At 45.4% G+C, this 142,946-nt stretch overlaps 3 protein-coding genes across 6 annotated transcripts; 1 reads left to right on the top strand and 2 right to left on the bottom strand.

Annotated features, from left to right (window-relative positions):
* The first annotated feature begins 49,011 nt into the window (after positions 1-49,011).
* Positions 49,012-108,212, top strand: ANGEL1 (angel homolog 1). 4 transcript variants are annotated; one of them, XM_072864338.1, is made up of 11 exons: positions 49,012-49,555; positions 78,557-79,156; positions 79,733-79,959; positions 80,575-80,644; positions 81,064-81,497; positions 82,192-82,318; positions 83,207-83,317; positions 84,093-84,162; positions 84,602-84,765; positions 85,621-85,785; positions 107,943-108,211. In XM_072864338.1, exons 2-11 carry the CDS (start codon positions 78,790-78,792, stop codon positions 108,161-108,163), a joined length of 1,956 nt encoding a protein of 651 aa, XP_072720439.1. In that variant the 5' UTR covers positions 49,012-49,555; positions 78,557-78,789; the 3' UTR covers positions 108,164-108,211. The 4 variants fall into 4 exon arrangements, with proteins under 4 accessions (XP_072720439.1, XP_072720438.1, XP_072720437.1 ...); XM_072864337.1 differs by lacking the exon at positions 49,012-49,555 and adding an exon at positions 76,373-76,548; XM_072864336.1 differs by lacking the exon at positions 49,012-49,555 and adding an exon at positions 76,571-76,745 and having other exon boundaries at positions 107,943-108,212.
* Positions 54,625-74,313, bottom strand: LRRC74A (leucine rich repeat containing 74A). Its single transcript, XM_072865485.1, has 15 exons — positions 74,234-74,313; positions 74,022-74,125; positions 70,110-70,238; positions 68,713-68,888; positions 67,975-68,082; positions 67,145-67,241; positions 66,665-66,714; positions 65,786-65,867; positions 64,014-64,099; positions 63,472-63,666; positions 61,724-61,819; positions 57,985-58,128; positions 56,701-56,808; positions 55,967-56,052; positions 54,625-54,700 (listed from the first exon to the last, which is right to left on the bottom strand). The coding sequence occupies exons 1-15, from the start codon at positions 74,311-74,313 to the stop codon at positions 54,625-54,627; spliced, it is 1,617 nt and encodes a 538-aa protein (XP_072721586.1).
* VASH1 (vasohibin 1) lies at positions 93,375-109,198 on the bottom strand. Its single transcript, XM_072864341.1, has 7 exons — positions 108,657-109,198; positions 103,404-103,492; positions 102,231-102,287; positions 101,052-101,126; positions 99,617-99,998; positions 99,118-99,230; positions 93,375-98,516 (listed from the first exon to the last, which is right to left on the bottom strand). The coding sequence occupies exons 1-7, from the start codon at positions 108,921-108,923 to the stop codon at positions 98,444-98,446; spliced, it is 1,056 nt and encodes a 351-aa protein (XP_072720442.1). The 5' UTR covers positions 108,924-109,198; the 3' UTR covers positions 93,375-98,443.
* Positions 109,199-142,946: the final 33,748 nt, after the last annotated feature.

Genomic DNA, 142,946 nt, shown 5'->3' with positions numbered 1-142,946 from the left:
AATACCCTCTCATGATCTCGGTGCTTTCCTTTTTTACATTTTTGAGAGACAAGGGAGAAGTTGTTGGAAGTGGTCCACTGATTGCTAGAAAGGAGGTGAAAGTAAACTCCACCATACCTTTGGCCCGGTCTGCTGACCCTGTGGGAATGCGAATGCTCTGCATTGATAACTCTGCACCACGGAGGCACAAATCAGTACTCCAGTCAGGTATCCCTCTCGTTCGCAGCAGGCTCTCCTTCTATAAAGCAAACCATTCTCCATACAAGTGCTTTCAAATAATGAGATTATACCTTTGGAGACTCTTTAGTCCCTGCAAGAGGCATAGTTTTTAATCATTAAATAGCGGGCAAGATGCACTGTTTGAGATGTCCAAGGCTTAAGTCTGTGAATCTCAAGCAACGGCTGGATGCCTGGCAGCACTGCGACCTGTGCCCTGGCCTTCAGGGATGGGCCACTCTGATAGGTACTAAAGAGAGGAATCCACAACATCCTACATCGCATCTGGGTGTTTTGTTACTGTTTATCTGTAACACTTATTTTAGTTTTGATGTTCCAGTTAATCAGAGAGAATGATTAAAATGAGAAATTAGTGGTGCTGTAGAAGAGAGGAAGGCAAATAGCTTCAGCATCCACACAGAGATGCGTGGATTTGGGGTCTCCTGAGAATGTAATGGGGCAAACACAAGGGCTGAGACTGGGAGTGGGGGAAGAGAAGAGAGCAGATAGAGGGAGAAGCTGACGGGAATAGATGGAGTAATAGCAGAAGGTGAGGCAGGAGAGCCTCGAACTAGGAGATAATAGGGACGAGGGAGGATGCTGGAGTCGAGTGTGTATGGTAAAATGAAAAGCAGTGAGAAGGTGAGCAGGACAGCAGGTGAAGCCTGAGGCAGAGGACAAGGATGGAAGCAGGCAGAGATGAGAAGACAGAGGGGAGCAGGATGGCAGATCACAGGATATGAGGGTGGGCAAGCTGGGGGCAACGCAGTTGGCACAGCAGTATAGGACAGGACAGGGAGGGAGATGAAGCTTGGCTCAGTAAGTACAGGGGCAAGGAAAGGTGAAGAGAAGCAGGAGGCGTGGAGGCCAGACAGGGCACAAGATGGTTTGTAGGGTAACACACTTTCTGTTGTTTGTAATATTGCCATACTTCAGCAGATTTCCCTGGCTTTTCTAGAATTACTGCATGTGTAAATTCTTTTGTTAGCTGGTTCACTCATCACACTGTGGTGAGGACTGCTTAATCCAATAGTACTTGAATTCTCCAAGTATTTCTTTCCTTGCTGTGTATCAACAGCTAATGTTACCAAATCTTTCCATGCTTTCAAGGTGCAGACTTTCATTATTTTCTTACTGAAAGCAGATTTCGAAAAGCATCAGCATCTCAGGTGCCTTTGAATTGTCAGTGCATTTTCTGCCTTCTCATTTTGTGATCACAGTTCCTGCCCTTTTGTTTCAGTCTCACTCCTCTCTGTCTACAAAAAAGGGAGATGGATGCTGCAGTCTGCACACACCTGTAATTTCTGTTGAAGCCAAGGGAATCTGCATGCATGTAACTAACAGGACTGGAGGACTTGGCTAAGGATTCCTGTTTAAAGGAATAATAAACTGCTCACGTTTACTGAGAATGAGAAAGAAAAAAGTCTTTATTCAAAATGTAAATCTCTTCCTGCTGAGGAGCGAACCCAAAAGTCAGCCTTCAGGATATAAATATTTATGCCTTTTGCATAAACAGCAGATGTAACATTTCCAATTAACTGTCGATCTTTCCATTTCTCTGGCTGCTGCTGCTTTCTCTCACAATATTGGAATGAGCAGTCCGCTTGATTTGCCTGAGCTCAGATCTGTCACAAATTTCCACAGTCAGTAAGATGAAATTGTTCCTGAAAATGTTTATTTATCAGAGCCGAACAATTTCCCTGTATTTTTTATTCCTTGTATGCGAGGTAAGATTAATTCTGTTCTGCTGAAAGATGTGAGATTCACAGCCCAGATAAGAGGACAACAGAGAAGGAGCAAAAGCAGACATAGGTGAGAGCGTGCACTCAGCCATTGCAGCACACTTCAGCCCAGCCCTAGAAGCAGCCCTCATGACATGAGAGATGCCAGTCTCTGACCCATTTGGCCCCTGGCCTTTCTACCAACGCTGCCAGCCTGGGGCCGGGTAGCATCGTGTGTAAGAGGTTTTATGATGTAGCCACCTGTTCACAAGGAACTGCCTCCATCGCTTCTTCAGTGTCAGCTTTCTCAGGTGTCTGACATTCAATCCTGCTAATGGCAGCCTCCCACTTCCACAACTTCTTTCTCTCCGGCAGGAAGTGTGAACTGTGCAAGCAAGAAAATGAACCCTACTAGAGCTGGTAAACATCAGTTTTCATTGGCATCATGCCTACAAAGCAGAAGATTTTGCTGGAGCACTGGAAGGAGGGTAAGAACAAAAATCAACAGCAGAGAAGCAGTAGTACGTAAAAAACAAGCCAGAAGGCAGGTGCAAGGGGAAGGAAAAGCACTTGTCTGGTGATATGTCAGGAAGTGGGGATCTCCCTGTTCCCTTCTGCCATGGATGTTTTTGCATGTTCTCCTCTGTCCTCTGACCTGTCCCGCAACACCATGAAGTTTAGCTCAGCATCTCTTCATTTCCTGGGAATCCAAAAATCCATTGGGCATTGCTTCCAACCAGGAGCTGCTGTTCAGCTGATCCAGCTTTCGCTGGGGGCTCAGGTGAAGAGCTCTTGGCCTTCCTGCTTACGGGGAAAGCACTGGCCTGGGAGCCACGCAGCTAGCCTGGGATGGGGCTTTGTGCTGCTGGCTGGGTTAGTGCGGGAGGTCAGCCTTGCTCTTTACCTTCCTCAGGAGCTGCATCCCAGCAGCTGGCAGCTCTGCAGGTGCTGTTGCTATGGGAACTGGCTCTGCTTTAAAACCATCCATGTGGCAGTGCAGGGATGGAGGCATCTGCAATCCTGACTGCTTAGGGGTGCACCTCCTCACACACTTCTGCTACCTGCTGCCTGCTTTTCTCCAGGTTCCCGGCACTCTGGGCTGCATTTTTGCCCTCTCCCCAGGCTCTTCTGTCTGCCACATCCTCCCTGGCTCTGGATTCTCGCTGGTGTGAACAGTTGGCTTCTTGCATAGCATGAGAAATCATCAAATGCTAATCATCAGAAAAAAGGGTCCAAATTCACAAGTAACTGGAAGTTTAATTGGTTAATAAGCACAATTTTAACTTTGTTCTGTGCTGTGTCCAAAAGGCATATATAGTAGTTCTTGTCTATATTCAAGTATTGTCTTGACTCAAGCATCTGTGACCAGTGATCAGGTTATCTGCACTGTAAAACCCCAAATAATCACCAGCATTGCTTCAGGTGAGCTAAATGAAGTGCATTTTGATTACAAGTAGAAGCTAACTTTGCTTGGCTCACTTACTGCAAATCCTGGCATGTGTAGGATTCCATCAGCAGTGGAGCAGGTATACTAACATAGCTGAAGTTATTACCAGCTGCATGCTACCTTCCTCTTCTTCATATCAACCTCTCTGTTTGATCAGTTACATCTAAAAGAACCTGAGGTGGCGTCGGCAAAATGTCCTGGCTTTGCTTTCCCATTGGGAAGAGGAGTGAGGGTAGCACCAGTGTTGACTGGCTCCTCTGTCATGCCCTGTGCTTGCTGGGACTCACACTGTTCCTCCTGCCTGGGGAGCTGCACAGGCACAAGGCAGCCCTACTAACTTTCTTAAAGTGGATCAATGTGGATTAACAATTTAGAATGTAGCAATCTCGAAAGGAGACTGAAAGTCAGTTTTCTTAAACCACAAGCATTTATTTCTTTTTTTTGGTTCAGCCCCCTTGACTGTGGCTGACTGTCTGGTATTTCTCTTGAGTTTTCACTGCTGGCTGAAGAGGCTCTCTGGTTTAATGGCATTCATTAATCATACAACAATGCATCTCTGCAGCACCAGAGCTTAGAATTCAAGTTGCATTACTGATGGGCGTTGGCCCAGCTTCTCAGGTTGAGGGTCCTCTAAGGTCAAGTCAGATACTTCAGGCTCTGTGTGCATTTTGGGTGTAATGTAGGACACCGAGGATTTAGGCAGCTGCTTGTTCAGGCACAAGAACAGACTTTCAGCTGAGTGTGCCAAGTGCACGGTCACGAGTCCACTCTTGGGACTAAGGCAAAGGGAATTAAGCCGCTGTCACACTCCCTGGATTTGAAGGGGATCTGAGAGCTGCACTGACGCTCCCAAGAATTGTACTGATCTGTATCAGTTATAGCAGGTACCTACAAAGCCCAGGATCTTAGTCTCTCATGCCCGCTGGCTGCTCTTCTAAAAGCAGATGATCCTCCTATGCACTCTTTGTTCTGTGTTTTCCCTAGAACAGTTTGTCAGGTTGTTACCAAGGCATCCAGTTTTTCCAGTGCTAAAGGACCCAAAGTCAGTACTGTCTTCTCTCACGTGCCTTGTGGATGCTGCGATGACCTGCAGGCACAGTCAGAAGCAACCTTCCAGTCTAGCCTCCCCCTCTTAGCTGGACACAAAAGCAATTGCAGAGCCTGTGGCTAGAGTCTGCAGGAGTGCACTAACAAATGGCCTTCAAGGGCTTCCTTAATCATCTTTCCCTAGCTCTTCTGTTGCCAAGATGGTATTCAAAAGAACATGTCAAGGCCTGATCCAAGCCCACAGACTGCCAGTCAGACAACTCAGTGCTAGACACTCCCAGATTTGCTTTATGATCCTTGTTTCAAGGCCTCGGGTAAGCATTATGCTATGCACCATAGAACTGCAGCATTGATACCTTTCCTCTAGTGTGGGACTGCAGTTGTTTTTCTCACTTTTTAGGATACAGGATCCTTTGTGTTACCATAATCCTGTGCTTTACCATTGACAGAGCTTGACTTACCCCTACTGCTCTTGCTTTGGGGAGGAGTCAGTTCCCTGTCAGGAAGACTCCTGCGCAGATTCCTAGAAAGTGGCATTTTAGTAAGTGACCAGAATTTTGACCGGACACTGTCTTCAAGATCCCTGATACAGCTGTGAAAGTGCACTACTGCAGAAGCAGGTGAGATATGCCCTTTTACAGCTCCCACGTAGCCTCAGAGAGACCTTTAAGGAAGGTCCCTTTTGAGAAAGACATCGGCTGTTTGTGCATTACATCATTCCCCTTGCGCATATGCTCACAGAGCATTTGGATTACCTCATTCTTCCCAGAATTTAGACGACGTTTCAGTGGCCAGGCTCTTGAATGTGCACATTAAGCAGAAAGACTCACCGACCTGATTCTCTGGAGCCCTACTGATGCGTAAGAGATCCATCCTGCCTTTCCCATGTCTTCCACGTACCCTTTTACTTTCCCCATCTGTGTCAGGCATAATGATTCAGCAAATAGATATGTTTCTTGTTGGCAGGTAGTCCAGGCATTTTGCTTGATAGCAACATTGAATATTATATGTCCTTTTATTTATTTTGCCCAAGTGCAAATTTGACTACAGGCTGTTCCATTGTCTATTTAATATTTTGTCCAACCTTCTGGCTTCCTTCTAGAGAGGAAGCAGCCTGCAGGTGCTGCAAACACTTTTTGTTCCTTTATGACTAGAAGAAACTACTCTGTTCCTCTAAGGCTTTTAGTCTGACTCGATTCTGACTCGCCCACCTGCCTGCTTTCTCTGGAGAACTGGCAGGTGAACATTTTCAATAATTTACTTTAGAGCTGTTCTATCATCCTGCTATTTATTTCTGCCATAAATTATGCCCAGAGGTTAGGAAGCTCTTATCTTCCCACTCACAAAGGAACCGAAGGAAAATATTCTGCAGGGCACAGAGGCATCTTTGGGTGGTTTGTAAATATTTCCAGAGGCAGATATACTGGGGAGTTAAAAGAGCTGTAGTCCCTACCCTGTTAGTATTGCCTGATGTAACCTGCATCTTCTAGGTTACGCGACAGGGAGCAGTTGTGCTCACATAGCCCCCTCTTCCTACTGTGATTTACATCCAGCGTCTGCGAGATACACCTGCTAGTGCTTCAAAGCATGACAAGGAAATAATTAAAAAAAAAGCCTTGAGAGATGATAACTTACTCCTCACACAGTGGTTTGACTCATTAAAATCAGTGGAGCGATTTTCAGTGACTTCTCTGGGATTTGGATCAGACCCTAAAAGCACAAGCCCTGAGAGCTGGACTGCAGCCAACTAACTTAAGAGAAGCAGAATTCCAAGCAAATGAGTTTTCATTTTTAATTCAGAAGCAAAATAAAATTGAACTGCAGCGCTTTTGGATGGGATAGCTCCAAGAAAAATCCAGGGAACTGAAGGAAGTGATACTTCTGGTGTGTTTGCCTCTTCTTAGCCGTACCCTAAGGGGCTAGTTGCTCCACAAAGCAATATCAATTATCCAGCAATGGACGCTACTGCTCTTATTATTACTATATGCCTAAATGCTCATTGTAGACCAGGACTCCAGCAAGCTGGACAATAGACAAGTATAGAGCAAACAGATGGTCCTTGCCTCCCAGAGCATCTCGGAGTCTAGATTTACCATTTTATGCTCCGAGTTTGCTGATGGGTGTTGCACCACACAGAGTGGCATTGTTTTTTCCCTGTTGAAGTCAATTAGGTTCTTAGTGCCCCAGGGAGGTGATAGGGAGGTTTGTGCTTCTTGCTTTGATAGAAGATATAAAACATAAGTCCTGGTTTTGCCACCCAAATTCCACTATGTTTTGTTGGAAAATGCCTGCAGAAGCTTATTCAGCATGAGGGTGAACTTGGTTGTATTGTACAGGCTTGTTTACAAAATGCAGCATCGCCTGCTTGAAGGTCAAGCGGGTACCTTGTGCCAGGGCTCCCTGTCCAGGTCTAGGTAGAAATGGAGAATTAGCCTACACTATCTCAGTGGTTCACGAGTATGTACCTTCCTTGGAAAGATCTCTTTTTCTGCATCTTCCTCTTTTTTTTTCTCAGCATGCCCTGATTTCCTGCCCTTTCCTCTGCTACCTTTCTCTCTCTCTTTTTTTTGTCTTTTCTGATAGCATCACCTGGTCACCCTCTGCAGATAACAGCAGCCATACAAAAATAACAGTTGTAAATCTCTCCCTATAATTCCCTTGGTTTGTGAGATGCAAAACTAGATGTAACTATTTAATTGGGGGGGGCAGCTACTGTGCTCCTTGCATTCAGATGAGCTGTACTTATGTTCCTCCAGACCCAGCCAGAAAAAGAAGCTCTAGAAATCCCATAAGAAAAGATTGTCCTTGTTTCCAGCTTCCCCCATCAAAACCTCTGCCAGTTTGAGATAAAAAGCCCAGTTATGACCAAAGAAAGGAGAGAAGAGGGAAAGGGACTCAGAAACTTGAGGGCAGTGCTGGCTCTGCTCCAGCAGCTGATGCTCATCTTTGACAGGTACAGGGAGAAATCCGACTGAAGAGGGGATCTCAAGCAAACAAACAAATCAACTAAATGAACAAACTGGGTGATAAAGTAGAGCTGAGAATCAGTAGCTAACGAACACATCTCTGTCGCTGCATCGCTTTCTCCTGGGTAGAAGGGGAGTCAATTATCCACCTTCCAACAAGCTATTGATCGAGCTGCTGCCATGTATCGAAGCGGAGCCCTGGCCACCCTGCGTGTGGCTCTTTGATTTTCTCTCCCTCTGTAGCAGCACGTGGATGGAAGCCAGATGAGCCAGCACAGGACTATCGATCAATCTGCCTCCCTCCTCCTCCTCCTCTTCTTCACCCCGGTCACCATGACAACCACGGCTGCTGCAGCAGCAGCAGCACTGTTTACCTGGCCCATTTATTTTCCTTTTCAATATCTCTCCCTTCCCCCCGCTGCTCTCACCTTGGCATGATATTGGCAAAGCACTCAGCAGTTGTAAAAGGGATGAGTTTTTATGACTCTGAGGAGGACAATGCAGTTCTCAGCTCTACTTTATCACCCAGTTTGTTCATTTAGTTGATTTGTTTGTGAGGAATCATTGCCTATAAACAACAGATATCTCAGTCACCAACTAGGTCGTGCTCCGGTCATGGAGGAGGACCTGTCATTACAAAATACAGGTCTCCTTCATATGGTTTAAGTGTGCCTGTAGTAAGACCCACATTTTCTTCTTATATATTGCCCCACAGTGGCAACAGAGAACTTATTCCAGGTATGACATCATTTACCAGCTATTAATCTCACATGACCCCTGGGACTGTATAACATAACCATCGGGTGGATTTGACTTTCTTTCAGGTCTTCAGCCACCCTCGTAACTTCTGTTGAGGGCACTGCATCCAACGGGGGCCAGCTGCTGTGGAAGGAGCAGCGGAGCAGGCAAGTGTCACCTCCCAGTAAAAGGCCTTTGCAGTATGTTCACCACAGCTTCCAGCTGCATAAGCTGAACGATCCAGTTCCTGGCTTTGCCCAGTTCTACAGCACTTTCCATCATCCCCGCAATCTTCCCAAGTGCCAGCACAGTCTTTTCCCATTTCTTTCCTCATACTGCTTCCACTGCCTGAAATTGCCTTCCTGTTCCTCAGCAGGACGACAGTCATGCTACAAAGACCAAACAGTAGATAAATGAACAATGTTTAAAGAGGAGCCCATTTCCCCCCTCCTGAATGTTTTATTTGTTGTGCTGAATCATCCATCTGCAGATTCTCAGTGTAGGATTCTCTGCTGAAATGTAAGACAAAGAGGCTTTGAGCAGGGGTAGGGAATATAAGATATATAAATAAAAGATATCTCTTAAAATATAATACAGGTGTCCACCTTGTCTCAAAGGTCTTCCTGGCTTCCTTTTAATTGAAATTCTTCACCCAAGTCTCACATTCCTGATTCTTTCCACAGTAAAGCCATCAAACCCTTCCAGGAGACTCCTAGTTTTCTGTATAATTCAGTATGATTGATACAGGATGTAAAAGATCACTTGATGTTATCGAGTACAGATTATCCCTCCTTGAAGCAGAAAGCTACAGGATAAACTGTGGAATTTGCTACTGCACAATATTAGGGAAGCAAATACTGTATTTTGAAGAGGAAACAGACATCTATAAGAAAGAGAAAGGTACGGGCAATTGGGTGCAGGAAAGTTTCAACCCCCAATGCTGGGATGCCCGCGACAACGGGGGTCAGTGAGGAGTCCTGCTTTATCCTTCTATTTTGCCTATGCTAGAATAGTGCCAAGCTGGGAGTATTACAGAGCCGTCATCCCTTCCTCTGGACAGTTTGGCAAGTCTCACTCTGTCAGATACGTCACCAAGCTCAATTAGCCAGTAGTGTCTCTTTATACAGCAGGAGCTCAGATCTGAGAGTGGCCGGGCGATGGATTCATTCAGACCGAGCAAGCCTTGGACAGACTCTGCAAAATGAGACTGGGGTTGGGGGTCCAACCACCACCACACGTGAGGCCCTGGCCTTGCTGGGTGACAATTAATGCAGAGCACCACAAGAAAGAGGGGTATGTTTGACTTGCTGGAGAAGTGGTCTGATGTGACATGGCAGGAAGCATGATGCTAATGCAAACTGCTAGTACTTATTAACTAATTAAATTGGTGTTATGCCCATAAGGCACTTAACACTTTCCAGGCACAGAAGAGAGCCCAGTCCCTGCCCTGAGGAGTAGAAGGTCTAAAAAGGCAAACACAGAGGAATGGTGAAAGAAAAACAATTAACATAGGACAGAAGGGGTATAATGAGAAGAAGCACATGGTTTTGCAGTTAAAATTTATGCCTGGTTTTGCAAAGAAAGAAGGTTTATGTGATCACAAGATCTTTGGTGGGGGGAGTGTGTATGACATCATATGTCTGTCAGATGCATAATTTTTGATGCACTGGTGAGCTAAAAGCATATCGGATGGATGAGAAGCTTGTTCAGATAGACTTAATTTCATTAAAATAAAAAACCAAGAGAAGACAAGACCCTTTTCTTCAGCTCAGAAGGCTGCAATAGGAGTTTATATTTTCTCAGACTTCAGAAAATTTGCATGGGTTGCAGCTCTTAAAAACACCCAGTTAGAAGAAAAGGCTTTAACTGGTGCTTGGAGTCAATGAAACACAAACCTTTAGGAAATCAGACTACCTTAGTTGCAGAGAGCTGACCTGGGTAGAGATGCTGCTGCAAAAGGTGGAGCAAAAAGAGATATGTATTGGAGAGTTGGCATGAAAGAATGTGAGGAGACTGGCAGGGCTGGTGAGAGCTCACATTGTTAGTGGAGGAGACGGGGAGAAACATACTGGAAAAGGTGGATGTGCAGTCTTGCACAGGTGACTTTCATTATAACAAGTTCCTTAAACTCAGTGTTAAGTAGGAAGTAGTGGATAAATTCAAGACAGGAACAAGACAATACAGTGTGCTACAGAGATGACCTTTGTAGCTCCATTTGCTGTGTACTGCAGGGAGGAGAGGTGCACATCAGACCTGGGATGTGAATGTTATAAAGATGAGATGCAGAGCCCTTGATATGATGGCTATAGGAGAAGGATCTTGTGAATACTAAGCATGAAGAAAAATTAAAGTCTGTCCACAGATGGGATGGATGGAATAAGAAAGAGTGAGGAATTGTAACGTCTAAGCCATGCAGGGGCTGGCTGTGGAGTCTACTAGAAGTAAAAGGAGAGCAGCGAACAGCGAGTGTAAAGGAAGGTTAGGATTTCATTTTTATCCAGAATTTTAATTAATGGCAAGACGTGCAAGAGGGAGCATGCATTCAGGATACCAAATGACAGTCTGACCCAGCCAAGCCTGTCTACTCCGCACAGCATTAGTTTCAATAAACACACATTGCTCTGTTGTTTCATCAGACACGCTGCTCTGGTGTGTATCATATGATATGGCAGCCGTTCAGCCAGGCGGGGAGCAGCACAGCCTATAATTTCCTGGTCATATGTAACTGGGTGGGGAAGCGCCTGATCCTTGGGGTGAGTAATGCTGGAATCGCACCATGTGGCACCGTGCTCTTTGCTGTTCAAGGCATTTGAGGTGTTGCTCTTGCTATTCAGGCAGACATTCCCCAGGGCATCTGAATGCTCTTATGCTCTCCTACACTTAAAACACCCTCCTGTAACCTGTTTTGCTGCGCACCCAGATCACTTTCCCACGTTCCCAGCCTTTTGCCGGGGTTCACCGCTCCGAACACTGCGGGTCCGAGCGAGGCACATTCGCTTCCCTCTGGCAGGAGGCCAGGGCCGCGCCATGGCGCTAACCTTGCAGTGCGGGAGCGCGGCAGCCCCCAGCCGCCGCCGGTGCTGGGCAGGACGGGTCCGTCCGTCCGTCCCTCCCTCCCCGCCTCCCTCCCTCGCCCCGGCCTGAAGCGACGCACGGACGGTGCAGCATTTGCTTCGGAAACGCTCCGGGCCAGTTACCGGAAGGGGGGCGGACAGCCTCGCCCCGGCAGCTCTGCTTGCCTGCGCGGGAGCACCGCCGCACTCCTCCCCGCCCGCTCCCTCCTCCGGCCGGGCTCCCCGCGGCCGCCAGCCCCGCCTGCCCGGAGCGCGGAGCGGGGGCGGCCGCCAGGCTCCCCGCCGGGCCGGCCCGCACTAGCCGGCTCCGGCCCTGCCGCAAACCACGCCGGGCGAGGGTTGGTTGTTTTTTTTTTTTTTCCTGCCCCGAGACATTTTCCTACGTGGATTTTTCTCCTGCCGAGCTGATTTACGAGCTGGGTTTGGCGAGGGCCGGGGCTGCCGGCCCCAGCTCGGGGGCGGGGGCGCGGGGGAGAGGGGCTCCCGCTGAGCTCCCCAGCCGGGGAAACGCACGTCTCCCCCGCCCGACATGAGCTGTAATTTCCGGCAGACATTTGAGGTCCCCGACATCTGTATAAGGCGCGGCAGCCTCCCAGCAGCCCCCGCCGTTGCTCGGCGAGGAGAGGCGGCCATCGCTGGGGAGCGGGGCGGCCCCTCCTGCCTCCTCCCGAGTCATTTATGTTTTACTCATTTCCTGGTCCCAGTAATGAGGCCAGCGATGCTGGGGTGGCGGCGGTGCTGCTGAGAAGGCAGATTGTTACACGCACACACACATGGATGTTTTTGTTTCAGGGTGAATTTTTAGTCCTCGTGAAAGGGAGGGACTAAGCGGAGCTGGCTGGAGCCTGGCACAGGACCAGCAAGCTTCCCGGCAGCCCTTTGCCAAAAAAATCCAGACATGCAGCTCCCCCACCCCCCCCCCCGTCCCGGTTCCTGCGGCCCCTCCTTGCCCGCTCTCCCCCGCCTCGGCCCTGCAGGGGCCTGGCTCCCGGCGGCAGCGCTGCCCGTGTGCCCTGCGGCCCCGGCCCGGCCGCCCCGCGGTCCCCTCGCCGCCCCGGGGTCCCCTCGCCGCCCCGGGGTCCCCTCGCCGCCCCAGCGCGGGGCTCTTCCCGCCGCGCGCGGACAGGCCGCGGTCCCGACCCGTGACTCCTTCATCCCGACCTCCCTTCTTGCTCGTCTGTGGGATTACTGCAGGAGGGTGGGGAGACTCTTGCGATATAAACATACTATCCTCGGAGGCGAAAACAACTCGAGGCCAAACAGATTCATTGCACTAGTGACTTAAACTAGGTGAAATGTCGACAGAGTTACTCAACATCACATTCCCAAACTCTTGTTACATAAAATAAACAAACCTTCTAGTGATGTTTTGTATATTCTCCAGCCCAGCCCCAACCCCAGCGATCTGCTTCACTCCCCAAGGAACGGCAGGGACGTGGGTCTCCTGGCTTGCAACCATCTTCCCCTACACATCTGCCACAGCTGAACTCTGGCGTTTGTCTCCTCTGTGATAATGTACTAACAGGATTGCGCAGGTTTTGTTCAGTTTTGTTTTGTTTTTTAAAATTTGTCGTTAAAGAAAAAAGAGAACAAAACCTTTTTTGGCTGCAGCTATTGGCTCATTTTTGGTTGCTTTCTAACGCCAAGGCCAGCAGGATCCAGGAATTCATCTACTGGTGCCAGCAAGAAAGCACTGACCCAAACAAGGGAGCCAGAACTTGGACGGCAGTCCTTGCCAGGGATCAGCAAGAGGCCAGAGAGACCATGCTGCTGAGTCATCACCACTCCAGCTGCTACAAGCCTTTTCTGGGGACGCGGCTGTTGCTAAGATTCCTGGGAGCTGACTGATTGCTCCTTCTATAGTCATGTAACACACACACGTACACGTCAAAGGAGCAAGGAACAGCAGCTGGGGCCAGCTCAGAGCCAGAACACAGCCTGCTGGCCATGAGCAGCCAGACTTTGCGGCTGTGCGGATACGCAGACCGGGCAGGCTGTGCCCTGCAGGAGCTGCTCTACGTAGCTCTGGGCTCCTTTTGCAGGGCTAAAGCTACCTCACTCCCAGGGAGCTTCTCCTGTCACCCACTCATGGAAGTGTTTCAAAAGGTGAACAGTCCGGGCAGTGGTTCTCTACAAAGTTTTCTTTCTCTTTGTACTTGCATGTTTCATCACGCTTGCTTTAGATCAGAGAGCCGGAGACATTAAGATGTAGGAACATGCTTAAAATCTATGCATTGCATTCCCTGCAGGGCCAGTGTTGGGTCATTCCCTTCATACAGTAAATAAATATGTTCAGTCAGCAGGCAAGTAAAGTGAGCACTTTCCAGTTCTGAGGCCCAGAACTGAAATTAATGACATTTCTCATTAAGCCCTGTCAAGTTTGAGAGTATTCTGCAGCCTCACACACGGCGCAGGGAAGGAATGCTTCTTCGTGTGCATCCTGCATTTTCCTTCGCCCAATTTAATCTTTTTAATCTTTTTATTCTCCTGCCTTTTATCTGCCTCAGGTACTCGCCTCCCTCAGACGCTGCAGTTACCCTTGTTTCCTGCTCCACATTTGACACTTTACAAACTAGATGTACTCAGGCTTTTAGATCTCTGCACTCACATCTAGGTTGTTAGAGCCTTAGGGTATGGGACCTGTCTCCTCTCTCTGATGTTAGACACATCACTGATTCCCAAGGAATAACTAATGATACTAGCATTTAATAATAAAACTAATAATTCCAGAGCTCAGTCTCCCTGCTCCTGTTGATCGAGTGTCTGTTGGTGTGCCAAGCTCAGAATTACAAATTGCCAATGAGGTTTCAGAGCACTTGAGTTTCATGGTCACCTTTTTCCAGTAGCACCTCAGAGTCCTGACCATGGACCAAGACCACTGTATACCATAATACTGAAAAAGGGTCTCTGCCCCGAAGTGTTTACCATCTAAGTATAAGAGAAAAGACAAGCAATGGGCAGAGATAGACAGGAGAGGCCCAGCAGGCAGTGAATTGGTTCTGGCCAGTGTGGCAGGAGGTGGTCTTCACAAACAAGAAAACCAACTGAATTTTAGGGCAGATTCAGGTCAGGAAGGAAGGATTCTCTGAGATCCTCAAAAAGACAGTTTTCAACTCAATAGCTCCTTTTTGCGGGAGAGAATAGGCACCTGTGGCCATTTCCCAAAAGGAGCTTTAAGTATTGCATAAGGTCAGTAGCACATTTAAATCCACTTCTGTCCAAATCAGCACGGAAATAGTATCTCAGCATATGAAATCTGTTTATGTAGACAAACGTAGGTATAGCCAAATGCAGACATGGGTGAGCTTATCTGTTAAGTGTTTTGAGAAAGTTGATAAGAAATCCTATACATACCAATATAGAAATAAGTAAATTCTAAATTGCTCAAAGTGGATGTGGGTAATCTCCATCACACCAAGTGTAAGAAAAACCTGAGGGACACAGTGAAAGTGCTAGTGAAAAAGTGCTTGGGGACTTCACTAGAAGTCACTCTGTACTGACTGTAAAGGGACAGATTAAATGGGATCAGATACAATTTTTCTAACTTTAATTTATACAGTGTTTTAGGTATTGTAGAAAACAGAGGGGGAAAAAGCATTACATGCACTAAGTTTCTAATTACGTGCATATGCAGATTTGGAAGCTGCATTTGGCTTGTAGTAAGGCATTATAGCGCTCTGACAGTCTGCCTGCATGGATGGTGAAAGCCATGTATGGTGAGGCTCATCCCCTCCACTCCATGCAGCTACAGGCATGCTGTCCTTAAAAAATTCTGCAGTTACAACATCTGAATCATGTGTTTTTGTTAACCAGTAGTGTTTTTACACCCCTAGAGTGACTTGCTCTTCACAGTACAGGGAATTTTGTTGGGTGCTGCTTGCAGAAGCTCACCATCAACAAAACTATGAAGAAAGTACACCCTGAACTAAAGATGCTACACAACATCCCCTGTTCTCCAGTTTAGGGCATTTTGGTATCACAAGACCTCTTAGATGTGTGGTAAAGCATCAGTCACCACTTGTATTTCAGACCCATGTCTGTTATGGCTGGGATGGCTGGTAAAGGATGCCTGGGAGCAGCTTAGGCTGCAGCTGACAGGAAATGTTAACACTGCCTTTGAAGAAGAGGTCAAGCTCCGCTCCGCTCTGACCCACACTGTTGTTCAGCCAGTCTTACCGATACCATCTCTGGAGCAATCAGATCTTCCAAGCTACTACTTGGTGTCAAACCTCCCATATTCAAACAAGATAGTGGAGTGGCCCATGAAGAGTTGCTGCCCATGCACCTATCCATCGCTGAAATCTTGAACAGTCCTCAGCAGAGGTTCAGGCTTGGTCATGGTATGGAGGGAGCTGGCAGCACAGACAAATGACCTCCTTCAAACCCACAAATAGGGAGAGGAGTTCTGTATTCATTCTTCTGGGTCTGCCTGCAGTGCTTGCTACAGCTAGCCTCAGCAAAACTTTCTTACCCCAGATACTAGCAATATTTGGAAAGCCTGTGAAACAGATCCTTTCTGTTTGTAAGAATGTTTGTTCACGTGAGAGGGTCATGGATAGCTGCTTCCTCTGCCTTCAAAGATAGCTGCTTCCTCTGCCTTCAAAGAAGTCATGCGAAGAGCCCCAGAAGGCTTCAGCCTTCCCCCCAATACTTTCTACATCAGTTCTGGGTCTTGACATTTATTTTCAAGGCCTTCTGTGAAACTGCCCAAGAATATCTCAGAAAAGCCTCTTTCTTTGCATGTTGATAGCGCTGTTCCTCTGAACCCTGGGATAATGAAAGACAAGGTGTTCTCTACAGCAGGGTCATGGATTTACAGATCACTCTGCTTGAAGATATAAATCTCCTTTCTCTGGCTCTACTGAAGACAGATCTGAAAACAGCAAAGAAAAAACAAGAAAGTGAAAGAAAAAAGAGATAAAAAGCATGAGTGAAAAGAGCTAAAGCAGTGAGATAGAGGGAGTGAGGAAAGAAACAGCTTGAAAATAACAATTAACTCAATTGTAATGAAGAAAAAGATTTTACCTTTCCTGAGATGTGGGAAAGAAAATCAGCCCAGTGGGACGCCATGCATTGCTCTGCTCTCAGATACACTAGAGAGAGAGTTTATGAGCACACAGAGAAAGGAATTCCACACAGTACAAACAGAGATGCTTATATAGGTGATGTCCCTGCTTATACAGCTTAGGCCAGCCTAGCTCTGTGCAGACTTTCAGTCCAATATATGAACAAAATAAAGTCCTGTGCCACAGGGTTCCCAGCTGTTTTGTAGTGTCATTCACAAGAGCATTTGACTTGATGGCAGCAGGGATCCACGTGGCATTGCACCCCAAATCACAAGACTTTTATGTCATTTAATTTTTAGCCTTTCTCATGTTTCCATCCTGCAGCTTTAAAATTACGTTTTCTCCAGTGCACTGTAGTGATACACTCTTTCCAAGGTCATGCCACAGCTCTCAATATACCAGTACTAAACAACTCCAATATCTCCAGATACTGGGCAGATCTCAGGGCCACTGTGAGATTACATTAATGGGGTCTGGCATGGGGAGAGATATCTCCACTCCCATGCGCATCCTTTTGAAGGCCCACAAACCTTTAGTCCAAGGGACTTAATAGGATTGTAATAGGATTGTAATTCTTGGAAGTGTAATGGCACTGCTTTAGTGTCAGTGTCATAAAGGTTTTAAAAAGGGTAGTTAATCATTAATTGGTTCGTGATACTAGAACACACTATCGATTAAAATTATAACATAAAAATCTAAATAAAACACACATATCCACCAGTATTTTACAGTGCCGATCATTAAATTAACGGTAGCTCAGTGGCTGCTACATTCCCTTGTCCAGCCTTCTTCTGACACAGCACAAGCCTGACAATGCTGTTTGTAGCACTTTAGCCTTACCAACGGACAAAATACTTTTCCAGATTTTCTTTACATAAACTATTAGCAGTTTTTATTTCACCTATGGTAGTAGGACCATCTGTTTTTATTTTTCTTGTACTATATTAGAATCCACCTAAAACTTCTTTCCCTCTTCCATATATAAAGTAGTCCACTTGCAAAATCATGGTGCATCCCCATTCCTCAGCAAGGATTCAACCACAAAATGCTTTGGTGAATTTTAATGTTAGCAAGATCTAGTTTTACAGACCATATTGCACTACATTTAGAGAGAAATTTGAAACTCAACCTTAACTGTTGTTCTGAAATAAATGAGCAAAAGATGTTTCTGAAGGCATAGCAACTCACAGGATTCCGTAATACACAACAGGGCTCCAAGTCAGGAATGTATTAACAAGTGATGCCTTACAGTGGAGCATGAGATACTGGTTGATAGCAGCATCACTGTTGAGCGGAGTACTTAATCACTTGTTCAGCATTAATACATGTATGGAGAGGTTAAAGAGAATTAATAGAGGGCAGAGAAGCACCCAGCTTAAAAAGGGGCAAAAGCAGACTTTGACATTGTAAGCAAGTCAGCTGGCTTCAATATCTGAAAGAACACCAGAATAAATTATCAAATAATCAATTCATAAGCACCTAGAGGATATCAAGGTAATCTAGGACAACCTGGGTTCATTTGTTAAGAACAAATAATGTCAAAGCAATCTAAATCCCTTTTTGACAGTGTAACTGCCTAACTGTGGATGGCAAAATAATAGGTATTTATGTCTGGATTTCAGTAAGGATTTCAACAATGTCTCATCTGACCTTCATCTAAGCATATGGCAGAAATGTGATGTAAATTAAATCATCATGAAATAGGAACACAATTTGTGGAGATATATTTTTAAGGAAGAGTTCTCAGTAAGTAGTTTGCTGTCAAATGGGTGGCTAGCATTTAAAAAGGAGCCTCCATACAGGCCTGTGCTGGTTCTAGTCAAAGATCAGAATTTGTAAGGTTCTGGTTAATGGAGAACTGTCCAAAACCTGATTCAATAAAGGCAAGTGATATCCATTTCTTTGTGTCAGCATAGACTAGACAGAGCTCTGTGAGCGCTTGTTAAGATACACTGCCTTAGAATGAGAGTGATCTCTGAGAGCCCTTCCAGTCCTACATGTCTTTACTTTCTATTTACTTAACTATTTGACTGAAATGAGACTTTTCTGCTCGATGTTTTTATTAAACAGCAATTTTGTAAGGCTGTTTTCTTTTCAGTAGCCCTATATAACTTTTTCTGTAACCTCAGAGTAGGGGCACACGAACAGGTTAAGCTGAGGTTGTTGATTTGTCTTTCAGAATGATACAGCCCCTCTCCCGGTTTGACCCAAGGTAACTCGTGCTTTTGTATGCATGCGGGCCAGGACGGAGCCTGCGCAGGCTTCCAAACTCCTGAGCTACCTGCTTCTGTGCAGCTACTATGGCGAGATTTATGCCTCAAGCTTTGCCTTTCCAACTCTGTGTCTCTAGCCCAAGAAAATGTTTAATAAATTGTATATGTGAACTCATCATGGTATGCAAATATAATATCTCTGGAAGAGGGAATGTATTTTTGTCTATGGCACTAGATTTTTAATCTTATCTTTGTGTATAGCACAAGCATAAGACAGGAGTTTGGGCAGCTAAAGGGAAGATGGGTCAAGAAAGTTTTCAGGGGTAAAGGGATTAAGTACACGTGAACCAGCAGCTATCAAGTTTTCTGCCGCAGCCAGTCTTGGGGATGAAAGACTGATTCTTGCCTTGATGTGTGTCCCAGATTCTCATTGGCAAAACCTGTAGCTTATCATTTTGAGTGTCCTGTGTCACACGGAGAATGGAGACTAAACTGAAGTATGTGCGCTGGAGCTTGCGACAGCAACAGCAATAACAACTAAAAAAATCCAGCCCATATTAAATCCCAGAATCAGAATGATGCAAAGATGAATTCATTTCAAAGGGCTGTGTGGTGTCTGACTGGGTCATTTCAAATCAGCAGTCACAGCTGTCATAGTCAGGTTCTATAAAACATAAAAGGAGCAGAAGAAGTCCCCGCATGTAGACACATACACACACACTTCATGTCACACGCTTATCAGGTATTCAGAGAGGAAAGAGAGTGACATGAGTATACGCAAATATTCTCCCCTGGACACAAGTAAAGAACTGCGAACACCTTTAAATCCTAAACCCCCCCCCAGTTACTTTCAAATGTTTGATGCATTTCCATATAGCAATTTTATTATTTTCTGTCCTAAATAGCCTCCCTGTGGCTCCATGGCTGCAGCTCTCACTGTGTCATCCTCCCAATGAATAAGGGCACAAGTCCCGGCTGTGGAAAAGCCACAAGGCTTAGCAGTTCTGCCACCTTCTTTCCCAGCCAAATTGTGCACAGTCATGGGCACGCAGGGCCTGGTTCTAGCACAGATGCTTCAAGTAGATGGGAGCTGTGCCTTCTGCTACTGAAATAGCTGTTAATTTATTAAAGTATGAAAAATCCGTATCTCAGATAACTATGGTCAATATTTGTGATCTAGCATGAGGTTCCTAAATTCATGTTTACACCTCTTGACAAAGATGTTAAGTTGGCTTTGGCATGGGACAGGGCTACAAAAGGTTAATGTACTGCGCTAAGATAAGGGTCATTATTCACTTACTCCAGAGGCTCCTATTAAAAGATTCAGAAAAAATTACTTTGTAAAAATTCTCTCTCGCTATTGAACACGAAGTTGTCTGAGTGACTTTACTAATGGACGTAATTGCCCACTCTGATAAGCCAGTGTAGGTAAGGGAGTGAGCTGAGTGTTGCTCTGCTTTGCATCTCCATCACATGCATGGCAGCTGGGTTGTGACGGTGGTTCACGATAGGCAGGGCTTAATCAGGCTAGACAGGGGTTGTGCAGTGAAGCCCAAGGAGGTGGAGGGGATCAGTCTGTTTTCTGACCATGTTGTGTTCTCCTGAATTTGGTACTCCTCTATTCTGAATCCTTGTTCAACTTAGTGAACTGGTGGTGTGAGGATACCCAGCTCCCACCCCTCTCCCCACGTCCTTTAACACTAACTGTCCCACAAGTGACCAGCTGAAGAACATAAAGATCGTAGAGGTCATTTTGTGCTGTGTGTAGCACAAACCATAGGTCCTCACCAGGTGTTTTTGGATCAGTCATGTAAGGCATGATCCAGGGCTGAGTGGGAACATATTTTTAAGCTCACTCTTGAGTTAAAGAACTCAAACAGCAGAAATTCTCCTGCATCCTAGGCAAGATAATTGACCTCACTGTTAAACTTTTTTTGTGTTTATCTAAATCTGTCCTGTGCCTGAATCAAACCACCAAATATTGATATGTCTTTTTCTTAAAAATGGTACAGTCAAGTACTGTCAAGTACTCTTTCCTGTATTTCCCCTTAGAGACCGTAAACAAACTACCTTAAATAAACAGATTAAGCATCCCAATCCGTCATGGAGGGATGTGTTTTAGAGTTCTCATATTACTCCCGTATCTTGCTTTAGAACCCTCTCCAGCTGATCAGCATCCTTTCTTCAGATGTGTGTATTTAGTTTCCTCTCATCATCTCTAAATATTTTTCCAGCTCCCTGCAGTCCTGGAGACACTCCCATTTTGGAAGCTCTTGTGCTAGATATACGACTTTCCACTTGACTGTAGTCAGACACGTGTTGTTCAGATAAGCCCACCTAACGAAGCTCTCCAGATGGATCTTTACAACTACCATGTCCCATCATTATTTATTTCTCTGCCAATTCTTCCGTCACACAAATGGATTCTCTATTTTTCTTTTAGTTAATTGATAGAGATATTGAGTAGTTTTGCACTCAAAACAGATTTCTTAGATGCACAGTAGAATAACTCACATGTAATGATGATTCCCCATTTACAATTACTTTTTCATGATATATCAGTTGAGTGGGAATTGAATTTGTTTAATAATGGCAACATTGATTTGTGTAATGCTATATTTTATCAAATGCCAGAAAAGACAAAGTTAGCTGCCTTACAGAAACCTAAATATATTATATCAGTAGCAGTTACCTTATGAACCAAATTTGTAAATGCATGAAAAACAACGTTAAGGTTTTTGGTGGGACTAGATATTCCATATTGTTGCATTGTTTGGTATCAATCATGCCACCTTTTTATACTTCACTGACTGCTTCCCAGTTTCACAGAACTAATGCCAGGCTGAGCAGCCCAAAAGCCACACAGCACACTATTTAGCTTTGTAAATATTTGCCCACACCAGGTTATTTGCTCCAGTGCGCTAGAATTGTCTTGGTATTCTGAAGTTTATTAAACAGAAATGAAAATTAAAGATTCAGGGTGGCGTACACCTCGTCTAACATTAGCTTTCTAAACCCTAGGACCTTGTGTAAATTAGTCACCTAGGCGTCTTCCATAGTCTGTGCTAAGAGGGCAGTTTTCCTGTTTGTAAGGTATATTTCTGAGTAGGTGAGATGAAATGCCAGAGGATGAAATGTCCTTTGGGGTGCCGTTCTGTTTCTTTGACTATGAAATGCATGAGGTGAGCAGTTTATTTCATCTTTTGAGTAGCTGGTCAGTTGAGATGCTTGCCAGCCTCAGAAAGTTCCTCATTCCTTCTTTTAATAGTCTTGTTCCCAGACATGCATGATAATTTTTACTCATGTGACCAGACCATGTGGGCTCTAAATATTTCCTTAGCTAGGCATCCAGCTTCTCATTTTTATCCCATAAACTAACACAGATACACTGATATGTCTTTATTGCATACCTCTCTGAGATAGTTTGGTGTCCAGGCAAGGCAATTGATCACTTGGGGACAGAGCCTGCAGCCTTTGACTGAAGGAAGGAGATGATATGGCCCTTCACTTGGGACTATTCATACGAAGAACGGCTGCAGACCTGGGGCCTGTACACGTCGCATGGCATAGGCCAACATGCAGTTCCTACATTGCTACCAATGGCAGCATCAGGAAGTTAAAGGAGACGCAGTGAAAATTATTCCAGTACAGTATAAAGCAAAAGGCAAAGGAATAAAGAATGATTACAAAAAAGTTGAGGTTTCGTGGATTGCTATTTCAAAAAAAGACATGTCCTTTTATCTGGATTTAAATTTCCCTGTGTTAACCAAATTTAATAAATTTAAAGGGTTTTTACACTTTTCCAAACCTATATAACAGTGTAAGAAATGTCCTACTGGGTCAGACTAATGGTCCACCTAGCTTAGTTTTCTGCTTCCAGCAGTGCCAGCTGGAGACTGTATTTAGGGAAAGCACATGAGTATTTGATAAAAAGAGGTATTATACAAATCAGTGTTGCCCTTATTAACCAAATCTTGTGGGCCACCTTGGGGAGTAAATTGCTGAGGCAGTTGCCCTCCTACTTGCTGTTGGGATATCTCCTTGTGGACATTTTGGAAAGCACGGGACAGTCTCTTTTTGTGCAGTTGTTCTTCAAGCTGTTGTTCCTGGAGTAATGAGACTCTGCGCTTTCAGGATTCATTACATGGACACATCCTCATGACAGCAGATAAAAGGTGGAAAAATTGACCCCTTAACAATTTCAGAAATCAGACTTAGAAAATGAACAGCAATGTTAGTATTTGAAGATGTCTCGTTACTTTAGTCCTTGACTTTTGGTGTATGAATTCTTCGCACCAGCTAGTGGCTATGGTTAGTCCCTCTGTGCCTGCGCTTCCTAACTTTAAAATACAGAGAGTAGTATCTGCCTCCTTCATGGGATATTGTCATTATAAATATTTTAAAGGTTATGAGATGTTCAGATACTAAGGAATAGGCTCTATCCAACAATCTGACCTAGAGATATATAAAAAAAAGGAGATTTTCAAGAAGGGGCTGGAATCTCTTCTTAAAGGGGAAAAAAATCACCATCTGAGGAGGTTGTTAGAGCATTGGGAAAATGAGCAAAATGTGAGTGTAACCATTACAAAATAAGAATGCGGAGACATCAGAAGAAAGATGAAAAGGAAGCTTTAAGCAGGGTGTTTTCACAGATATGGTTATAAGGGAATCACATGTGAGTGGGAGAATTCTGCCCAGAACTGGAAGACCCAGTGTGGCCAGTCATGTCTTTTCTGCTTTCAAACTCCAGTGTCACCATTGACTGGCCCTGTGGCTCTGAGTAAGTCATACCGTGCATGAGGTACCATCCTCTCCGTTGGTGACACAGGGGTAACGGGCCCTGAAAGGGAGGTGTGAGATTAGAGACGGGGAGATTACATTAATTGATGTCTGAAACATTGTAGGCTCTTCATGGGGATATACTAGAGGAAGGTAAAAAATACCACCATTAGTTAGTCATAACACTGACTAGAAAAAATTGGAAGAACATGGACTCTCTGTTGCTATTTTAAAAATAGAATGGATATTGTCATTAATGGAAGAGAGAGAAGTGACACAGGCACAGTTGTTCTGGTGCAGGGGCATATCACCCGTCTGATCCCTGCAGAGTTCGGTATTGGCGAGAGGTATCTGGTACCCTTTTCCATAAAGCAGGGACAGAAACAATTGTCATCTCCAGCTGTGCCTCAGACCAGTCCTGGAGCCACCTGAGGATGAATAGCTTATTCAGCCTTGGACGGCTCCTTTGAGAGGAAGAAGTGCCAGGTGTGATGTGGCTTTTGGAAGGTGGGAACCATGGGAACCAAGAACAGATAGTGCCTTTCCCTCGGTCAGCAGGAAGACATTGCCTGTGGTCTCTGCCCTCCCAGGCAGCATTAGAACAGGAACAGGTGCTGGAAAGCATGGTGAGGACATTGCTGAGCACCTGCACTGTCCAGAGTTCAGCCAGCCTTTTTCCAGGTGGAGATCCATTCTCCCCTCCCTACTTTGAATAACCTAAACATGCCTTCAGCTCCTGTGTTTCAAGAGACAAACCATGGATATCTGGCACCTATATGAACCATCTCACTGAATTAAAAGAACCAGAGTGCATCATAAAGACCTTTAAGCAAACCTGTTTGTTGCCAGATAATTCAGAGGCTGCCCTGGTGGTAGCCAGCAGTTGTTGGTCTGGATTCCTAGCAGCTTTCCTCTGCCTGTGCCGCTACTGCTTCTTTGTGCCCTCCATTCCCATTGTAGCTGTCTCATGTTTAATATTTAAACTCTGCGTTCCTTGGGCAGGGCCCATTCTTTTCTTCTCTGTTTGCACACTGGCTAACACAGTGGGGTACTGGTCCATGACCAGGACTAGTGGGTACTATGCTAATGATTATAATGGCAGTAATTAATAATGCTTTGTTCTTTGATCTCTGGGCTTGCTGAGGCAGTCAGCTGCTGCAATTGTTCTCTGCCCTGGGGCTGAGTGTGTAGTCAGGTTGCTTTATTGGCTATCTGGTGGTTTGATCTTGGTCCCCCCTCCTATATGCTGACCCTGCCTTCAGACTGGCAGACTGGAGTCTCCTACAATGGTTTTGAGGGCAGTTGGCCAGGCTGCCTTTGGATCCGCTGCTTCCATTTGGAATAGCTTGTATTCCCTTGTATGCTCTACTGTTAGTGATACATTTCTCAATACTCACACCAGCTCCTTAATAAGGTGTCCAAATTTCTCTGCTATGCTGCTGCCTAGTCATGATATAGTGGTGTTTTTGACACTGATAAATATATGGATTATTCACTGGTTGCTTGTTACTTCCAAGTCCTTATATCCATACAAAGCTTCTGTTGGTTGGCTGGGGATTTCAAGGGGAGTAATCAGAAGCAAGAAATATCTCTGAATGACTAATCTGAACATTTCAGGGGATCCGGGGAGGAAATCTGAGAGGATAAAATGGTATGGATTTGTGCTTCATGTCACAAATCATACATGCTTGTGCATTGTTTTTGGATGCTCTACCAGGGAAAGTTGTATGTGCAGTCCTGGAAATGTCAGTGGAGATTGTGTGAGTTCCCTGTGCAGACATGAGGGACAGAGGGAGATTCCCCAGAAGAACCTGAGCAAATGGTTTCTCCACTTAGAGCTGAAATTCCCCTAATAACAGAAGTGATGAAAATACTAACCACAGTGAGAATGGGTGGATTATTTGGTGTCGTTCCCCCCCCCCCCCATTTTTTTTTCCTTTTTAAAAATCATTCTAAGGCCAGTACTGGTCCCTCAACAATTGAAGAGGCTCTCACCCAACTAGCCCACTAGTTAGCTGAACTGTATCCTGCTGTCTTGCACACCGGGTAAGCGACCTCACGCTTGTGGGATAACAATACCAGCCGTGCTGCCAGGGTCTCAGTGGAGTCGCTGGGACAAGCCAGCTAAAAATAATGTGGATACCTGAGGCTAGAGATAGGTGTGGCCCTTTCTCCCCAGCAAGACCTCTAACACTTTCTCCAGGAGTGGAGTGGTGCCATCAGCTTGGAAGGTTTCTGCGGCTGTGATACCACTTAGATCCCCATATACTGGAGTGCCATCGGGAGGCAGAGTGTGAGGAGGTAAGAGTCTGGAAAAATGGGACCTGAAGCCCTCTTGCCTTTATTCCAGACTCTGTCAAAATAATTTCCAAGCCACCCAGAACTGCCTGAATACTGCACAGGTCTAACATCTAAAGAGGAAACTAAACTAGTGAGTCACTCCAGGAGGGCTGGACTAAGGCAGCAAAGTTGGAAACTTCATCCCTTCATCAAAGCCACAGGAGACCAAGGGATGGCCTGGACTGGCAGTATTAGAAATACAAGGGCGTTAGAGAACATGGCAAGAGAGCTAATCCAGCTTTTGGTGACCTGCCTGAACAAACAGCTATGACAGAGAGCTGAGAAATGTGATATTTGTGCTTGTGTGAGAACTAGCCCAGTGGAATGGTTATTATCATCTGCTGAATGGGACAGCACGTGGTGGAAAGTCAGGACAGATCTCTTCTAGCTGGAGAACGTGACTTATCCAAAAATGATTGATTGTTTCTCAGGATTTGCTGAGTTTTCCAGGTTATTCAACATAATTTCAGCTGCAGTAGTGGAGAGGACAAAAACTCTCTTGCAGCAAACCTGTCTGTTCATTTTGGAGTTCCAGAGCAGGTCGTATCTGACACAAGGCTTCAATTTTCTTTAGAGGTCTTTTGAGGCATTTGCAAGCACCTTGCCACATCCAGGTCCCATTTTGCTTGGGGAAAATGTTTCCTGCAGTGAAGACAATCAAAGATTTCCTTTTTGAATTCTTATACTCCCATCCCCTCCTCTTGGCAAAGCAATCAATGCCTCTAGCAATGGATTTAGCCTTGGAGATGAACTGTGGGAAGAGAGCTGAGGCCCAAACATCTCACCCTGCCAGATCGTTGCTGGCTGGACTCCTTAAGTCTACAAAAGAAAGAAGATCAACATAAAACATCTGAAAAGCAGAACTTGGAACAGTCAACTTCTGAATACTAAACTCCAGAGAGTTTCTTTTCCAAACAAGATGGGGCAGTGCAGGGAAGAGCCAGAAAGCTTCAGTTCCATTTTACTAGCGCATTAGCAAGAATCACCCATTAGCTCATTCTCATCTTGCTGCTTCACTTAATGGATTTCAGATACACTCTGATGTCTACCCTGAGACAAATGCTGACCCCTTCTGATCCCTAGCTTGTCCTCCAGATCCTCTCCTTGCAGCTAGGAAAAGAGAGATGTCTTCCTGCAGTCTTGGAAGAATGGAAGGATCCAAGTGCATTTAAATGCTGGTAGGCAAATGTTGTTCAAGGGCAGAATAACCCCTGATGCAGGGTCACACCCTCGTTTGTAGAGCTGTTCATTCTCGTGCTGTATTGATGTTTCATTGTCATTTTCTTTCGTTTAATGAAGGGTTCACAGTCCTTCCCTTTTCATAAAGGGACTGCGGTATTTATTATGAACATTCAGACTCCCTGCTCATGGGGCAGTTAATGAGCATGTAGTAAACAAGTAAGAGCCTGTGTAAACAAGAAATTAAGATAATTCTTTATTCACCTGGACCACAGAGTCCTGAGTCTGAAATCTTGGCAACCCTCAAACTCAGAGTTCCTCCCTCCACCGGGATGAGACATTAGCTAGTGTATCAAGCAATTACATAGGGTATTTTTTTCTGCAGAGCTGTGACATCATGCCTGGCAGCTCCCCAAGGCACCAGATCCAATTACCTGAGTCACCAGCAAAGGGAAATTGCCAAGGGGCTGTCACTGAATTCAGCTCTAGTGAATGCAAGAGCAGAAAAAGCCAAGTGAAATGGCTGACAGCAGACAGGGGGAGGGAGAGGGGAGGAAAGGAGCAGCAGCAGCAGTTCCTCATCAGAGGGATGGAAGGAGAAATGGATAAGGAAAGGACGAAAGAAATCCAGGGAGAAGCAGCTAAGAGCAAGCCATAGGAGAAACTCTGTAAGGGGAATTTCCAAGTATTCCCTTTGTCCCACATAAGAGATGATTGGAGGCACTAGATTGACACAGGTCAAATGCTTTTGGAGGGTTTTTTTGGTATGTAATTTAAAAATTAATCTTCACTGTCGATGGAACCAATGCCCTTTTCTTTTGTGATCCCATCTGGAACCTCATTTTCTAATTTGCTGCATTTTCCAGCTTTCTACTAAAGCTGTTTTCAACGGACCTCCTCGGTGCTCGCCGTTCCCTGCCCTGGGTTATGTTCCCTTTGCAGCTGCAATATCTTAGTTGCCTGGAGGAGTTTGCAAGGAGTACAAGGTTCCTCTAAAGCTGGCACGTGGACCATTGTTTTCATAACCAGGCCTCTGGAGGCTTCTGTTAATTACTTCAGCAGAATTCTTATATATAGCAGCAAAATGAAATTCCCCCAACACAGGGAAGAAATACAGGCCTCCATTGCCTAAGGAGCCGGCACTGAAGTGGTGACTTTAACACGCACAAAAGTATACCAGCTATTACTGATCAAAACTCCTGCATAAATAGGTTCCCTGTACAGATCACATTTGCAAAACAGGAGGTACTCACAGGGAGAGTTTCACCTGCATGCGGCATAACCAGCTACAGTCACAGAAGGAGGTTTTATGTGCTGCACATAGGCAGCGCACACACAGAGAATTAGAAACGCAAGCACACGCAGATATACCAGGTACGAGGAATAAAGAGAGTCCATAAACCACAGAAATACGCACTGCTCACAAACGCAGATTGAAGTACTGTGCACACACAAAAGCTATTAAGATGTAGATGCAGCCTCATTAATCTGGGCTGTTTTACAAACCTTATTCCCTAGCTTTCATAGGGGATTTAGGTGATAAATGAGGCCATTTTGAAATCTGGCAAAATGCCGCCTTCCTTAGAGCATACTACAGAATAAAATTCTTATATAATGTGTAAAGCACAAGGGGGAGGGGGCATCTCCAGGAAGGAACACATGTCTGGGCGTGTGTTTGCATGTAAACTGTTAGCTTTATCTCCACTGCAGTGCGTTTGTGCAAGTATTCTGTGTGTCTGTGCTGTGTGGGGGGGTATGGATGTACTGCTGAGGCTTTGTGAACTGATTTGTGCATCAAAGGAAGAGAAGGGACCTTTGAATGTGGATCTCATACCTGCCCCTGTCCCCAGGTTGGAAAACTTGCAATGGCTGACCTTCAGGGTCTACTACAAAGGTTATGGGTTAAGCAGGAATAAGGGCCTTAATTTATCATGGGTGGGTTGGGGAGTTGTCTAGCAATAAAGATACCTTGTCAGCATTGTGACCTTTGCTTTGTGTTTGTGAACTTCTACTACCAGTACCCTAGGGGGTTAGGAGAAATGAAGGGTATGAGCAGATATATGGGTACGTGTATGATATGACTATCTTGTTCATTAATTGTGGAGCTATGTGCTAAAAATATTTACATCTTTTCCTTTCCCCTCCTGCATTAATTTCAGAGTTATGGACACTCAGGAGCTTAGTGATTAGTCTTTATCAAGATTGCCTCTGGCAGTGCAGACCCTCAAGCAGCTTTGAACAGGTGCTGCTGACCGAATCTTCTGTTAAGTGAGTGATGCTTCATCTCCTGTAGACTCACGTCCTTCTCCCTAAACTGTACAGTAGCCCGTGTCATCTCTACATCTTTGCAACACCCTATTTGGGTAGGAAACTGCACATACGCGAGTTGCCTGTGTGCTGACTGGGCACCAGTACCAGTACAGGCAGGCTGACTGGTCAGTTGGCTGCTACCAGAGTGTACCACAGTTAGATTCTGCCCCCCTTCCCGTCTGTGGAGACACTAATTTGGGTTGCAGTACTTTATCCAGCCATTCATTTTCATGAAACTTACTGCATGAGGTTTTTCCTGCGATGTAATTGCCTGAGAATTCTGCAAATTGGACTGCAACTCATCACAGTGTTAAAAAGGTAACAAAGGAGAGAGGTGTGTAGGCAGCACACTCACATAAGCTTTCTTTCTTTGGGAAGGTAGTCTAAAGCAGAATATTTACTTCTCTCACCAAGCAGAATTTACCTGGCCTAAAGGTGAAGTTAGGCAAAATTCAGACCTGTAACACCAGCAGTCTTTGAGTGTGGTATCTCCCTGCAGAGGAAAAAAAAAAGACAGCTTTATGCTGTTGGAAAGGTATCGCCAGAGAATTACGGTGCGGGAAAGAGTTGATTTATTTCTTTAAAATTACCTCCCCCCCCAGTTTCAGATAATCATTTCAATGTCTGAAATAACTGAAATTTCCATAGTCTGTCTTTCACCAATTTTCTCTGGGCATACTCTCCTAACTGGATTGGTGGAGTGTATTTGCAGAACACAGAGGCACACCCAAGCTAGCTTTCCTTGGGTTAATTCAGGGTAACCCACTGCTGCTGGAGAAGTGCTATCCATAGGTAGCTGCTTCAACAGTTACCGTCTTCCCACGAATTCCCGCTGCCTCTGCAGCAACCCGTCCTGCTGTGCTTCCCTTGTCCTCCTCCCCATGTGCGCTAGGTTAAAATTAGGCCTTTTGCATTTCTCTCAGGCAGGAGCGTGTTTGCCTGCAACTGCAGTTCCAGTGCTGCAGCTGCCAGGGCAGAAGGCAGAGCGCTGCGGCAGGGTGAGCGCGTCAGGCACGCGGGGCGCGCAGAGGCCGGCGGCCCAGCCAGGCACGTGCCATCTTCCATGCACAGAGTGACTGCAGAAGGCCTGCGCTCGCCGTCTGTGCGTGCATGGAGCGGTGGCTGAGGGCACATACTCTCCATCTGTGCGTGCCTGGAGTGAGCGCACAGGCACGCGCCTTCCACCTGCCAGTGGGTAAAGTGGCCGCTTGCTCAGGACCGCCTCGCATCAGGCACATTGTCAGAGCTGTGGTGGGAAGGGGGCTGCTCCCAGACGAACGGCCTCATTCCTCTGTTTTCACTTGTGCAAAATTTCCAGGTGAAAAAGAGGAACATGTTGAGGAACAGCTCCAAAGGTAGTTCAAGTGCACAGATCTGAGATATGTTTTTATGTGCTGTTTACAGGATGGACTTAGTCCCTGGGTACGTCAACAACCCGGTTCCAGGAGGGACTGCAGTATAGTGCAGAGATCCTACAGCCCCTCTGACGGCCTGGCCTGGGTGCTGGGAGCAGCCCAGCTGCAGTGGCACCGAGCTCAACTCACAAGGATTTGCTGTGCTTGCTTTGTCATGTAGAGGTTTGGTTTTGCTTTGAATCAGACTGTTCATCACACGTCTCTTCATTTGAATTCAGTGTCCCCAGTGTAATGGCATCTGGATCCTGAATAGGTCCTTGAGGTGTCACTACTGCGACAATAATGCCAATAATGATAATAACAGCAAGGGGAGGATCACAAGTGCAGCACAAAGTACTTGCTTCTAGCCTTCAGGTGGATCAATACTCTGACCTTCAAAGTCAAGGCATATTTATCTACTGAAGATCTTTTTAATACTTATTTGGAATTTTAATGTGTTTTTATACTGCCCCTCTGCAACTTCAGCAATTTGGTTTGTGGTACCAGGGTATAGTGTCTGTGTGGCTCGGTAGGTAGAGGGATTCTAAATAGCCTCTGTAAAAGGTTTCAGAAAGCTGCACACTCTTTCTAAAATGGCTGCTCTGTAGCACACATATCTTAGAAGGAATAAATGGCAATAGGTGGTTAAAGCTTTGTCTGCAGTGACCTGAATGATTCATTGACAGCAGGGGTGTGCGTGAGCAGGTGCAGAGAAAGCCATGCAGCTCAGCCTGCCTATGAGCCTGCTGTCAGCCGGGGAGCGCCGTGCCATCCCCCTGTGCCCAAACCCTGCTTGCAAAAGCCCCAGAGCATAGCTGTTCGAGCCTGCTTTATCCTCCCCGGCCCAGGTGTCAGCCAGGCTGGTGGGTGTCACGTAAGCAGGACCTCATCTGGGATGCATCTCGGGCAGCTGGGCTGAGCTTCAGCTGGCCGTGGCAGCATGTCATGATCTGTGTCCCCCGGGTGCCTGATCTGCAGAGGACGCTGGTCTCTCTCCTCTGCCTGCTACTTCAGCTCAAGCAGCTTTAGAGACTTGCACTTTACATTTTGGAGACAGGCACTGTAGTCCCGAGGGGGAGACAAAATGGCTGTCGTGGGTATTTGCATATATTCCTATTTATACGTGGCATTTTAGGCATGGATAATGTACAGTGCAATGCAACCTGTATGTGCATAAATGGAGCCTGCTTTCAGCTTCAGCGCACACAGCAGCACGCACTCAGCCTTTTCTTTACAATAGTGCTGGTCCCCGGCTCTGGCCGGCATGCAGCGCATTCCAGTGAGAAGTGAGATTTCACAGCTGAACCCCCTGAGGTGGCCCTATTCTCCTGCCTCCTGTTGTTGCACAATAAGGGATGGGGTGTCTAACTGAGACTTCAGCTCTCATGTTGCTGGTGGGGGAGTGGAAACAGCAGCAGCGTGATTTCTAATGAAATGTACCCCATGACCTGTTCTATCCAAAGCAGGAAGCCGTTCCCCAGGGGCCTCCTCCCATCCCTGTGTCCCTGGGCTAGCAGGGAGGCTCTTTGTGGTAGGCTTGGGACCCCCAAAGTGGATGGATTTTCCACGTTGCGTACACAGCCTGCTTCCTCCTCTTAGAGGATGCAAAACATGTGCTGGGGCTGGGTCTGCAGCGTTCCCAGGAAGATGGTGTACATGGCTGCATGTGTGGTGGTGGGGTGGGGGGAGAGGTGATGGGGAGGGAGCAGAGGATAGACAAGAATCCCCTTTCTGCCATGCGAAATCTGTCCTCCCTCCTCCTCCCTCCCTGTCCTCCCCCCTTCCCTCATATTTTGGTATCTCCACATCTGTGCAGAATTTCAGGCACTTGGGGCTCCCAGGAGATAGCGTCATTTTTGTGTTAAAGATGCTTATTGAATTTGACAAACGATGATTTATGACAGGGCAACCCGCATGGGGCGCGGTGAGGAGTCTCAGCGCCTCGTCACGGACCGGGAATCTGTTTCATTCCCATCTCAGCTCCTCGCCTGCCTCTCATTGGAGTTCAGAGCAGATCAGACTCGACAGATGCTGGGAATGTATTGCTTAGCTGAGAGAGAGAGTGCAAGAGAGACCATGACAGAAACAAAGAGAGCAGACTGAGGAGCTCAACTCCCATTTAACCCGTGACCATACCTCCAAGACCATGTAGGACACTCAGAATAAACAGATTAGCTTTAACTGCCCTGGTAGCCTGGGTTTGAATCCAACTTCACTGAATTTTCTGCATGTCATGACAGTCTAAATTTAGTTTGCAGGCTCCGTTTACTGTCTTCTGGGCCAACTGAGGGCTGCATCTTCTGGATGCAGCTTACTCTGATCTGCAGCAGTCCCTCCTTGCTACTGTCTCCTCCGGCTGTTCCATTTCCACTGTGCACCTTTGTCCTCCAGCATCCTCGCTGTTCTCGTCCTAGAGTCCACACGCAGCTCTGTGTCTGCACTTCAGTCCTCACTGCAGATGCAGGGAAAGTTGAGCCAGGCTAGGTCTGGCAGGACTTGGAAACTGAGGCTTTGTGCTGCACTGTGCGACTATGGCCGTGCTGCTTCCAGAACCAGTTCAGGTCTCTGAGTGGCTTTGCCACTTTTGCAAAATGCAGAGCCCAACCTGATAAACCTGCCTCAGGCAGAACCAGTGGGGTTGTTTCAGGACCACACTGCTGGAGCTGCGAGGGCTGGGAACTACGGTGCAAAAACACCTGAGAGATTTCACACAAATTCTGCTGGATCCAGCAAGGCCTGTTAAGCCTGGCTTAGCACTGACCTGGCCAGACCTGGCCTCCCTTAGAGCCAAGCAGGTGCCTTTCCACTGTGCTCTGAGCACGGTGAAGCTCTCTTAGTTCAAGCACTACATAGATGCAGAAAGGCAGCTCATGTCTGGCAACATGCCCAAGCTAATAAACCCTCCCAAACCCAGAGTGCTGGGAAGCACAATGTGGAGACACTTGAGTGGTCCTGTTGGGAAGCAGCCCGGGTCCAGCAGGGTTGATGCTGAGCCAGAGCTAATAATCCCTGCTGGACTCTGGCTGAGCTTGTGCAGAACAACTGGGTGTCCCTGCATCACATTTCCAGCACATCCTGTGGGCCCCACATTAATGGGCTTTCTGCTGTCTGAGGTATATCCCAGCCCCCTTATCTTGGGTCATGGAAACTTGACAGTAATGTCTCGGGAAGAGGTGGCGCATGCACCAGTCTTCTCGGTGACAGCAGCGTGTGAGGGCAGGAGGGTGGGAAGGTCTGGAGGGAGACACTCCTCTGCTGGCAGGGACCTCAGCGTGGTGAGGGGGAGGCTGGGCAGCACATGGCTGCTCCAGATGGAAGCCATTAACCGGGAATGTCTGTGATGTGGTCTGGAGCAGTGTAAACAAGAGCCATGAATTATCCAGCACCTTGTAAGCAGGGCTGGAAAGGATCCCCTGCCATCCTCTCCTTCCCTCCCTCTTTTCCTATCTCCCTCCTTCCTTTCATCTCCTCTCCCTTGATTCCCCATATTGCTATAGACGTTTCTTCATTTCCATGTGTGGTTAAGTAAGGCTGTGCTTTCTTCAGTCCTGCTTTTAACCCGTGCCGCTATTCCTGAGAAGGGGGACGGCTAGAGCTGGAGAGGGGCCAAGGTCTCATGTACCACCTCTGAGCTGAATCAGCCCTCGGGTGAGTGAACACAGCTCACTAGCTTGCTGGGTACATCCACGTCCCCAGACATTCCTGCCAGCAGCAATGCCCTCCCAGTAGCCCTGCCAGTGACTCTGACTGGTCCTGTTACCTGTTATTGTTCAGTGGGCTGACTCCCAAGGAAGGGGAACATCATCAGCCTGCTGAAGGTCTAAAACAACTCAATATTCTGTCACAGAGTCTAAAACACAGCTTACAACAGCACTAATGAAGTATCCTGTCTTCTTCAGGCTCCACAGTAGTGTCTTTCAGGCCATCTGAATACAAAGATCAGTGGAAAGGGTGGAGGAGAGAGTGGCTGGGCAGAAATGTCCTTTACCTGGCAGGTACTGGTAGAGTGGCTAAGCTGACCATACCGGATGCTGCTCCCTTTTAACTTCTTCTTCTCCAGACAGTAAAATCAAACCATAGATTTATGTTTATACATCTCAGTGATCCCAACTAGAAGCTCTAGAAACTATAAATACTAGGATCTCTTCACTCGCTATTGAAATGTAGCTATTTCTGGCAAGGAAGAAGGAAGTTATTTAACAGAGCATAGCAACGCTATGCAACATTTGAAGTAGCAGGATGCTGCATCCAACCATCTATGATATGGAAAATTTAGGAAGCAAAATGAAATTGGTCAAATTGGAATACCAATTAACACCATGGTTCTCCAGCAGCGCCATGCATTATTTCAGGGCCAGGAAAAGAATTTCAGTTTTGAAAACAAGACGAGCCTTCTAGCTATACCACGTGCCCAGCACAGAACTAGTTTGTGGGATCACTTCTGCTGAACTCTCAGCACCCCATCCTGTAGCACCTATTTACCTTGGACTCCTCTGAGAAGGTGTCATCCAGTCAGACACCTCTGCGTCTGAACTCCGATGGGAACACTGTCCTGAGTTAGGTGGCTTCAGAGCAAACATCACGAGTGTCTGCATTTCTAAATCTGCAATAGCAAATTAAAAGTTCGTTCCATTTTACCCAGCCAAATGCAGAGTATCTCCATTGGGGGGAGATCTTCAATGCTTCTGAATAAAGGCATTGTAACCCCCACCAGCCTCTGCTGTTGGGTGGATGTCATCTCTCCAGGACGATGGACGGGGCATGGTGGGCTCCCTGCAGTGACACATGTCCCAGGAAGCTATGCAGCTTGGTGGCAAAATGGCTTTTGACGGAATCTAATATGGATGGCAGTACCTCAGAAAGCAGATGTCAGGAGGAATAAGCCCCGGCCAGCTGGACTGCTGTATGATTTAGACAGCAGCCTAATGTCTGTTCCTTACCACCTCCAGGAGGGTGTCTCTGCTAATAGGGCTTCTTCCTGTCAACAGCCATTCTCAGTTTCTTGAACAGTAATGAAGCAAAACTGCTCTGGGGAGAAGAATGTCGACGAGAGTGGGCAACACTCCAGACCTTTCCCGGGGTTCTTGTGAGCACATCCAGAAGGTCACATCTACACCTACACCATGGGGCAACCCACAACACGGTTCTTCTAGCAATCCCACGGCTTAATCTTTATTAGTGGGGTTACTCTGTCCACTTTGGGGATCCCTGTCCTACTGCCCACTGCAGTCAGAGTGACGTCGTTACAATTCTAGTGATTTCTGTGAGTTCAATTAGGATGCACCATTTTATGCCAGGAATGAAAGTGGCCCGTTCATTAGATCTGGGCTGCAAAATGGTCTGGATAATCTCTGATCACTAGCACTATATGCCTGGGAAAGGAGTGGTAGTCAGATATGGTAAACACATTATACACTTAAACCAGATAGAAGTTTCAGGTTTTAGGGATCACTCCCCTGGTTCAAGGAAATTTCGTTCACTGTATACCGCAATATACCCTTGGCCAGATGGATTACCTGCTATTCTCACTGTCCTCTGAGGCTTCATCAAGTGGACACTGTTAAGACTGGCCTTCATGAACAGGTATTCCCAGTCAATCTGGTAACCCTGTGTTCATGTTTTCAGAGATTTTAAGGACAGAACAGATCATCTACTCTGGCTTTTTACATAATGCAAGCCCTGATTTTAATTCAGCTGGGGCACACCCTATTCATTTTCACTTTCAAAGATAATAAGGATAAAGTATGTCTTTGCACAGTCCTAGTATTTAGAGCTGGAGAAGCCCTAATTGGTCTCATTTCATGTGTCTCCTGGGGACTGACAGAGGATCATTTCCTTTACCAAGTGCAGATATAAGTTCTAAATGATTCAAGAAATGGTGTTTCCACTGCTTTCCTGGGAAAAAAATCTCCTTCTGCAAAAAGATTTTGCTTAGTTTCTCCACTATTCCTAGTATTATTTCTATGAATACAACGATTCAAACATCTGAAAATGTTTTCATCTTAAAAAAGGCTACCAGCCTTCTTTGTGCACTGCCTCTTGGGGGTTTGTACAGCTTTTGCCTGCCTCCAAATTCACCATAGTCTCACTTTGACATATCTTTTCAGGTGTAAAATCCCCAGATCCTCGAGTCCACGACTTTCTAATTGTCTTGGCCACCTCGAGAAAGCCCTGCCTGTCATCCAAGCTGAACCCTCTGCTTCAGAGCACACCCAGCAGTGAGGAGCTTGCACAAGTACCGGGCCTTGGGCGTCTCCGCCGCCAGGAAGCTGCTGCCGCCCACTGGGTACATCAGTGCCAGAGATACTGTCTCCATAGCAACGCAGCGCTTCTTGTTTTTCTGATGAACAGTTTCAAAGAATAGAAAAAGCACATCTGGAGCTGCCGTATCAGCTGCCCCCCTCCCCAGCCTGCTAGAGTCAACAAGAGACAATACCTCGGGTTTAGCAGGCTTAGGGCTGAACATCCCAGGAGGCTGACTGGGAGCGAGTGAGGTGTACCAGAGAGAGGAGAAGCGTAGTGGGGTGTATTATTGATTTAAGGGTGGGTTTGGGCTGGTTACCTTACTACTGTCATATGAGGGGCTTTACATGGGAGTAGCTTCAGCCTGCTGTGTATTCTCTACCTGGTACATGTGTTGCTGAACATTTGAGTAGGACTGATTTTTGTATCCCTCATTTGTAAAGCCGGAGTTTCTAAGTGCCCCTGGTTCAACTGCACATGTCTTAGAGGGTAGAAAATTATCATCTAATGTTTTTTGGTCAGTGCTTTAAAAAGGTTCTTTAGATATCTCATTATTTCCATTTTCTATGTCTAGTGCTAGCAGCAAGTGCATTGCTGCTGTTGTCCGCTGTGCAAGAAAGCCTCTTTTTGCAGCACTTAATGGCTTATGGGGTATCAGGCAGGAAAGCTGTTACTGCCATGGGACCATACATAGCCCATTCTGGACTGTACGCCGTTTCTTTAACTTCTTTGACTCCTTATGGTTCGTCCTTCAGGTAATTTTTTGCTCTGTTCTCAGAAGGGAGAGCAGATGATCCTGTTCCTTCCCTGCCCCACTCCAGCTTCTGTTGCATACAGCAGTTTTAGCAGACAATTTAAAAAAGAGGTGATGCTGGCTGGCTCTGTCCGGCACAGGAAGAGGCAGAGGAATCAGGCTCCCTGCCATCAACCTCTAACTTCAGCAGGCGGGATGTGGGAAAAAGCAAAGCCCAACCCCAGCCAAATAAAGCTGGCCTGCAAAAGACCTTCATTCCTGAGGAATTTTTGAATTAAATACTGGCTACAGCCAGCCAGATTCCACTGAAAATGACTATGTCAACTGGTTTTAAATAACAGTCTTTCATGTATATGTTTTTTATGTTGCTTCCCATTGTCTGTTGATTTCCCTGTAGACACTGGGAAATTAAATCTTTTGCTCAACACATTTTTGTTCCTTCTTACTTGGCAAACATGGATTCTTGAGTCTGACTGGAAACAAGATGGCTGGCTATGCATCGCTCACTGTCCACTCCCCAAATGGCTGGCAGGAGGAGGTGACAGCTGCCCTTGTGCAGCTGACAGAATCAGTGCCTCCTTCGGGTTTTCTGGACGCCTACGACTCGTTCCTGTAGCAGTCCCTGCTACTCTTCCTGTTATTTTAGCAGTGCTGCAGGAGTCCCGCTGTACTCCTTATGGAACAAGCCAGTCCTGACTACACTGGGCTTCCTTTGTAAATAGGCAGTTCATTTCTAAACCTTGTCCTAAGAGTGCCAGCTCCAGTCTGCAACAGTAGCCACAGATTGCAGAATTATTTTTGTAACTTACCTACCTCCAGCGCTGGGCCAGGAAATGAGAATTAGTCCCTCCTGCGGACACAGTGCCCTTATTACGCTGTATTAGAAGAAGTCCGATTTCTTTGGAAAAAAAATGGAACAACTAAAGCCACCTGAATCCCTCTGTCTGGAAGAAAGTCTGACAGAGACTTGGAAAAGGCAGCTACAAGTATTCCTTGAAATTACTGAAAGCAAATGGTAATGAGGAGCAGCTGGAAAGAACAAAATCTTCCACATGGCTATATGTGCCATCCATATTGGCCCAGAGTGTATGGCTATGGCCTGAAAATAGAGACAGATCCCTTACAAGCACCCTTGTGTTCCATACCATTGCTACAGCATGGATTTATTGTTAATGGCACCCAGAATTGCCATGAGAAAGCACACAAGGCTGCCTCCCCACAGGATGAGTCTGTTGCTGTTGGTGTTACTGCAGCACCTAAGAGTCAGTGGCTCTCCTGCTGCCAGAGTCGACTTCTTCTCAGGGTCGGAAGCCCATGACACTGTTATGCAAACATTTCTTTAATACTGTAGGTCTTGAACATGCTTGGTTGCCTTCCATCTGTGTCACTGCTTTGATATATAACACTAGGTGAGCATAATGTCCCCTTCTCTGGCTTTTGACTGGCAAAGATAAAATAATCTTCTACAGCCCAGCATTGTATGGAAACACCTTCAGGGCAAATCTGAAGCTTCCCCTTAAACCTTGCCAGTATAGCTTCTGGCTTGGCCTGGACTTCCTTTGCCTGGAGAAAGTGCCTCAGTCATGATCTGCCATTTGATCTGCTGATTCATTTCAGCATCTTGAATTTAAGTGAGCAGGTAAGGCAGAAGAGCAAGGGAAGGTTGACTGCATGACCTCTAGTGCCGTAATCTGGCAGAAGTGGGCTTTTCTAATGGTTTCTAATGTCTGAACTTCTGGGGTTTTTTTCCAAAACTGCTTGATACCTAAACTGTTCCCTGGAGTGTGGCGTAAAGTTATCCGTAGCTACCATATCATACTTGGAGAGAGACACAAACCTAGGAATGTCATTTGTTTGAGTTTGTCTCACTTGCTATGCCAAGTATTTGTAAATACATAGGAAGTAAAACAAAACATAGTGGGTTCACTATCTTTAAATCATTAGAGTTGGTACCTAGTTCATGGAGACACCGCAGCAAAGGGTGAGCTGAGAAACAGTTTGAAGGAAGACAGGCTCATGGTATTTTCTTCATAGCAAGAAAGAAGCATATCGATACTTGCCAGAAGGACACAAAGCGGGAAGCAAGAGCCATTCAGAGAAGTGAATGGACAATACAATAAAACCAAACCTTCCTCCTGAGGTGAGAGGGTAGCTGGTCTTTCAAATCCAAAAGCAGTTTCTGTTTCTGCCAGGAATTAAGTATATGTCTATATTCAGTTATGCCTTTGAGTACATAGTCTGGGCTCTGAGGAGGAGGAGGGAGACCATGGTTATGATCATTAGATTGTTTTTGCTTTACAGTGTAGTAGGGGTGGCATTAGCTGGTCATCTTTGGAGTTTGTCCTTTCTTCTTAACATCCTGACCTGTAGGAAAGAGCCAGGCAGCAGCTACTGAGGGTAGAGGAGTCGGTGCCAGGGGACAGCAAGGGCTGGTGGTTCCCTGGGGACAGGGTGCAGGGAGCTGCAGGGAACCCTGTGGGACGGCAGGGCAGGGCCTGCCAGCCCAGGCTCGTCCCACCACCCCAGCCAGGGGCACCGGGGCAGCCCCAGCCCTGGGCATCATGCACCTCCCTGGGGATGGGGACAGGCCAAGGCCGCGCTGCGATGTCGGCTCCCCCGTGGCGAGATGGAGACCAGCATCCTATGGTGTTGCGGATGCAGGGATTGATGGCCCTGAGGGGACTGAAATGGGGTCCTGGGCCGTGGGCAGGGTGGGGGGAGCCCCAGGTGAGGGTATTGGGGCCCTGGCAGTCAGGATTAAAACACTGTGAGCTGTTTAAAAGCTGCATCAGAAACCTCATGCCATTTTCCTGGTTTGGGGTCACCAAATCAGGCTGGGGCTGGACCTGGGCTCCCTGAGTGTGCTCCCACTCTTCCTTTAGTCTGAGTGAGCTTGGTCTGAGTTAGTTAACTACATTTAAATCTTTTATGCACCAGTTTTGTGTTACTTCATTGTCAATCCAGAAGGAATTTGGCCTCTTCTAAGTGATTTCCATCTGTAAATAAAATGTGCTCCTGGCACCTTTCCAGTAGAGAGAGCTACTGGTGATGCCTGTGTAGCACCACGCAGGATTATACAGAGATGCTCAAAATTAGATAGGAGAGCTAATTTGGGTCAGGAAAGAAATGTAGCTGTGTTAGGTGCATACATTTAAAAGAGAGGGTAAGGAGCCCAGTGAGAGAGCTATGTTAATGCGACTGCATTGCTTTGGTACTAGGGTTGACTTGGACATCTCTTAACTGCACTATGTGGTGGACACCCCTTAGAGGCTTCAGTTTACATTTCTAGCTGCATACATCCCTCGGGTGCTTTAAAGTGCTTCTGACACAGAAGAAATAGTCCCTACTGAGTCACCCCTTTCACTTCCAGAGTGCCACAGCTCTGGCCCTGTGTGGGGACACCAGGGACTGACACAGACTCTTTAGCAGCAGCACCCCAATGAATCACTCCTACGGAAACAGCCAGAAATTCTGTGTCTGACATTTGCAGAGCTTCCAAAGATGTAGCTCTAGCTATATTCATCCCAGGCTACGCACGTATCCGTGAGGTTTCCACTGACTTCTGCCCAGGGTGCCATGTGTGTGAAATTGTTCAGACTCCTGTTTTGACTAGAGGAGGCCTAGCCAGTTGCAAACTAAGAATAGCCAAAATATAACTGTCAGCATTAAAATATATATATACACATAAAAAAATTAACTGCTAGTAAAAGAATGTAAAAAATGGAGCATGTCAGTAAAATATTTTGGCATTTCATTGGTATAAATACCCAGACTCCCTAAGCACTTTCAATGCATAATCTAGATTTACTGCCTTTTCGAGACGGCTGAAGTGGTAGATTCTTTAAAGCTTGACATGACTGACCATAAGCATGAATTGTACAAATCCAGAGTTACAATTTTACAGCCTGTGTGAACACTTTTAACTGTGTGCTTTAGAGATTTATTGAGGTTCTCTATGTTTGAAGTGTTTTTGTGAAGAAAATTAGAATGTCAGTTAAAAATGTGAAAATGACCAATAAATTCTCTTTGTTTTTGGGAGGTCAAAGGAAAAAATCTGTTGGTTTGCATCTCAAATAAAAGCCCCCATCAAAGGAAAATCAATTTTTTCCCTCATCTTCTCTCCTATTTTTTAAAGTTGATTCAACTTGATGAAGGTTACCAGGCCAAGAACTTTAGACCTGGAGGATGAAAAATGTCTAAGCTTCACACAGCCAGGAAAATACAAGTAGTGACAGGACAAGCTTCCCCTGTGTGCTGTTCCCCAGCCAATGTGTTGGTGCTTTCATTCATGCAGTCCTCAGCTTCCTAGACTACTGCATAAAGTTAGCTAGTAATTGGATGGAAACCCTGTACCTCATTTCAAGAGAGCGTGTAACAGCCATCACCTTTCAGCATCAAGAAGACCTGAACTGGTGACTTAAACAGAAGCCACATCTACATCCTTCTAGTGCAAGGAACCATATTTCAGACTTGACTCAGCTCATCACCTCCCACCCTCCTTGCCTCAGATTCCTGCTGAGACTGACTGCAGAATTATGAAAATAGCAAGACAAGGCATTTCGCGTTATACTTCTGATTGGTAAGGAAAAGCAAAGAATAAGAAATGTCAGAAGTAAAGCCAGCCTTAGGAGATACCCTCTTCCCAGACAAAAGAGATTTGGAAGCACAACCATCTTTATTTTAACGCCTTTCTGAATAAAACCTCTGAATCTCTTGATGCATGAGCCACCACTAATGTGATCAAATCATACTTAGACTGTCTGTGGATTTCTAAAACACCTATCACTGCCACAGCTAGGTGACAGATTACAAGAATTAGAAGAGACATCGCTGCAGTTCCATTTATACCATATTCTCTGTCCTCCCTAAGGCATTTTAAGATGGATTCTGTGGTCTCTGCTAAATTTGCTTTGCACTGGTTATGGAGCATAGAGAGAACTCAAACAGGCAGGAGAGTCCCACAGGAAAATTCCCTCAATACAAGGGACATCTGTGCCAGTTGTATAGCTGTCTCTTCTCTGCTGGCTGTCCCTCATCCCTCTACTCTCAGCAGGAAAAGGATGAAAGAAAGTGCTATATTACAACAGATCGTTCTCTGGTATAAGGTCCATTATCTTGTTTGTGCTGGTGGTGTAAACTGGAGTATGTGATTTATTGTTATAGCTTCCAGTTGGATAAGGCAGCTAAGATTTGGACATCTGCCTCTCCAGCATGTCTTAGTCAAGGGTCAAGGTTTCTCTTATTCTAGCTGTTTTGCAGGATAGCCACAGGGAAAGACACCCACTGTCTGTCTGGCCAATGACTTCATAGAGAAGGATTACTGCGTGCAGGGGCACCTTGTATTGGTCTCAGCCCGAGGTCAGGCTGAGCTGTTACCCCACTGGAGAACATGACAAGATGTTCCCATAGCTGAAGGTTTTCTCGCTCGTGAGATCTTTTTGCCTCTGAGGATGGTAAAACAGAACTATGGGCTTCCCAACCTCAACCTGCTCACAGGAAAACCAATCATTATTTCTTTTCTTCTTTTCTCTTGCCTATGTTTTCAGACAAACTAATCACAGACTCTTTTTACTGATTGTTGTTGATAATCTCCTCCTGCCCCCACAAACCTCTCTAAACCAAGCCAGCCAGCCTAGTCATTGGAGAGGGGTTAGTTTCAGGTTCCAGTTTTACCTGGATTGATAATCTGCCTGCTATGCAATGAATGTGCAGTTTAAATTTCTCAGGTTTTATTAGTCTTCCAGTTCTTTCCCACCTTGCTCCTACTGGGCCCTGCAGCTGGTTAGCCAAAACTCATCCTGTACTTACTGCAGCCCAGAGAACCTCAGGGTGTTCCTTCTGGGCTTCTCAAGTCCAGCTCCTTCCTTGCACAGACAGACATTTCATACAATCACTTGAGTAAATGTGTCTAACTGCCTCTTAAAACGAGCTTGGTTTTTGGCCTTACTAAACCCATTGGGAGGCCTTCACAGAGAGTCAAGGCTCTCAGCATTAGAAACCTGACAATCCCTAGCCTAAATGTATGCATGGCTAGTTTATACCCATTTGTTCTTGTGCCAGCATTGTCCTTTATCTTTAAATAGCTCTTTCCTCCTCCCCATGTGTTCACCCCCTGAAGTATTTATTTATAGATTGCAATTATATCCCCCTTTGCTAGGCTAAACAAGCCAGGCTCCTTAGTTAATTAAGCTCTGGTGAATGACGCAAGGCCAAGCATCGTGGATGCCCAAAATCTGCCTCAGTCAGGGCTACATTAACAGATCATCAGGAGCCAAAAAGGACACACCTAATTTTTACCGGAGCTGATTCTAACTGCCCTCCTACTTAATGGGAAGCTGCTTAGTTCAAGCTGCGATCAAGTCTTCACTAGCTAGTCCTCCATTTTATCTTTAAGGTAAGGCAGATGTGGGCTGCCTTTGATGCACCCTGTTCCATCCTGATTGACATATTGAAGCAGCTGGGTAATCTATACTACATTACTCACATCGGGGTTGATTTTTAGAATAGAATTAAGAAGCAAAAAATACGGAAACCTCGGTTGCTTGCTTGTTCAAAACATGTCCAGACAGAAAGTGAGGAAATGTCTGAGAGGCAACAGTCCTGCAGCAGCTCTGGGAGATGCGCTGGAGGAGTTAACAGGGCTTTTCCATCTCTAGCCTGTAGAACTGTTGTAATTCATCATTTCTATAGCACCATAAATTAGACGGCACTTCGCAAGCACAGAGGCAGTTCTTGCTTCCCTGAAGTCTACAGCAGGACTCTCAGGACGGGGTGCCTGGCTGAGGCACGCTCTTTCCCAGAAAGGCTTCCACTGTGAATACCATGCCTCCTGTTAGACTACATGCCTACAGGACTATATGACAATACTGCCCCATTGTCCCATTTGGAGTGGGAGTAAAAAGGCTGGGGAAGGCAGAGGGCTTTTTTCCCAACTCCCCCGTATCACAGCTGGACTTCTCATCTCTCCACGGCCTGTTTCAGCGTTGCCCGGGTGGAGAATAGGCTTCTTGGGGCTTTGATTCAGTCTGGCTGTCCTCCAGCAATATCCACAGTACTCCCTCCCCTCCCATATGCTCTCCATTAACGTCCTCCTGTCTGCTGAATAAGGAGAGAATAACTCTCCCAGCCCCAGCCAGAGCCCCTGAGCCAGGGGAGTTCATCAGTCAGACTGGTTTCTCCTGAACCCAGAATAGGCCTCGTTAATGGGCCAGGAGGGGATTTTATTTTGCCTTTCAGCTAGTGGCTGCCCTGAGCCAGGAGTAGAGTCAAGTTACTGTGTCCGGGAATCTCAGCTATTCCAAGAGTAGGAGCAAGTGAGCTGCTGACTCAGGAGGTTTCCTAGTATTTTCAAGCAGTGCTCAGTCCTGTCAGAGCAAACTGAACTGTTGGTCTTGCTTTCTTCTAGCCCCAGGACAGGGATTAACAAAAGTCACAGCCGACTGGAACAGGCCAGGGAATGGAACTGGAGCAGGACTGTGGATCACACCCTTTCCTGGCATGGACACAGGTCCTTGCAAAGACGCATATTAGTCCTTTACCCTTGTTTACTCCTCTCCTTGGAGAGCTGTTTGTATAGTACAGACATCCACAAGCTATGAGGCAGCTCAGCTTTATTTGCACCATTTTCTAAAAGGGAAGATAAAATCAGAGGGAGAAACAGACTTATGAGGCAAAATGTTTCATTGCAAATCAGTGTCAAAAGGGAGGCTGATATTCAGGAATCCCTGCCTCCCTGCACCCTGCTGTCACCCAGAGACCACCTTGCTTGTGTTTTGTGCAGGGATGCAGGAAGATCCCTCCTGTGTAGCTAAATCTTCCTTTGGGCTTCCCAGAGCCTGGAACACAGTCCCGGCCTGTGTCTGGACAAGTGGCTAGAAGTCATACTGAGCTTAGGATTCTTGTCCTCGTTTCAAGTCTGCCTGCATGCTCTTATCTCTTCAAAAGAAACCAGTTTCTAGAGGTTACCAGAGAAGATGAGGCTACTAAAGCAGTCCGCCGCACTCACCCCTCGTGAAGCAGCGCATACTCCTTTGCACAGAGAGTGAAGTCATTGGAGAGCATATGTTTGCACATTTGCACCCCTCCATCTCCCAGCACCACTGTGACCCCAGCCAGCCTGTTAGAACGTGTCTCCTCTCAAGCCCTGCAAAGTTCTGTCAGCAGAGAGCCTCAGCTCTCTTCTTCCAGGTTGTGTTAGTCCTTTCTTTTTTGCTGCCTCTCTCCGTGGGCTGTTTTCTCTTGCTGTCCTAGTCCCTTCCTCAAACTCACTTCAGGAGTGAATAACCAGCCTAGTATGTAAAGGGCAGTTGGGTACAAGCTGGTATTTATTTATAAAACAGAAGGTTTCTATCTGCCTGCAGCTATTGGCATGTCTATCCCAGCCACATCCTCTAAGACTAGGATCTGATATAGGGGCAAAGACAGGTAAGAGCTTCTCTTACTTTCCTTCAGTCTTGAAGACACAAAGAAGTCTTGAAGGTCCCCATTTTGAATGGCTAAGGAGCTCTTGGACTGTGGCCCAAATGCCACCTGTCTCTGCAGTATAGCCAGATGGGTAGGATGGCTCTCTCCACTGTCATCTCACAGAGATTTCCCTATGTAAGGAGAATCTTCAGCTACCTTTTTGAAGGACTTCATATCCCTTTAGAGGTGCCCAACATTACAATGGTGACAAGCTGCAGACTAAGGCTCTGGCCCACTTACCTTTGGCATGCTGCTTGCTTTAGATCATGAGCTCTTTAGAGGTCCACGGATTGGGGCCCGGGAGTTGTGATAGGTACAGGGAAGCAGCCCGGAGGAAGAGCATGGCCTGGGGCATTTTCTCTTCTGGAAAACTGACAAGTGCTGATTTTTTCTCCATCACTTCTTAACACACTGTTTGCATTAGGATGAGAGTCCCATCTACAGAGTTTGTCCATTGAACAATGACCCCAAGAAATCTAGGTGTCTTCCTCCAAAAATCTTTGAATCAGAGGGGACTGAACTGTTTCGTTTTAGCTAACCAGGGCATGAATTAAGTATGTCGGACTGGAATAGAGTAAAAATGAACTGCAGAGAGCAATGCCTGTAGGAATAGATTTCATTTGGCCTGCTTGCTACCTGTGAGACAGGGATCCCTGTAAAAAAGGCAGGACAAACCTGCTCTGATAAATATGACCAGGTGAAATAACTTATTACTCAGCCTGTCATCTAGTTCAGTGAGTCACGTGGTATCTCTAGAAAGTTGGTAACACCCCAGAAGTCACTAACTTAATACATGCTTAACTGAGGTCTTGTCTCATATTTAATAGCAACTCCAACTGGGCTTGCATGACAATCTAGAGAAGGGTGGGGTTTGCCAACATGGGCCTGAATAGAGCACTAACAACCCTTTAGTATCCAAGATGCCTAAGGAAAAAGTCAGCAGAGCATTTGTATTTGTAGCCAAGGCTTATTTGCAAAAAGTTATAGAAATGTGATAAACAAGACACCATGCTACAGTTGTATTGGCTAAAAAGCAGGAACCCAGGCTGAGGGCAAAAGATGGACACAGAGAGATGGTGAGGATGCCCTGAGCAGGATGGCTTCCATCTGAGGACAACATTCAGAAGATGCTGTGAGCTCCAAATGCCCAGCTTCAGAGACAAAGACTGTCTTGAGGGTGTCTGGATAAACACTGCTAAGCTATCAGGATGCTTTATCTCCTCGGAGGGAGGGAGCCCAAATGCTGCAGTGTTGCTGGCAGCCAGCATAACATGTGCTGTGTGACATGAAATATTTAAGCACACATGGGCTTTGTGGTGTTTCGTGCCAATCTGCAAAGTATCAGTGTGGTGACTTGTGCTGCCAGGAGCTGGTTTAAGGAGAGGAGTTCCCCGGTGGGCATAACCTAGCTGCCGTCCTACACGGGGCACGTGGCTGAAAGGTACGACTCAGCTATGGGGAAACCCTGAAGTGTCACACTGTACTTCTAAAAAGATAAATAAACGTATCCGCTCCATCTCTGTCTTCCAGAGTCCTGCTCCTGCTCCTTCTCCTTCTCTAGCTATACACCTGAGGAAACAGAAATACTCTCCAAGTTCCCCAACTTGCCCCAGCTGTGCAGAGCAGTGGCTGTGACAGGGGAGGAGTGCAGCATGTAAGGGCTATGTCCTGTGCCCATGGACTGCCCTTCCCTCTGGATGGGACTTCTCCCCCATGTGCAGAAGTGACTCCTGGTGAGGCAGTCATCCAGCTGCTTCAGGTGACGCACATGTGCCCACTTGACTCTCTCCTGGAAAACCTCACACCTTCCTTGAAGGTTGCTCACACCCATCCATATACATACACATGTAAACAGCATGATACCACATTAACACAGTTGAGACCTATGATAATGGCAACAAAACATGAAAGCTTCTCCCCTCATCCTTGTTTTTCTGGTTTGAAAGAGCAGGGTATGAGCCCCCGAGTAGATGGGAGAGGGGTAGGTGCTCCTTCTGACAACTTAGTAGCCCTGCTCGAGCACCGCCTGGCCCAGCTCTGGCAAGGCAGCTGCACTGCAACTGCTTGTATGCAACTCAAGAGCTTCAGGTCACTTCAGACCCGAGGTGGCATTTAGTGTCGCTGGTGATTGTTACTTCCTTGCACAAAACAAACAAAAAGTCCTGCTGCACCAGCACAGTCACCTGCTGTGGTTTACCCAGGGGAAAGGAGTGGGCAGTGGTGGCCTGGCTGATGCAAGAGAGCGCTCCGTGCCTTTTGGGGAGATTAGGGACATTCAAAGCCTTTCAGAGCGCACATTAGCCAGTTTTCCTCTCCCATATGTGTACGCTCCACCCTAAACATGGGAACTGTCTCCCTGCTGGTCTTGTGGAAGGAGGCAAATGGGAGTCCTTGTAGGTGTGTGACTTGAAGTGCACAGGAGAGGGACATGCTGATGTCCCTTCAAGGCCTCCCAGGCCAACTGGGAGCGGGAGTAGAAGGGGCTGGGAGTGGGGAGGGGGAATTACCCACTGAAGATGACCGGGAGCTGTAAGGGCACAAACCAGTGCCCCAAGCTTTTTGCAGATGGCATCCTCCGCTCTGAACACCAAGAGCTTGCGAAGCGGACGGAGGTAAATGCCATTTGCAGAAGAGACGGGATTTTTTCGCCTTGTTGCAGGCAGGACCAGCTGCGTTCCAAACCCGTGACTGCAGCAGCCATGACCCCTCTGAAGGGAAATCTGAGCCCGCAAGCAGTTGTGCTGGGGAGGGCTATGCTCTCACGTTTCTCTGTTTTGTTTTGGAGCCTCTGATAAGTAGTGGGCTTGCTTTTTTCCTTCCTTTCTTTTCTTTCTTTCTCTCTCTTTTTTCCCCTGAACGTATTTCCACAGCCTCAAGGAAGGAATTTAAAAAAAAAGTGGTTCTGGAATGGGAACAAGTATGTTTCAAATTACAGAAAGGATGTGAAAGGTTCAAGAATTTGAGCCCTGACTCCGCCTGTGTCTGTCTCCACCCCCCCAGAGAGCGGCTCGCATTGTGGCTGTTCCCCTGCGCTGCACAATGATGTGGCAGCGGGGCCAGCCCGCCCGGGGCCGCCGAGGGCGCGCTCTGCCAGGGAGCGGCCTGGCCGAGCCCCGGCCCTGCCGGCCGCTGGCGCTGCCCGCCTGCTGCCCGGCCCGGGCCGCCCGCACCGCGCCGCCTCACGACCCTGCAGCCTGGCTGGCTTTCCGAGGGTTTCAGCAAACCTTTTCTCAGCGCGCAGTTTGTTTTGAGCGTGGGGGTTTTTTGTCTCCTAGGGTGTGTATGTGTGTCTGTGTGTGTGTGTGTGTCTGTGTGTGCGTGCGTGCAGGACGTTTTCCTTCCAGTGGTTAAGCTCCGTCCCAGGAATGTGCTGAGACCACTTGTGAGAGCGGAGCGCCCTCTGCTAGGCGGAAAGGGAGGAAGAGCAGGCGACGGTGCAGCTCTACGGTGGAGAAGCAAGTTTGTTGCTGCTGCTGCTAAGGCGTAGGTCCTCCTTAGGCGCTTGCACGCTGAGAGAAGCCAGCGCATGGTGCATCGACGCAGCAGTGCCCTCACGGTGGCTCAAGGGGAGGGCTGGTAGCTAGGCTGAAAGCCGTACACCACCGGTAAGCCTCTGATGCTAACTGCCTTGCTTGGACTTCTTAGCACACGTACCCAGTGTAACTGGCTCCCATACCAGCTCCACAAAGATAAGGTGGGGAGAAACCACTGGCAAAGAGGACTGTTGAGATGGTTTGATCTTCCCTTACTGGGACAGATCATGATTGGCTCTGGTCTCAGTCCCTTATGGAGGACCGTAGAGACCTTCTCCGTCATAGGAACACTTTATGCTATGACCCCAAATGCAAACATAGACCATCAGGGAATGCACAGACTCAATTTCCTGGAAGGAGGATCCTGTGACTGAGGTTATACGGCAGGACATTATTTCCTTGTCCTCCCGTGACATGATCAGATACCTTCTTCCCGTGAGACTGTGAAAGCTAGCATATTTGTCCTTTGAGAGAGGCACAGCTAATAGCAAGTCAATGGAGGAACTAAGGTCCTCATGAAGTGGCTGGAGCAGAGAAGGCTACCAGAGCAATCTGTCCAGCCTGCAGCGTGTGTCCGGCTGCCATCTCAGCAGCCTGCAAGAAAGAGGGTGGCAAGGAATGAACTATGGGTTGATTGCATTCTTCTGGTGGGCCAAATTCAGAATGCAATCCTTTGGCTGGGCTCTCTGGGTTAAGAAACTATGAAATAGCTTCAGTATTGTTGATAGATAAGGAGACACCCACATAAGAAGAAAAGAACAACTATAACATACATTTTCAAGAACTGAGATGTCCATTATGATCTTGACCTTTCCCAGTGTTTTGTAAAAACCATTAGCATCAGTCAAGTGACCCGAATCTGCTGCCTCATGCTGAAACAACTAAATTTTGTCTTTGCAAACTTTCACTCCATCATCTCTTGAGATTCAATAACGTTGCTGTGACAGATCCAGGTGAGGTTTTACTCAGTGAATAAATGGACAGAGGACTTAAGCATCTCAGTTGCACTGACCAGTGCATTGTGCATGGCATGCTCCCAGTCCCGTGATGCTTGATTTCATGCATGGCTGCAGGATGCCCCTTTGCATAAGACATATGTCCACTGATATACACTGAACACCTTTTGATATACTAATTATATGGATGGGAGGCCACTGGAACAAAGAACTACTGATGCAAGTTTAAAAGATGAAGACTAGTATCAGTGTACTCACTTAGGCAGCCCGTGAGACTTCTCCTTTGAAAGTAAAGCCAAAATCCTTTAGGCCAGTTGAGCTAGACAGATCAAAGATCTTCAACGTGAACAAGCTGAGATAGTTTGGCATATAACATTAGTCTTTATACTTACTCTGAGATATCCAGAGCTTCTGACTAGCGATGTCTTTTTTAATGCAATGGTATGTTGTTGTAAGTGTTGTGGTGGTGCCTAGGAAATCAGTCTGAATTGGGTCTCATTCTGCTGGATGAGATCCACAACAAAAAGATGATTTCCCCTGCAAGAGATCCAAAGGTTCATCTAAACTAGCTAACACATTAAATACTCTGGTGTGCATGCTGTGTTTTCAAAACATGTTACTTAAACAGTGTTATTTTGTTTCTAATATTGAAGAGATCTGACAATGTCACTCGGCTGTGTCACTCTCACAAGCCATGGAAGATGCAGAGATTATGTTTAGCCAGCTTTCTGCACTGTCTAATTTTGTGCTGGCAGGCTGAATTCCTGAGGTATGTTAGATGAGTCTCAGAGCTGCCTTAATTTATGCTGGCCAAACCATTTCCTTCTGCAGCATTTCACAGGTGTGGGATCAGCAGAGCAATTCATGTTCCACTCCCTGACCGCCCCTGCTCAGTATCTACCACAGTTTATCCCTGAATTCCCAGCAAGGGGACAAATGCTGCCACCAAGCTTAAAAAAGCTTTATTGATCTGAGAGTGCTCAGAGAGACTCGGCAACAATACAAACTGCAACTACATCCCTCCACCACACTGCTTGCATGTGAATTTGGAGAACTAAAATTTCCACTAGCACTCCCAGGGTTTTTGCTAGTATTTTAATTGCATCAGGCCACGTAGTAGGATGGAAGGTTGCATCTAGTTCCTTCCCAGAGATCCAATCTCTTTTCATCTTGTGTTTGGCAAAGTAGATAATTTTTATTTATCAAGCCCTTCTGGAATGGAAATTTCAGCTCAAACTCTTCAGCTGAAAGAAACCATCCAATCTCCCTGTAGGTTTCTCCTGGGTAAAGGTACAATCTAGCTGCCACATTATTGTTGAGTCTGGAGTTTAAGTGGACACTCAAATAAATAAAAGCCACACCTGCCGCAGGCCAGTACTGGTCTCTATTTGATTATGATGTTTTCTTACAGAAGATTTTTGATGGCTGTAGCTAATCTAGAATCTTAAGGGTGATAATTGGACAAATCAGTTTAGCTGGGAAGCTGATTCTGTGCAAACTTAAGCAGAATAGTAATGTGTGACTAACACACAACAGCACTCTGCATGAGAGAAAGATGCCTGTGTAACATATGCAACACAAATCCAAGAGACTGTGGGAAGAAAAGACAAAGATATTTAACAGTATATACATGCTAATCCTCCACTCCAAAGTGCACCCTTTTCTGCAGAACACAGTCCTGTAGGGACGGTGAAGCATGACCTTTGCTCTCTGCCATCAGGTACCCTGAGATCCCATTGTCCTCTCTTAAATGTTTTCCAGTCTGGAAACAAATGAGAAACTTCTCACCCCTGATCCAGCTTAACTGACTCATAGAGCATCTGCCTGCTGATAAGCCAAAAGGCTCGTTTTTGAGGAAAGCCTGGGATGTTGTAAATCTTGTTCTCTGTCAGGTAACAATAGTTGCTGGTCATGCCAAAAAACTCCACTATTTTTTTGTGCAAATACAAAATCATTAGGTGTTCACAGCTCCCTGGCCTTAATTCTCAGCCTGCACACATTGCTATTTACATTGTATGCCTCTTAAGCTGAAAAAGAAGACTCAAAAAAGGATTTCTTGGGGCTGAGGGGGAGAGAGAGGCATAGATACTTTACACTGGCGCAGCCACAGGATGGTGAACACTTGGTCAACAGACTTGGAGCCACTAAAGAACATCCTAGAAGATGACCTGTTTTAAACATCAGCTGCCTCCAGAAATGATGAGTAACTACACTTAGGTCCATGGATCATGTGCAGTAACTTTGGTGGATCCAAGGGGTACTGAAACTCTCCTGCAACAGTGACATTGCTCCATAAACATCACGAACGTGGGCCAACAAGAGATGTCAGAGTTGCCACATGGGTAGGGACCAACTGTCAGGTATCTCCAGTCCCTCAGCCACCATTGCAGGGAGTCCAGCACAAAACGTACCACATGCATTGCCCACCAACCCACCAGCCTCTGGAGCAGGATGGTGGAGGAATGTCTTACAAGATGGCTTAAAATGATGCTCCTGCTGGTAGTACTTTCCAGGAAAGGAGCAACAAAGTTGCTTTCAGACGAGGAGCTGAAAGCAGGCTCTGGGCACAGCCGGTGGGTCCTGGGGGTCAGTGCCACGGGGAGGGGAGGGCAGGTGTCCGTGCACCCCGCGGCGGGCAGGTGGCGAGGCCTCTCCCTCACGCTGCTGGGGCGGGCCTGACCCCAGGGGCTGCAGGAGCACTGGTGCTCAGCCGCTGCCGCGGGGCAGCCTCGGACATCGCCTGAGCCCTGTGCAGCAGGAGTGTCCTTTCCTCTCATGGGAGGGGTGCATTAGCGTAGGTCTTTCTCAGGAGTACGTGAGCTCGAATTGTAAAATGATGGGCATGGACCGCTCCCCCCTCCTCGAGCCTCAGCGTTCAGGAGTAAGAGCTTGCAGGTTTGGTGTACATTTCTATGAAAACATACCTCAGTGCTTAGGAACAGTCAAGAAGAGCTAATTACGTTTTAGGAATGATTAGGAAAGGAACAGAAAACCCCACAGCGTTGTGCCCCTGCATGTGCGAACTACTCAACATCTCAAATGCTCTCTGCTCTGATTCTTCATCTCAAAACCCCACATATTCTGTATGTGAAGGAGAGACCGACTGCAATCACAAGAAAATTCTAGAAGAGTCACAGACATCAGAAGGCACAGACCTGCTGGGGTAATGAGTTAAAGCCTAGCAGTTGGTCATGTATTGAGGATGGCTACTGAGCAGTCATACCAACGCCATCATGTCAACAGTCATGTTGACCTCTGGTGAGGCACTGGAGCCATCTGAACTCTAGTTCAAAGATTTTTTTCCAGGTGGTTATTCTGCTGGGAAGCACACAGAGACTTACCAGATGGTAAACAGCTGCTTCTTTTCCTTTCCACGGAAGGCTGGTCTTCCCAGAGAGGCCCACGTTTACCAGTTCTCCAAGTTTCTTGGTAGTGTAGTCTATATTGGCAGTTGCACATGGCAAAATATATTTCCTGTGGCTCTGCTCATCTGTATATTTTGACATATTATAAATTCTATTTATGTATAAATATTAATATATACAAGGCTTTCATTCCTTCTTAAGAGTTGTTGAAATATTTTTCTTTTTTTAAAATATTGGTTTAAAAAAAGCAGTTTAGTATCTGAGCCATTTAAAATCTGTTATGGTTTCCACCCTTCTAGCATATTTTTTCCCATGGAGATATTTAATACAATTCTTATTACCCATAACTTTTTGAGCAACATGAGCTGTAGTTTCTTATGAATTTAATTCTTTGCCTCTTGCAAAGGTCCCTGTGTCAGAACTGCTAAGTCTAGTAGGGGTCGTCTGCAGGGCACTTCCTTTAGTCTTTCTTTGTCCATCTGCTCTCCCTCAAAAGGGGATAATAAAAGTAATGAGTTCTCTTAGTTTCCCCATTCTCGCTTTTTGTCTCCATCTCTAAATAAGTTCAGCATCGTCAGCATGCAGAGTGTGACAGATTTGGTAACCAGCTCCAAAGGACCAATCTCTTCTGCCCCTAACCAAAAGACCAGTCTGTATAGGGACCTGCTGTGTAGTGGAACATCAACTTTATTTCTACATTCAATAACTTAGACTATTAGAGCTCCCCAGTGTTGGGCCTCCCCAAGCCTAGGGCTACTCTGAGCTTTCTTCCAGTATTTCCCTACAATCTTTCACTGTCTGACGCTTCCTTGCTTCATTTTTATGGCTCTTTGTTATTTTCCTCCTCGATTTCCCCTTCCACAGGCTTCTGTGCTGGCTTCTGCTCTCTTAAGTGACTGGTTGAAAAGAAAGAGATGAGCCAGTATTAATTTAGTAAAGTGAACCTTCGCTGTCAGGTATCTTAAAGCTGCTGAGATGACCTTGAGGAAACAGCCTGAGGTGGGATCAGTAAGGACAGCAAAGGTCACAACTCTTCTGACTGTTGTCTACAAGGTGACATACTACCACACATGCTACAGTGCTAAAATGCATTAAGCAGCTAGATAAGGAGTAGATATTAGTATTTATTTTCCCCCACATATCAACTCAGCAGCATTAATGGCACCAAATGAAGTCCTTGCTGACCATTGGGTTTTAATGGTTCCTAATTTGCTTACTACTTAACCGCAGTTCTGTAATTTGTGCCTAAAGTACTTGGGAACGCCATGTAACCTCTGATTCAAGATTAACCAGGCTAAGGCCTGTCTAGTGTCTGAGCATGGATGCTTTTAGTATGGCACCGATGTATGTGAAGGAATAAAGACCAGATCTAATAAAGTAATTTGATTCTCTTTGAAAACATTAGGAAGCTAAGAGGTGAAGAGATTTGCCTTAAAACCAGACTATAGCATATATTTAAACCCATCAATATGTGCTGAGGGATGGGAATATTTGGGCATGATTAATAGGGCTTTCAGCTGATGAGTCACATGTCAGAACTGATGGGAAATCTAAGGGGAATTTTGGGTCCAATGACAAGCGGTTTAGCCTGCAGCGACTGACAACCTCCAAGGAGTTTGCTGCTGACTGCTCAGGCTCTCAGAACTTGGACATGATTGCTACAGGCACTAAGGAAGAGGCACTTTCAAGAGAATGAAAAGTTTTGTAGTTTGAAGGTGGGTTTCTAGGGAAAACTAGGTCTCCTAAGAAGAAGGATCAGAGAGAAGGAAAAAAACCGAGAAACCCTGAGGATGGAGGAACAGGTCTGAAGGCACAGATACACTTTCTTTGCAAATTTTACTCTGGCTTCAGGGGGAGGACAGTGTTGAGCTGATGCTTCTCATGCAGGCTTACAAGCATGAATGAAAATGCTGTTCAGCTCCCTGCATTCTCACAGCAATTTTATCAAACAGAAAAATAAGACTGACTTCTAGTTTGACTCAACAGGGCTTCTAAGCATGCAAGGTGCTATTTCATCTACCTTTTACTTATGTAAGTAATGGACTGGCCAAAAACATATGTCCCTTCACCTTCTAAAGTGAATAAGGATATGTTTATTTGGTGTTAAGCCAAATTAAAAAAAGAAAGACAAGTCAGGACAGTAAGTGGAGTCACTCACTCACCTATAGTCCACAACCCCTGTCCGATTCCGGTCTAACTTGCGCACTAGTTCCCCAATTTGGACTCGATCCAGTGGGATGCTTGATTGCTAAGAGGGTAAGATAAATGTTAGAAAATCTGGATATTTTCAAGCAGAAAAATCCTCTGTATCATACTGGGACCCATCATCTTTTAACAGGTGAGCAGATGGCCTGGTGCATGGAAGAAGGGACGGAAAAAATCCACAGAGTGGTGCTGGGGAGGCAATTTCACTCTTTTAGGATTAAAATAACAATTTTTTGCATTTTTTTGTAAAATAGCATCATGGCTGGCTGACCATTGCTACTGGTCCCAAGCACCATGGTGGTTTTGGCAGGAAAAGAACTGTCTACTCAGTGTGTAGAGGCAAGGTTTTAAATGCCTCCTTTTCGCTTTCCCATAGCAGTAAGACATAATTATCTATCAAGAGCCTGTATATCCTATACAAACAGTTGACCTCTGTGATTTTACAAGGCTCCTGTGATACTCTAAAGTTGATCCATTATCACTGATGCCATCTGCAGTATTTATTGGATGTCATAGCATTTCTGTTGGGTCTCAATTGTTCAGGGTTCAACTTTTGCAGTTGGTGAATTTAGCCTTTTAGTCTGAACAATGTCACCAGCAAGGCTGGCTGGTGGCTGTGCTGCAGCAGAGGGGTTTCCCCAGAGCAGTACCCTGCCACAAGAGCATCCTGGCCGTGCTTTCAGAGGCACACCTGCATCATGGCTCTCCGGAAGGCTGCCACAGGGATCTTCATGTTTCCATCCTTGTCAATATTCCTAAAAAAGTCCCAAAGTCGTAGATTGTGCTCTTTCAAGTAGTTCTAAGAAAAGAAGAGATAAAACATGGGCATAACCATGAAACAGCCACCGATACCTGCCCCCAGCTCTCCCCTTATTCTTTCATCTGTCATCCTGCCTTTACTCAGCTTATCACTGAGATATATGAGTCCATAACTCCTTGTGCAGCCACCCTATTGTTACAACAAAATCCTTTTGTTTGGGTTAATCCCATTCTTCTCAGTTATACCTCCTTCTCCCCCTACCTTGAAATGAGACTCAGTAGTAAACCTGTTTCTTCTGATAATTGCATATGGTTATTTGGTTCTCATCCCAGCAGCCACTGCTTGGCTAGGCTGTCTAATCCAGAGACAGTCCTGTCCCCCAGATCTCTGATTGCTTTAGTTGCTCATCTCTGAATTCCTGTCTGTTTGAATGAGAACACATCTGAGTACTATAACTGCTGTTAAAAACTGCAAAGCATGCTAGTGTGAGCGTCACTAGCTGTGAAGCACAGCAGCACTGTTTGATGTGAGCTAACAGCCCAAGATTTTGCTTAAGTTCATCTGAATCCACATCTACAGCAAAATCTCACCCAATTAGCTAAAAATCTGCACAGCAGCTAAGAAACACAGTGAAGTTGGTAGTGCAAAAGTGTTATTTAACTCAGCAATGCTCAGGTGCTTGCATTGCCTTCCAGCAAGGAGGACAGCACCATCTGCTGCTATCCATAGAAATTACAGACCTTGAAAACCTAAGTAATTTCTATTTAGGACAGTATTTGCTTGTAATAACATATCCTACTTTTATGAAGCACACTAATTTTGACGCTAAAGCACAACTGTTAGTGAAGGGTTCTGTGAAAGTCAGCTATTGCGATGGGCTTGTGATGAGGATGGACACTCATTTGGATCAGACCTGAAATAAATCAGTTTGTTTTACACAGAGAGCAAGCATCTATTAATATTCTTTTTTTCCCCAGTGCTCTCAGATCCCAAGGCATTAGCTTCTCCTGAAGATCAAAGGATTTGCTTAGTCAGTCTGTGTGGACTGAGATATGTGAACATTGTGACAGTCTTTGTGAATATAATTTTCTGAAGGACTTTGGCTGAATTTCCCACTTGGAAGAAAGCTTACCCCTTCCAACCTCCATCCCTCCAAGTGCTTGGAGCATGTGTACTGTGTACAGTGGAGCTATGGACCCAAATTCAGTAGCTCACCTGAATCACTTTCATGGGATTTGGATGCTGCTTGGGGATCCTGGCGATACAGCCTTCAACCTCACCATAGATGACGTGTAGTTCAGGACGTGTTTGACACACCAAATCCAGCAACTTGATGAAAGTTTCATTCACCAACACATTCTGGTACATAGGAGGAAAGAGAGTGCAGTCAGCGTGGACACCAAAAGAACAACAAAGACTTGTTTGTATTAACAAATGCATCTAAAGTCAACATTAACCATTCTCTCCTAAGGGTGGTGCCTTCTCCCATCTCTGCTCTTCCCTTTCAGGAATCCCACGGAGGCCTGACCCTGAACAAATGTTCATCTTCTTTCTCTCTTCCTATGCCTGAGACAGAAAAGGATCTACTAATTAATGTAGAAATTAACTCAATGCAAGCTAGACATTCATCAGGTAAATGTCTACACTGAGGACCTCTTATGTTAGGTTATTCAAGTGATTCATGTTCATCCCTGAGCTAGTTCTACATGGGTCTCCTCTCCATTTGGTTAAGATGCAGACTGCAAATTGAACTGTTAATGGCCAAAATGTGCCACAGAGTTCTGCAAAAATTAAAAAAAACCCCCAGCCAACACATCCAAGGCCTAATAGGATTAGTATCTCCAGCAATGTAGCTTTATAGCCCAGACAAGAAAGATACATCTATCTGGCAAGGGTCCGGGTGTCTCCAGATGAAAAGAACTTTTGGTAAAGCTCTGTTTCATTGTGTAGCCCTAACAGGAAGCTCCAGTCAGCAGTACAAGACCTGATGTTTGTTTTTCCCTAAGGATTTCAAACAGGTTAGTGACAGCTCAGTGTTTCAGAGCTCATACTGTGAGTTTTCTGGTTTAGTACTTATAGAACGGGCAGCAGCACAGTGTCCTGATTTAGGGTTTTGTGATACTAGAAAGTAAACTATCAATGCAAATATTGATGTCACTGTAATTTATTCTTCTAAATTTAAGTTATGACAAATTTGCCTTTGCCTTGACTGATCTTTTGAAACCATGATTATGATTTTGTTCATACCCATGATGGCAGAGGAATTGTTCCTGTATTATGTTAGCTATGTATTTAATTGTTGGAAATTTCAAGGCAGTTCAGGAAATTCATTAAAGCTTCTGTTTTCTGTCATTGCGGGAGGTTTCCAAGGCATCAAGCACCATATTTTTTCCCAAAGTGTATTTACAAAGTCTCCCAATGCATTCTTAATAGCTTCTTTTTTAGAAGCTTAAGATCTGCTGTTCTTAAGATCCATCTAGAAGCTTATGATCTACTGTGCAGTAAGCTCTCAACTGTTACTACTCGAAGACAGTCTTGAACAAGTCTGGGTCTGGCTGGGTTTACTAGCTTTCATTCAGCAGCAATGGTTTTATGGACGCAGAGTGACTCTCTGAAGAAGCCATTCAGACATCCCTGCACTATGCACACTAGCAGAGTGTCCTAGTCCTGGGAACACAGCACAGGACAGCCCGAGCTGGCTCTGCTGGCTGCCAGCTCTCTCCAAGGCTTGCCAGCCTGGGCTTGACCCTGTGAGAAAGCCAGTGGACTGCCAGTGCGGCCTCAGAAGCAGCATAGCCAAAGCACCGTGTCTGGCCTAACAAACCGTGCTAGAGTCGGGCGGCACCTGGAGGGAGCCAGCTTGTGCATTTCTGCATCTTTGACACAGTCAGTTCACAGTCCAGAAAAACAACACATGGACAGCTTAAAAGGATGGTATTTTCTTTTGTACTGTGATGGTGAAGATGGGCATGTGCTGGCTATTTTGATTCATGATTTCTATTAAATGTTTGATAGTATCTGCAAGTTGAAACCCTATAAAGAGTAGGTTATGAAAAGAATGTGGGGAACAGCCATGCTTAGAAATGTTGTCAGAAGCAATAAACTGTTGTTAAAAATATGCCTTTTATTACTTCACCTTTGCTAGTGCTGTCAAACTCATGCAAAGGTTTCTAGATATGATCCTTATTCAAAATTCCTCTTACAGACACACTAATTATTCATTCTTTAAAACATTTATCACTGGGAAAAGGGGCAGAAGAGGCTTTTGTTTATGTCTTCCCTTAAGTTTCCTATAAAAAAATAAAAACTTTACTAATTTCTTAAAGGTTTAAGACAGCATAAGATCTTTGGAGCTGTATATTTGCAAATACTCTGAATTGAAATGCAAGACTCCCTACATCACAAGTGGAATGAAGTCTGTCAGACAGATTAGATGTTCGCCTACAAGCATTTGATTGGGATACTGAAATGTCATTGTAAATTTATGCCATTGACCATTTATCTTGTGAAATGCCAGGTAATTTTGACTTTTTGAAGGGCAAGGTGAAGAGAGCATCTGTTAACCCTAAAAAGCAGAAATGCATAGTGAGATTTAGGTTGGATTGAAGATTCTTAATGTTAATTAACTCCTTGCCTCAAAATTTCCGAGTGCCTCCTTTTAAATAAATGCATTTCAATAATTCCTTTCATTTTTCAGAATTTAGCTAAAATACATTAATCTTTCCAAGTGTATGAATTGTTTAGGTTATTAGTAATAAAACTAGCAGAACCACGTATACTGTAATGAAGTCCTTTACCCCCACACAGCCCGTTTTAGTTTTCCTTTGCAGAATGAGGCCTGACTCCTTGCAGACTTGGCAAATAATTCTCTTTGATCTTAATTTATGCAGGGAAAATTGTCTGCCCTAGAGGAACGCCTGTTCTTTGGATGATCTCTGTTGAAAGCCCTCGATACTCTCAGGAAAGACCATAGACGAATATTATTTATTCTGCTTTGTTTTAGTATCTTTCTTTAATACAGTAACCACAGGACAAAGAAACACATGCAGATGTAACTTAAATACAACCCATTATGTGAGTCTCCAAAACTGCCCATGAACTTTTTTTTTAGCTTGTTTCAAGTGTGAACATATTATTTATGTTCCAAGTCCCAAACCTAATCTTTGTGAAGATGCTCTTTCTTTTAATCATGGTGCTCCCAAAGGTGGATGGAGGGCCCTGAGGCCCCTGACACCTTCTGGAACTGCTCCATGAAGCACCAATGCATGGATGGGAGGGCCAGGACTGGACTTATGCGTGCCCAGATCTCTCCCCAGCGTTGGCCTGCAACGCAACCCCTGCTCCCACTCAGGAGCTCAGAAGCATTTCTGGGTCTCCCATTTTAGAAGTAGCACATGAGGTTACAACAATACGTGTTGTGCTCCCGACTTGCCAGAGAGTAGCATATTAAGATTTGGCCTCTCTGATTTTTTTTTCCTTCCACACCAGCCTTTTAATTATTTTTTTTTTTTAAATAAAACTGCTTTGCTTTCAATGCCTTGAAGCATCCATCTTCTACTCCTCATACATACTGACAGGATATCAAAGCACTTCACAGTATCTAGCATCTTAGGCTACCCTGAAGGGACACAGCTCAGGGGATGAAGAGAATTCATCCTCCAGTGGGAATTCACTCCTTGTTCTTGTTCTGCTATTGCAAAATGGAGGGGAGTGAAATGTGCTGATACTACAGGCACCTCTCTCCAGAGCTAGACCACAGCCCTGTAATTTCCACATGGCTTCTAGAAGGGCTGTCACATAATAAAAAGGGCCTCTTTTTATTAATGGCTGTGCATAAATAAAACAAACAGCAAGTCTCAAAACAGTTTTGGAAGGGGGCAGCTCTGTGATCCACCCAGTTCCTAAAAGTGTATAGTGTGTGGTCCTGGAGGCTTTCCAGTACATAAACTCTTACTGAGATGTTGATCTCCTCCATCATGGATTTGGGGTTCTTTCTGACAGATGTGACTAGTGCAGTGGCACCTTCCATGGTCAGGGGATTATTGGCGATCTGTGGAAGAAGAGACATAGATCCAGACATGGTGAGAATGAGGATTTAATGCCTGGCAGAAAGCATGCTGTAACCTCAAGGATGACCCTTTCTTCCCATTCTTCAGCAGGGCCGTAGAATAACTGTGGTCCCTTTCGATGGGTTTGTCTGTTATCTCACCATCTCTTGTCTCTGTCGCACAAAACTCTGCAATGCAACATCCCAGTAGAGTTGCCTTCTGAGCTTCTCTCTGTCTCCTTGTGTGAAATTCCACATATCAGGTCCCTTACATCTGTCACGCAGGAGTATGTGATGCGGAACATGTTCGCTCATGTGATGGGGAGAGGCTGAGGCAATGGGCTGCATTTGAATGTGTGCTTGCTAGTAGGGTCCCTCTGGATGGGGGTATGCCCCTTGGGACATTTCCCATACCCTTGGCTCCTCTTGGCAGCACAGCAGATCAGAGCTCAGGCTGATCGGCTGCCTCCGGCCTACGAGGTCTAGCTATCTGGCGTTATGGGGTTGGCATTGCCATGTGCATCTCTTAGTGTGTGAACATCACCTCTCCCCCATCTTGGACTTCATGTGCAGTCCCCACTCCTGTTATTTGAAAGAAAACTTTCTTGGTTAACGTTAGCCAGCAGAAGACATGTCCTCCATTAAGTCCTTTGTGTTATCAGCTCTTAAGACAATCTGTGCAGCTACATAGAGAGAAGAATGCCTTTGTGTGAGTTAGTGACCTTACCTCAAGCGAGGTTAAGAGCAAGGCAAACAGACACATTTATTTACAAAATCTAAAACAGCAGTCCCAAAGACTGGTGTGGTTGCAGTGATTTACAGAGATAGGCATGTCCAAAGACAGGCCTGCATGAACAGCTTTAAAGATGCCCCTTAACCACCATACTGCCGTTTGCAGGCTCTCAGGATGGTTATGTTAGATCTAGCTGAGAATGCAGCTCATAAGCAAGCTGACTTTTCTGAGCTGAAGTCCTAGAGAATGATATTGGATTGAGAAGACATGTTAGCTCTCGACCCTAACTTCTGAAGCCAGCTTGGCTGGTCATTCTGTTTTGCCCTTTCCGGGATTATTGATCCCTAGCTTACTAGAAGGCAGTTCTGGCTTTCTTTTTCCAGGACTTGATAATACACCTCTCCTTTAGGTAGTGCTGTGGCATTGCCCTGACGTGGCAATGACAGTTTATCCTGTGTTTGAATAAATTTTTAGCAAATCATTAACACACTGAGAAAGGCACACTCTTGCCCACCTGCAAACTTCAGTGTGAACCTTTGCCTCAGGTTGAAATGCATATTACATGTACATATGTACCTTCACAACTACATTTTATGTGTATATGCAGACCTGTTGAATGCCTAGGTTCTCACTTGACTGAGACTAGACACGACAGGAATCAACCATTTTGGAGTGATAAGGGGTGTGGGGTTATGTCAAGCCAGACCCTGGAGGATTTTTTGAGGGAACAGTGCAATTTAGTTGCCCTGGAAGAAATTCACGTGATAGAATTTCCTCTCACTCTGCCTACCTTCAACCCAGAGTAATACTCATTTCCTCCAGTTCTAGCTCAGACAGCTCACCTCTGTCTTCTGTCCCTCCTGACTCAGATCTTTCTACTCCCTCTGTTTATTCCTCCAGCTGTGCCTGGGCTTTATTTTACCTTCAGGATTTTGAGTTTTCCATTGACTTCAAGGCCCCTGCAGAGCTTCTTGGCTCCCTCGTTGTTGATCTGGTTGTTGCTGATGTCCAGGTGAACCAGCACATTGTTGACTTTGAGAGCTTCTCCTAGGACCAGTGCTCCCTCGTTGCCAATGCCATTCCAAGAAAGGTTGAGTATTTTCAGTGCACCATTGCCCTCCAGGGAGAGAAGACGGATGTTAGCTACTGCATGCCATCTTTTGTACCACTCTACCCTTTCTTGCCTGGCTGAGACAGGAGCATCCCTCAAGTCACACCCAGGCAGTCCCAATGAATCCAACATCACTGCAATGTCACCAGGGTCTCTCCATCCACGTAGGTCACCGGATCTACTCACTGCTTTAGTCTTTCTCCTGGCGCTGACTGCCACTGTCAGTAGGATGAGCCTTGCTAGAGCTACTGAATCCTGCTCAGACCTCAGGGATTTGAGTTCCCAATCAGCGTTTCAACCAGCTCCTTCTAATAATCACTGTGAAGGGTACCACAAAAGAGGGGCATTCCTACCCTGAGACCTGTGCCCAGTGCTGCTGTCCCCTTCCTCCTCAGGTGGTTCCAGCTCAGGTCCAGAATCTCCAGTGTTGTGTTGCTGGCTAGGAGAGAGAAACTGAGAAGTTAGCTCATTAAGAGTGGTCTGGACATAGCTGTTGACCCACACTTAGGGACTAAGAGAAAGTTTGCTGGGGTTTCAGCAACAGCCTCCATTGCTTGCAGTCGGAGGAACCTGTACCTACAGTCTTTGCTGTCCACTGCACCCAAAGAACAGAGAATGGGTTGTTGATCACAAGCAGAAAGGGAACACAGTTTTTTTTCTGGCTTAATCAAAGAGTAAGTTGTGAAGGAGGAAGATAGAGAGAGGGAGGATTTCTTATATTAATAGACACTGGCTGTGTTTCTCACTGTGAAAAATGGCTGGATTCTCCTTGCCACATCCAAAATATCAAGACTCACTCTGCGTATGTTTGATTAGCAGAAGAGAGGAACTCAGCTTCATATGGTAGCTGTGCCCAGCTGTATATGTGCCAGTGCCAATTCACATGCATAGCATACCTCATGGTGTAAGTTCTACTTAGAGCAGGGTATGTGTGAATTCATTTGTGTCTACTGTGACACTGGGAGGGGTAGGACTTGCTGCCAACACTTGCTTCTCATTCTCAGAGAGAATTTCTTATGCAGATTTTCCATGGATGGGAGGTTGGATGGAGGCAGATGGTGAGTTTAGCTGACTTAAAAATATTCCTTTAAGAAACAAAACAGAAACAGATTCAGCAGTAATCTCTGCTGCTCCTGCCTCAAGTGAGCTGGAAGGAGAGAAGAGCTGTAAGACCTTTAAGTTTGGAGACACATTTTTCTTCTCTAGGAAGGTCACAAGTTTTAGTACTGATCTCTGCATTGCCTGCAGGCTTGTCCAAGGCAGGGGTACAGTGCCTTGTCCCTCACTGCAGTTTTAACTGATCCATCTTTTAAAGACATGGACTGTAATTAGGAAGAGGTTCATATCAATGGAAATACTGAACCAGGAGAAGGAAAGTGTTAATTAAACTGAAGGCACTGTGTTCCTGAAATGCTCAAGGAACACTGGATGCTCACAGCACAGGCTTGTGGCTGTTATGGTAGCAGGCGTGTTGGACACACTGAGGGAAGAACAGCCATCAGATATTCATGCAAGTCTTTCCTAGTGCACTAATAGCACCTGAGATTACTGAAGGACTGCAACTGTTTTGTTTGCTTTCCCTCTCCAGGGCTACTAGCACACTCTGGATCTCACTTTGTCTGAACAGATAAATTAGGCAGCTTAATTTTATTTCTTCCTAATCTGTTTCCCTTGCTGCTTGCTGTGCAGTGGCTCAAACCATTAGGGTTTGGGCTACTTAAGAAAAATTGAAATCACTCCTGAACTTCGTAATCAAAAGCTTAAAACAAACAACAGTTCTGATCCTATTAGATTTTAGTAAAAAGCAATTTTCTGCCTTACACTCCCTGAGGGACTTCTCTTTCAGCTCTCTTCTGTCTGACACAGGCTGCTCTGTTACTGTGATTTCTCATCCTGCATTTGTGTTCTGATACATTAGTCACAGTTGCTAGAGTCACCTGCGGTGATGAGGGTGAGCCTGTGGACCAGGCAAGAAGCTCTAAATCTGGGTGCCCTGTCTTTTGTACTACCCACCAGGTCATGGTGCATTTTTGCTGGAGAAGGAAATACATGTTCACTGTGCTGACGCCATCAAGTCCCCCAGTGCCTGTACCGCTGGCTTTGTGGGAGTAATAAATTAAGTTACCCAGCATCTGTCCCAGGAGCTGTCCTCCCTTCTCATAGAACTCATTGTGGCTGAGATCCAGCTCCTTCACGTGGTAATTGCCCTGCAGAGAGACAAATGTGCAGAGACAATGAGATCTTCCAGCCAGCTGCAACCAGCTGCCATGCCAAGGCCCCCAAATGAGGATGAAACAGAGGGATATCGGACACACTGAAATCTTCAGTGCATGGGAGATCATCAGCACAGAGATTGTGGCACTGCATGTCCCAAAACAAAGCTTTGTCAGGCATATAACATCACAGTGATTATCTTCCCAAAACAGCAAAAGCAATAGGACTTTGTGCTGTGCAAACTTCCCTCACACAGCTTGTGTCTGGCCTGCAACACATCCTGCAATTCTGTTCCTGCCCCTGTTTCACTCCCACCATTGCACTCTGACCAAGATCCCTTCCTGATATCAGGTCAAGGCCTTGCTTCAGGGCAGCTTCTGGTGGTGCCAAATGATGCAGAGGCTTTGAGACAGGAACTAACCAGAGAAGTCAAGCATCTTCTTTTTACTGGAGAATTGCAAAATGATATGAAGTTGGGTTACTTATGCTTCTTGAAATTTTTTTGTCACCCAGATGTCATTCTGTTGTTATTTTACACAGTCCTGAAAGTTTGTTTCTCAGCCAGACTCACATGGCTGTCCTGAGAAAATGTTAATGCAGTCCATCCTGCTCTGTGTCCTCCCAGCCTCTGTCATTTCTGAAGTAAGCAAGAGGCACTTAGCGGAATTATGCCAGGAAATCATATGGGCATTGCCAAGTGAAATTATGCCAAGTGAGTAGCAGCTTCAAGATGAGGAGACCCTGTTACACAGCCAGGGCTGCAAATGACCTTGGATTTCAGGTAACTCACCATTAATGCCTCAGCAAAGTATGGTGCAGTCTCCTCGCCAAAGTTGTTCCCTGAGGAGGAAAAGTATGTTAACAGTGCGCTGATCTCTCCCTTGGTGCTGTTCAGGGGTCTGCAGGAAGCTCTGCTTTTAGGTGGAACCTCCAGTTAATCATGGCCCATATCAGGCTGTAAGAAGTTAGTCACTATTCCACTTCGCTCCATAGAGTAGAATTATCCCAAGTTGTGGAAGACACTCCAGGAATTATCTAAGTTTCTTGTGAGGGACTGGTTTCCAGAGGTGCTGGAGGTTGAGCAGGCCACATATTTAATCACATCACTATAAATCTAGATTTCCACTGTTACTCTGGGTTCCCATCAGAGACATAGCTGAGAGATTGATTTTGCCCATAGTCTGACTGATATTCTCAGGATGAGAGACTGGAATGAAACACATGTTATTTCACTTCCACTGCCATCACTGTTTGAGTGCATACAGCCCACCTGAGAGCTGAAGAGCATGGAGGTAGGACATGTTATCCAAAAGCAAACTGGCAATGGCTTCAGCTCCTGCTGTGTCTAGGTGGTTATTGGAGATGTTCTGGAAGGAAAGAAGGGAGGATAAGAAGGATGACTCCAAAGAATGAATTAACTTTATTGTCTTCTTAATGCCCAAGTTGTCAAGGGACTAATGCAAGATAAGAAATATGAGAAATGTCAGCCAGACAGTAATTAACATGTGAGTTATAGGTGTGTTTAACCCTGTATCCTTCCTAAGAGGAATAAAGCCCTATAGCCATCAGTTTCACATGTCTTTGTCTTCAGTGAACCAAGAGGCATTTGGCTAAGAATCTTTTCTTCCAGTGTAACACAGATCCCATAGCCTATCAAAATGCATTTTGTATACCCCAGTTTCAGATCGAAGGAACATTCCTACCAGTTCATATCTGAAGTTGTGCGTTATTCCCTTAATCTATTTAGAGAAGTTTCCCCATGTCATATTGGACAATGAAAGTTCCTGACCAAAACATTTTTTCCGTTGGTTAAGCATGAACTAGAAGGACTTAGTTATGGCAATTATTGTCACATCTGCTAATGAAGAGAACAGTTCCAGACTCACCAGACTGACACCATATGCACACTTCTGCTTTTCAGAAGCTTGTACCTTTTAAAAGTAGAGCAGCATAAAATATAATGACTTTCAGAATGTGAATATTTTTGCATGGGAACAACGGTTATTTGATTAAAATCATAATGGAATGAATTGGTTTTCTTTCAGATGATAGAACTTGGTGAGCAATAATTTTGGCTACAAACTATGTCAGATTGGGTACCAGTTCTTGAAGGGAGGAGTTCTCTCGTAGCATCTCTGCTATGCATATGGCTCCTTCTGCCAGAATGCAGTTGTCTTCCAACTCTAGATGAGTGACAGTTGCGTTGGACTGGGAAGACACAAAGGGAAACAAAAAACTGATGAAAAGTTAATGAAGGGGATAGTTTCCACGGTTCAACAGACACTGGACATTTCCTCCAAACCTCAGAAAGCATTGCAGGTCCTGAGCAGGACAGTGATCAGGGGATGTGGCAGAACCATGGCAGTGGGAGTTGGCATATAAAAGAGATGCTTTTCTGGAGAGGTTTTGAGTCGGTAGGATGTTCCATTGCTTTCTCCCAGCCTGAAGACCCAGGTTCAGATCCAAGCTCCAATTCAGGCATCCTGGGCCTGTCCATTGGTGAGTGTAGTACATCCCTATGGAGGACCCAGAGGGGGGGATACCAATCCCTCCAGACCTACCTCTGGCCCTGTAGGGGTTAGGAGCACTGGGGACTTGTGTCCCATGGAAGAGCATCAGTTTGCTCTTCGGGGTAACTCTAGCAAAGGCCAGCAGTTGCCACACAAGACTTTCCTGTTCAGGGGATTAGAAACATTAGGGATGTTCAGAGCTCCTACGGGGAAGATACATGACGTTTTCCCCCACACTGCATACTCAGTGATGGCTTCCAGGCATGAGAGAGGCCTAAAATGCCTATTGTTCTTGAGAACAGTGGCCCCACTCTTACTGGCTACTCACCACCAGAGCAATAGCAATGGCTTTGACACCTCTGGGTCCTAGACCATGGTGGTTCAGGTTTATATAAGGCTTGGTCAAGTTCTGAATAAAGTGTGAGACAGGCACCACCTCCATCAGCCTGCATGCTTCCAAGTACAGCTCTGTGCCTGTAATGCCTGCAAAGGCCTTCTCAGGATCTACCGAGAAAAAGTATATTGATGAGTGGTGCATTCAGTGTCCTCCCCCGTCTTTTAAATAAATTAAGTAACTTAATAAGTAACTTATGTAACACTATGCAACAACAGTAGGGTTTTACTTTTAAAGAGTTACTGTTCCCTGGTTCTCCCCAGACCCTCAAGAGTTAATGTGTTCTCCTTGCTTCTCCATTTGGCATCCAGTGACTTGCTGTAGCTTCTCACCAGTCTGCAATGTGACTAAACCTTTCTCGGTGTAATTGAGAATTCTTGACATCAGGCAAAAACATTTTCGTCTTTTTTTTCCCTTTAAAATCTTAATTGAAGCACGCAGCTGATATTGCCAGCAGAGCTAGGGCAGCTCAGAACATTTTGGCTTACAACCAGCAGAAAGAATCCCAGAATTCTCATCTTGGCCATTGGGTGTTGTTGACACAGCTGCAGTAAGACATATCAGTGCAGCTGGCGGCTGTATTTCCACAAAAACCTGTCATTTGGAATTCCTTCATCAAACCCCATACTTAGAGCTCATATTTCTCCATGTTGTTATATGCATTCAATGGTCTGACCTCAAGACAAATTCCCCTCTCGTCAAAGCCATTTTCCAGTTCAATCTGAGACCTCTAACAAAAAAGCCTTTTTTTCTTGCATTCTTATGGTTTTTTATTTTCCTTCCATTTACAACAAGTTAAAAAGTTCTCATCCTAAATTATGGACAAATGTTACTGTTACAAAAATGAATGCAAGACTTGTTTAGCTAGAGGACTGACTTCACTAGGCAGGAGATAAGAGGCGAGCCACCAGAAAAGTCTAGGACACTTGTGGCAAACCTATGGCACGCAGACCACAATTGCTATGCAGGGTTTCATCAGGAGCGCACAAACAGGGCCTCAGTTCCACCCCTGGCTTCAGCTAGCTGCTCCTGCTGCCCAGGCAGTGGGCTGGTCTGGTAATGTTGGTTATTAAGGACTAGAGGAGAGAAGAAGGAACAAAGGAATAGTCATCATGTATAGAGAGCGGTTGGAGGAAGATGCTTGATGTCAAAGGGAGAGCTCTTAGAAGGAAATTCACCCGCCCTGCCTTTATCAACTACCAGATTAGGTGTGGTTGTCTGGACCCTGGCAGGGTTGTGTCCTTGGTCTCCATTTCAGATATATACCAGTTGGTAGGTACAGCTCTGTAAGGGGAAAGGCTAGTGAGGGCAGATGGTCAGAAAACATTCACCTTCAACCTCTAGGTCAGTGTCAGAGCCTTGTGTGGCCTTCTCTGCTGAGGCAGCCTTCTCTGCTGAGGCATCAGCCAGCGACACAGACTCTGGAGACTCACTGGTATTGGATGTCTCTTCATTCTGGTCTGCCATGAAACCAAACAGATTTCATTTTGTCAATGCAAGCCTAGCACAGATGTGACTCCCTGGATGTGGCAGACCGCCCATCACTCTCACTGAAGCCTATGCCCCTCTTCAACATGCTGCAGATGCACTCCTTCCCCAGCCCTGCTTCGTGCCCACCGCTCCCTGTGCATTGTATGCATGTGGTGCTGGCCGTGGGGTGGGGATGGGCTCACCCTGGTGCTGCAGGTCTGCAGACTGGCCATGACTTGGCAGCCTTTGGAAAGAGCCCTCCCCAAATTCAGCATGCAGCCCATGTGCAGGGGACTCACAGTTCTTGTGCATTAGGTCTTCATTCCTCATGAGCTGCCTCTCTCCCCTTCCTCAATTTCTGAGCCCACCAGGCAACAGCAAATTTCCTCTCTCCATCCCAGTTTCCCACAAACCTACAAGCCAAACCCATGCCAGTTCCTCCTAGCTGTCCTGAACTGACTCACACTTCCCCAGGCATGGGCAGGACACAGTTGGCTGACTCTGCTACCAGCCTGGAAATGCTTTGTAGTACTCTTCAAGCATGGCAGAAGAGAAAGCGTTTGGATGCTATTGTACATTGGGACTGAGTGTAACCAGACCCACTGGAAGTGATACAGCTTCTCTTGCCTACAATTCAGAATTTATTTTAGAGAGAAGGGGAATTTGGAAAATTCCTTTTTAAGAGGAATAAATGCGTACAAAAATAATGAAGAGTAATTTTGCCAAAATAATTTCTGGCTAATAACAAAATACATACTTTTTTCCAACTCTTAATCTTTCTTTTCATTCCTTGTCACTGCTTTTACTACCTTCTTCTCTTACTCCTTATTTCCCTTTAGAGCTCCAGGCTATTGACCTGTAATTTTGTACCCTTCTTGAATGTCACTTAGCATCGATGTGTGACGTGGAGCTAGCAGTTTGGCTGTTCATGCAGACTTGTGTGAGGGAAAGACTGGCCAGCTGGCACCCACAACATTACATTTCAACCAGCCCTGCAGCTGCAGCTCCTTCATTAAGACCATTTCCTTCTGCCAGACTTTATTTGTTAAAATGATGGGTTTACTTGCATTACTTTAGCACAAGAAAGACAAAAGAAAGGGTAAAAATAGGTCTAAATCCCATGTAAAGAGCTCACGAGACAAGTAGAACCACAGATTTGGGACATTATGATAGTACCCACTGATCCCCTTTGCTTAATGGCCATACAATGCCAGACATCCTGATAAAAATAAACTTCCTACTCTGAGGAACAGACTGTCTATGCTATACAAAACCCATCCAGACTGCATTATCTCCTGATAACGTGGCTGTCATGTGCCCAGTACATGGGCCATCCTGCAGTGTGTGGATTGAGCCTTCTGAAATAGATCCAGAATTGGTCCCTGCACCCCTGTGGAGCTGTAGAAGTTGACACTGATACAGAAAATAATACTGTTATTCAAGCAGAAATTTGAAAAGCACTGAATCATGATTATTGGTGTTAAAACCAATATGCAGTGGAATGCAGTGGAAAGTGATGGGTCTGGAGACTCCTTTATCACCCTCTCCTTTCCGCAAGCGTGGGGCTGTAGACACAGCTTTCTGGTCAGCCTGCCTCATGCATGGCTGGTACCAGTCACGAACCAGGAGCTAGGAAGGGAGGTCACTCCTTGGTTTGATGTGTGACTTATGAAGGATGCATCCAGATAACTGCAAATCCCTTCTCTCGTGCTAGGTTAACAATGCCCGCTCTCTGGGTATGTTGCTTTATGCTGTCCCCTCATTTGTGTTGTACAAATATTAGATAAATCACACTATCAATTTATCATTTTGATACACAAAAATGTGTATCATCTTTTGCCTCACATTGCAACAAGGTCCTAGTTCGTGCCGCTAAACTAATGAAGTGTTCTTTCTTAGAATCACTACTAATAGTGATGGGCATAAAGGTCAGATGAAGATTTTAATAAATTGTTCTCCTTCTCTGCCAGGATAAAATCTAATTGATATATACTAAGGAATTTCAGCTGTGAAAGAAAGCTACGAAGGTTGTCCTCACTTCTTTCATTCTCAACATCTGGCATAAGAAATACATCAGAAAAACAGCTCAACTGGGGCAACTCATAAAATGGAACATAGCATTTTGCAGTATGCAAACAAAATGATACTAATGCAAACACTCAAATATAAGCATTTTTTTACAGTCTGTAACAAATCAGTTATTTCAGTGATGTGTCAAACTATATGATTATACTAACTTGGGAGTATTAAGTGTTGAAGGAATCTATGAGGAAACGGTTATGAGACGTGATCTTGTATCTAAGCAAAGTCTAAGCAAAGTATATAGGAACTAATATCCTAAATGTCATTTATGGAAAAATTGAGAAATTAGCTTTATTGTGGTTTGGAAAAAAACTGTGTGCTTTAGCTTGGTCAAGGGTATCAAATCTTTATCTTCTATTTTAAGTCATGCCACTGTGGATATCAAAAGACTTCTAGAGAAATTATAAACAAACATGTTAGATATTTGTGGAAAAAAATAAAATACAGATTTTTTTTTTCTCCTTCCTAATATAAATAATTTAGACCAAGAAAAAAGGAAAACAACCAGACATTTTTACAACCTTTTGCCTCTGGAATAGGGTAGGATATAATTTATACCAATTATACCATTCTCCTTGCTGCTACTCTCAGTCAAATTCAGCCAGCATTTTACCCACAATTATTCAATCCAATATGTAAGGGGAAATGGCAACCAACTGTTAACTGACCAGGTATTTCCTAGTGATAATATTTTTGAAGTTAATACTGTCAAAAACCCATGAGAAATACTAATTTTAATATAATAGTTTGGGCTTGATAGCAGGTAATTAATTATGTCAGATCCCACTTAAGGAGTGAACGTTTCAAGAGTTCATAGCCAAGAACAGAAACCTTGTTTGCAGAAAAGCTATCTAAAAGAAAAGCTATCTACTAATCCCAAATACGCAACAAATTATTTTTGCTGGATCAAAACAACCCCCAGAGCTACCTTTACAGAAAAATAAGGAAGGATATTTAGAAAACTGTCATTTTGAAACAATGGAAAATATTCTGATAAAGGATCTCATCTATTAGAACATACATTAGGGAAAATTATTATGTAACACTTCATAAATTGCATTATACTCTATTTAAATACAGAAAAACAAGAACCAAAGAGAGAAGCTGTCCCACATATCTGACTACCTTACAGTAATTGCATTATGAAGGAAAATAAGAAATTAATTTGTAATGACTAAGTGACAGGCCAAAGGAGGCTTTGAACTTTGAGAGGAACTGTTATGCTAAGCTAGGAAGTCAGGCCAAAATGCTGCGAGCGGACCCAGAGCCTGACTCTGCTGTGTATAAGCACAGCTTGACAGCAGCAGGTTCAGAAAACTCTTCTGCCCCTCACGCCCTGCCTGTCCTTCTGGGCAATGGAGGGCTCAAACAGGATCTGGTCTCACAGGGTGCTGAGCTCCAACATCTCCTGTGCGAATTAGGGGCACCTGGGTGGAGTTGCCTGGAAGCTGGTACTGGCAAGCCCTCTTCTGATGCATTTTACTTTTTCCAAGCTGCTCCTGGATGGCAGCTCCCGTCTCAGGGCACTGGCACCCTGTTTCTCCTCATTGCTGCCTGGCCTGGGGGAAAGGAAGCCTTCCCACCTGGTGATCAGCCTACTGCAACCTCAGTCCCTCTTGAGGGCTGGAGATTTTCCTTTGGCCATTTCTGACTATTTCTGAAGTGAGTTTGCTAGGAACTAAACACCACACCTGTGTCCTTCTCAGACTCGTTCTCCATGTCACAGCCAGTGAGCGGCAGGTTCATTTGCTTTTTCTTTTCCGTAAATGAAGAGTTCACAGCCACCTCATAGACCCTGTAAGTTCCTCACACCTACACACAATAAGCGCAGCTGCTTGGCTACAATTAAAAAATCTCCAGGAGGAATGGTGCCCCTTGTAAGATCTGTGTTCCTGATTTATACTGCCTGTGAACAGGAGAATCCCACTGCAGGGGCTGGCCAGCTGTCACGAGAAAGCCCTGTGGAGCCTGCGGCCGCCCCATCCCCCCCGTCCTGCCACCGCCACCCTTCTGTGACCTCACCTGCACCTTCCGGCTCCAAGGGGTGACATTCAGTGCTGGAAACCCCGTTGCTCTGGGTCCCATCAGCTCCCAGAGAACCGATGAGGTTTTGGCTGTGAGACCCCCCCAGATGCATCAGAGAGTTGTGCCAGGCTGCTGGTAAGAGTTCCGCTCTCCTTTCAGTCCGTATTGCAGCTTGTACAATTTCATGAGAAAGCCAGACTGCAGCAGTTATAGTCTTAAAGGAGATGAGCATTAAAGGAGTGTATTTGCCTTGCTGGTCTTGAACAGATTCAGACTTCTCTACTGCCAAATTCCCCCTCCATTCGGTAATGAAGTGTGGCTTGTAAACATGTCAGCACTTAATGGGGCCTCGAATCAAGTACTCATTCAACCCACCAACTGCTGTTGGTGCCAAAATTGGTTCAGTACTTATTATTTTACATCATTTATACCGAGGACTCTGTAACCTTTCCTAAGGGGATAAACCCAAAACTGTAACAGAAGAGGCTTTCTGATAAAGGTTGAGCAGAACTAATACATACACTTAGAAATCTTTCCATTATGGGTGATGTTCAGTGAACATAATCTCTCGTACCGATTTTGAAGTTTATGTAGCCTACGCAGTGTAGTATGGGCTATACAGAGAGGAAGGAAAAGTCAATTTCCCCAGGAACAGGGTATTTTTAGTGGTTTTATTCCCCTAGGTTCTACATAAACCTCTCAAGTAGTCCAGTCATTAGAGGTCATGGTAGGGTTGTATTTGGATATAGAACAAAATGCCACAAAAGCCAGCGGAAGGTTTGACCCTGAAGCAGATGACCATTGTCAGCTTTGATTTTATTGCCAAAGTTTGTAAATATTTTTTCTAGTGTAGGCAAAACAACTGTGGCTGTCCAGATACTTGTTTGTTTGTGGCACCAGCTAACATTCTTCTCTGATTTCAGTCTGATTATCCTGGTGTGGGTTGGGTCTGAATATACTTTCTTAGATCTTTCCTTTTAAAGAACAGCCTTGTTTTAAATGCCCCAGTCATCAGTCCTTAATGTTGCAGATCCTTCCTCTGGAGAACACCCTCCATTTTCTGACTAGAAACTAATGATGGTTCCAGAGGTTTGCTTACTGCAGCCGGAGATGGGAGACCACAGTCCAGCTCTGTGCTTTTCCAGAGACATCTGTGGGATTTGAGACAAGTCACTGCGTCTGCTGTCCGTGGTGTTTTATAAATGGGGATTTGAAAACGAGACTGGTGGGATTATTATTATTTATATACATTATAACATCAGCTCAGATCCTAGCCATGGGCACCCATTGTGCTAATCACTGTACACAAATAGGGTAAGAGGCAGGTTGTCTCTCAAAAAGTGTTTCATCTAAGTGTAACCCATGAGACAGCAGTTGGTCACTATCAAGGGAGCAGTTTGACAGCACTTGTCAGCGCAAATGGCAGGGATGACCCGAGTCTTTACTTCATTGCAAGTGCCCATCTTAAAGAGAGTTTGGAAGAAGGCTACCGAGATCACACATTAGAAGTGTGTATTTGGTGTAAAAAGCTGTAGCAGTGCTCAGTTCGATCTGTTTGTCTTTAGATGTTGTACACATTCTAATATGGAACAAAGCAAACTATTAAAAACATGGACTTAACCAGGACTTCTCTTTTCATATGAAACTGCCTGGTTTCAACGTGTGACGGGCCTCAACTTGTGAAGGCCACAGTGTGCTCACAGCCAGGTGAGAGGGAAAACCTGTGTAATTATTAACTCATCCGGAGCAAATGGGACTTTATTTGCTCAGTGGCTTTCTAGGGGAAAAAAATTCCTGGAAATTTTCCTTTCTGTTTGGATTTCTGGGGAACGAGAGGTGAAAACTTTTGTTTTAAAACACAAATTTCACTGGGTGGTGGGCCAGAAAGCTGCCGTCACCCTGCTTAGGGTCACAACTCCTGAGTCCCCGGGCCCAGCGGTGCTGCCGAGCCCCGCCGCAGGGCCTGGCCGGCTGCGGGGCCGGGCCTGGGCCCCAGCTGCGCTCCTGCCCCACAGCGCGGAGGGCACGGCCCCACCCCGGCCGGGCCGCCCAGCTGGGACCTTCCCACCCACCGGCCGCGGCCTTCGCGGGGGTGTGCGGCCCCGGAACAGCGCAGGAGGAGGGCCAGGCCCGAGCCGGCCTCCAGCCCCTGCGGCGCGGCGGCCCAGCGCGGTGCCGGCCCGGCCCGGCGTGGTGAGTGCCTGCGCGGCGCCGGGGCTCAGGCCGAGGCCGCTCCGTAAGGGCGTTGCTGAGGCGGGGCCGGCGTGTCGCGTCGCCTCGCTGGGGCCGGGCCGGGGGCGGCGGAGGCCGGGCCGCGCCGGGCGGTATGATCGGCACCGTGCTCTGCTACGTGCTGCTGCCGGCGGCGCGGCTCCTCCGGGCCCTCCGAGGTAACCCGGCCCCGGGCGGGCGGCGGCGGGGGCCGGGCGAGCCAGCGGCGGGGGCCCGGAGGGGCGGGGGCCCGGAGGGGCGGGGGCCCGGAGGGGCGGGGTGCGGGTGCCCCTCGGCTCCTCCCGCCCCGGCCTGAGGGGGGTGCGGCCGGAGGGGCCTCGGCGGCTGGAGCGAGGGTCGTCTCGGCTGCCCCGTAGCTCCCCGAGTCCCTCGCCCTGGGCAGCAGGAGAGGCGGGCAGGAGGGGGTCTGGGGCTGCTGCCCGAGGTGGTGTGGGCACTTGTGCCGGGCCGGGGCTGCTCACCCCGGGGCAGCGCGGGGGGCCGGGTTTTTGGAGGAAACAGTTATTGGGTTTTTGGAGGAAACAGTTGCCGGCTGTTGTGCCGCAGTGGCAGATTGCAGTCTGCGTGGAGGCCCGAGCCTCCTGCCCCAGACCTGCGCTGCAGGTTTGGGAAGATCTTTGGAGCTGGACTGCTCTGAGGTCTGTGACTCCCCGAGGACCTGCGGGTGACTCATGGATGGACTCTTGCTTTGCATGCATCGATATTTCACTTAGTTTCCTAGATCCTGCTGCTGCTTCACAGTCCTTGGTGACTGCGCTGATGTAAAGCCACCCTCCTGCCTGAACCTGTCCCCAGGCCTGTAGCAGCCACTGGCACTCTGTGGTTATAGCGAGCAGCTAGCTGACTCCTCTCAAATTCAGCTCCTATCCTGTAGTAACAGGCTCTTGTAACAGCCGTGCCTGGCTACTGGTGTGCGAAAATATTACCTTGGTGCATTGGTGTTTCTGACGTTGATGAACTTAATTACAAAACTGCAGAGAGGAGTATGGTTCTTAAAGCTCCATTTCTGACACATACAGAAAGCTTTGACACGAAAGATACAGTAAAAGCATACACGGATGACCACTGTATGTTACTGCTCTGGCTGACTGACTATCACAGGGATACAGTAGAGAAAAAGTGATTCGTAGACAACAGAAATTGCTAGTCAACAGTAGGGACTAGTGTCTGTGCAGAATTCATAGCAAAACATAAATGCTGTCATCTCTTATAAAGATACAAGTGAAAAGAGGCCCTGTCTTTTTCTACTTTACCCCACCAATATTGGTATATTCAAGTGTTACATTAACAGCAGAGGTTTTTTAATTTTTTTACCACAAATGTCAGTCATCAGGTGATCTGTAGTTCTTACCAGGACTACTTCTGTGCATATATTCTCTCTAATAAGGCTTTTAACTGCACATGCTGGTCCCTCTGTGTCTTTATTTTTCATCTATTAATAACAGAACAATTTTTCTTCTGCATCACATTCTTGTGATATGTTTGATCCTCTTAGCTGAGCACTACTTTCTTACTCAGTCCCTGGAAAGAAACTTGCTCCAAGTGTCATCTACAAGAGCTTGGCTTGTTAGCCCATGCACCTCATCAGCTAACTTCTGCAGACTGTGCCTTTACATGTGTTGCTGAGAGCTGATAGTTTCCACAAGGCCTTTTAGCTTGGCCAACTGGCTGTGGTGCTGCATAAGTTAGAATTGCGTTCCCTAGGGTTGGTAAGGCATTGCCATCCTGTACAGTTTCAGTGACTTTGACTAACATAACTAAAATTGGACTGTGGCCTAGCATTCAGGAAGAAGCAGGGTAAGTTATTCAGACTGTAATTGTTTTTCTTCAGAGAAGTCATTTGTTTGGGTTGCTATACTGAATGGTTGTATTGCACAGAGTTACAGCAAATGCATAAGAAAAATAAAAGAGTGAGTGAGAAGGGATTTCCATCTGTCTTATGGTGTTTTTGTTTGTTTTTAAATGGCAGATGCTTTCTTTACCTGTCGAAAGAATGTGCTTCTGGCGAAGAGCACGTCCACCCAGATAGAAAGTGTCTTTGCTGCGACCAGAGGAAGGTCGGTCCCAGAAGAGCAAGAAGCCCTTCTCCAGCAGTGGCTGGAGGAAGGAGCAGGGAATTTGCCAGCCAGTGAAAGCATTCCAGCAGTGGGGAAAGGATCAGTTACACTCACTAGTGACTGGTTAGAAGGTTCAGAGCTATTGATGACTAGCCTCAGTGACCTGAATTCGGCTCCAGAAGTCACCCAGTGTGCTGGTCAGCGGCTCACAGAGCTACACGCCTTGGCTTCTTCAGAACCGCAAGATCATGCAGTGACTGAACTGGCAAAATTACCAGCAGAGGAAACAGTGGCTGTAGCAGGCAGTGCCCCTTGGGCAGCTGTGGTGCCACAGACGGATCACCAGATAGCTGGCTGTACCGCTATCAATGTAGAAGTGCAGATTGAAGACCCAGCTGTGCTGGCCTGGAGTTTAGCACACGATGGAGAGACAGTGCCAACAGAGCCGCCAGCCTGGCCCATTCAGGATACGGTACAATTTTGTCCTCTCCCGACAGAGGTACCCTACCATGGTCAGTAGTAACAGCTCTGAATCTAATGTTCGGTTTGGGATTTGCATTTGTAGTGAATGTGGTCAGGTTATTGTGTCTGGGCTTGCTGTCAGTAAGACATTGATTGTATCTGTCCATGCAGAATTGACAGGATCTGCTAGGGAAAACTATAAAGTGAGGCTTTGCTGAGAGAGGGCTGGTCACAGCTAGTAGCCTCTGTGCTGTTAGATCATCTGGTCTGAACATTATATGTTCATTTCCCAGGAACAGTATTCATTTCCCAGGAACTGAAGATATGTTCATTTCCCAGGAACTGTTCCCAAGTGCTGACTTTGTAATATAAAAAGCACCCAAAAGCTGGTTGAGTGTTTCAGTATGCTTGACTCTGGTCTTCTGTTATGCCATCCCCATTGACAACTATCCAAAGGCATCCACAAAGAGCACCTGAAAACCAGAGTGGGTGAGGGTTTGCTCAGAGGCTAGAACACCCTAGCTTAGAGAATGAGAATGTGTTCCCCTGGGACCCAGAAAATAGCCAAAAGTATCAGCAGGGTACCCACCATGGCTCTAACTTGGCTTTTTGTCTCTTGCATACAGAGATTTTATGGAGAGACTGGGAGGATCTTTCTATCCAGCCCTGTGTGCTAGAGCAGGTCTCAAAAACCACTCCTCTCTTTGAATTTCGAGTCATGTCTTACAACATCCTTGCCCAGGACCTGGTGGAGCAGGGCCTTGATCTCTATCTACACTGTCATCCAGACGTCCTGAACTGGAACTACCGCCTTCCAAACCTTTTGCAGGAGATCCAGCACTGGGATCCCGATGTGAGTATGACTGAGCCCTTCCTGCATCGGTGTCACCAGAATTTGAATTCCTTGTTTTATCTAACAGCATTTAAAAAAAAAAAAAAAGATGGGGGGGGGGAAGTCCTAGGACGATACTACCTGCTTGGTAACTGAACACTGATTCCTCTGAGAGTGTTTGAGGCCTTTTGCATATGTTTTTTTGGTGTCTGTCTTGCTTTGATTGTGTTACTGTGGAAACTAGTCATACTTTGATAGCAGGGCTTAACTTCTTTAAACAGCAGAAGCAGAGGAAGAAGAGATAATGTATGTTTGGGGAGGAAAGGGCCAGGTTTATATGGCAGCACAGGAGGGGAAGCCTGCATAGAAGAGGACTTCATGACTTTCTCTATTCCTTGAGTCCTTTTTGTGTCATGAAGGATCTTCTGCCTTGTCACTGGAAAACAGAGTGATAAGCTAATGTGACCCAGAAAGTTATTGCTCTCTATCTGGAAAGTACAGGACAGTTGCAGTGATGACTTTTCTGGTTGCAGGCTTGGTATGTGAGCGCACTTTTCTGCTTGCTTGCTTCCTTTCCCAAAACAAGGTAACTAGCAAATACTGGTGGAGCAAGTGAGGTCTCTGCCTTCCTTCCAGGTTCTGTGTCTCCAGGAGGTGCAAGAGAACCATTACTGGGAACAGCTGGAACCGACGTTCAAGGAGATGGGTATGTCCTGCTTTTCTGTGTCTGTACCTCCAGCTCATAGGGCTGGCCAGGCAGTGCTTCCTGCTTAGCATCTTCAAAGCACTTGGTCTTGAGAGAGCTCTTCTGTTTGTCAGGCGGCTGCTGGCCCTACTTCTGAACTGTCTGCCTAGACCTTTACCCTTTCTTTTGTAATTGATCTTTCTCAGAGTTGACAGATCAGAGTAACAAAACTGACAGGGTCCTAGAAGGACAAGGAGAGAGAAAATACCCTCAGTGATAAATGATAAACTGTGATTATTGGAACAGAATTGGGTATAATGCTGTACCCAAATGTAGTAGGAACCTCTTCTGCTACACAGACTTGCTGAACTCCCCAGCTGATGGGGGAGCCTGAGGTAGTGACTGAATTAATCTTTTAAGAGGTGATGGTTTCTTTTCAGGCTTTGCATGCTTCTATAAACGGAGAACTGGGACGAAGACAGATGGCTGTGCAGTGTGCTATAAACACTGCAGGTTCCAGCTGATCAGCCTCAGCCCCGTAGAATACTTCCGGCCTGGCCTGGACATCCTCAATCGGGATAATGTGGGCTTGGTGCTGCTGCTACAGCCTCTGCTCCCGGAGGGCCTAGATCTGAAGGCAGTCAGTCCTTTGTGTGTGGCCAACACTCATGTGTTGTTCAATCCCCGGCGGGGAGATATCAAACTGGCCCAGATGGCCTTGCTCCTAGCAGAGATCGACAAGATTGCAAAAACTACTGAAGGCAGCTACTATCCTGTCATCTTGTGTGGAGACCTGAACTCTGTACCTGATTCTCCACTCTACAAATTCATCCGGAACGGTGAACTTTCCTACCATGGGATGCCAGCCTGGAAGGTAGGTGCCAGCCAGAACTGGGACTGGGTAGCTCTTTATTGCATGCTGCTAGAAAAATGCATGGCTGCAGTCTTTCTCTCGTGTGGAAATAGTCCAAATATTTAATTCAGTTATTCAGCAGTCTTCCCCAATGCCTCCAGCACTGCTGGGGAAAGAAGCAGACAAATGTGTGTGTGTTGTTTCCACCACTGCTCTTTTGGTTTCGCTTGAGGCAGACAAGTGATAATAGACCACTTAATTTCAGGTCCTGGTTCTCCCTTGCTGTGGGATTTTTGTGCCTGGGTGACTGGAAGTGTTGGGGAGTACAATTCCACCAAGACTTACTGAAATTTTATGTGGATGTTTGATCTGAAAACAGTTTGAAGTGGGCACCTATGTTAGAGTCTCTTGTGGTTACCTGTTACTGTTTATTCATGATCAAATACATCATTGGCTTTCAAGCTAAATCATCAGTTCAATAATAGATGCCTGCAAAGTATCTTGTCGGGTGACTTTTAGCTAGTTGTATCTGTCCCCCACAGCTGCAGGTTTATTATATCTGCACCATATTCTGAATAGCTGAGTTCATGCCTTTCTTTAAGGGCATTCTCCTGTCTTGCTCTTGGCAGGTGTATATACGTACATTGTCTATAGCTTGCAGAAGTTTGGCTCTGTGTTGCTGATGTTTCCTCTCCTGTTTCTGGCCTCCTTGCAGGTGTCTGGTCAGGAAGACTTTTCCCAACAGTTGTATTCACGGAAACTGCTGGCACCACTGTGGCCGAGCTCACTGGGTGTAACGGACAACTGCCAATATGTCACCCTGTGCCAGCCGAAGAAACTAGGTGAGCTCCAGTGTGCACTGAGAACATGAGTTTGCTGAGGATGGACAGTTTGTGGGCCTTGCTGTCTCTCTGAGTAGCTTGGGCATGTGTTGCATGAGGCACTCAGCAAAGATTCACTTCTTCTATCCATTCCCTTGGTATGTGAATTAAATCTAATTTTTCTGTCTATTGCTCTAGCTCTGTTTCTGCTGTTTTCTTTCTTTAGTCAGGAGCTGAATGTTCCCCTACCAGTAACCATTGCTCTGCATATCTCTTTCATATTCCCAGACTTATGCTTTTGTGCAGTTGTAAACCATGTTCAGCAGCCACAGCTTTCAGCGGCAGGTGTTTGTGGGAGCGGTTTTGGGCAGTATTTGCACACCACTATTAGGAAATCATTCCTAAGAGCCCAGTTACAATCATGACTGTTCTCTACTGTCCTTAGAGAGGATTAAAAAAAAGAAGGAGCCCACACTAAATAGCTTTTGTTGGAATCTTGAATGTAGAACTTGTATTCAACCTGATCTCCAGAATCGTTCTTTCTTTTTCGGCAGACATTTCCTTGCATTGCACACTAACTGATCAGCTTAAAAGTCCTTTGAACTTGTGGTGTCTCAGAGGGCACGTTCTTAATTTGTTTCATCAAGGTGCTGACCATGACTGTTGTATTAGCTAAAGGGATAGCAGTAACTGTGCTCTGTTCTTCTACATTTACGCATCTGCTCTGTTCTACATTTAGGTTATTAAGTGATTCCCATTCTCATGGTATTGAAGTGCTTGGGCACAAAAACCTCTCTCAAACTAAAAAGGTCTAAGAGATCTACAGGTCTAAAGAGTATGCAGATATTCCCTGTAGACGTGACTTTGCTGCATTTATTTTCTTCTTTTAACTTGTATTTTTCTCTGCAGGCAGACGTAAGTATAGCCGGGACTTCCTGCTCCAGTTTCGTTTTTGCGATGTTGCCTGTGAACGACCACTACAGCTAGTCCTCTTGGAAGGTGTAACAGATGCTAAACCAGGTATTAATGGGAGATTTTTCAACTTGTGACTGTCCTAGCTCGATTTTGATGAAAACATGAGGTGGAGGTAATGCCTGGTGAGAAAAAGGGAAGGCAAAAGGGTGTGTTCTGTGGCTATGTGATTACTAATGGAGTCCGTGAGAGGTCAGAGGAGTATGATCTTACCACCCTTATACACAATGACTGTGTTCCTTGAGATGCACTGAGATTCAGCCTCTTTTGGAGGCTATTTCTTAGAAAGTGAAAAAAAAAAAAAAAATTCTTTTTTTCTCCTTTAAGATTTTTGATGGGGGAGAACAAACCTGAAGACTGTCGTGTCACAATGGCCACAACATAGATGTCTCTGGATGCTGGTACCCAGTAGACACTGCCTCACCTCTGGGCCTTGTGACATGGCTGGTTCTGCTCTCTCAATTTTGTTCTGGCTTTCTCGACACCCTTTGAGTAAGCTGTAGGCTAAGGCAGATGAACTTTCTTTGAGAGCAAAGGTTGAAGTACCCTGAGCTTTATTAAATGCTTTAAGGACATGTCCTTAGCAGGACAGAATATGACTTCTCAGTTGTTTGCACTGATCTGCTCTCAGGATGTTCCTGTTAGTCTTAGAGCTGGGGTTTCCTTTGAATATTTTTCTTTAAGGTGCCTGTGACTGGAAGCTCTCTGCTCTTCTTGGGCAAAAAGATTCGTTTGGTCTCAGGAGAAGCTTCTCGGACTTGGGATGAGCAGCCTGTTCCAGGATCTATGTAGATCTGGCTGGAATCTCTTTGCTCCTTTGCAGACCGCCCGGCACACTGGCCCAAGCCTGCTGCCATGGTGAAAGACCCTGATCCCCAGCCATTCGTCCCAAGGTAATTTGGTGCACCTTCTATGGCCCCACTCTTCAAGCCCGGTCTCATTTTCCTGAGCACTGAAAATCTGGCTGAAGCAAAGACTGAAATAAATGTGAGGGTGAAAGAGAGTAAGGGGGAGCTATCTGGAAGATCCAGATCCACCCAGGGTTGTCCCAGCAGCTGCGTGGTCTTCTGTCAGCATTGTGTTGGTGAGGTCGAGAATGAAGGGCATAGACAAGACTGGGTATTGGAGACAAAGGAAGTTCATAGTCCGCTTTGTCTTTGGTGTAAGTGGAGTGAATAATTCTGAAAGACGTGTCTTTTATGTGTTGACAAAGTAGAAATAGTTTGGACAGTTGCATCAGCAAGGGAACATCCAAATTCAGCTGTGACTGTAGTACTGAACACTGCATCACTTTCTTTCCTTCCTTGGTAAACGGTGGCTGTTCATATGCAGGTCTTCAGGCATTATCCAGCATGGCCTCAACCTGACCTCTGTCTACAGCCACTTCCTGCCACAGAGGGGACGTCCGGAGGTCACAACCATGCCCATGGGGCTTGGAGCCACTGTTGATTATATCTTCTACTCGGCAGAGCCTGTGGAGAATGGGAACAGGGGAGGTGAGTGTGGCAGTGCGGGGCTTATCCCTGTGACGTTGGGAGAGGGCTGTGAGGCATGCCAGAACGCAGCTTGGTGTTAGGCAGTGCCTTTTGTTAAGCTGGGGTGGATCTAGAGGGTGTGGCTGACTGAAGTGATGCACAAAGTGGAAGCAACATTTGCTCAGGTATCATGAGAAGACGCTGTTTATCTTTGCTGTGGAAAAACTGAAGCTGCTTACCTTAGGTTCATGTAGACCTTTGAGGAAGGTAGAACAGAATGGATTCTCTTCTTTTGTATAAGTATCTTACTTGTGCTTCTGATAACAGGCTGTGCTGGGTCCTAAGTTCAAGGCTTGGACTTGTGGTCTGACTGAGACCACACCCTGGCCTTAGAAAGTGGTGACTTTGGTTACCTTACAATGGCACCACCTCTCTGCTACCCGAAACAGGAGTTATGTTGATGAAAGACTGCATGTAAATGCATCCGGGAACTGTCTCTGAGCTGGTTTGGATCATGTCAGAATCAACTTCGGGGAGGAGGTTAGGAATGAAGAGATGAATTCCTCCTCAGGGGAGAATCTGAAGCTATTGCTAGAACTTAGTACCATGAAAGGAACTTCCCATGTAAGCAACTGCCTGGTGAATTTAATATATACTTGATTCCTGTGCCTGCAAGTATATGAAACCATTGAATGGCAGTATTATAGGCTGCTCACTGCTTTCACATCTAGGCTCAAAGGTGCATGCAGTGTTTGTGCAGGCTGTCTTCGTTCATCAGGGAAAGAACAGGAAAGCATTGGCAAGCATCCCTCTGTGTATAGAGTTAATCTACAGCACCAGCCTCTGGCTGATGTTTCTTTCCATTTTCTTTGTCAGGTCGCAGGCTGTACCAGGATGGAGCCCTGAAGCTGCTTGGCCGCCTTTCCCTTCTCTCTGAAGATGTCCTGTTGCTGGCAAATGGCTTACCAAATCCTTTTTGTTCATCTGATCATCTCTGCCTGCTGGCTAGCTTTGGCTTGGAGATCTCCAGCCTTAGAGAGGGTTAGTGTTGGTTCCCTTTCTCTAAAGAAAAGCTGGTCTGAATACAGCACTTGAGGCTCTGGATTGCACAACCTGCTTGCAAGAAAACTCTTTTCCTTGTCATGCCCTAAAAGTCCCTTTCTCCCCTGACACCCTCACAGAAAGCAGGGATAGGAGAGTTGGAGTGCTTTTTGCATTGGTATTTTGTGGATCTCTGCAAACCTGAGCTGTGTTCCCAGTGGGCTTCCAGTTGTATTCAGGCATTACCATCTCTTAAAGGGATTCTTGTTCCACTGCTTTGTTCAGCAGATGTTTTAGTGCTGCAGGAACCAACATAACTCCCATGTTTATTTGTCCCTGTGTGAGATCTTCAAGGAGCTGGGAAAGAGAAGGGCAATACTGCCTACTTCTGGTTAGTGAATTGCTACCAAGGAGCAGGGGATGTATACACTAATATTCTTTCACACCAAAACAATGGCTCTTTTAATTTCTCAGTGATAGTTTATGAAGCATGGTCCTTCCAGGACTAGTTGTCGTGTTGCCTTTGAGAGTGTTGGCTCTGCTAACTGCTTGGAAATGGTTTTTAATTAATAATGTATAAGGGCTGCCTTGCTGGCAGAAGGGTTTGTGTAGTTGAACAGTTCCTACAAGAAGCTGCCTGCTATGACTAATGGACCAGGGAATGGGATTGCCAGGAATGGAGTCAGAGGTTCTACAGAGCCACTCGCAGGACCTCTAGAACTGCAGCAAAAGCCTAGAGGCCTTGGAGATGGCTCCCTTCCTTTCTAGCAGTCTCAGAATGGTGCCTAGTTTGGCACTTGTAGGAAAAATATTTACGATCCTCCCAGTGAATATCAGGTGGAAAAAATTGTCTTGTAAGGCATGACAACCCCAGGAGGCTATAGCTCTGGGAGGTCCAAAAAGAGAGATGAAAATGGAAGACATGTGAGAGACAGCAGAGCCATCAGATGGAAGAGCTGATACTTGTCTCTTGCCCTACTCTTTCTCTGTGCCCTCCCTATTCCATTCAGCCTGCCAGGGGTCAGATAGCCAACCTGTAGCATCCTCCTGCGCCAGACTGAAGTTCATGCTACTGCTGCCTTCTGGAGCCAGCCATGTTTAGGTAGGTAGAACCTGTAGGACTGATTCCTGTCTCTCGACAGGCATTGGGAGGGAGGGGAAGGCTGTATAACTTGGAGCCAGAGCCAGATTGTCAGTCACTTGGATCCCAGTGTACCTTTGGTGTCCTATCAGTGTACTTTTGTCAGCAGTGGTTTGGCTAGTACAAAAACAATAAAACTGTTCCTGTTCCTAGGGAAGATTCCCCAGTTCAGCCTGACATTTGGTGCTCAGATTTTCCGTGAGAGATGAGAGCAATACTGGCAGAAACATTCTCAATCTTCTGCTCACAGATGAGGCAGGGAAATCTGGTCCCACCTCAGGTTTTTGTGGGAAGGTACTAGGAGACTTGAAATATTGTTCTCTCTTCCTGGGTTATATTGGGGGACTTTCGTATTTCAAATGTTACTTTCTTTGTTGAAAAATACATTTTTTCTAATCTAAGAAAAACCCACAAAGTAACTGCAGCACCTTGTGCTCCTGGCAGCTGAAGCCTCTGAGGACTTGCTCAACAAGGCTTTGCTGGCTGGGATGTGAAAGAGAGGACAAATTAGCTACACAAGATAGTAGTAATGAGGGTTGAAGGGAGGGAAGAAGTGGGCCTAGCTGTTGTCTCCCAGCACATCCCCAAATCCCAGAGGTGGTTTATTTGGCATCAGGCTTGACTTGCAAAATGGTTTGCATTCAGGAACCCTTCCCCTCCTCCCAAAGAAAGCAAGTACTGCTGATCTTTTACAGCTCACTTCTGTAAACTGTACAGAAACAAGGGATGCGTGTGGGGATTGTGTTCTGTGCCCGTATGATTGTGTAAGGACTGCATATTCCCTTCTTGTCCCTGCTGGATGGTGTGGTATTTGCCTGGTGATGTGTGGATGTGGCTTTTGCTACCCCAGTTGGGATAACATGTAAGGAGCCTGTATAAGTGAACAGCAATCTGGGGGTGAATAAGTTGGCAGCTTTGTTTGCCCTTAGTTTCACAGATAATGGTTCTGGTGTGGCACTGGTGTTTGTACATGGGGAGGGATGCAGAGCTGTGTATTTCTATAGCTCTGTTTATCTGACAGTTGCACTAATTTCTGCAAGTACTCTTATTCTGATTTTGTAATTGGTTGTATTTGTAAAGGGAGGGCAGGAAAGGGAAATCAGTGAAGTGAGAGCTATATTTTCTGCCAGACTTGAAAAGAGGTTGCCAGAAAGCAGCCTGGATGCAGATAACTCCCACCAGCTGGTAACAGTGTAATAGGAAACTTGGAAGACACTAAAGGTTTAAAAACAACCAACCAAAAGCAAAACAAAGAACACTGTGACATATAGTGTTGGCACTTACAACTTTGACTGTCTGCTTCAGTTGTAATTGCTGGCTAGGTCTGATGGTCAGTTGATGAGGGGTGTGTGTGTTTGTGTGAAAGCAGCCCTCCTGCCCCACCTATTGAGGCCCATAAGGTGTGCACAGTACACCATCAGATGAACTGGTTGCCCCTGCACTGGCTAAAGCACCCTGCCAGTCCTGTGATGTAACTGAGGCATAGGAACTGTGCTTCAACATCACAAGTGCTTCCTCCATTTTATTTAAACCAAAGACTTGACTTTTCTTTTGGGTAACTTGCATGAAGGCATCTCTCAGGGAGGTTTTAAGGTTCCAGCTATATTTTGTTGGAAAATCTAATGTTCCACAGGTCAAGCTAATGCTTTGTCTTTCGATACATGAAATAGTATGGTATGAACTTGGAATGGTTAAGTTGTTGAACACTGGATATGGAGTCATGTGCTGAGAAACCCCAGGAAAATGCCTGCAAGTCCTCTGATTCTTCTTTCTGAAGGTTAGAAAGCTCCCAGAGGGACCTGCAGCTCCTGAAGCCCCTGGCTCACACATGCTTCCTTGGACATTCATAGGTGAAACTATTGCAGAAATGCAGGACCATTGATAGTGACTGCATACAGACACACAAAGGCAGAGTTGTGTGTTGATTGCTGTGGCTGTTCTGACCACTGTCCCTGAAGCTCTGGTATAGACCCCTACAGAGTTGGCCTGTTTCAGGAAAGAAAAAAAACCTGTGTTCTAGAGCAATTTGGAGTTAACATCAAATGGGTCTGGAGACGTGTGAATGCCTCTGGCTGTGGGGGACTATAGGAGAAGTTTGGAGGTGGGGTGGGTGGAAAGAGTCCCTCCATCTAAAATAGCAACTAGTATATAGTTGTAGGGAGAAACTAATGTGTTCTGTGATGCTTTAAGAATAGCACACAGTGATATAATAAGAGGCTGTGGTAATGAGCAACTCGTGGTGGGACGCAGAACTAAGATTCCAGATGTAGCTCTTAACACTGTTTCTTGACCTAAATGCATGCCTAGTTGTCATTAGCACAGATTTCTGATGAGTTACAGTGGGGTCTGTAAATGGTTATGGAAGTAGAATAACAGGAATATCTGCTATACTAAAAAAGAGAAGGTATCGTAGAGGTAGGATCATCTACATCATCTTAGTAGTGATGTAAAGCTCAGGGACACTGGTACTTAGGGAAAAGGATGCCAGAAACCACTGGCAGTGTGTATACATACCCTGTTATCAGTCTCCTAAGCTGCAGGAGCATGCAGCTGTAGAGGCAAACACATATTTGACAAAGTATCTTTGCTAGACAACAGCTTAGATTGCACCACAGCTGCTAGGCTGCATTTAGTTATGCTATTTAGATAGAAGTTGGACTTCCTTCACTTTCTCAGAGTTTTAAGTTCACCACTTCAGGAGGATGCCCTTTATAATCAGTTTTCCCGATTACATGGGATGGGAGGAGTGGTAAACAATGTAATTGCTCTAGTTTCTTTCCTTTTCTTAATAAATGAAACTTGGCTTCTGCTTGAGGTCTTTCTCCATGCCTTTTCCTTACAAGGTATCTCTCCAGCAGCTGTTTTCCCACGACTGCCATATCCAGTTATCTTTCTGAGTTACTGATGTTCATTTTTTTCTGCAGCTGTATTTCTTCAGTTAAAAGCTATGGGTGGAATCAAAAATAGTGTGGCCAGCAGGTCTAGGGAAGTGATCGTGCCCCTGTGCTCGGCACTGGTGAGGCTGCATCTCAAATACTGTGTTCACTTTTGGGCCCCTCACTACAAGAGAGACATTGAGGTGCTGGAGCGTGTCCAAAGAAGGGCAATGAAGCTGGTGAAGGGTCTAGAGCACAAGTCTTGTGAGGAGTGGCTGAGGGAACTGGGGTTGTTTAGCCTGGAGAAAAGGAGGCTGAGGGGAGACCTTCTCGCTCTCTACAACTACCTGAAAGGAGGTTGTAGCGAGGTGGGGGTTGGTCTCTTCTCCCAGGTAACAAGTGATAGGACAAGAGGAAATGGCCTCAAGTTGCGCCAGGGGAGGTTTGGACTGGATATTAGGAAATTTTACTTCACTGAAAGGGTTATCAAGCATTGTAACAGGCTGCCCAGGGAAGTGGTTGAGTCGCCATCCCTGGAGGTATTTAAAAGACGTTTGGATGAGGCGCTTAGGGACATGGTGTAGTGGTGGTCTTGGTAGTGTTACGTTTACAGTTGGACTCGATGATCTTAAAGGTCTTTTCCAACCTATACGATTCTGTGATTCTGTGAATTCTTTAGGGCTAAGTCTTATTATAAACTCAACATTTAAATAGCGTCAAGCCATAAGATAGTGGGTTCCCTCACTCCTGAAGAGTTAAGTGGGAGGAATGGGAGCTCTGAAACCAACACTTAGATGGGAATAACTCTTGTTACCTAAAACAAAAAAGTTTTAAATTTATCATTAGTGCCCTGTATGCCACCTGCTTTGTGAAGCACAGGAGAACTCTGAAATATACTTGACCTTAGTTCCTCTTCTCTGAGGAGTCTCTCAGAGGCTCTAAGAACAGTTCAGCATCTCAGAGAGAATCTCTTTCAAGAGCAGATCAAGGTCTGTATCCTGCTTCTAATGATATTTGAGAGTGGTGTTGGCAGTCTGCAAAGCAGAGTGTTGCTACAGTGCCATTTCTCCTCCCATTGCCACCACCTCACTAATGAACGTTTATTGGACATACAGTTAGGAATTTGCAGACATATGCATGGTTCATCCAAAAGCAGATGAAGCCTGTGGCTTGTCTAAAGGAGGCGCACACAAGCCTTAGTGGGATACCATCTCCTTTCAGTAGGCTTCCTGTTGTGCAAGTTAATTGAATTGCTGGCTATGACCTGCTCCTTACCAGACTGTAGCTGCCTGGCCTGTAGTGCTTTCCATAGTGCCGAAATGCTCAAGCTGCATGATCACTGCCATTGAATGTACTGCACCGTGTTTCAAATATGATACTGAGTTTCTGTAGAGAACTCACCTGCTATAATGATAACCAAGATGACTGATTTAACAGCTGGCATGCCTCAAGCTCCTTCCTTTTGTCAGCTGTACAAGTTTGGCTTCTCCTGTCAAGTCAAGTTATCCTCCAGCTTCCGCTGAAAATGTCATTCTAGTCTTGAAGGTCTTTTTCCTTTTATTTTTAAATGTATTTATTTTATTTCAGATCTCGACTGCACATTCTTGTGCTCTGAGGGAATAGGAATGCTGTATAGTAGAGCTGGAAGATTTTTCCTGACTTTGGTTAGACACAGCAGCTTTCATGGTGCTGAGATGGCAAATGGGAGAAGGACTAGACTAGACGCTGGCATGTGCTACAACAAAAGATGCATTTGTTCCATCCAATATTTCCTTTTATACACAAAAAAGACTTGACTTCAAGCCTTAGCAGTGTTATTTAGTTTTTTAGTCTTTTTGTTCTGGATGGAAAGCCTTCTACAGTAGTCTAAAGTTTATTCAGTTATTGGCAACTTTCAGGAGCTGCTCCTGAACTGGGGGTAGATGAATGCAGTAGTTATTCTAAAGCTATTCCTCTCCTCCCTTTCCCCTCCAGAGTGAGGTTGGAGATAGGACGGCAGTCACTCTTTGCCAAAATAAAAATATAATCCAGGAAAGCCAACTCAGCTGAGTTATTAAGTCTGTAATGGCTTGCTATCCACAGCATGTCATATGCCTTTGCCTTCCATAATCCTGCAGTCTCTACATGAATGGTGTTCTTAAGGCTCAGTGTCACTTTCTCATGAATGGATTTCTATATGCTTTTGGGCATGCGAGAGCCTTAATTTTTGCAGTCTTGGGCTTCTCAGCATAGTAGCTGACTGGGTTTCTTTTTCTTATTTTTTTTTTTAATTACTGCTTCGCTGAGTTGTGTATCCTTTCCACAATACAGGTTTTTCACTAAGGTCCAAGTAGCGTAATCTCTGACTTAAAAACCTAGAACTGCAGGAACTATCAGTAGCAGGGGGAAAGCCTGATCTAAGAGGGAGCAGAAAGTCTTATTTTTAATCTCAGCTGTGGCCAAGTCACTGTTTTGTCATTCTCGCTCCATTGTCTAGCAATCACACTGACCTCTACATCTACAGGGGGTTTAGGAGTTCCCTGATTTTTAGCAAAATCTCTAAGACATGGGGCAGAGGGTATTTTCAAGCAACCATCTGAAGTAGAGATTTATAGAAGTCACAGCATTTTAGTCTTTTTTGCTAATACTATTAATCTTTAAGTATTTAATAGGGGAGCAAGACTGCTGCTGAAGTCTATTGTCAACTCCTGGGCTTGAGCACAGGCCATGCAGGCTTATGAAGTGGCTACTTTCTTCTTTTGTTTCTTCATACCATCTACTAGGTGCTGTGCAATTACTTCCCCTCAGGGCAGAAGTTGTTAATATAATTAACTTCACTAAGAGGGACTATTGCATGTGCCATTCTCTTTGGAGTAACAGGTTAGGGGATGTTTATTTGTTTCCTCTACATGCTGTAGGCTTGCCTACATCCTGGCCCTGGTCCCAGCTATTACTCATTTCCCTAGAGAGAAGGGGTATGTTATGCCTGAAAGATGATAGCCTGAATAAAGTTGGATCCCCCTTGCTGAGGAAATGCACTGAATGTTGCAGCTGACTGTCCTTTATTAACCCAGCATTTGTCTTGAGAAGTCCTGGTGAGGTCATTCGTCTGGAAGGCCACTAAACTACAGACGTTAAACAGAATTGCTTTTCAGGCCAGGAAGGGAGACTGGATCGTATGTTGAAGAGTAGAGCAGTACAAGCAGAGGCTTGTGTTAACCCTTACAGTATTGTTTCAAGACTGAAATTTCTGTTGCTGCATCCGCTGACTTGTTTTTTTTTCATCCAGCCTGACTGATGGCAGTTCAAGAAGAAAAGATTACTTTTAGCCTTTGCTACACAGCCACATACATTCTTTTTACTCTCTGGCAGCTGCCTCTGTGTGTACAGACATACTCACCTGTTCAGATGATGGAAGGAGAATGAGGGTTCTTCCATGTCCATAGTGTTGCAAGTGCAGGGCATCTATACATAATCTGCCTGATACCATCACTCAAGACTGCGCCTTTGACTTCTTAGCTGACTAACAATGGGAAAGTTTAAATCGGAAAGAAAGACAGTACAGACATCTTGATTTCTCTGCACAAGCTGAGAACAGTACAGAGGGAATTTTATTGTCTAAGTGTCAAAGGAAGCAGGAAGAAGTATCAACATGAGGGCTATGGGAAGTGCAGTAAGAACTAAATCTAAATACAAGTTCTGTGTTGGCTACATAAGAACACAGAACCACACTGATTAATTACAAAAAGACATACATGATACTGTTCTTAAAGAAAGAAACCTTCCATTTCTTAGTTCTGAGCTGTACCAGTGATAAAGATGTAAATGGTTTTGGAGCACCCTATCAGTGCTAGAGTAGAATACTGATGTGCATGGAAGGGGACCACTCTGGTCCCGCTAGCACCATCTCAACCCTGACCTGGAGGGGAACTCTGCTCTGCAGAGATTATGGGGGATTCAGTAGCCTTCTCGGCCCAAGTTGAGTTGCTCTTGAGCAGACAGGGCCAGGGCACCACTGAAGGAGAGTGGTTGTGATACAAGTAAACACCTGCTCAGAAAATAGTCAAAAATATTAAATTCCCTAAGGAGTTCAGCTTGGCTGTAGAGGGACCATCTCCACCTTGCTCTGGCAGAGCAAACACCAAGCCAGAATAGCACTTGCTTTCTTAGGTTAAGATATAAATCCATAATGCAGGTCTTAATGTTAACAGGACAACAGTGCAAGACCACAGGAATATGCAGTGTTATTTTAGCCAGACTTGTGCGCACAGTACACATGGAACACAGGGCACCTCCTGCTTGTATCTAGTGCCTGATCATCAGGACCACTTGAAATACTTAGAATGAGCAAGTGGCTAAAGCAACCACCTGAAGTGATTAGCCAGAGCCACTGGAGCAAGGTCAAGCCCATCTAATCCGGACTTTTGCCCTTTGGCGACAGGAGCATTCTTCTGTTCATTATGGTTTCTTAACTCCACAATTTTAAGGACAGTCACGTTTCAGTCTATACAACACCACCTGTAAGCCTCCCTTTAGGGGCAGGCATCTGATTAAGGCTTTCACCTGAAATGCTTAAAAAAAAAAAAAAATTCTTCATGTTAAGCAGATCTGATAACAGCAATACAGCTACTGCATGAACAGAAACTATGTTTCAACTACAGTTCTGGAGTCATTCTAGTAGATCCAAGCTTACTATGTACTGACCCATACAGTGGCACACAGGTAAAATAGTAAACTGAAAAAAAGCACTCCACTCCCAGCTAAAACACTTGCTAACATATCTTAAGTTCCTAAAGACTCATTTAGCTTATCATATCAGAGTTAAAAAAAGGCCAGTGTGTCACAGACTGATGGACACCCAACCCCGCTCTTTAGTATATGAAGCTTTATCGGAGTGACACTGTAGCAGAAAGTTTTGCTCACTAATCCATTCATCCATTAAAAAAACTGCAGTTGGCCAGGTATCAAGGGACTTGTCTACATAAAAGTATTAGGAAGAACTCTTATTTCAAGGTTTGCATTACATTTAAAATAGTTTTGCTAGTAGTAGGTCAGCATTTGTTCGAGTTTTTCAAAGCTCACCTAGACTTCATGTACAACATAGGCAGTGTCTATCCATTCCTAGAGTATGGATGCAGTTCCCTTCCACAGAGTTCAGAAGGACTTGTAGTGCAGAACAGACATCAGATGAGACCTACTGAACAGTGAAATTTACACCCCAGAGCTACATGAGTGATCATATTAATATTTAACATTAATTAATAGGACTCCTCAAGATCCATCTTTTTTGTTCTGCAGGCACTAAGGAGTATGAGTTACAGTCTAGTTCCTTATTTTCATTCCCTCTCTGTAGCTCTAAAGACTGCAGAAGTGAAAAAGACTCATCTCCAGCCTTTTTTTCCTTATGGTGAAAGGCAGACAGACCAGAAGCCAGAGCAGGTGGATGAGGCAGGAAAAAAGTGGAAGTGCAAAAGTTCATCTTTCATTTTGCCCTCAGGTTTCTTACAGCATAAAACTGGATTGCACTAATCCTCTCTGTCACAGGGAGATGCTGTCTTGTTTGTTAGCGAGGAAGCTAAGCTTTGTATTGAAGTGATTCATCTTGTTACAGAGATGGGGGGAGCAAGGGCAAGAAAGGGAGAATTGTTTGGTCATTTTCCAGTTTCTTGCACCATCTGCTAAACTGGAGATACAGAAACAGTAAGGGGCAGGAATTCTACCACACAAAGAAACAGCAGAAGGTTTGAAATAGTAACCCTAGTAAAGGGCTCATGTCTGCTCCTGTGTCCATCTTCAGAAGTGGTCACCATTAGATACATAAGAAGAATTAAATGCCTCCTAATGTACATAATTGTGCAAGTAAATCTTGAAAGAGGATATTCTTGTCTGGCTACAGCTGAGGATTAAGAGACCTTGAACTCTACCTGTTATTCATTCCTTAAACATCCACTTCCTTTGGTTTCCTAAGCTATTGGTCTCAGTTACACCTTGCAGGAAAGTGCTTAATTACCAGGTCAAACAAAGCATTTTGTTTTAAGCCATTCTGCCCCGGTGATCTAACACTGCTGAGCATCCCTTTTGCCCTGCTCTCAAGAAAGCATCATTAGCTTGCAGCTGACCCCTTGCCCAATCTGTTTTGAAGTCTTCCTCCCCCCAACATACTTCCCCTCCTTTCCATCTAAAAAGGCTCAAGTCTGTCCAGCTATTGAATGTGCTCTGTATGAAGCTACTAATTATTCTCAAGAGATTTCCAGTTACTCTGAATTAACTAACCAACCAACCAACCAAAGTCATGGTGAGGATGCACCCTAGTTTTATCTAAGTGGCTTTTATAATTTTTTTTCTGGATTTCATCCGCTTTAATAAAACCTGACATTCAGTCTCCCTTGCTGACTGCTGCTTGTATTTATCGTATGATTCACAGTGGCACCTGAACTTTCAGTCCGCTGCATAGCAAACATTATGCAAAGGCAGTTTGTGGCTTCCAAGTGACCCATATTATTTACAGGTAACTGTGGTACCTTTACAGCTAACATCATCGTTAGCATCCAGACACTAAATATGTTAATTTACAGCCACACAAAATTGACCAGAGGACACATTCAAATGGGTGCTTGGCTTGCTACTGCTGTCTACTTTCAAATTGTTGCCTGTAGCTGGAGCGCAAGGGAGAGGACAGGTGTTGCACTGCACTGTGGAAACTGGCATCCTCTTCTGGATTAACCTTACCTTGGATCAGCAGCAAGTTCTGCCACCTCCCTATGGATTGTCCTCCTGGTCATACAGCATAGCAGAAAAGTACAGACTACAAAGAGAACTTGGAAGGACAGACCACAGTGGTATGGATATAGTGCCTTGCAAGTTACATCACAGTTAGGGATGTACAATTAGGAACCTGTAGGGCCTGAGTTAAATCGCTTGTGGGTGGTGCTTCAAGGATTAACACTGCTTTAACTTGACAGAAGAGCTGATTTGTTTGGGGATAAGAACCCATTCTCTGCCACCAAAATAGCACTGCTTATATGAGGGTGTGGCACAGCAATACTGCAACAAAAAACCTGGTAGAGCTAAGCTCCATAATGTTTCTAACAAGTTCACAGGAAAGAATAAGCCCAGTTCTGACAAAATTAAATGTGTAGTATTTCAGAAAATTTAGCTCCTTGTCAGTGCTGTGATAAAACAAGACTCAGTTTCTCTCAAGGATACTCCCTCTCCCAAGCTCAGTTTTTGCATCCCCTAGATCCACGCATCCAGATCACTTCAAGGCCGTGCTGTTCTGACTTCTGGCAACCCCACTGTTTCCAGGCGCTAGGCCTCAGAGAGGTCTGACAACACTCCAGATTTCTGACAAGCATTACACTGCTTAATCAGTAGTACAACATTCCCCTGAAAAGAAGTGTAGGAAGAGTCAAGGCTGTAAGTGGGCAGATAGGCCCAGCCCCCAGCCCTTTGGGGAAGGCTAGCATAAGTGGTGCTGTTAAATACTGCAGCTATCCGAAGAGCCAGAACACAAGCACAGCTCTGGGACTGGGGCGGGGAACTACCTTCAGGAGGCTCCAGGCTGAGCTGTCAGGAAAGCAGCTGCAATCTCCTCGAGCAGGGCTTCCCACCAACAGGTGTCTGTAACTCTAGCACTAACACTACAGTGAGGAAGGAGCAAGACCCTTGTGGAAAGGAAAAATGCTTTTAAAACCTGTTCACATCATTAAATCCTTCTTTAACTATTTACTCTTAAAACTCGTACCTCAGTGACTGAAGTGCCTTCCACAAGCTTTCACAGTAGCAGTCACTAGAAGTTAATAGAAGGCTGATGAAGAGATGACTCAAAGTTCAGGCTTCCCACCAGCCCCTGCCTGCCCTTGCCTCTCCACTGCTGGGACGATTGAGGTCTCTGTGCCTGTTTTCATATGGCAATGGCATAGGCATATCCTGACCCACTCAACCACAGAAGGACTTGCAGCAACAGCTCAGCAGCTTCGCAGTTGGTAAGGAGGATCATCGTCCCACTGTCTACCCCCTCAGAGACAATGAAATGCTTTGAAATAGGCAGGACTAAACATATAAGATGTGGTTTCTCCGGATGAGAGGCCCTTGTATGATCAATAAATCAGGCTGAGCGAATTCAGCCCTGTCTCTCACAGGAGCAATGCTAAACAAATTGTTCATAATGACAAAACCAGGAGTTTTTGCACAAGATGCAGGGGCCATCTTAGTCCAGCATCACTTCTCCCTCAGCCCTGCAGGCCTTGCATGGATTGAAGACTTCTGTGCAGACAGGGAAGAAGTACTGTTGACAAGATGCTTCATCTACTTGCTGTCAACACAAAAAAATTGATAGCAAGTCTGCTGACCCCACTCACTTCATATTCTTCCTGCAGCAAACTCCCACCAACGTACAGATCTTTTTTATTTATTTTTTTTTAAAAATACTTGTTTCAGTGAATTAAGATGGACACCTCTCCCAGAAACAGGCAGGTGAATCCTCTGGGACCCATGGGATCCAGCTCTGGGACTGGCCCACTACGAAGTACCTGGGAAGATCAGCACTCCATTCCGCTCCCGCTCCCCTGTCCCTTTTGTCAGAATCACTGCAGGTGGATCCAGGTCCCAGTTGTGGCCAGCAAGAAGTCTGTGGAGCTAGGCACACAAGGCACAGCTCTCTTCACACCCGGATCTGGTATCCATTGAGGTCTGGCATGGCTTTGGAATCGGCAGGCTTCTTCTCACCAGATGGCCTGTCAGCAAAGAGGGTAAGAACTATTCAGAAACTGTTTTTTCAGTCAGGAGGTGCTGCACATGGAGATGGCAGCACAGGAGAAGGTACAGGAAAGCTTCAAATTTATCCTGCACTATTGACGGCAGAATTATTCTGCAACCTCCAGTAACTCTCCCAACCATCTCCACAGAAGAGAATGCAGGTTAGGAAGAGTATGAAGTCCACTCTGGTACCCCAGATCAGTTTCAGGAAAACAATCTCACTGACAGCAGTGTAATTTTTGGAATCTCTTTGGGGCACAGGTCTGTGAGACACCAGAGCTCAGACTCCTGCATAAGGTTAAATGTCAGCAACCAAGATCACTGTCTATTTGAGCTGCCTTCCTCCTCCCTGCCAAAACAACAACAACAAAAAACTAGCTGTCCCCCCACTCCCCAAGCAATGATAAACTCACAAAGGCACAGACTAGGGAATAATGCTACTGCAGGTCAGAGAAGTATGCTGTGTTATAAAGAACCCCAGTAAGATATCAGAAGGATCCAAAACCAGACAGCAAGGTGGAGTCTGTGAGTAAAACAGAGATGCTCTAGATAGGTCTCCTGCCCAGGAGCCCCACTCACCGTCGGTCCCCGCGGCTGTTGCGCCGATGGGGGCTAGCCTGACCTCTTTGTGGGGAGGAGACATCTTTTTTTCTGTCCTTGGTGGGAGATGATGGCCCAGTTCCTTTGCCAATCTGCCAGAAAAATTAAAGTAAGAGCAATATGAGCAGAAAACCAATACGAGTAGTAACCAGAAAACACAAAGCCTAACAACGATTAATTATATGTGAACAAAAGACAAAAAGGGAAGGCAAGCGCATCAAAAATGCAAAAGGCAGAAAAAACAAGCTATAGTGACAGCTATGGCTCCAAGGACTGTATAGAGTCCAAGCTAATTGCAACTGCAGTACTGCGCAAGCGTCCATTAGGGGATCAGCCTGTATACAAAGGAGAAGAGCCCCCAGCTTCCAATTTACCCTCTACTCCTCCACCATCTAGGAGAGCCTCCTGCCACTTCATTCCCCCAGCACACCGTCAGCCAGGCGATGCAGCAGTGAACTACTCCATCCTTGCAGCTTACCTTCAGCCTCATATCACGGGCATGTCTCTCAAGCTCTTTGCGGAAGTCTTCCCGGGTTAGCTTGTCTAGATCCAGGATGGAGTGCTTCCACTCAATCTGCTCCACGCTGTGTGGGTCATGCGACACACAGTGGCCCAGCTTCACCTTTTTGAGAGTGTGCCAGCAGCGGCGATATGCCTCCTCAAAGTCAAAGATGAGTTCGCTCAGTGTGCGGAAGACGGGTGCTTTGTACATGAGCTCTTCACGTCGGCTGATGCCCAGTGCCCCGTAGCGGCCTCCAAAGTTCACCCCCAGCACAATGTGTCGGAAGTAGTTCCCTGAGAAGTGGGTTTTGAAGCTGATGGGGAAACGGTCCAGCGTGGTCATGTTGTTGGTGAGGTAACTGACAGCAGCCACTATTCAGGAAACAACCAGTGATACCATTTTCTTGACAAGATACTTCCTTCTTGCTCCTAACCCTCCCAGCGTGCTCAGCAGACTCACCACTGCTTCAGGCACATAGGCAGGATTTGTTCTCCAGATCAAGAGTCCAGCTCATTGTAAGCTGCCCTACTTTCATCTGGGTCATGGGGAAACCAGACATGGCCTCTTCAACAAGACAGTCAACAAAGGGGAGTTAATTTTGAAGCAGTTTTGTAATGCAGAAGTTGCAATGCTAACACCTCAAGTGTACTGTATTCCACAGCTCCCAAACTGTAATGCTGTAGCATTATTCCTCAGTTTGTTTTAATCTGTTTTACTAGCTACTATTTCACACACAAACCGAGGAACCTTCAGGACAAAATACTCATCAGACTACCCTTCTGAACCATTCACTTGCCATCTCTGCCCCTCCAGGTGGCTTTGCCAGTGTGCATCAAGAATCTATAGCCTGAGTGACATAGACTAAGCCTGGAAGATAGCTAGGAAAGATGCGTACTTAAAGATGACACATGTCTAGAATTAATAAAGGTATTGCCTAAGCTGGCAGGCGGTGTTAGACATAATAATAAAGTGACATACACCATAATTAGAAGTTGGGGAGGATCCCTAACTTATTTTAATGTAGAACACATGCAGACAACATTGCAGTAAGGGAGCAGTGTTATACACAAAGGACTTCCTGACCTAACTCTAGCTAACCTGACCTGACTTTGCCCTTCTTTAGATGTTCTTTAGATCCTTCCTTTATCTTTCACTCACTTGTAGAGTTGTCCAGAGCAGCACCACCCTTCTTGGGGAAGGAGGAGCAACTCCAAAGAACTAGTTCTGATATTTCAGAGAATTGCTTGGATTTGGATTTTATTGGTGGTTTTTTTTGGGAGAACTAGGGAGGGAAAACAGAGGGATGTGGGGCTTGGTGACAATATTATCAGCAGCCTCAAAGCATCATAAGAGAGTAGAGGAGAAAACACAAGGGTGGGCAGACATGCACAATTCCAAGAGGAAAGGATACATTCCCAGGATCACAGCTTCCAGGCATTTTATTGGCAGGGCCTCTTTGGTCATTTCTTTGGCCAGGTCCATCAGCCTGCAGAGTGGGACAAGGGAAAGACGAGGACAGTTAGAGGGCTTGTGCTATGCAAGTATGGCCAGTTCAGCCCTTTTGCACTATATATGTAAGGTGGGTTTCCAGGAGAGAAGGTGGCTCACTGAGGACAGGGAACAGAAGACAATATCTTCTTTAGGAAGGTATTAAATCCAAACCAGGTCTCTACCGCATGCTGTCGCTGCTTACAAGGAACTCCCTTCAGTGAGTTACAGCAAAGCTGCCTACTAGGCCAGCCTCTGTTCTCGGGGAGACCACAGCACTTGGCTCAGTGAGTTCTGGATGGACACCAATGTGACCACAAGCAGAAGCCTCAAAGGACCGAGAGCCAGCAATGTTTCCCTCACAAGGTTCAAGGACAGTGAAGCCCTCTTCTCTGGCATCAGCCCTACTCTCTGTTCAGCAAATACTGTGGAGTAGACATTGCACTGATTACAACACAAGACATTTGGGGTCACATAAGTCTATGGACTAGACCAATAGAAGTAAGTAGCCAGAGTAATAGTAAGAAGCCAGTCTTGGGAAACTCTCAATATGCTGGCCAAGAGAGTTAATGAACATCAGGTGCTTATCTCCAGGACCTTCTGGGGCACAGCTCTTCCCAAAATCTGCAGTCAGGAGAATCCCCCTTCTCCTTCCAAGTATGAGACACCAAAAGCTTAGTGAGCCTAGATTTTGCAAAGGCAGGAGCTATGAAGTTAGACCTGTAAAGATACTTGGCTTTTACAAAGTTTCTTTAGGGCAGGACCTAATTTCAGAATCCATCAAAAGTTTATAGTTATATTCCAATTAGAAGCAGGCAGAATCTGCACATCTTTGCAGTACATTTACGTTATTTTACTGGATTTACTGATTCATGACAACAAAACCTACTCTCGTCCTTGAGAAAGGCCAGACACAGCTCTGCCCAGCCGTGCCCCAGGCAACAGACAATAAAGTCACCTAAAGTAGGATGGAGCTGCAGTACTGAAAGCCCCGAGTGCCACCTAGACCTTGGCCAGGGGATGGAAGGAAAAGCAATGGGTATAGCAAGGCCCCAACATCTTAAAGCAATGATTAAATGCTGTAGGGGCTGCCAGCACTTACCCAGTCAGAGGTCTGCTCTTCTTAATCTCAAAGAATTGTGTCCCAGTGTGATTGTACCTGGAGGCAAGAAGTTAAGGGCTTGGCAGCTTGGAAAGTCGAGTTTGAAGAAAACCTCTCTGAAGAACTTTCATGTTACTTACTATTTGCACAGCAAAGTCATGATCCCACAAATATAACAGCAACGCAAGAAAGTCCCCACCTCCCTCTCCTGCATTTCTCCCATTTGTAGTCCCTCCTTACTTCCACTGTATTTTCTTCTTGTCAATTCTTCTTTGTCCTCCCCACACACAGGTTTCCACTCCATTTCCCAAAGGTCCATGCTGACAGCGCATGCTCTGCTCAGCTCTCCAGTTACCAGGGCAGAACAAAGTTTGATAGATCTCTGCCTGCTCCAGTCTGCACAAAATGCACGGAGCATTGAAACATTCATGGTACCTTATTCTGAGACTGACAGGGACCCAATCCAGAGTACAACCACCTTAGATGGGTGAGAGGTGCCAAAAGGTCTGCCTTCTTACTTTGTTTTAGGGCTGAAGCCAGAGCTAGCTCTGTATCTCATCAGTGAGATTAGACTGTGCTTGCATGGCACATACCTGCTGTCCAGCACAACAGGGATGGAGAAATCTCATTCCCAGGACACAGCCACACAGGCAGCTCTGCATATAAAGGGGCAGGATACCAAAGATGCACAAAAGCAGGGCAGCTGACTGTCCTTTAGACAGCTACCGAGAAGGGTGTTTGAGTAGGATGACCTGAGAGGCAGTTTTCTCACCACCACAGCTCACCCATGCTTTAACAGTGAGGTGACACAGTTTGTAGTCCATCTGAGACCTGGCTGTCAGCGTCTCAGATGTGTGTTTTTAACAAAATGGCACTGTAAAGCCACTGACCTAGAAGGGTGGGTAGTGGGGAAAGGCCCTTGACAACATGTCAATTTGTTACATGGAGTGAACAGGATCAGAAGGTAACTTGGACAGAAAAGAAAAGAAACAGCAAAGAAGCAGCAAAACAAACTGTCATCCCAAGTCCAGCTTCCTCTTTTCAGGGAGCAAGTTTCAGTTCCCCTCCAGCTACAACAGAATGAGCTTTTCTGTTCTTAACAGGGAAAGAAAGTCCCCTTGCTCCCTCTTCCTGGGTTATCACAACAGTGACTAAGGTAACAGTAAAGGATACTGAAGCTCCCTGATGTAGCGCTGTACAGCTTCCAGGCGCTCAGGGATGGGGGTGGACGGCTGGAACGCAGGCACACTTGGTATGGGAATCTGAAATGGGGAGCAGAACATAAATCACTGCTTCCAAACCTCTCCAGCTTCTTGCTGAACTCAGTGGCACAGAGCTACAGGGACCATGTTCCTCTGAAACCAGCCCCTTTTTGCTGCCCAAAGAGACCACACCTGGAACATTCCTCTGTTCCCACACTAATAACTAGGAAGGGATTCAGAATGAAGCACCACCACAGAGCTGCAAGAGAAACTCTGTGAAAAGGTCCTGCATTTAGGCAACATTACATTGGAAGAATTAGATAAAATTAACTGGACAAGGCAAGACGTGAGACAGGAAAGCTATCACCTGAGGGAGCTTGGCCTCATTTGAGTATGCAAACTGGAAGGCACAAAACAAAAATGAGAGGCAAAAATGGAGAATAAGTTTCCCCAAAGCCACTGGAGCATGGAACAGTCCTGTAAGCAAGGGTATAAAGGTCCCTCACTGCCTCCTGGCATCTCAGGTGAGCTGGCACTGACTAGGACACAGGCTTGACAGCATCATGAGTCCCCCCCCTGCAGTGTCCATTGTGTTGAATTACATGGTCAGAGAATGACTTCTGAAAGTTCACCATTTGGACTGCTGTCCCATTCTGAGGCCTCGGCCTTATGGGTCCAGTCAGATTTTCCTCACGCTCCACAGGGGATAACTGCAGCCTTGTCAGCAGCTGAGAAAATGTGTCTAAGGAACGAGAAGGGTCCTGTCTGCAGGACAAACATAATGGAGAAGACACAAATTTAGTGTGACTGACAGGCTTGGAGAAACAGCCCAGCATTTTCCCTCTGAAGGATAGCTCATGCCTTGCATACACCCCTCTAATACCAAACTGCAGCTTTTCACAGCAGTTTGGTTTTTAGCGTTTCAGTTCCTCCTCAGACTTCCCGCAGAGCTGGGCTATCCCCAGCTAAGAAAGAGTGAGTCAGAACCAGATGTTCCCTTGGGCCTTCCACTCCACTGTGCACAACTGCCTCTGCCGGCCATGGTTTTGTAGCCAGCAGTGCTGCTTAGCCACTCATCACCCTCCACATGTATTTCTGTGGCCACTCATTTCCATACCTCCTTCTTCTGCCCTGGGTTGGCACAAGTGACTGGTGAACCAGATCAGGTGCACCTGAACCAGCTGAAAGCCGAGCCAGCAAGCATGGGTAGTTTTCAGTCAGATCAGTTCCCTGTCCTGGTTTGCCACATGGTCACAGTCTGCTTGTGCCTGCACAGCACAGGGGCCAGAGACTGCTTAACCCTGAGAGATGGGCTGTCATTGCCTCTGGAAACTGTAATCTGCAAGTGTTTTTCAGTCTAGCTCCAAACACCATCAGCAAGTAAACACTGAGCTAAACTCAGTCTCTATCCATTTTCTCTCCTGTGTTTTGATCTTTCTTTTCTTTTTTTTTTTTTTTTTTGAAAACTAAGTAGCACCATTTGGCCACTGCTACCCATTTTCCTAGCACTTCTTGGAGGTGCCAATTGCCATCTCCAGTGCCTCATTTCCGTACCCTATCTGGAGCAGGCAGAGGCACTGGCTGGCTCACTTGCAGGAGACAGCACAGGAACGGCAGGAGCAGATGTGAAACTGGGTTTGTTCAGCCGCAGCAGGAGCAGGGAAGGCTCCAGAGAGTGGCAACAGGGATGGAGCTGTCTCTGGAACTGCACGAGCTGAGTCAGTTTGGATGCTGTGAGCTGACACACTGAGTCATACGAAATCATTTCCAGGCAGAAACAATGAAAGAGGTAGCAACCAGGACAGGCTGACTATTTAACTTTGTTTCATTTCTTCAGCATGGAGACTTCCATGCTTTTTTGAGTGGAGACATAGGGATTAAGTGCATGTTGACAGCATAGACTAATGATTCTGGGTAATTACTCCTCCCTTTACTAGTACAGACCCCCAGATCCCCTTTTCCTCAAAGGATTGTGCAATACTGAGACAGCGTAATGGCAACCAGTTCAGCAGAGGACTAGTTAACGCAGAAGAGCCTTCTGCACCTCAAGTAATTAAACTGATGAAAGTACAGCGGGCTCTCTCTCTTGGATCTGGGCCTGCAGCCCAGTCTGGGATACAGTTTCTTTTGCATCAGGTCTATAACATTTTAATGGGGCAATAGAAGCAGGAGGAGAGGAGTAGGGTCTCCACCCCTCAGTCCCACACTGACAGGATGGGAGACCCTAATGCTTTGTTCTTACCCAACATCATCCACTGCACATCTCAGAAGGGCTATAAATATTAGGCAGCCTTCACAATCCTCCAGAAAGCAGAGGGGAATTTATTTGTAACAGAAAAGATAGGAAATCAGATCTATTTTGCTTTTCCTTTATTTATTCTGAAAGCTGGAGAGAGAGCTAGAAAGAGAGCTCAGATTTCCCAGAGCACATACCTCTGCCAGGCTTTGCAGACTGACTGAACATGTCCTTGGTCCCTCATCACTTGTGGGGGGGGGTTGCATCACCCCACTCCTAGATTCATGCACCCCGGCAGGCTGGCTATATGCTTGGGATTGGGACTCTGCTTTTAGAAGGGGGATCCCGAGAACAACAGAGATTTTCATGTACTAAGTGGGCCATGCTGTACATGAGACAAGGCAGACAGAAGCGAGGCCCACACAATGCTCCACCCCTGTCCATATCACAGAGGTGCTTTTTGGCCAGCCTAGTTTAGCAACAGTTTCTTTTATGGTGCTTATATGTATCCAAGCTCCTCCCTAATCTTCCTTTTGCAAGCAATACCAGTCCCAGTTGTTAGCCTGACTAAAGAAACTGGATTTTTTTCCCTCTCTCTCTCTACATGAACGCATTAGATGCAACTCTTCCTGTCTTTGCCCTCATAACCACCTCATTTAAAATCCATCATTTCTTAATGAGGCAAGCACACATCACTTTGTATTTCCAGTGTGCACCCATCTGATGGTCCCAGCAGCCCCAAGCAAAGCGATACCCCACCCTGTTGCTAGAAAGGAAACAACCTACAGGAGGGCGGCACTCCCGAGGCTAGCAGGCATGGCCAATCAACCGTGTCCTGCCACCGCGGCACGGCTCGCTCGATGCCCACTCACCCCAAATCTACCGGAAGGAAATAAGAGACCAGAGGAGATCTCTGAGCTCTCACACCCCAGTGAAAGACACAGCCTCTGCAGCTGATCTGTGAACATATTCATAACGTCTGATCACAGCCTCCTGTGGTCATCATTTTATGGTATTAAGTTTAGTTTATGGACAACTCTTTTGAGAGTTATTTCCCCCAACACCCAATACTAGCTACCGTTCAAGGCCAAAAATTTTGGAGTAGGCAAACCACTGTCCAATTCCCAACACCTAAAAAAGGCCTGTTCACCCTCCAGCACATGGAGAGTACCTGGCTTTTCAAAGGAGCTAGCCCTGCAGAGTACGCTCATTGCCCTAATTCTCATCTGTTGCATCAGCCATTCAAAGAAACTTGACGGCACCGAGATGGGTGGTGATATAAGCAGCCCTCAAAGGTAAAAACACATCCCTAGGGGGGACAAAAGGAGCTAGGGGAACAGAGCCCATCCATCCTTGCTGCTTCCTGCATCCCAGCATCCTCTCAGCTGTATGCCTGGTGAGCTTGGGAATGGGATCTCCTTGCGGAGTGCTGAACAGAGTTTATAGATCTGGTTCCCAGGGGTGCTAGCAGATGCCAAAAAAAAAGGATAGCCCAATTTCACCTGTTACTGCAAGAGCTCATACCACTTGTGTCCCCTAACTGTAACCCTTTGGCATCAAGACTATCAAGTGAGAACAGTGGAAGTACTTCACATTAAGACCAAAAACAGAGACTGAACACTTTATTTCCCTCCCCTTGTGCACTGAACTCTTGTTTGTGAGGTTCCTTCTTCCATTTTCCTCACCTCTCCTGGCCAAGTCAGCCCTTTTGGTCAGGAAATTAAGTAGCGCGTGTTCCGATTGATCTGAAACATGTTTTCAGCCTTCACCCAGGCTCAAGACAAAGTCAGAGGAGAGGAAGGAAATCTCAAAAGGAAGGAAAAGTCTAGTGGGATTAGAATAGGGACTGTAATCAGGATTCAAGATTTGTTCTGGTTGCTGCCACAGATGCCTATAACTCTTCACTGCACAGAGGATGTTACATCACACGCTTCTCCAGAGTTCCTCGTGGATTGCCTGTGCACTATATAATAGCATGTTCTTGTATACTTCAAATTACCTTCCCAAGGAGGTAAGTCCTTGCTAAAAAAGCCTAAGCAGAAAAAACTTCATCTTTTTGTATTTGAATTTCCTCTGTTAGCGTGATCATAACCCCCAATGGAGTGACACACCAAATGTTTGCAGTGCCTTTTGTTCACAGGATGCCAATGAAAGGGGGAGATTTTTCTGTGGCTGAGGTGCAACACAGATAGCAACAATCACAAGAATTCCCATGCAAATGTTTCGGTATGGCACAAGGTTAAGTGAAATGATCACTGGTTTCTCTTTTCGTAGAGTTCTCTGCAGCAAGGCCAGGAACGTGCTTGGAAATCACAACATCTGACCCTACACCAGCAACAAGCTCTGCAAGCGTTCGCCAATTCCTCTTAAAACTCTTTGGCACCAAGAGTCTCTTTTCTGACAGACAAGAGTCAGAAGTGCAAGAGTGCCTTTTGGTCAGAAGTGCATTCTGTGCAAGAATGCCTTTTGGTGTGGGAGACTGTACCCAAACCTAATTTCTTCTGGTTCAAAGACTCACCTCCGCCTGTCTCACTTACCCTCCCACCTCAAGTATTCGGACTCCTCTAAATGCAACTCTCCTCATCTTTTCATCATTTATCCAGCCTTCCTCTTTAGGGCAATCCGTCTCCCTCCCAGGGGGCTCTCGCACGTTAGCCCCCTGAAGTCTGTTTTCCAGCAAGGCCTCGGAAGCAGAGGGTGCTGCTGGCGCGCCGGGGCAGGGCAGAGCAGAGCCCCGCAGGCACCCTCCCGCACTCCGAGTTGGAGCGTGGCTTTGCTTCCTGCAAGAGCACCCCCCGGGGGCCCTTTTCCCGAGGGATCGCTCCCGAGCTGGGGAGCCCGGCCTCCGAGGAGGGCAGGCGAGCGACCCCCCCCAGCGGGATGCCGCCGTTTCCCCTCTTCCCTTCGTGCGCCCCGCAGGGGCCGGCCCGGCCCGGCCCGGGCGCTCCCGCCGGGGCTCCGCGCCGCACCAGCCCCGGGGGGTCTCACCTTGGGCAGGTCGGCGGCGCCCCGGATCCGCTGCGCCACCCGCTCCCCCTCGGGGTGGATCCTGCCCACATGCCGCCACATCCGCTCCCAGGTGGGCTCGTCCACGGGCAGCCCGCCGCGGTTGACGAAGAAGGGGACGCCGCCGTCGCGGAGATCCTCCTCGCCCTCCTCCTCCTGCTGCTCCTCGTCCCGCGGCGCCGCCGCCGCCTCGCCGGACGGGGGGCGCCTGGCGGCGGCCGCGGCCCCGCCGCCCCCCGGCATCGGCATCGCCGCCGCCCGCGCTCAGCGCCCGCCGCCCGCCGCCGGGCCGCCGGGGGCCGCGCCCCGCATGGCCGGCGCACCGGGCACGGGGCGTCGCCGCCCCCGCCTCGCCCCCGGAGATATCAAGGCGGAGGGTTTTCGGGGAGAAGGGGAGAAAAAGCCAGGCGGGGCGGCGCCGGGTGCCGCATCAGGCCGCCGCGGCGGGGGAGGCGCCGGCGGCCCAACCGCCCGCGGCAGTGACGGCGGGCACCGCGCGGGGCGGGCCTGCCGCCGGGGCGCCCCCGCCGCGCCGCCTCCCCAGCGCTCCGCGGGGCGGGGGGGCGGGCGGGGACAGCCGCCTCCCCGGCGGATGCTGCATGCGGTAACAAAGCCCCCGCGCGGGGCGGCGCCGCGCTGGGCCGGGCTGGGCTGGGCCGGGCTGGGCGCCGCTCCCCTCCGCTCCGCCCCGCCCCGCCTCGGGCCGGGCCGGGCGGCGCGGGGTCTCGCAGGCCCCGGGTCGCGGCGGGCGCCCACCGCCGTGCCCGGAGCCGGCCTGCCGCTGGCGGGGGCCGGGGCGGGCGGGGGTGCCGCTGCCCGCGGGCGATAAGGCCGGGAGGCGGCTGCGGCCGGGCGATAAGGGGGGAGGGCGGGAGCGAGCCGCTGGGGGGAGGCTGGGGGCGGGACCACGAGGGGCGGGGCCACGAGGCCACCGTTTAACGGTCGCCGTGAGGGGCAGCGCGCGGCTGTGCGCGGCGTCCGCCGGGTCGCAGTCTTGGGTCGCAGTCTTCGCTGGGGACCTGGGTGGGTGAGGCGTGAGGGAGGAGGGGCGCGGGGAGGTGGTCCCGCTGGGCGGTAAAGCCCCACTGGAAGTGGAGCAGGTTTCCGTGTAGAGGTAGCTTTGAGGAACAGAAGAGCTGGGATAAAATTGCCAGGTAGAAAGCAGTGAGTGGCAGAGAAGGTAATTGGGGTGCTCCTGTTTTGACTCGTCAAGTGGCACAAAGTGATCATGAAGGATGGACTTTCCCCACGTGGGAACCACATTGCTGATCTCGGGGTGTGCCACATGTAGTGTGTCTCTCTCATGGAGGGCCCCCGCAGGGCTCTTCTGCCTGGAAAGAGACAAAATGCACCTTTATGTGAGGTCTGGAGATGCACCACAAGTGAAGGACCGAGTGTTTTGCTCTGGCTTCATGGTCTGGTTCCCTCTTTCAGCCCTCCCGTAGTACTGTGAAGTGCGCAGCTGTGATGGGAGGTTCTCCACACAATGCAGGAGATGTGGAAGCCTGTTCTCCACTGTGTTTCTGACACAACGGTTGTGTCCTCATCCATAAGAGCCAGGCTATGTCTTGCTGTGGACAGGACTGCTGACTGTGTTTTCTCACCACCCTGTAATATTAATCCATTTTGAAAGCTCTACTATAAGAGAAAAGTGTTCTGTAACTTAAGCACCAGGTAAAAGAAATGCCTACAAAGTAATAGGTCAGCTGTGGAGGAACTTCCTGAAGGGCATGTCGAAGTGCTTGCATTTAGCACTGCAAACAAAGGGCTGCTGTTCAGCATCAGCGTGGGCAATGAGGGAAATACATCCTGGGTCTGGTTGCCATGGGACTTGATGCATCCTGAGAACTGGGTATAACCTTTATGGAATCTGGCAGAGGATTTCAGAGTGAAATGTCACTTCTCCTGCAATGCTCTGTGGGCAGATGTTCACATGAGATAATTTCTGAGAGCAAAATACTTCAACACAGCATCTCTTGTTGAACTCAACATTGCCCAAATTGCTGAAAGGTTGATTTCCTTTCAGGAAAATTAAGCTAAATGCATATCCCTGCTTCTTCCTTCTGCCTCCCAAACAAATCACCAGCATTGCTTCATGCAACCTACATTGACTTCTGTAATACTTAAACATATACTTCTTCATTGAATAAGGATTTTCTCTTGAATAGGGACCTTGAGCAGTGCTGATTTATCACTTCAGTAAGGTTTTTAGCATTTTTATGGTTGTCTTTGCTTTTTACCTGTGCGGAAGTGGAGATCAGTAGAAGTTGACTCCTTATATCTAAAAAGGCAGCAAAGCCTGTGGCAGGAATCACTCTACAGCCCCTGAGCGGACACATTTTGTAAGAATAGTTCATACCCTCCCATGTCCTCAGTCCCTCTTCCCCAGTGGTCCCCAATTCCTCTACAGACACAGGACTGGAAGTGTGCCAGTCATGCGATGGTACTGCACAGGCATATTGGGGGCCATCATCTGCATTTTGGTTGAGTGGCAGGTATATTTCCAGTAACAGCACTGGGGAAAGAAGAGGGTGCAAAAGCTTTACATGCTTCTTTTAGAGCTGTATTGCCTCCCCTGGCTGAAACTAAGCACAGCTGTCCATAGAAGCAAGGATGTTGGTTTTGATTTTGAGCTCCAGCACTAATTCACTGCTGGTAATTCGCATTGTCTTCTGTACCTCAGCTTTTCTATCTGCAAGAGGGAAATGCTAGTAACCCTGACTTGCAGCCAGAGATTTAGTTGGCATTTTTGGCATGTTAAGAATTATTCTTTCCTAAAAATGAAAATAATGTGTTATACTAGAAGTGAAATACTTTGTATCTTTAATGCCTTAAAATATATTCTCAAATCTCGGTTGGAGGAAATGTAGCTGATAATCATCAGCAGTCCTCAAAGTAAGGCTGGTCAGGGGATTTTTGCTTCAGTTTATATTAGTTAATTATTAGGCAGTGTCCCTCCCTTCTGGCCATCACTTTAAATAATTTGGCAGCAGCAGGGGATCCGTATTTTAAGGTAATAACATGGCACTGCACTTTGTTTAGCTGGGAAAGAACAGAGCACAGCCATGCCGAGTGAGCCAGTCCCTGCAGTGGGGACTGAACGTAACTGAGGTGACAGCAGAGGACAGAGGCTTCGCTGCCTCTTCTGCACAGCTAGTGTTTCCTTGTCCGCGAATGTTGTTAACTGTGGTGCAGGCTGTGTAATGGATATTAAACATTGCTTCTAATTTCTGGCAGCAGATTATTGTGGCTAGGATGATGAGAGACCAGAAGACCATTCAATTTTTTTTTAATAACAATATAAATCTTTCATTTACCTCTGCTCTGTAGAGAAAGACTGTGCAGACACTGTGTGAATCACACCTGAGAATGGTTTAAATGGGTGAAGCTTTGTTAAGAAAGAGTTAAGATTTGCTGTTAGTGAAAGAATAAATAACATTGATAAAGGATTGAAATAAAGTCAGAACTTCCTTGAATAAAGAAGTTATTTTGTAAGATATAAAATATTTGATAAAAGTATTCAAGTGGTGTAGAGAGCACTTGAAAAATGAATTCTCTCCTCTGCTCTTCTGGGTGAATTGGGAGTTTTTTCTCTATCAGAGGGGATCCAAAATTTGTTTCAGCAAACATGGATAGTGAGTGATAGTAAGTTTTGTAATGTCTTTCACATTTTGATTTTCATTTTTTCATTTCTGCCAATTATTTGTTATTATGCTGTTATTTTGGTTTTTTTAAAAAAATCCTCAAAAGCGCCAGACTGTTCTTTAAGCATTGTCTTTGTGAACTTGCATAGGAGCAACTAAAACACTTACCAGAGATTTCTAGTTCTTGATGGCAATTTTAGGCCACTATTTCCATAGTTTAGTTAACATACATTTTCTTAGGGTGAACTGGAACCCTGCATTTAAGATCTCAATGATCTTAAAGGTCTTTTCCAACCTAAATGATTCTATGATTCTGTATAACACTAAATGTTGCTTAGAGCATGAGCAGGGGTTGTGCTGTCTTTATTCATCTTGGCCTAACAACTCTTTGTGATCTAAGCTTCTCTGTGCCACGAACTTCCTTTTTTGTAACTGTTTCGGAGTGGGTTCCCTTTTCTGTATTCCTGGAAGAGCTCAGTGAAAAGCCCCATGTGACAAATCAGCGTTTTTCTGAATCTATTTCCCAGAGTTTATTTAGCTCCAGAGCTATAATCAAAACCCATTGAACTTCCTTCAGTGTTTTTTACATATTAATTCTATTTAATTCTGTGTGTGTTTGGAATGCTTCTTTCAAAGGCACCTGTAATTTGTCTAAACTGATTTTCAGAACTTTGCAATTGAGTCACCCAGTGCCTCTATATTACACTGGGTAGCTTGCAACATACTTTATGAGGGCTCTTCTGAGAGCTGTATTCCTATGTATCACAGATTCCTTTGCACCTGTAGGAGATCTGTAGGAAACTCCCTGCAGATTCACATATTTTCATCCACGCTTGACTCTACTGGTGGCAGTTAGGAGAGGAGGTGAGGAGCTGAAGGGCAGGAAGCGAAGTTTGCAGCTGCCTGACTGTGCTGGGGCCCTGCAGTGTCTAGCTGAGTCCCATTGCAGAGAGGAGTGGGCTGGGAGAGATGTCATGGATGGCCTTGACCTGACAGGTTAGCAGAGCTGTTGTGCTCAGTGAAGGGATGGGCAAGAAACCTGTACAGCTTTTTAGTCACAAATTCTCTATGCAAAATCATTACATGAGATATAGTGTTAATTTGGATTCACAGTACTTATATTCTATGAACATATTTACATGAACCTTGGTTTTTTTGTGGAATAAGTGGGGGAGCTGAATTTGTTAAGTCTAGGGGAAGAGAAGCCTGAGAGGGTACAGTCTTTAGATATATAAAAGGTCCCTGGAAAAAGGCATGTCTTACACTTCTAGAGTATATAGGACAGGAAGTAATACATGTTTAAAATGTAATGAGAAAGATTCAGGTTATACATTAGAAAAAACTTTTCACAGAAAAAACTTTCCATTACAAAAACTTTCCTTTCCCTTTTTGCCTCAGCAAAATACAGAGTCCATATCATTGCAAAGTTTCAAGCATTGTCCATCAGCCATCAGTCAGGAATTATTACAGTTGGACTCGATAATCTTAAGGGTCTTTTCCAACCTAAATGATTCTTTGAGTCTATGATTTAGTTAGAGTTGATCCTGCTTTTGAGAGGAGGGGGAAGAACCTATATGACCTGTTAAAATCCCTTACGGCCCTTTCTTCTGTGCCTGAAAATCAGTGGCCTAATGTATTAACCACTGAAGGTGCGGAGAGTTCTTGCTGATTTGAAGGGCTCTCTTGATGGTGAAGTAAGCTCAACTCGCTTCCATGAATGACACTTGCTCATACAAACAGCCTCTTGGATTCCAGTTACTGCACTTAAATGACAGAAATAGTGTATATCAGGGTGGATCATCAGAGCAGAGTGGCTTAATGGAAGTTTTCTTTGTAATATCTTTTTTACACATTATGTGAACTACCTTTTTTAAGTGCTTGATTTTTTTTTTTAAAGCTGCTTTCAGTTAGAGGGTTGAAACTCATGTTTTAAGTGGTGATTTTTGTTTGTGTGGTGTTTCCTTTATCTGTATTTAGTTTTCTCTGCTCACAACTGTACTGCCTTTAGCCTGTTCATACAAATGTCTTTATGTGCGATTAAATTCCCTGCTGTGCAGAAAACCCCAACAAGATCAGTATACTGCTGAGCAGTACGCATATACTGCAGTAGATCTTTGCCCAGAGCAGGAATTCTACCTTTGCCCCTAATTCTGCTCTTGCCTTGGTTCTAATCAGGACTATCTCTGAAGATAACAGCAAAACTTCTGTTATTTGATTGCAAAGCCGATGTAACCTTTAGTCTGTCTGGGAGATTGATTGGCATAGCAGTGCCAGAATAGCCCTATTCTGTGGGCAGCCAAGAATGACTTCATCAGAGACTGATGTAGCAACTCCACACATTTTCCTATTCAGGTGCAGTCATACTGATTACTTTCCTCATGTAGGTCAGATCTAAGAGAGAGAAGACTTAAATCCAATCAAGTTATCAAATGTCAGCAAATATTTGTGAAACTTCCACATTTATCTTCCTTTATCATTGGCCAGTTGAGTTGTCACATAACCCAGCACATTGTGGCATGGCATTCTCTGTCCTGTCACACGGTCAATACATCAGCCATGCATCATCCAACACGTGGAGATTCACACACTGGGACTCAAGAAGGCTGTGAAAGGTTAGGGCTTGCTGGAACGAGGAGAGGACTGTAGATGGTGATGGGAACTTTACAATTGGACTGTGTTATTGGAGTTTCTAATTTGTTCTTAATAATAACTCTGCTTGATGAAAGGGACTTGGAGGGGGCCTGGGTGTGGAGTTTCAGGGTTGGGAAAGGAAGCAAACAGTCCGTCATCTTGGGTGCTCTGTGCCACCCCAGCTTAGAAGCAGGGTGTGAGACCAAAAGCTGGAGTTTTGGGTTGTGTGCAGAACCGGCATCTGAAGATTTAGTAATCCAAATAGGGAACAGAAAAGGCACCGCGATACCTAGGTGACAAGTGAAACAACTGTAAGTAGAGATGCATTCTGAAGTTCAGCTACCTCCTTCAGAGAAAGACCATAGACTGATATGGTTTCACATCAAACTTCAGTGAAAGGAAGTTGAACAGCTAACAGGTATAAAGTATTCTACTTAGATAGGAAGGAAAAGGGGCTTTGTTTTCTGAAGAGAGTGGAAAACTCCAGTTTTAGGAGTCACAAAAGAGTTAACAGAGCTTTCTTCTATATGAGTGCTAAACAGACACACCTCAGTTAAAACCTGAAGTTACACTAGCAAAAAAATTGTGGAACATAAATCGAAAATAAGTGTACCTGATTTTAAAGTTCATTATCTTCTCCAGTGAGCTTTTGGATAAAGCTAGAAGGTTCTTTTATCATAAAATTCTTAATTTCCTTTCTGTCTATCTGGTATTTTTTCTAGAGGTGGAAAGGAAACAGGCCTCTATCCCATAAAACCTCTTTCCTATTCTACACTGGTACAGAACAGACACTTCTGAAAGATTTAACTGGAACCAAAATAATGAATACACCAACATGCAGGGTATTTATTTAGGTTTTTGGAAGAACTGCTTTCAAATCCCAACAATGCTTTCTGTGAAATAGAAATTTAAACATACATTTCTCACATCCAAACAGGTGTGCTGACCTTGGGCTATAATGTGAGCCTTACTTATATGGGTCAGAGTGAGCATTCAGTTAGACATACAAAAGACACTACTCCCAAACTAGCCAAGTCAGGAACTTAACATGGAGCCTTAGGTTCAATTCCCTGTGCCAAGTCTCATCATGCATGCAATTTTCACTTAAGTCTGTCTTATCATTGACTCTGCAGATGGTCAGTACATTCTGGAATTGGTGCCTCTCCCTTTTGGTTTGGTCAGAAAATCCTCCTTGAACCTGAGTAACCTTTCTTAGCAGAAATTTATTTTTCAAGAAATTTCAATAAGCTGGCATTTCCCAAGAGCAAAGGTGTTTCCTCAATAAGTTTTTTATTATTTTCTCAGTCAAATTGGTCCTGAGCAGTTTTCTGTTCACAGCTTGGTCCTTAGTGTTTCCACTTTTGACTTTGTCATTTAGTGGTAATAGATTTTTTTTTTTTTTCCTGAAGCCTGGGATAAAGCCTGGGATTGCAGCAAAGAAACTTTCAAGTGCTGCATGGGTTTTGGAGACCTGTGCTGCATTCTCTCCTCTCTGGTACTCTGTTCTGTCTGTGCTTCCCCAGTTTTCTTCTTTGTATGCCTGCAGCATCCTTGCAAAACATGAAAGTGCTACTCTTCCCATTCTGCAAATGGAGCAATGAGATTGAGAACTTAAGCATGTGCTTTTACTGTAGGTAAAAAGACACCTGAGCAGGCTGTGTGATCACTGACCTAGAGTGGTACGCTCAGTAGAGTGAGCCAGGAAACTGGTTTAGAACTACCTCCATGCAATGATATCTGAATGTACCAGTGCTGACTCTGGTTCACACTAGTACAGCAGTGCTGTGCCACACATGGTTCCTGGCTTGGGAACCCGCAGCTCAGAGCGCTCTGCATCATTCTCTGCTGTGAGGTTGTCACGGAGGTACACTAAAACTAACTCACAAGGGACAAGCTCAAACAACTTTATTTCACAAAACAGCCAAAACCACACAACAGAAACCAATGAGAAACAGGGGTAAACTGAAACCAATCAACACTCCGATAACATTTAACACATAACAGGTTCGAGGTGTCAGTCAGGGCATTGTTACCATATGTCAGTACACATAAGAATGATGATCCAAAGGGCGCACGCACACTCACTCACAAAGGGGGAAAACTCTCTCTCCCTTGTGGGTACCCAGAAGACATAATTGCTCACCCGGGGGTGGCGGCGAGGGCTCACTCAAGGATATATCCAGGAGAAATCACTCACCAAAGGAGGTGTGGGCACTCAATCCCGGGAAGTTTCCTCAGGTGGCGTCCCAGCCCGAGAGGAGAGGTCCCAAACACAGGCCCACTGCTCCGAGAAGACCACACTCAAAGGGGGTCTCTGGCAGTGCCCCATTGATACCCTGGGTCGGCTCTGAGCTGTGGTCGTAACTGGCCATGATCTAGAAGCTTCTCCGAGCCAAGGCGCCTCCCTGGCTGTGGACCCCGTCTGGTGACCAAGGGGTCTCGCCTCTCCTGCTCCCCCTGCCGAGGTGTGGACGTGCCTGGGGCACGGCAGAGCACAAAAGGCGGGAAAAGCCGGTGCCCGCCATGTTAAAAGCCCCCATCCTTATTGGGTGGGGTGGGGGAGGGCGGACGGCGGACGTACCTGTCACAGAGGTGTAAACTTGTCCTGAACGACTTGTCCAAGATCACACAGGAAGACACTGGCTGAGCAGGGACTTAAATGTGAGTTTTCTCCTAAGCAGCAAGCCAACCTTCTTTAATTTTGTTTCTAGGCTGCATAAATTGTCAGTGAATAATAGTTCTGTGCATCTGGAAATACTTCAATATTTTTTGGGAAGTGGGTTAATACCTATAACAAGATGGGTTTTGGGGACTGGAGAAAATTGGTTGGAATGGATTAGTTATGCTAAGGAAACGCTTAGTTTGTTTTTCACTGTTGGAAATGCAAAGAAAATTTTGATGGATCAGACTTCCATCTTGCTTTTCTTTATTGAAATTAGAGTAGGAATGCACCGATCTGCCCTGTTATGTCATAGACTGAAAGGAATTGTTATACATTAAGGAATGTATTAGAAGGATACTAATAAAATGTTTCAGTAAAAAAATGGGTTTATCTCTATTAAGAAATGGTACATTCTTTTTGTCAATGTTAATCTTCTGGTTCTTGATTCTGCCCCTGCACCCCACTACTAATTCATAGTCCTATTGTGCCCAACTTATTAACTGGCGACAACGTGAAGATGACGCTATTTTGAAGATGGTGTTATTTTTTGTGTGCTCTCTGCAGTGTGGAAGCATTTTCTTATTTGCACAATGCATTAGTCAGTAGTGTTCTATCCCATCTTTGAAAGCACGGGAAGCGTGAGGAAACTGGAGTGTTAGTGGGTGCAGCTGCAGTGTGCTCCTGATGCCAAAATCCCACCTTTTGCCTTAGCAGTAACATCAACACTAAATGTAGAGAATGGCTGAAAAAATCCAAATGCAATTTTTTAAATGGAGTTCCATTAAAATTTCTCATGAGAGGGGAACAATTCTCTGGCTGAAATGTGGAAAAGCTTGTGAAGAGAACAAAACTTTTTGAAAAGTGTTGTAGGAGTTGGCAGCATTTCCGTCTCCAAACTGAGCCTCTGCAAACTCTTGAGTTATACATTGCATAAGAAAAGGACCAGAGAGCCTGCACTAGTGTCCTAGTTTACACTCCACTTGAGTTCAAGAATGTTTGTGTACTTCCTGTTTGTTAAAAAATACTGAGTTTTGAAGACCTAAATTTAACCAGGTTGATGGTTGTGGCTAACCAGAGCCACAGAATTAACCATTCAACCTGGAGATGCTCAGACAACGTGATTTATAAGTGGGACCTTTATTCTTGGCTTCTTTCTCCAGTCTATTTCCCAGAAATAAAACATATAGGACCTTAAGAAAAGACAATGCACTTCCCAATATGAAAGTGGTCTAGACTACAGCTCTGCTTTTATTTTACTAGTGTCTCAATCTTTCCTCTTTGCTTCCTTCCTGTATATGTCTCCTTGCTTAGAGGAAAGCTGGCACATTAGAATGCCAAACCAGGACCAGAAAACAATGCACAGGAAGTATTCTGAAGAGAACCCAGCCAAATTACGACAAATCCAGCCCTATCCTTAAAGAATTTTACAGTGCAGTTCTTCACTGTTACCGTGGTTTGCTGAAACCTGCTAATCTCCTAGTAATGATACTTTTGCATTCACTAATGCATTACATTTTTTTGTAGGTATCCTATTGAATGTGCTTGATGCCACACAGTGCCATCTATTCATACAGAAGAGAGAATTTGTTACTGCAGATTTTGGAGGTAGGGTTGGGTTTACATGGAAGTTAAAGTGTAGTACAAAGAGCTGATTTTTTTTTAGCTGGCTGTGGATAAAAAAGATGTCTTCCAAGGGAATATCGTATAAGGAATATACAGCAGGGCTCAGGGCTCACACTCTGCGAGTATAATGGACTCTGAAGATGCTCAAGAGGTGTTGCTTTCCACCTAAGTTGTTCACTTGGTTAGTGTTTGAATTGGAAATTAATGGGAAAGTTAATAAGTCTGTACTTATAACTATGGAGATCATATTTTTCACCCTCTCCAACTGGAAGTGGTGCTGAATCTAAGCCTCAGTTCCAAAACACCTTGACCTGAGAGTATTTGAAAGCTAGATTTTTCTACTTCAGGCTTACAAAGAGGCTGTGTTTGTGAAAGCTTTGTGCCATATTTGATAATTTGTTTATTTTTCCGTAGAGTGATTATTTAGCTTTTTTCCTCGGGTAAAAACGTTACAGAGGTCGTAGGCATGAGAACAAAATGGGACGAGTGACATCTAGTGGTTAGCAATGAAAATGTGCATAATTAGAACTTTCTCCCTCAAAACAATGAAAAGTAAAGCAATTCCTAATAAATGGCCTGGGATTCACTTAGAATTTGTAAAACTTGAAATTTAGAGATCATTTCTGATCAGTGAAACTTCTGTGTGCTGTCAGCCTCTGGTAAGCAGTAACTTTCTTGCTTGATGACTGATGCCAGGGAGTGAGTTTGATGTCTTGACGCCAAGGCCTGGTTACTCTCAACATGTTCTAATGTCTTCTTGTTTCTGTTTTCCATTTCATTGTTTGTTTGTTTTTAGGAATAGTTTTACATGGCTATCCCTTTCCCACAACCAGAATGGCTTTAGGTTCATATGGTTTTATGATTTTTTTTTTTTAGGGCGTTGGAGGGAGGTCATCTCATGAATAGCTCAGTTGTGACAAAAAATTATTTGAAAAGAAACTGATCTCGGCAAAGATCAACTGTTTTCTTATGCTGAGAACCTAACTTTCTCATTTATTGCTCTCGGTGTTAGAAGAGTTCGCACTGTTCACTGTTCACTTCCGCTGGGAAGGATTCTAGTCCTGGACTGGACTTCCATCATCCAGCCTAGGTCTCTGCTAGCTCAGGCAACCTTGTCGAATGGATTCTGTCTAAGGGTACAGAGTAGATTACACCTGTATGATGCTTGGTGGAGGAAATGGTTGGTTTTAATAGGTTCTTTCCTGTTGTAATTTCCAAGGACTCATTTTCTAGGCTACTGGACCAGTGTAACTAATCTTGCTATCAAATACTTATGGACAAATTCCAGCTGTCCAGTTCCCATTGAACCAGGAGCTAGATAAAATCAATATTGCTCCAGGACAGTGTTGGCTTCTTGTGTTATACAACACTATGATTTTAGGCTAAATTTAGAATGCCAAGAAATGAACTAGTGTATGGTCATATTTTTTAGATCTCAGTAATGAAAAATGTTGTGCCTTCCCGCTGGCCTGGCAGGCTTCAGAGAGAATGGAAACAGACATTTCCTCAGACTTGAGAAAGGAGTGGGCTCCACCAAATTAGATCAATCTCTCTCTTACCTGGCTTCCTGGGAAGTCACAAGCCTATTCAGAAATCCCCCTGCCCCATCCATTATGGTATGAAGTTGGGTAAGTTGTTGGGTCAAGTTTAGACTAGTGACCACTGCAGTTGAGCCAGTAATTAAAGTCATACAGCAAATTCTGTGCTCCAGAAGGCTTTTGGGATGTATAGTCTATAAATACATATGTAGCTATGGAAAATTGTGGGAAAAGAGGTGGCATTTAATACCTAGGAAGAGCACTAGCTGTGTCAATCCGTCAAGTCTCATGAGTCTTTGACTGGGCCTTGGATACATCCAGATGACTCTGCCCGGCTTTGTTTCTTTTCAGTTCTTCAGGGGTGCAGAAATGGAGAGAGGAAGATAAAGGGATGTGTGGCACATGTGTGTGTTGGTAACATATCTGTCACAGCTGTGAGGTCTGAAAGGAGAAGGAAGGAAACAGGTGAAATCTGTTGTGCTCAGAGGAAGTCAGCATGTGTTTGAATGCTAGCAAATGACAGATTTTTCCTTTAAAACTCTGTGCACTCATACTGTGAGAAAGGGACAGGCTTGTCATTGTTAGATACCTCCTTTATGAAGCTATAAGCTGAGCTTGTTTGGATGCAAGTTTTGTGGAGAAGTCCATACTACAACAGGGACAAAGCCCGGTGCCATCATTGAGTTCCCTGGAGCAGGGAGTGTTATGGAAAGAAGCTGCACGTAGGGGAGAAGAGCAAAGGAATTTTTCCAAAACTTCAGTAATTACAGCTACTGGGATATGACAGAAACCATTCTGAATGTAGCTTCAATGCTCTAACAGGTAGCAGAACTTCTTCAAAATGTATGCCTATTGCATTATAACTTCTGCACATATTTTTCAAGTATGGTATGTGATATGACAGCTATTACAGGTGAAGCCACATCAGCTTCTTTTCCTGCAGTGAGTCATGCTTCTTAGGCCTTAGGCGTAGGTCAATGACCTTTCTCCAGACACGGCTTCATGCATAAAAGCATAATGCCTTATTGTGTCAAACCTATGGCCCACCTAGATTAGTATTTCTGCCTTGGACAGTAACAGGAGGCAATACTATATGGGGCTAGAACATGATCCTGACCATTTCATGTCATGCATTCCCCTCATTCTTTCCCAGCATCTGCAGTCATTGGATTAGGATTGTTAGGAGGTACACTTGTGCCCATTCCCTTACCTGTTTTGGAACTGCTGTCCATAAATTAATCCTCTTTGTATAGCCTGCTCTTTTTGTCTAGCCTGCTGATTTTATCGGTCTCCTCAGTCCCACATGACCAGAAATTCACTACTTGCTGTGTTTGTAAAGGAAAGTTACTGCTTTTGTCTGTTTTAAACCTATCTTGCACATAGTTTGAGTGAGTGCCCATACTTCTAGTATTGCAAGGTTTGGTGAGTAACAGTCCTGTTCTCACTTTCTCCACTGCCTTTATGATTTTGTAATTCTCAATTCTATCCCCCTCAGCCTGCATGTCTCCAAATTAAGGAGAGAAATCTCTCCTCATAATGCAGCTGCTCCATCCCCTAAATTCCTGTTGTACAATTCATGTGCTTGCATGAAACACAAGTGCTTAAATGTGGATACAAATCAGTCTCTCACTAGCTGCATTTCCCAGCTGTCTGTCACAAGGCAGAGTTGTCTGCACAATTAAAGCAGCCAGAGCGATCACAGCATAACTATTTTTTTGAGCACCTTCTATTTGACCTTTTTTAAAGCTGTAGCAAGCAGATTCCAAGAACACTTGTGGGTTGAACTGCAGCAGCTTTCTGTGTTTGTGGCTGGAGACAGGCCAATTCACAGCCATCCCTGTGGATGTCTAGCTGCTTCTTGGCCTGAAACCAGCTGTTACAAAGGGCCAGATCTTCCCTAGTTGCATGTGGAGTTTCTGGTCATTTGAGTTACAGTGCTGGCCAGTCACCCATTTGTACCTTTTGTGGTGATTCTTGCCTGTCTCAGTGCTGGTTGTGTAGAGACATTTTTTACTTCTTGGTAGTTACTACCCTTGCTGTATGTGACAGAATATCCATAGTGAGAATGTGGCCAGCTGCAGGGCAGATACGGGCAGCAGCCACACTTGGAGGCACTTGGACTGATTTTGGCCAGGACACTGATGCCCGCCATCTTGCGAAGTGGATCTTTAGAGGAAGTTGATGCTGCAGGCAGCATCTATCAGCTCACTGGTCTCTAAAAAGGGTGGAGATTACCTTCAGGTGGTGTGGTTATGATGAAACTGGTTCTTTTATGTTACTATTCTTGACTTCTGGCAGCTTATTATAGATTAAGTTGTCTTGGTTTATTGAAAATAATCCAGATATTGTTTTTAATTATAAATTGATGAGTTATTTCTTTCACAGATGACTGAGTAGCTCTTCTTGGGACCCATGTTGAGCAAAGATCCTTTTCTCAGTTTTAAATCCTGTGACTGATTTGACTGGATAGTGAAGGGAAGGCTGAAATGTTTAATTTTATCATCCTGGTAAGAATTAAAGGGTGTAAAAGAAAAGATAACTAAGACTAACACTTGGTCTAACCAAACATGTATGACTATATAGTCTGGCAAGCAGAAGACTGCAAACAGAAAATTTGCTGCATTTTTTTCTCTTTTAGAAAAGTATGAGCTACATACTTCTCTTTTTAGAAAAAATATGAGCTACAACAGTTTTGTGTTGCAGTGACCCTAATTGTGTAAGGCATGGGGCACATTTTCTCTTGCAGGTTCTATACACACAGTGCTATGAAACCTGCAGCACCTTTTCTGGATACATTCTGTATTGAAGTGTCTTCCCATCTCTTAATAAGAATAATACTCCCCAGAGTTGATCTTCCACGTCTCTAGCTGCTGCATTTTCACTGCCAAGAATGTAACCTCATTCATCCTTTGCACCAAATGTTGTCCTGGAAACTTCATAGGTCAAACTAAGCAATGACTACATACCAGAAAAAACTCTCACAGACAACTAGTGAAGAGCAAACACATACACGGTTAGTTCACCCCTGATCTCTCATCTCTTGTTCTCAAAACACTTTCTACAGACAATCTCAGGAACTAAAATTGTCACCATAAACCGTGGACTCAGAGGAGATACTGGTTTTGTAGTGAATTGTAATCTTCCTTCCCACAAACTGTCACTGTTTCACACTAGCAATTATCTATCTCTTTTTCCTTAACAGAAACACGCAACGTTCCTCCTTCACAGGTACCAGCTGCTTTTTCTCTTGGATGCTTTACCAATGCCTATTGAAGTAAATGCAGTGTTCTTGTTCTCAATATGTACTCAGCTGTACTCAGAACGGACTTCTGTTCTTGAAGGCTTTTTTTTCAGCTATCATGTATGGTCTAATAAAAGCTCCTACACTGGTCTACAAACTCATCTTAGAATAATTTGCAGCTACAGCAATGCTAATACTGGAAGGAAAAAAAGTGACTCAGGGCAACTGCTCCCTCTGCTGTGTAATCCTCCTGCCAGAAGCTCTGCACTTGCAGTATTCATTCAGCTTTGTTTTTCCTGTGACACAGTTATGTTGTTGGGTGTTGATTCCTTGTGCATAGTAGAAATTTTGAGAAACCCTCAATCCCTGGGCTTTCGACAACAAAACACTAATTTCTTAGTCACAGTGGTGAAAAAGAATCACATTTTTGTATTTATAAATATTAGCATAAAAATAAAAATTTTGTAAAAATAAAATAACTATAAAATATTTTAAACTCCATGAGGTGTCACATTTATGCATCTTTTAAATACAGTCTTTCTAGGATTTTGATTTTATGAAGTGACCCTACACAAGGAAATCTTTGATTTAAATGAAAAGGGAAACATCCATTGCTTTCAGCAGTTTTTCATGTGCAGTAAATACACCGCTACTTGACCACCTTCCATGTGACATAGAGAGTGTTAATAAAATTGCTCACTGGTATCTATGTAGCATAGGCAGAACTAATAGGCTAATAATTCCTTGGTGGTAGTGGGTTTTGGTTTTTTTTTTAGCTTTTACTGTTTTTATTTTGTTATCTTCCTTCTGGGAAGACTTATTTTTTAAAGGACAGACACATGTGTCAGTATTGTTAATGTGATTCCTGTGGTAGGCAAGGCATTTCAAAGGGGAAGCAACATTTCCTGGAAGATCATGCAGCAATCGGCTGATCTCTTGAAGCCTGTTTTCCAGGCACATGCCCTAGGAAGAACACTGTGAACTCTTGCAAGTTCCTTGTCCTGGTATTGGTGAACTGGATTGTTCTAGGGGAGTACAGCTTCAGAATGCTTCGAAGATGTATATTCAGTCTCCACTCTAGTTGAGACTTGATTCACAAACTATTGTAGAGATAGAGACAGTGGCCTTAAACAAACATTGACTGCATCTACTTTTGAACTTTGTTTTAGCGCTTTTAAAACAGATCTGGTTGCCCTCATTTACGGCATGCTGGTTCATCTTGCAGGGTGATTCTGGTGTGTGTGAACCACATAAGAAATCCTTTGGAAAAAATGGAACCAAAAGCTGTGGTTCCAGGTATGCACCAGAGGCATCCGACCCACAAGGAGCCACAAAAGTCTGAAGCAAAGATTGGTTCTCACTACTGCAAAGCCCTCCAGCGTGTCCTGAACAATCCTGTACCATTAGAAGGCTCTCAAACTATGGAGAACACTTGGAACATAGAATCATAGAATAGTTTCGGTTGGAAGGGAGCTTTAAAGGTCATCTAGTCCAATCCCCCTGCAATGAGCAGGCACATCTTCAACTAGATAAGGTTGCTCAGAGCCCCGTCCAACCAGACCTTGAATGTTTCCAGGGATGGGGCCTCTACCACCTCTCTGGGCAACCTGTTCCAGTGTTTCACCACCCTCATAGTAAAAAATTTCTTCCTTATATCTAGTCTGAATCTACCCTCTTTTAGTTTAAAACCATTACACCTTGTCCTGTTGCATCAGGCCCTGCTAAAAAGTCTGTCCCCATCTTATGAGCCCCCTTTAAGTACTGAAAGGTCACTATAAGGTCTCCCCGGAGCCTTCTCTTCTCCAGGCTGAACAACCCCAACTCTCTCAGCCTTTCTTCATAGGAGAGGTGTTCCATCCCTCTGATCATTTTTGTGGCCCTCCCCTGGACCTGCTCCAACAGGTCCATGTCTTTCCTGTGCTGAGGGCTCCAGAGCTGGATGCAGTACTCCAGGTGGGGTCTCACCAGAGCAGAGCAGAGGGGCAGAATCACCTCCCTCGACCTGCTGGCCACGCTTCTTTTGATGCAGCCCAGGATACGGTTGGCCTTCTGGGCTGCGAGCGACACTGCCGGCTCATGTCCAGCTTTTCATCCGCCAGTACTCCCAAGTCCTTCTCTGCAGGGCTGCTCTCAATCCCTTCATCTGCCAGCCTGTATTGATACCGGGGGTTGCCCCAACCCAGGTGCAGGACTTGGCCTTGTTGAACCTCATGAGGTTCACATGGGCCCACTTCTCGAGCTTGTCCAGGTCCCTCTGGATGGCATCCTGTCCCTCAGACGTGTCAACTGCACCACTCAGCTTGGTGTCATCTGCAAACTTGCTGAGGGTGCATTCAATCCCACTGCCTGTGTCATTGATGAAGATACTAAACAGTACTGGTCACAATATGGACCCCTGAGGGACACCACTTGTCACTGATCTCCATCTGGACATTGAAGTGTTGACCACTACCCTGTGGATGCAACCATCCAAACAATTCCTCATCCACCGAACAGTCCATCCATCAAATCTGTATCTCTCCACTTTGGAGAGAAGGTTGTTGTGGAGGACCGTGCCAAAGGCCTTACAGTAGTCCAGGTAGATGACATCCATAGCTCTTCCCTTGTCCACTGATGTAGTCACTTGATCATAGAAGGCCACTATATCAGGCAAGACTTGCCCTTGGTGAAGCCATGCTGGCTGTCTCGAATCACCTCCCTGTCCTCCATGTGCCTTTGCATAGCTTCTAGGAGGATCTTTTCAGGAATAGAAGTGAGAAATGCTTCTTCATATGCACTTTCATATTTGCCATTAGCTGCCATCCCTCATCTCTGTGTCTTTGCTGCTCCTTTCTCCATCCTTCTGGCTTGAAATGTGTTAATTTCTTCAGCTGTCCTATTTCTGTTGCAATCTACCCTTGCTAAACCCCTCCTGTCTTCTAGCAGCCTCTCTTATTTAAGTATTTGTCCTTTCTGCTGTAGTCTTTTGCAGTTGTGATTAACTCCTTCAGGCTCCCTGAAGATCCAGTGAGATATAACCTGAGACTCTGAAGAAGCAGTGCTTGTTTTGACCTGTGTAGCGAGAAGTCTGAAAGTTTCTCTGGTGAAAAGATAACCTTGTAGCAAAATCAGGATTTCTATGCCTCATGCAAGCAGGCCAACAAGTAGTGTTATATTATATTCAAGAGGATGAAGGCTCAATTGGAAAATTGGGAGAACAATCATTTTTCATGGGCAGTATTCCCTGTTTCAGAGATTTTAAAAGATCTTTATGTCAGAACATACCACCAACCCTACCACTGACTTTGGGTCCTGGGTCACCTGGGACAGAGTGTGGAGGAGAGCAAGCTCTCCAGTGGGCTCTGGAGTGCTTGCTCCAGGAGCTTTCCAAGATCTCTCTGATGGCAAATTCAGGCTTACCTCTTGGGCCTGCTCCCCACCGTGGTCTGGTGGGCCACACAGTTCAGAGCTTGTTTCCCACAAAAATTAGGACAGATGGGTGTGTGTCACTTCTCCAGTTACCCTACAGAGTGCTCAGAGAATTGGATTGTATCCACAGACATATGTGGCTGGCCAGCTTGCTTTTCCCTCCCTTGCAGAGTCCTCTTATGGAGAGAGGAGGAGTATGATGGCCGTCTACCTCTCCCTGTCAAACAGAGGGGTTTTGTGCACCACTTCTTCGTGGGGAGGAGATCCCACTTCAGGTGTGGTTCAGCCTTCTTTCTTCTCTTCCTCAGCTGGCTCCCCAGTCACTGCTCAAAAGCACTGCCTGAGCTGCTGCAGGCAGGGGGCAGAGAGTGTTCTGCATAGCCATTCTGCAGGGATGATGTGGTCCTCCTAAAGTCGAGGTGCCATCCATCAGGGGAGGAGACCACGCACCCAGTCTCTGACAACATTATCCAGTACCACCTACAGTTGCACAAATTCCCCAGGTTCATACTTCTTGCTGAGGCTTTGGGATATCTTTGGGCTCACTGTGTCACTGTGTTGACAACCTTCCAGTTTCCACTGCAAGCTGGGAACTCCTCACAGGTGTTTGAGCACAGCATACTTGTCTTTGTGCTCTACTTGGCTTATGATCATAGTGGGATCTCGAATGGAAGAGGATATTGCAGCTGTTTTTTGATCTGTTTTAAATACATAAATGCCTGTCTTTGCAGTTAGTGCCTTTAAAGTCATAGTGTATGTAATATAGCCTCACCGGAATATCTTCTTCCATAAGCCATAGCTGGTTACTTTGAAAGTTACACCAGGCTTCTCTCACATGCATAGGATGTAGCACTGCCTTATTCTTATGCTTTTCCCTAGGTATCTGTCATTGATCTCTGTTTATAGCAGCACAGACTTCAAGATGAATTGTTTAGATGTCTCTCTTCAGGCTGACTGTTCCAGAGTTGAGTCTCTGGGACTGCACATTCAGTGACTATTAGGGAGTGTAGGAGACAAGTTGTCAGGCTAGATTGACCTTTGGTCTGACCCAGTACAGTTCTTGTATCTTCCATCTATGCTCTCTTTGTTGGGTGAATTTTGCAGAATACCTTGTAGGTCAGCGTATTTCTTCTGGTTTAGCCAAAGAAGGGAAATGTTTCATTTGAAGACCCATCTCAAAGAACCTTTTTTCTTTGTAGTCACCAGATATTTGGCTTTTTTACTTCCACTAACATGGAGGCAGCCTTTCCATCTGGCTTTTCCAAGCATGAAAGGTCTACCCAGAGGGTAGATCATATCTGTGACAAGTAAAGATCCACTGTCTGTTTTTATTCCCCTCCCCCATTGCATTGCTGAAGCTTTTACATTCTATGGACTGAAAGAGAAACAAATACTGAATTGAGTCCATTGATAATAAAAAACGATCTCACAAAGAGAGGCGCTGAGGAAATGTGTACTTGAATATGTGGTTAGCAAAAAGACCAGTGATAGCAGCCCAAGGAGACACTTAGCTTGTAAGTGGTTTGAGTTTTCTGCATTTTGGCTTAAAATAGTGCTGTGTTTGCTGAAAATGGGAAAAGCAAAAATGAAGAAAAAGGAAGAGATCAGTTAGTGAAAATACTAACGCATGTTCCTGGAGAACATTGTTTTCTTTTAGATTTATAGTGGTAAAATAACATGTCAAAGTAGCTGAATTGGGAATTTCTACCCAATTTACAAACTACAGTCTGATTTAAAGGTTCTGTTATTGTTGTATCTGCCTCTTTCTGTTTCTGAATAGCCTCCAAGAGTGCAGTGAGTTCAGAACTGACATAAGCTTAGCTAGATGTCAACATTATATGGATATTTCATGTTCTGCTACTCAGGGAGTACAAGATTGTGATGGCTTAAAAAGTTGAATCTGGGACACTGCTGAATGCTTACATGCATATAAAAATACATAGGGATGCATCAGCCAGAATACACAGATACATAGAACAATACATAGCCATTGATTAAAGTTATGATAAAATAGTGTGTTCTAAGAAGTACCTCTTGTGTCTCTTCTCCTTAGCCTGCATCATGGAGCTTACTACCTACAAAAAGCAATAGATCTCGAGGCAGAAGTCTAAAGTCCAGTGGAGATTCACAAGGTTGGAAGGGACCTCTGGAGATCATCTAGTCCAAGCTCGCTGCTTAGAACAGGGTCAACCTGAGCAGGTTGTTCAGGACCATGTCCAGTCACATTTGTGAATTATCTCCAAGGATGGACACTCCATAATCACTCTAAACAGCCTGTTCCAGTGTTTGGTCACCATCACACTAAACTTTTCTTTTCTTATGTTTAAATGGAGTTTCCTGTGTTTCAGTGTGTGCCCATTGCCTCCTGTCCTGTCACTGGATACCACTGAGAAGAATCTGGTTCTGTCTTCTTTACTTCCTCCCATCAGGTATTTATACACATTAATAAGATTGCCCCTGAGCCTTCTTTTCTCCAGGGTAAACAATTCTACCTCTCTCAACCTCTCCTCATATGATAAGTGCTTCAATACCTTAATCATCTTTGTGGCCCTTTACGGAGCTTGCTCCACTATGTTCATGTCTCTTGCGCTGGGGAGCCCTGTGCTGGATGCAGCACTCCAGGTAGGATCTCACCAGTGCTGAGCAGAATGGAAGGATCACCTTCCTCAACCTGTTGGCAATGCTCTCCCTCATCCAGTCCTGGAGGCCATTTGCCGCCTTTGCCACAAGGGCACATTGCTGGTTCATGTTCAGCCAGAATCCCTAGATCCCTTTCTTCAGAGTGGCTTTCCAGCTAGTTGGCCCCCAGCCTGTACTGGTGTATGGGGTTATTCCACGCTAGGTGCAGGCATTTCACTCCATTGAATTTCATGACATACCTATTGGTCCACTTCTTCAGACTGTCAAGGTCCCTCTGATAGCAGTACAACCATCTGGTGTGTCAATCACTCCTCCCAATTTTGTACCATCTGCAAAATTGCTGAGGGTACGCTCTGTCCCATTGTTCAGACCATTAATGAAGATGTTAAATACTATTGGCCCCGGTATGAACCCCTGGTGTACACCATTAGTGACAGGTCTCCAGCTGGACTTTGTGCCATTGATCACAACCCTTTGAGCCTGACAGTTCAGCAAGTTTTCAGTCCACCTCACAATCCATTTATCCAGCCCATGCTTCATCAGTTTCTGAGGAATTTCAAAGACTTAGTAAACAAATGCCAAGTATGAATAGGAAAGTGAATCCTCATTCTTGTAAGATCTATACTATATTTATTGGATGGACTGTAACAAAGTGTTTCTGCTGAATTAGTCTGATTTTCAGTTTACAGAGAAATTCACAATTCCTGCTTTGTTATTTCTCCATGGATGAGGGCAGTGTCAGGTTTATTTTGTTACGAAGAGAGAATTGATCAATATTCCCTGCATAGCTGATGCAGTGAAAGTGTGAGTTCTACTGTCATACAAATTATTTGGTTATTGGTACTTCATATAGCTAGGCCATCTCTAGAAAGCTGTGTAAACAATATTAATACAATCAATTATGGGAGGATTTTCTCCCAGCTTTTAAAATACTTTGCTTTTGAACAATTTAATTGCCCTTTTTGCCAGTTCAGATCATGAGTGAGTTCATGTGAGTGAACTCATATTACTGTATCACCCTGAGGGCAGAGAGTTTTGCATGAGATCTCTGTGCAGAATAAACAGCAGAAACTGAATTAGTGCAAGGTCCTGAATCTTTCTGAAAGCGCTTGCTGGTATCCTAATCTTCTGTCTGGAGGGAATTAAGAGCTGTTTCTATGACCCATCTAACTGAGCAACAGCTAGACCTCAAAGAACCAGCTCCTCCAAAATGTGTCGGGACTGTCCACACACTTTGATGTTTCCAAGTGAATTTTTCACAGTCTCCCCTGGCCCAGTTGATGGGATTGTGCAGGTTGTCTCCAGAAGCACATCACTGCTCCTTGTTAAGAGATTCTGAGGGTTAAGTACACTGAATTGGGGCTTTCCGTCTCTTTTCCAGGCCTGGGCATGTGAAGTGTCTGGGCTTGAGGAATCAGCACCTCAGACCCACTAAATCCTTCTATGTACTCAGCAAAGTATTTGCCTTGCTTCAATGAGTGGTGCCCAACAAAACAAATACCAGAACCAGGAAGAGCATCTTTCTGCCTGTCTTAATGTGCATTTCTTTGTCTCCAGGCCCTCCTGGCTCCTTTTTGCATGTCAATCTTAATCCTGAGCATCTGACACCTCTCCAAGAGTTCCTGAGATGCCAAACTCCTCTCACCTCTAGAAAACTTCAGCACATTTATCTTTAATTAACCCATCTTTACCCTTCTGAAGGATCTCCTCAAGTAGGCTTTCTGTCATTCGTTTCTTTTTATGTAGCCATAGGACAGCAGGGAGGATCATCAGAGGGAAGTTGTGTCTCTTCTCCTTCATCCAGGATTTATGCTTTTGTTGGAACATAAAATACATGAGTGAAGTTGTCTCAATATCAAAAACAGAGGTAGAAAGGTCATTTCTCAGAGGAGGTCTCTTACATAATCTATGACCACTTTCTTGCAGATGCTGTTTTATGGGGTAAGAAAGGTACATGGGGCTGGCATCTCCAAATTCCTTTGTATGTCCATTTTAAACATACCCATTCAAACTCATCCCTGGTGTCTTTAACCTTGACAGAGCTTCATACAAATAAATTTGATCCACCATAACATTAATAATCATTGTGAGGGCACTTGTAATCAACCTACAACAGGCCAACAGCAGAGACTTTCAGCACGAAGATGACAAACAAGGGCGCTTGAGCTCCGGTTAGCTGTTAACTCCAGGCTTTTACATTTCCAGTAGCAGGACAGCAGTGGAAGTTAGAAGCATATACAGAGTCTCTCAGAGCACCGACAAGGCAAGAATTTATCTTGTAATTTACAGTTTAAAGCTTTAAGGACAAGTGAGTATTGTCTGTTGGTGATGTTGGCTATTCATTGGTGACTCATGTCATTTTGCCTTGTCACAAAGATTGCTGCTTGCTATTTTAAAATGGTACTTCTGGCTCTCAAACTTGGGAGTGGGAATCTGTTCATGTTTAGGTGTTGGATGACATGATTGAAACACTTTTGTCCCCAAATGGAAAAGACAGGTCAAAAACCTTTCAAAACACTTCTTCCAGGAAGCCAATGCAATGCAGCTGTCTCTGAAACAAGCCTCACATTAAGACATCCTGCTTTTGGAAAGGGACTGTGCTTAAGTGTCACAACTCTGGCCCATCTCTGTTTTCAAGACCAATGCATCTTCAGGCATTAGTCCCTGTTAGACACAGTGAGAGAACATAATGGGCATCATCTGTGAAAGCCTGCAGTGAGCAGCCATATCATGAGCTCCTGCAGCCAGGCTGAGGCGGTACTCAAGCAGGAGGAATGCAGAAGCAGTGCTGCTGTTCCAGCTGCCAGAAGGTGCTGCTCTGCAGGGATTGTCTCTTGTTCTCCTCTTCCTGTCACCCAGGCTGGTGTAGAGGAGCCAGCAATTAGTGGCTAGTGCTTGCAGTATTCAAGGCTAGGCTTAGGCCAGGCTCCCCAGGTCTTCTGAGTCAGCAGAAGAACTGTTCTCAGGGATGATCACATGTTGCCCACCAAGCAGAACTCGGGCAGCTTTGTAACCCCACATGCTTTACCTTTATCAACCCACCAAGCGCAGCATGTATGGATGCAATTACATGTCTGCAGTTGACCTCCAGCTGTAACCCTTGTACCAAACAGCTATTTACTGCTGACTTGAACAGCTCTCATCACCCTCCAGTAAGCACTGACCTGAGCACCTCTAGTACCCACTGGTTTAAGCACCTCTAACCAGCTTTCCTTCTACTATGTGTCTCAGCTTTCTCTGTTGATATGCAGGGCCTGCCTATACACACAACCCTTGGTACTAATGGAGAAGACAATGAACAAGTTATTGGAAGTGCTTGAATGGATGCTGACCTATTCCTGTAACTGCCTCACCCCTTATACCAGAAGCCTGAGGCAGAGTATATTGGCCACACATTGAAGTTTATAGGTTATTTGTAAGATTAGATTTTTTTTAATAACATTCTCAACATGTCAGATGGAGCTGGTCATAACTTGGTAACTATGAAGAATGGCTGTTGACAAGCCAGTAATGTACCTTCTGTGCAATGGGAAAGCCAGTCCCAAATAGCAGTTCTGATGTGATGGTAATGCACAGTTTTTAGGGCACACAGCCATTTCCATTCCTCTTTGTTAACACCCATTGTCAACTTTGCTGCTGCAGTTCAGGAAGCAAGAAGTTAGTTCTCTGCTTATTGGAGAGAAGTGAGATGGAGCAGTGAGAGTAGGCCTATTGAGTCTCTCTGGGAGGATGTAGGCAAGGAGCTGGTGGGAGCTTTGTAGGGCTGGTTCAGGTAGAAAAACATGGATGAAAATTTAACTTGGCAGAAGACTGCTGATGAATTGGTTAATCTACTTCCCCAGATCAGAACTGAGCAGGACAGAAAACATTTTGAAATTAAGGGTAAGGTAATCTTCCTGGCCACAAGGTCAGCTCAGCTGTGAGGACAGAACACACTGTGCAAAGCTAAGGAGGGCAGTAAGTAACAGGACATTATAATATGAAAAGATCTGGGTGGCTAGTCTTGGCTTACTTAAAGGTTGTAAAGTTGCTTCATGTCTTTCTGATTACATTAAAGTGAAATAAATGGTGGCCAGCTGGCAGAATATCAAGCTCATGCATTTAAGTGCACAAATTGTTAAAATACATAGGGTAGAGTCTGGGGTGCAGGAGTTATGAGATCTTTGGGTATTTGTACAAACTTTGTGTCTGTATCCTGAATGTTTCATGGAAATAACAATTTTAAACACACAATTTCTTCTTCAGCCTGCATCATATGTTAAGTTAGTGTATGTCTAGGCCAGCACAAGTGGTTAGAAGGAAAGCAGGAAGCCTTAGCACAGAAGGTTGTACCCCTGACCAAAGAACTCGTTCAATGACAGGCCATGGGAGCCTCCACAACCTGTGAAATGTAGCAGAAAGCATGTCTTCTCCTCCCTGGGAAGCTGAGCTCCTGGCAAAGAAAGCACGAGGCACCTTCTGTTGACACTGATCTTACTGTGTGGCTAGTGAAGCAGATGACTACACTCACTTTGCTACAGTCCTATTTTGGCATCACAATGTATTTTTCACATTAGACTGAGAGCATCTTCTCCCTCCCCTCTCCCCAAATACAGTGCTCAATCTTTGTTAAATTGCGCACATAAAACCTGGCTATCGGCACTTCACTTGGCCCTGCCCCACTTTCCTTCTGCTTGTTGTGAGAGGCCCATCCATGATGTAATGGGGAGAAGGCAGGGAGAGACTGTCATGTTCAGTGCTTTCAAAGGGCCTCTCTGCTGTTTTCTACTGAGGTAAAATCAAAGGTGGGGACACTCTCTGTCATCTAGTGGCAACTCACTACATTCATTGGCCAGTCTCAGTGTTCAACTGGGCTTAGCAGCAATGTTTCATCTTGTTTTGTGTTGTTTTTTTTTTCCAGAGATCATTAGAGGGATCTAGCTGATATTGCTCCATAAAGGTAGGCAAACACTGAGAGTAGCTCAGGATTATTCAGACAAAATCTGAAATGCACTTGTCTCTTCAGTGTCCTTTTGCTGGTTTTGAAAGTATGTTGTTGTGAACAAGTTGATTGAAAGATCTCATTACAAATAGTGAGTTTAATGTGGAATGGTCCCACAAAGTGAACCTGGAGCTTCTTGCCAAGAAATTTATTCCAAAATTGCATTATTTTTGGCTGGAGAATGGAATTAAGATTATACGCGTTACAAAATGCATGTAAGGAACTCATTGTACATAGGCTCCAGTTCAAGACTATTCACACAAATTATTAAGTGAATTATTTTACTTGAATAAAAGTTGATAACAAGGGATGGGGGTGAGCTATCAGATGTTTTGAAGGGGGAAAGGGATAAAACTAGGCTCACTAGAGATAAGCCTGAGGGCGGCACACCAAAGTTTGAAGGACAGCATGCTAGCGAGGTCCTTCGGTTTGCCATCTCAGTGGAGGTAGGGGATGGGGATCCATGTGGCAGCAAAAACACAAGGGTTATGGATGTGTTAGAAACCACAGAAGCACCTGATAATGGTCACATAGGAATTAGGGCTTCTCCCCCCAAAAAGGTGACAGGATCAATAGCCCAACTGAAGTGCATCTACACCAATGCATGCAGCGTGGGCAACAAATAGGAGGAGCTGGAAGCCATTGCGCAGCAGGAAAACTATGATATAGTTGCCATCACGGAAACATGGTGGGATGACTCGCATGACTGGAGTACTACAATGGATGGCTATAAGCTCTTCAGAAGGGACAGGCAAGGAAGGAGAGGCAGTGGGGTATCCCTGTATGTTAGGGAGTGTTTTGATTGTCTAGAGCTTAGTGATGGTGATGATAGGATTGAGCATTTATGGGTAAGAATCAGGGGAAAGGCCAACAAGGCAGATATCATGGTGGGAGTCTGTTATAGACCACCAAACCAGGATGAAGAGGCAGACGAAATATTCTATAAGCAGCTGGAGGAAGTCTCACAACCCTTGCTCTCCTGCTGGACCTGTTGTTTGTGAACAGAGAAGGACTTGTGGGTGATGTGATGGTTGGAGGCTGTCTTGGGCATAGCGATCACAAAATGATAGAGTTTTTGATTCTTGGAGAAGTGAGGAGGGGGGTCAGCAGAACTGCTACCTTGGACTTCTGGAGGGAGTTTAGGAGACTGGTTGACAGAGTCCCTTAGGAAGCAGTCCTGAAGGGCAAAGGAGTCCAGGAAGGCTGGACATTCTTCAAGAAGGAAATCTTAAAGGCACAGGAGCAGGCTGTTGCCATGTGCTGAAGGACGAGCTGGCGGGGAATAGGACCGGCCTGGCTGAACAGAGAGCTTTGGCTGGAACTCAGGGAAAAAAGGAGAGTTTGTGACCTTTGGAAGAAGGGGCAGGCAACTCAGGAGGACTACAAAGATGTTGGGAGGTTATGCAGGGAGAAAATTAGAAGGGCCAAAGCTCAGCTAGAACTTAATGTGCCTACTGCCATAAAAGATAATAAAAACGTTTCTATCAATACAGTAGCAACAAAAGGAGGGCTAAGGATAATCTCCATCCTTTACTGGATGTGGGGGGAAACATAGTGACAAGGATGAGGAAAAGGCTGAGGTACTTAATGCCTTCTTTGCTTCAGTCTTTAATGGTAAGAGCAGTTGTTGTCCGGGTACCCAGCTCCCTGAGCTGGAAGACAGGGACGGGGAGCAGAATGAAGCCCCCATAATCCAAGGGAAATGGTTAGCGACCTGCTACACTACTTAGACACACACAAGTCTATGGGGCCGGATGGGATCCACCCAAGAGTACTGAGGGAGCTGGCGAAGTGGTCACCAAGCTGCGTTCAATCCTTTATCAGCAGTCCTGGCTAACCAGGGAGGTCCCAGTTGACTGGAGGTTAGCAAATGTGATGCCCATCTACAAGAAGGACTGGAAGGAGGATCCAGGGAACTACAGGCCTGTGAGTCTGACCTCAGTGCTGGGGAAGGTTATGGAGCAGATCATCTTGAGTGTCATAATGTGGCACGTACAGGACAAGTGGGTGATCAGGCCCAGCCAGCATGGGTTTATGAAAGGCAGGACCTGCTTGATGAATCTGATCTCCTTCTATGACAAGGTGACCCGCTTAGTGGATGAGGGAAAGGCTGTGGATGTTGTCTGCCTAGACTTTAGTAAAGCCTTTGACACCATTTCCCACAGCATTCTCCTGAAGAAACTGGCTGCTCGTGGCTTGGACGGGTGTACACTTTGCTGGGTAAAAAACTGGCTGGATGGCCGGGCCCAAAGAGTTGTGGTGAATGGAGTTAAATCCAGGTGGTGACTGGTCACAAGCAGTGTTCCCCAGGGCTCAGTATTGGGGCCAGTTCTGTTTAATATCTTTATCAATGATCTGGACAAGGGGATTGAGTGCACCCTCAGTAAGTTTGCAGACGACACCAAATTGGGTGGGAGTGTTGATCTGCTTGAGGGTAGGAAGGCTCTACAGAGGGACCTGGACAGGCTGGATCGATGGGCTGAGGCCAATTGTATGAGGTTCAACAAGGCTGAGTGCTGGATCCTGCACTTGGGTCACGATAACACCCTGCAACACTACAGGCTTGGGAAAGAGTGGCTGGAAAGCTGCCTGGCAGAAAAGGACCTGGGGGTGTTGGTCGATAGCCAGCTGAATAGGAGCCGGCAAAGTGCCCAGGTGGCCAAGAAGGCCAACAGCATCCTGGCTTGTATCAGAAATAGTGTGGCCAGCAGGAGTAGGGAAGTGATCGTCCCCCTGTGCTTGGCACTGGTGAGGCTGCACCTCGAATACTGTGTTCAGTTTTGGGCCCCTCACTACAAGAGAGACATTGAGGTGCTGGAGCGTGTCCAAAGAAGGGCAACGAAGCTGGTGAAGGGTCTAGAGCACATGTCTTATGAGGAGTGGCTGAGGGAACTGTTTAGCCTGGAGAAAAGGAGGCTGAGGGGAGACCTTCTCATCCTCTACAACTACCTGAAAGGAGGTTGTAGTGAGGTGGATGTTGGTCTCTTCTCCCAAGTAACAAGCCACAGGACAGGAGGAAATGGCCTCAAGTGGCACCAGGGGAGTTCTAGATTGCATATTAGGAAAAATGTCTTCACCGAAAGGGTTGTCAGGCATTGGAACAGGCTGCCCAGGGAAGTGGTTGAGTCACCGTCCCTACGGTATTTAAAAGACGTGTAGATGTGGTGCTCAGGGACATGGTTTAGTGGTGGACTTGGCAGTGCTAGGTTAATGGTTGGACTTGGTAATCTTAAAGGCTTTTTCCAACCTAAATGATTCTATGATTCTATTTTATGATTCTATGCTTGGAGACAATTCACTAAGGTGAAATTTATCTTCATGTTTCTTGACTTTGCTTAGTTTCTCTTCTGTGAGAAAATTTTAGTGTAGTCCTGTGAATAGGCACCATGGGACTCCTATTAATTGACTTCTGTAAGTTTTTATTCCTTTATGAACTTCATTATAAAACCATTTTATTTTCGAAATTATTTTTGTTACAGTTGTGACTGTTTTCTTTATGGAAAGCATTGGTCAAAGAAATATGGTGGGATTATAAGTGACAGGTCTGAAGCCAGAGAGGGGAATTTTCATTGGAAAGATTAGTACTGAAGGTTTCTATCACTTGTGACCAAGAATTGGTTTGGGAAAAAGTTAGAGAGAGGGGAATACTGAGGAAAATAAGGGAATTTGGGAAGGATTAATAGTTTTCTTGTCAAAGGAGAGCTGAGAAATATGCAGCCTCAACTTTCTAGTCCTCCATATTAAAAAAAAAAAAAAAAAAAAAAAAGGAAAAATTTAGTATTTTTCCAGGAAAAATATAAGCAGATGTATCCTGATTCTGCCACCAATATCAAACAACTTATCTTTGTGTTTCAGTTTCTTCTCTGCAAAATGAGGATAAGGATATTGGGCAGGTTTTTAAAATTATTTAAATATTTTTTTGATTATTTAAATAATATGCTAAATAAAAAACCCCACTTGATTGACTTTACCTTTGTTTTACCTTGATAGTTCTTAGTTGTTTTCGTAAAAAAAGATTCATATTCGCTGTAAACAAACCAATTTGTAGCTTTTACTCTGATTGTCGCAGGTCTGTTGGCACCATTTGTCTCCTTGAGCTACTGCACATAACAGTACAGTTCACATCGTACCGTCTAATAGCTCTGCTTTTTCCCAGAAGCATCAGATCTCCTGTGTGTGTGTTGTAAAAGCCCCTTCTGTGTGAGTGTGAAAGGATTCTGTAGGTATTTATGGATGTGGGGGTAGAAATAGACACCAGAAGACAGCACGTCAAAGAGGGGAAAAGTGTGCTGAGAGTTCATGTCTGAAAGTCTCCCAAAACCTAATAAACTCCAGAGGTTAGTAATTCTGTTGAATCCACAAGCATGGATATATTAGCATGAAAGTCAGGCAAATCTGTTGAAGGCCACCAGCAAACACCAGGATCAACAGTGGGATGCATGACTCACGCTGCATCCGAGACAGTGGTGGCTGCTATCTGCAGGCAGGAGCTACAGGCATATATATACACCAGTTGAAACAAGGGACCGCTTGAAGCACTTTCTGAACACCTGCCTGGAAGCCTTTGTTGTATCAGTATAGTCCTCTGCTTCTGATGAAACGGCTGGGGTTGGCCTCTCAGCTGTTGCTCCAATCTGGTAACTACAAGTTAGTGTGTTGGCGTGCATATGAGTGAGCTGTGTGAAGTGGACGTATTGTGTGTAGTTATCTGCTATTAAAAATAACAGCTTGATTTTATTATTAATAGCAGCTTTATTAAGAAAAAAGTGTTCTTGTAAACATGGGTTGTGATCTCTGTCTTCCTCCAACTTGATACTCTGTCAGGGAAAGGAAAATTTTCAACATATGCACTGAGTAATCCAGGCACACAGATGAATCTGTGTAAAAGTTCCTCAATGATTCCTGGCAGGTAATGAGGCCAGAACCAGCCCGGAGGATCAGTCAGGGAACTTCTGCTGGCACATACAGGGTCTGTATGTCATGGATGGGGGCTGCCTCTAGTTCTGTCCATATGCATTCATAAAATTGATTGTATAGGCTTATTTAGACTAGTCGGTTTATTTTAATGGGTGCCACATTTCTTAGGTGCTAAGATGTGGGGCGTTTTTTTGATTTGGCAAGCTGGATTTTGGATAAAAATTATAACTTATTAAAAATTTACAATAAAGTATTAAAATTTTGTTAGAGTACCTGAAATATGTTAGGCACAGGGTTTGCATTTTGAAACTTTAAAAAATTTTATTAAAATACAGGCATTTCATTCGTATTTGGAAATTTGATTATTGGATACCTAAATTGTGGAGACCAGAAGCAAGAATAATGTACTGGAGGACAAAAAGTTTTATATGAAAGGAAGAAAGATATCAGCAGGTGAAAATAATGTTGGAATATATATGGAAATAGACTGGAAGACCTAGGCCTAAGTTTGCTGTGTTTTGGCAGTGGTAGATATAATTCTCTTCTCTCTGGCTCTTACATGTGACTGGAAACAGAAATATTAGTTTCCTTCTTTCTCAGTTCTCAGGTGAGTTTCAAGTGTCATTGAGTTAATGCATATGAAGAAAATAATCTCTCTTCACTTTCTAGCTAGCAATAGCAAAACTAATTAAGGCATAATTTTTTGTACAATGAAAGCTGAAAATACTGGGACAATGGAAATACAAGTTTTTGTTCTGTTGTAAAGACTGGAAATATGCTTGTCATGAATAATGATGTTTTATAGAAATGAAAGACTATTATGTAAATTTGTATTTGTCAGAGCTGCAAAATGGAAACTAAGTACCAACTATGCTGGCAGTGTTATGCAGACCTTTGATTATAAAAGGCTGAATTCTGTAGAGCACAGCAGTGCACAAGAGACAGGCTGGTTGGAGGAAAAACTCAAGACTTTTATTAGCTGCAAAGGCATTTCGTTCAAAGAGGTGTTCAGCCTGCTGGGAATATCTATTTCACCCTAGGCATGCTTTTACTATGTGCTTCACATAGGGCATAGTTTTAGCAGTCCCCTGAAAATTTTAAATCTGCATGAAACATGGCACAAGCTTGCAATGACAGTAGGATGGCTTTCGGGAGATCATAGAGCAGCTTTTAATATTCAAGTCCTGTGACTGTGTATCCATCAAAAAAAAATAAATCTGTGGTGAAATCATTAGCCCTAAATTTTAATGGAAAAAGTAAAACCTGTTAGTTCTCCAGACCTTTACAGCAAGAATTCCATTGACTTTGAGGCAAGGATTTTGCTCAGTAATAAAACTAGTAACTGATTCAGTCTTTACAGTTATTACTTGTTTGTGTTTTGCTGAAAGGTGATCTAGCAAAGTGGAATATGTCTCTACAATTCTCAGTATGATGCTTATAAAGAGTCATTTATGGGTTACCCTAAAATTTGAGAAAAAAAAAAAGCTGTTTTATTAGCTAAAGATTTAATTTTCCTTTTACTATTACCAGTGTAAATGCAAACATCTTACAATTAATGGAATTATTCATGATTTGCAAAGCTGTGTAAGACAGAAGAAAAGCTAATTTTCTTATTAGCTGTTTCTCGCTTATTCCCTTCACCCTCGTGTGAATTAATCTAACACTAGGCACCAAAGCATCAGATGTGATATTAACTGGTGGAGGATGTTATTTTCTTCATATTGCTCATCTATTGTAATCTTCAGTGAAAAAACCTAATAGAATCCAGCTCTTGAGACAAAGCCCTTCACTGACAAAAAGTCAACGTTATTTCAGGATCTCCCCCCTGATTGATCAAGCCACTGTAGGAAATTGAGCAGGGATAAAACTTGCTGCAGACCTCACAGTGCGGAAATGCTTCCCTGGGTGAATAATGCCAGTGTTCATAAGCTCAAAGACATTTAATGTGTGGCAGAACTGTGAGGAGAGAGATAGTGGAGTCTAAGGAAACCAGGTTAACCCCATAAAGGGAGCTCTAGGACAATGATGGGTTGCGTTACCTTCTGTGATGGCTACAGTTGATCCTTCTCCTGGCGCTTACCTTATACACTTCCTCCTTGAATAAAAATTATCAAATGCATACATATTCAGGAGAAAGGGTTAAATGTTTGTGCTAAGTTGCTTTTATAACCTAATATAAAATCTTCATAACCTATTTGAGACATAAAGGTTTAAAATATTGTACTCATTAGAAGTAGAAAAGCCATGTTTTTCCAACATTTGTAACTGAAGTTCAAGTTCCTCATCTTCCAGGCTTGCAGTTTGAGTGTGCTATTCCAAGAAATACAAGATGAGCACAAGGGAGGAAGGAGAGAACTGTTGACACCAAAATCACAGATTTGCTCACTCCCCTTTGTTCTGGGACAAGCATTGTACCTAGAGAAATAATTTCTTCTTCGTCTTCCTTTACAAATCAAATTCATACATGAAGCATTCTTGCTGATGCTCTTATCCTATCAGCTTCTCATCTGTAAGTTTGTGGTCCCCAAGACAGATTAGGATATTGCTGCTGTCCATGTCCTTGTGAATCAAAAGACCTTCAGCTTTGTGGGGTTTAACCTGCTTTTACTTAAGGGAGGCATTGCTGCAATTGTATCTCAGGTTTCTCCCATATTTTTCCCACATGATTGTGCTTTGAGACTGGAGACAAGTCCATGATGAGCTATGGAGGGTGGGAATTTGGTGACTGATGACTTTGAATTTCTTCTGCTGTTGTGTGGATCTGTAAAAAGAGAAAATTTCAGCAGAGCATGCTGGTCAGTAGCAAGGTGAAGTTTGGATAGGGTGATAGGGCCCTTCCAAGCCTTGTGGTACCTGTCTGTCTGAGTTAAATGACACCTAACCTTGGTCAGGCCTGGAAGGACACTTTTTGTTCAAAAAAAGAAAAAAATGTACACGGTGATAAGACCATTTCCTTTCTCACAGCGTCTCCTTTAATGTCAGGCCTG

Source organism: Ciconia boyciana, chromosome 6 (genome assembly GCF_034638445.1).
Source record: "Ciconia boyciana chromosome 6, ASM3463844v1, whole genome shotgun sequence".
Classification (NCBI taxonomy): Eukaryota; Metazoa; Chordata; class Aves; order Ciconiiformes; family Ciconiidae; genus Ciconia; species Ciconia boyciana.
Note: the sequence above shows the minus strand (reverse complement) of the source record. Positions and strands in the feature narration are given on the sequence as shown.

Bases quoted from the DNA above. Each gene is read 5' to 3' on its own strand.
- LRRC74A (XM_072865485.1), bottom strand. From the start codon at position 74,313: ATGGGGCGGCCGCAGGCTCCACAGGGCTTTCTCGTGACAGCTGGCCAG. The intron at 70,239-74,021 runs GTGTGGTGTTTA...GTTTCATGGCAG, and splicing joins CGAGTCTGAGAAGGACACAG to ACCAGAATGAAGAGACATCC. The intron at 63,667-64,013 runs GTAGGAATGCCC...CTCTCCCTGGAG, and splicing joins CACTGGGCACAGGTCTCAGG to GGCAATGGTGCACTGAAAAT.
- ANGEL1 (XM_072864336.1), top strand. From the start codon at position 76,682: ATGATCGGCACCGTGCTCTGCTACGTGCTGCTGCCGGCGGCGCGGCTC. The intron at 80,645-81,063 runs GTATGTCCTGCT...GTTTCTTTTCAG, and splicing joins ACCGACGTTCAAGGAGATGG to GCTTTGCATGCTTCTATAAA. The intron at 81,498-82,191 runs GTAGGTGCCAGC...GCCTCCTTGCAG, and splicing joins ATGGGATGCCAGCCTGGAAG to GTGTCTGGTCAGGAAGACTT.
- VASH1 (XM_072864341.1), bottom strand. From the start codon at position 108,923: ATGCCGATGCCGGGGGGCGGCGGGGCCGCGGCCGCCGCCAGGCGCCCC. The intron at 101,127-102,230 runs GTAAGTGCTGGC...CCCACTCTGCAG, and splicing joins AAGAGCAGACCTCTGACTGG to GCTGATGGACCTGGCCAAAG. The intron at 99,231-99,616 runs GTAAGCTGCAAG...TTTTTCTGGCAG, and splicing joins CCCGTGATATGAGGCTGAAG to ATTGGCAAAGGAACTGGGCC.